Raw genomic sequence first — 144,179 nt, 5'->3', positions numbered from 1 at the left:
CCGACGAGGAGTATGTTGTGGATAGCAACGATAGTGCTTCTTCTGAAGATGATGACGATGAGGAGTTTATACCAAAGACGCTGGTCGAGGCATCAGTTGAATATCTTCTACCTGCCCCACACCTAAATTCCTGCATTATCAGCTGTACCCAGTCACTATCATACATTGAATTTGGATGTGATCTACAAGAAAATCCCATTTTCCAACACGGATGAAGATGACTACAACTTAGATGGTGATGTTTGAGTTTCGGATTGGCCACAGATTCAAAAGCAGAGATGTTGTAATGCAGGGTGTAAAGAATTACAACATTCGCAAAAGTGTTAAGTACCGAGTTATGGAGTCAGACCAACTAAAGTACCATGTGTATTACCAGTAATGTGCAGCAGGATGCCTTTGGAGTCTTCTCGGATATTGGGGAGTTCAGGTTTAACTGTGGTGTATTTTTGCATTTATGATTATTATATTTGGTGTAAAGGCCAACCATGTATGTGTTATTTCGTTAGGGACATACGTAGGGTTGGAGGAGCGCATACGTGTTTGGAACCTATCATGTCTCAAGACCATCGACAGTTGGACAACAGTCTCATATGCAGTCATCCTGCCATTGATGCAGTCCAGCCCCTCTGTCAGCATTCTTGTTCTACAAGGTGCAGTTAGGCAAAGCAATCACTTCATACCCTCGTAAAGAAAGGTCTAGATGCCAAAGCAAAAGGCAATTGCGTGGATATATGGTGATTGGGAGGAGTTATACAATAAGGTGTTGAAGTTGCTACAAGCACTATAGAGTTGTTGTCCCATATCAATATGTGAGTTAAGGGTCGTCCCGTACTATGATGTGCACCTTATGGTGCGTGACTGTAGCATCTTTGATAAGGTGTTCTGGGCCTTCCCTGCCTGCATGGAGGCTTTCAAGCATTGCAAGTCATTCGTCTTTGTCGACAACACGTATTTATACAGCAAATATGATGGTGTTTTGCTTATTGCAGTGGCACAAGACAATAACAACAATATACTTCCTATTGCATTTGCAATTGTTGAGTCTGAGACCACAAAGTCTTGGTCTTTCTTCCTCACCAATTTGAGACAACATGTGACCCCCACAAGAAAGCCTGTTGATTATTTTTGACAAATCTCAGGATATCAAGGCTGCATTGAGAGCCGACGATAGTAGTTGGCAGCAACTTAGAGCGTTCCATACTTATTGTGTCAGGCACATGGCGGCGAACTTTATGTCGTGTTTCAAGTCTGCAGAGAGCAAGCAATATCTCATAAATGCTTCAAGTGGTACATGGATGCCTTGAGAGGTTTGTCGCGAGTGATGACAAACTGGGCTGGTAGGTTCAACAAAGAGATTTGGCTACAACATTGCAATCGCGGTCGCCGGTTTAGGCACATGACAATCAACCTATCCGAGTGCATGAATATAGTACTCAATGGTACGCGTTATTTACCAATTTCAGCCATCGTGTGATGCACCTACGAGAGGATGCAACAATTGTTTGTCAGGAAGGGGATGAAGGCACAGGCACAACGGGGGGAGAGGGGGAAATCAATTTTCCCAATGGCTAATAGTTGTTATTAAGAAGAACAAAGAGGGAATCTTGAAGATGCGCGTTATTCACTGCGATAGAGGGGCTTCAGTGTTTGTGGTTGAGGTCTTGAGGAGTTAGAGCCTTTCGACGGTTGGTCACAAAGTTCGTTTCAGGTTTGGTTGACGGCTGGCACATGTGACTGTGGCCTTTTCCACTCACTCCATTTCACGTGTCGTCATGAACTTGCCGCTTGTGCTGATGCAAGTGTCGAATGGGGACCTTACATGCATCTGGTTTACATGTAGGAGACTCCAGTTTAAGGTGTATGAGGTAAATTTCCCATCGATACTAAACGAGAAGCTTTGGCCGGAGTGGTATGGGACACGAGTCTATCCAAATCCAAACATGCGCAGAAAGGCTACTGGCAGACCTGTTTTCACCAGGTTTTGTAATGAGATGGATGAGGGTGGGTGCCAAGAGAAGAAGTGTGGTCTATGCAGGCAAACTGGTCATACCCGGAGAGGTTGTCCAAACCAGCCTATAGACGAGGCTTAGCTTAGTGTCATAAATTTCTTTGTTTGTATTTGCAATTGTTGTTTGTGTAGTTCCTTTGGTTGTTTAACTTTGTTCTTTGTTTACTTTGGTGGGTATGAAACTAAATGTTAGGCGATGTGTGTTTATTTTGATTATTTTATACCCCGATGGTGTTTTCTATTCCTATGTCGATTAAATTGTACTTGAATTCTAAAATTTGAAATACAACAATGTAATACATTTACATATAATATCCATATCAAGACCAAAAAATCTGGCTCACAAATTAAACAACATAGATATCACAAGTTTACATCAACGATGCATACAAACATAAATAATGTTACCAAAATACAATTTTAACAACATATGGCATAACATAGAGTAACAGTATAACAACATCATCAGTGCTAATCACCCGGATAATGCAGGTGATGTTCGGTGCCACATCGCAGAAGCTATGCCTGTCGGTGAGGTCTACTAGGACGTGTCTCCAGAGGAGACTGTGGATGGAAAAAGGGATCATGTGACTCGGGTGGTGGCTGCGGAGGTAGGGGATAATGAGGGACAAAGTAACTGTCTGAGTAAGGCACTAGTACATATAGATGAGGCTAATGCTGAGGCTGAGTAGGGGGAGGACACGGAGGTGGCGGCATTGGCTGCGATGCTGTCATCAATAGGCTATAGTCCACCAATGGTGGGGTAGCATACTGGGCACTAGGTTGGAGGTGTGTGCCGTATAAGATGCTAGACCCCGGTGAAGTGTACAGAACCTAAAGTGTGGTAGACATAGGAGCAGAAGAATGTTGATGAACATGCCCAATGCTCTGCTCCCTGCTCGTGTGGAACTGGTCGTCGAGACGTTGCATCATGTGCTGATCGGTAGTCCGAATCTGGAATGCCTCCTCGAACTGGATCTCTTCGACCATCGATGCCTCGGGATGACTGTTAGATGCCCCGAGGTCATGCCATCCAGGCAAGGCAGTATCCCAAGTATCCCGACCTGCCTGTGAATGTGAACCTGATGGTGGAGGTGGTGGTGGAGGTAAAGGAGGTGGTGGTAGGGGTGGTAGAAGCGGTAAGTCATCCTGGTCACCTGGCAAATCACCATGCTCATCCTGTCGGTGATACTCAGCCTCCTCCTCGGACTCCACATCCAAGTGCTCCCCGCAAGTCCTGGCCTTGTCCCTCCATGGTCCTCCGCGATCTCTGGCACCTCTATCTCTCCTGGTAGGCCTTTGGGTGTCTGCTTGAACCTCCTTGGCACGACGATGACGATTAGGCACATCTCAAAGAAGGTGTAGGACGTCCCTCGGCTGGCTGGTAGTTGGCTAGACGTCACCAGGTAAGTTAAACAGCCTAGGGTCATCAAGCACATGCTGTCTTGACATGTGTCTAATGTGGCAAGCCTACCGGTACCAATCTCAATACTCCTAACTAGGCCGATAGTCTGTGAATGGCTGAATGGAAATTCGATGTCCCTCCTCAAACCTAACCCTCCAACCATTATACCATTCTCAAAGCCAGGTAGGCCACCATACATCCTCCCCCGACTTATGGTGGACATGAACCTGTTGATGTTGACCAGGGCCGCTGGCACTGGCTGCTCACCACCAAACTGGCACTTTATCCGGTCAACATGGTGAAACTCAACGATGTTGAATAGATGAGGAAAATAACTAGGCATGGCAAAAATTCTCGACGGGGCGGGTACCCGCGAGGATTTACCCGTCGGGAAGCAGGTATGGGGGTAATTTCTACCCGCGGGGATGGGGCCCCGTATAATAAACGTGGCGGGGGCGAGGGTAGAGGTCCCCGTCCCGTGGGGACCCCTTAAATCCCCGTTTGTGAAAAAAGACAAAAATGCCATGATATATATATATATATATATATATATATATATATATATATATATATATATATATATATATATATATATTATAATATGTGAACCATCAGCCATTTGAACATAACCTAACGTCCTAACTCTAATCATCACATTCCCCTACTTCAGAGAGATAGAGAGCGAGAACTGAATTGAGACTTTCCACTCCTCCTCAAACCCTCAGCCCTCCTGGCTCCTTCCCGTTAACCGCCGACCACCGACCGTCGCCTGCCGCCTTCTACCTTCTGGTCCCTCAGCACCGCCTCCGACCCCAGACCCCTTGAGTGGCTTGGTCGCCCACTGAAGGTGTTGAGGTAGTCGAGCTCACCGTCGCAGGCTCCGACAATGTCGTCTTCTTCTCCTGGTCGCAGCAGACTCGGCAACGTCATCGTCTTCTCCTGGTCGCGACAAACTTGTCGCGGGTCGTCATCTTCTCCTCTTTGCATCGTCAGTCTTCGCTGGTCTTCCTTCTCCTTTTCTCTGTCAGGTTCAGGTAAATCAGCCCTGGTCTTCACTGGTCTTCCATCCCCTTTTCTGAATTTAGATTTCCAAAGTAGGGTAAGGAATTTCTGTGTTCTGAATTAATGAGATTCCAATTAATCTGAATTTTTGTGTTTTGAATTTCTGGATTTCTGAGTTTTGAATTTGTGAATTTCTGATTAGGTTAATGAATTTCTAAATTTCTGATTAGCTTAGGTTAATGAATTTCCAACTATGAATTTCTGGTTGTGTAATTTATATTTCTGAGTTAGGTTGATATGAATTTGATTTCTGATTCTGATTAATATTTCTGAGTTAATATTCAAGATCTGAGCAGATTAAACCCTGGAGGTAAAAGAAGCATAATAGTGTGTGTAAATTTGATTATTTTGACATTGGAATTGTATGTTTATGTCTGTAAAGTTATTGCAAAATTGCTAGGTGTAGTTTGTGAAGTTGTCCCTCTATGTTTTTTCATTGTTTCCTAGTTTGATTAATAATTTATCTGATCTCATGCATAACACTATGATCATCACACTAATATTGTAATCAAATCTCATTTTCCTGTGTGTTCTATTTACCTCTGTTCATAATCACCCCCTAAACCACATCAATTCATCTGTCAATGTTGTACTAACTAGGTTTCTTGCCAATGTGTGGTTGCTAACATAGGTTTATCATAATAGTTTAATTGTTATTTACTGATAATGTATTGGTATTTAATTGTGTATATAAGACTCTTAAGTTAGTGAATAATTGAGTCAAACAATTCTGCTGATATAAAAATATCTGAGTTTTTTATATATTCTAATATTGTATTAAAAAGAAATCCTTATCATAAACTTTAGCTGCAAATACATGGTAATATGATATGCTACGAGTTTCATTTCAAGTAGAGGAATTTTTTCTTCAGTTGGCCCATACTATAGTGGAAGTAAGATTTACCTCAAACTTTTGATGATGAAAATGACATGACTCCATGATTGTGATTTATGAGGTGATTTATATTTCTAAGTTGGATTAATGTGATTTTGATTCATGATTTATATTTCATGATTTATAGAATGTCTTCTTCGGATGTATTGAGTAATACTCTTGAGAAGAGTACTCCATCGGAATAACCTATAGGCACTAATATTCAAACTACACAAGCGGCTCCTCAATCTCAACCTCAAGAACCCCTAACGGATACCGCAACTACTATTGAAGGAACGACAAACTCTACAAGTGGTTTTTGAAAAGAGGAAGTTAACCTTCGAAGTGTGGAATCACTTCAAGATTGTGGAAATCAAGGGAAATTAAAGGCTGAATGCAATTATTGCAAATCGAAGCTACTTGGTAACCCAAAACAAGGCACTTCGCACTTAAGTGATCACTTCAAAAGCTGCAAGCTCCGCACCACTAGAGATATAAGACAATGTATGATGAAGACAACTCCAACAACTAGTGGGGAAACAGTTGTGGTTGGTGCACATACCTTCGACCAAGAAAATGCAAGGAAAGAGTTATCAGTTATGGTTTGTCTTCATGAGTATCTGCTATCTATTGTGGACCACATTGGGTTTCGATGATTTTGCAATGCTTTGTAACCTCTCTTCAAGGTGATTACTCGCAACACTTTAAAGAGTGACATCTTGAAACTCTACAATGATGAGATATTGAAGACAATGAATGTCCTTGAGCGTAATAAAGTCGAGCTGCAATTACAACTGATATGTGGACAGCAAGCAACCAAAACAAAGGTTATATAGCTATCACGGCTCATTACATTGATGATTCTTGGAAATTACATAGCCGTCTTGTGAGGTAATAATATTATCCTTATAGGTTCTTCCGAATGTTTATATAACTACAAAGCTGTCTTGTTTATATAATTGCGATATGTTCTTGTGTACAATTGCAAAGCTGTCTTATTTATAGTTGTACTAAATTATCATTACAGGTTTATATATGTGCTGGCTCCCCACATGGCTGAGGTACTTTCAGAGGTTCTTATGGATTCTTTGATGGATTAGAATCTTGATAAGAAGGTATCCACTTTGAATGTTCATAATTGTAGTACTAATGATGTTATGATTGAGAATATTTTGACTAAAATGTCACATAGAAACTTTATCTTGGGTGGTAAATTATTTCACATGCGATGTTATGCGCATATATTAAATTTGATTGTCAAGGATGGGTTACAACTTATTTCACATGCTATTGAAAGGGTGAGGGATAGTGTTCATTATTGGACTGCAACACCTAAAAGAGAAGAAAAATTTAAGGTAACATGTGCACAACTTAAAATACCCTACACAAAAAATCTTTGTCTTGATTGTAAAACTAGGTGGAATTCAACATTTTTTATTCTTGAAGTTGCAATTATATATAGAGATGTATTTGAAAGATTGTCATTACGTGAGAGTCAATATAAATCTTTGTCTAGTGAAAAGGATTGGGATATGGCAGATGAGATTTTTCAAAGATTGAGTGTATTTTTTTATGTGATTGAATTATTTTCTGGAACAACGTATCCTACATCAAATCTTTATTTTCCTAAGGTTTGTGTGATTAAGTTACCTTTGATGGAGTGGAAAAATTGTGAAAATGAGATAATTGAAATGATGGCTACTAGTATGATAACTAAGTTTGAAAAGTATTGGGGTGTGATTAATACAGTTATGGCTATTGGGACTCTTTTGGATCCTAGGTACAAGATGTATTTATTGAATTTCTTTTTTCGTAAAATTTATGGCGAGACGGAGGCATGTGTTGTAATTGTTCAAGTGAAAAGGGTAGTGCAAGATTTAGTTTTAAAATATGCAACAAAGGGAAGAGAGAGACCAAGCTGCTCAATTAGATATGCCGCCACCACCACAATTCCTTCAAGTTCAAAGGGAGGAAGTTCAGTCATGAAGATTGGCAAGCTGATTTTGCTACACATGTAAGTGAGGAATCCGCATTTATTGATACAAAGAGTCACTACAAAAAAAGGCCTATGGTCATGGTAAAAAATCGTGACCATAGCTAGTGAAAAGGGTGACCATAGATCTATGGTCACGGTTTTGGACCTATGGTCACGATTTTTTTACCGTAGCCTGTTCCGCCGTGGTCATAGGTCTATAGTCACAGTTTTTTTACCTATGGTCACGGTTACAATTTTTAAATTCTGACACTTTAGGCCATGGTTTTTAACTGTGACTATAGGGCAATCTATGGTTACGCATAAAAACCGTGAGCATAGCCATATCTATGGTCACGGTTTTGGCTGTGACCATAGCCTCTATGGTCACCCTTCCTTAAAACCGTGACCACAGCGTCTATGGTCACCCCTCCTCAAAACCGTGACCATAGCCGTATCTATGCTCACGATTTTGGCCGTGACCATAGAGCCTATGGTCACCCCTCCTTAAAACCGTGACCATAGCCTTTATGGTCACCCCTCCCAAAACTGTGACCATAACCTTGTCTATGGTCACGGTTTTGGCCGTGACCATAGCCTCTATAGTCACCCCTCCTAAAAAATGTGCCATAGCCATATCTATGGTCACGGTTTTGGCCGTGACCATATAGCCTCTATGGTCAACTCCTCCTGAAAACTGTGACCATAGCCTTATCTATGGTCACAATTTTGGTCCTGACCATATCTTCACTTCAAAACCGTGACCATAGCCTTATCTATGGTCACGGTTTTGGCCGTGACCATAGGTTATCTATGGTCACCCTATTTTAAAATGGTGACCATATCCTATTCTGTTTTATGAGCTTTAATTTTTTTTAAAGCATAATCACATCCCAAAATGATGATAATCGCATAATAAATATAAGAATGAGAAATGTAAATCATAAAATTTTCATTATAAACTAGATATGTTTAATTTTTAGTATAAACAACACAAATCAAAATAGAGTATAATTTATCCAATTACATGTAATACCAAGTAAAGTCTCTTTTCAAAATGTACAGAACACATAAAAAAATTACATTTAGATAACTAAAGTGTAAGACCCATCCCATGTTATATTTGTATGGAACATATTTTCTTCACATCATGTCTTCCTGCTAGCAAAAGAAATAAACATGTTAAAACAGAGTAAAAATACTTTTGATAATGCAGTACATATGCAACAAAGTTTAATAAGTCAATTAACTTTAAAATTTCAACCACTAAACAACAAGGAGTATTTGCTAGGGTTTTAATGAGCCACATAAAAAGAAAATCTTAGCCAAAACTTATACATACATGTCCCTCTTTATGTAAATAACAAAGTCCAATTGATACATACAAAGGTATACAGATAATAATATAATAGGACCAATATTAAAATAAAAAAATAAAACTAATTAAAACATGTAATAATAAAAGTTTGTCTATTTAGTTCTACTTTTAAGCCCCTGATCTTGATACATTTATGGACACCTGAGTACATACTAATATAAAATTTGAGCCTTGTTGGCAAGCTAAACTATCAATCCATAGCTAGCTTGCAGAGGCTGATAATTGGCCTATTAATCTATTTATACTAGATATTACATTGTCTCTATCTTTAACGGCTTTTTCCTTCTATATATTATATTCCTTCTATGCATGCTATAATATCGGTTAACTTTAAAGTCTAAAGTTTTAAAATAACAACATATATTATATATTATAGACACAAGTAATATTGTATAAATACTTGAGGATGTCTCTTTATTATTTGGATTTTGATCCAAACATCACATAACAACACTTTGAAGACGACTTCTGCTTTCACTAATGCCTAAACTAATTTTAATTTATGATCTGCACATACATGGCTTACAAGTACGCACTAAGATTTGTACATTAAAACTAATAGTAGCTATTTGCAAGAAATATTATTAACTAGTTATGTAATAATTTTTCCTATATTAAAAATGTTATCAGCAACTTTACTTCATAATTTTCAGTAGAAAATCATAATTAGATGTTTATAAACAGTAAATGTTTCTCAATAACAAACATGGAACTTGAACCAATAGAAGGCAGGTGCATTGCAGAGGGATTAGAAAACAAGTGACTCGATTTTAATATGCTGTCCAAAATATGTACCAATTTCTGTTACATCAGAATATTAGACAATGCTAATTATCTACTCATAATACTTGCAGGAGTGTTTTAATGCAGGATGCCAGTGTTAGCAAAGGAGTTAAAGAAGCTATCACTTGAGATAAGCCACAACACAACTATACATTTCAACTTTCACAAGGAGTATTTCTGAAATGCAGAATGATATTTAAACAACTTTTATTCATTTTTCTGTAATTATCAATTAAATGATTCAAAAGGGAAATTGAGAAATGTTTAGTTCATAGAAAATTATTCTCGTGTTACTTTATAATTTTCAATTTCAATCAAGTTTAATAACAATAAAAACACAACTAGATAAATTAATATCAACCTAGTTAAGCAATAAAGCTACTGGGTCCATCAAAAACAATAATGACAATACGAACAGTTCTCGCATTTGCAGCAGCAGCCATAATCCTCAAAGACAACCAGAAATCTACAAAAAATTAAAATTGTGCTAGAGGCCAAAACTCACAGTGTCTAAAAAAAGAGCACAAACAATTGAAAAAACTAAACTAATTAAATTGAAAAGAAAAGAAAAGCAAGAAAACAAACTTACTTGGAATACTCAATGGAATGAGTAACTGGGTGAGTAATGACACAAAGAGCTTTGAGGGCTCCTGAAAAAACAAAAAAAGACAAAACAAAAGGAAAAAAATGAAAAAAAAAACACAAAACAAAAAAATTCAATCCGAAACAAAAGGACCATCCACAATCTCACCTATCCATAACAAGTTAACAACAGATAACTACTATCTACTAACAAATGAACCTTCAAGAATAATGAAACCGTGAATCCATGCATGAATTCGAACAAAAGAAAACCACACAGTTATTATTAACATAAAAAATTCTGAAACAATTGAAAAACCATGAAAAGAGCTTAACCTTTTTTTCCAAGTAGATGAACGCGATTGAGGTAAGGGATGCTACAGTGAGGGGTTGAGAGAGGGAGAGGCAACGATGAGTGAGGGTTTGGGAGAGTGGGGGTTGAGAGAGTGCCAGATCACAGAGTGAGGCTACAATTACAGCGGAACGGAGAAGGAGAGAGACAGAGCAAGCGAGGAGTGATGAAGAGTGAGAGAAAAAAGGTTGCATCCGATAGTGAGGGTTTAGAGAGGGAGAGACAGCAAAAAGTGGAACTTACGAGGGAAAGGGGAAATTTGGGGTGGGGGATGGGGGATTTTAGGGGGGTTGGGACGACGTTGTTCTGGACTTTTGGGGTTAGGGATTTAAAAAAAAATTAAAATGTGATTTTCGAAAAGGGGCGGTGGGAAAACGACGCCATTTTGGACAGGGTACTCTATGGTCACCCTTTTTAAAAAAACAGTGACCGTAGATCCTTTTAGGTCATTCTTTCCAAAAATCGTGACCATAGACTCTTTTAGGCCACCCTTTAAAATCGTGACCAAAGACCCCTTTAAGTCACCCCCAAAACCGTGACCATAGACCCTTTTAAGTCACCCTTTTCTGAAAAACCGTGACTATAGAACCTTTTTTGTCACTGTAAAAAATCGTGACCATGGACCCCTTTAGGTCACCTCCCAAAATGTGACCATAGACCCTTTTAGGCCACCCCTCAAAACCGTGACCATAGACCCTTTTTTGTCACTGTAAAAAATCGTGACCATAGACCCCTTTAGGTCACCCCCCAAAATGTGAACATACACCTTTTAGGCCACCCCCTAAAACCGTGACCATAGACCACTTTAGGCCACCCCCAAAACCGTGACTATAGACCTTTTTAGGTCACTTTTTTTTTTGAAAAACCGCGACCACAGACCCTTTTTGGTCACTATAAAAAACCGTGACCATAGACCCTTTTAGGTCACCCCCAAAACCGTGACCATAGACCTTTTAGGTCACCCCCAAAACCGTGACCAAGGCCACCCCCAAAACCGTGATCATAGACCACTTTCGGCCACCTCCCAAAACCGTGATCATGACCCTTTTAGGTCACCTTTTTTTGAAAAACCGTGACCATAGATCCTTTTTGGTCACTGTAAAAAATCGTGATCATAGACCCCTTTAGATCACCCCCCAAAACCGTGACCATAGACCCTTTTAGGCCACCATTTTTTTAAAAACCGTGACCATAGGTACTATATGGTCACCCTTTTTCTAAAAACCGTGACTATAGCTTTTTTTGTCACGGTAAAAAATCGTGACCATAGACCTAAAATGTTCTAGTGAGTGAGTTGGATTATTATCTTGAAGAAACATCGATACCACAAACTGAACATGATTTTGATATCTTAAATTGATGGAAGTTAAATGGAGCGAAGTTTCCTACTTTACAAGCTATTGCTAGGGATTTTTTTGGTGATTCCTATCTCCACCGTTGCCTCTAAATCTTTATTTAATATGGGTGGTTGATTTGTTACGCCACATCGTAGTAGGTTGCGTCTGGACACATTAGAGGCTCTAATGTGTAATCAAGATTGGCTTTGGAATGAACTTGGCACCACAACTAACATAGGATTTGAGTGCTACACAATTCATAACATTGAAGGAGATGTTGACGTAAGTAAACTATTAAATTACATATTACACACTATGTTTTTATATTATTGACTTATTGAGTTATTATATGATTTTAACTTTAAATGATTTTCTTGTCGCTGTAGGATTCAAATAAGTCAGAATCTACCATTACTACCATTACGGGATGAAAGGAAGATTGAGATGGTAGAATTATATTTTTATGATGTCATGAACTTTATTTGGTTGTTTATGAATATGGTTGGTTATTTATGTAATATTTGATTGTTTATGGATATGTTTAGATGTTTATGTTTGTTGTTATTTCTATTTAAGTCTTTAAAGACTATGGATATTATGTTTGTAATGACAATTAAGGATTATCTTTGATTTTCTCTAATTTTTTTCATTTTTTTTAAATTTTTATTAATTTTTACAAAATCCGCGGAGACCTAGGTCCCTGGCGGATGCGGGGTCCCCGTTACCCGTCATGGGGACGGGGCGGGGATGGGGATCAGGGGCGGAGGGCATGTCCCCGCCCCTATGGGGACCCGTTGCCATCCCTAAAAATAATAGACATCCATGTTTTCCACTCTGCATCATCCTTCAGCCATAACAGGCAGAGTGCAAGGTCGTTGTACGACATCCACAGGAACTACATCAAATGTTGTAAAATAATCATCATTAATACGTACTAAAACAGCATAAGTAATTCATGAAACTGTAACTGAATAAAAGAATCTCACTTACCTCATCTAACTGTAACTGATCCAAGTCCCGACGCTATCGGAGGACTCTCTGCTCGTGCTAGTCCCTACTCTGTTGTGCCATACCTATCAACATGTGGATATTTGCAAGAATAACAATGATTCAATTTATCAAACATCATATTGAATTACATAAACAAAGAATCAGAAAACCATAAGTAACAATTACCTCGCAGCCGTGGCATACATATAAACCCGTCACTCAGGTGGACACCACTGGAGAATCTCTGGTATATCCAAGGGACTAGTAGCGGAGTGCATCCAGTAATGTTTGTGGTGCCTCGATGTGCTGCACTGCATAGGAAATAGTACGTCCATGCAAGCACCGCTGAATCCTAAGACAGAGTATGGCACCTGTAAAAAGTCCTCAAGCAAAGGCAGCCACTAGAAATATACCTGATTATTTGACTTGTCACTCATCAAGTAATTCCGAATCATTAGAAGTATATAGCACCTTATGTACTGTCGGAGGGTGTCTAGATCATGGGTATCGAGCATCTGCCGAAGTCACTCCCGAAGCCATGTCAACTTGAGGGAGAAAGACTCCTTCCTATGCACACATTGCTGCTGAACTACAAGAGGCCTAGCACCAAGTAGCTGCTCCACCAACTCCCAGACCTCGGTCCCATACCATATGTGTGAAAATCTCGGAAACACCCACCTACTGGCTGTTCATGCATGCATAACCCAAGGTGGCACGCGATGTCCTACAGGGTGATAGTGCACTCACTTCATGGCAGGTAAAAAGTGTAGGTCTCAAGATGCCATCACTCCACGAATGTCGTGATCATCAGAGAGTTGTCAAACATAAAATCCCTGAGTGGCACTGTGTCGCCGAAGTCAGCCTCCCTCAAACAGGGGACAATGGCACCCGGTGATGAAAGTGTGTGACTCACTCTCCTCGAGAAAAGCAGCCGAGACCTGTAATAAAAAAACTGGATAAGAAATCTATAAAGCTCTAGTTCTATCAAAGTTAACAAAATTAATAAATATAGAAACTTAACATAATAATTTAACTAATAAATAAATTAATTTGACAAATAACTAGAAATATTTATTTAATAAATTAATTTAAATAAAAATATTTAATTAAAAAATTAATAACTAAATTAGTAAACATCTACTTAATCAATTAACTTAGATGAAAATAGTTACTTAAATAATTATTAACTAGATTAATAAACATCAAATAAATATATTAATTTAAATAATCACAATTACTGAAGTAATTAATAACTAAAGTAATAAAAATATTTTTAATAAATTAACTTAAATAAAAATATGTACTTAAATAATTAGTCACTAAATTAATAAACATCGAGTTACTATATTAATTTAAATAAAGACACTAACTTATATAATTAATAACTAAATTCATAAACATATACTTAATAACTTAGTTTAAATAAAAACAAAATTAAATTAACATTTACCTAACAAATTAATTTCACTAAAACCTAAAATCATATCCTACCAGTTAACTCTTATTAATAATACATTTATCCACCTAACATATATTATATACTAGTTCTATGAAAGTGTCCTAAATGTGGCTTCACATACTTGCTCTAACATAAACATAAAAAAATAAGACTGACTTCGAAGTTGACTGCCCCAGCGATGTGCCATGTCGCATTCAGTCAGTTGATGTCTGGATTACGTGCATCTGCACGTGCCATAATGGCCGAGTAATTCGATAATATGATTAAAAAGGGGTAGAAGTTGGATAAAATTTGAGAAAATGGGGCAAATGTCTATCCAAAAGACACTGTAATCGAAAAATATATAAGCCGCATCTTCTTTTATCTCGTTTACATTGTAAACGAAATAAGATTACATGTATCTCGTTTCCGTTACGCACAACGTATACAAATGTGATATGGTCACGTCATTTCCACTCTTATCTCGTTTACAATGTAAACAAGATACGTGTAATCTTAGAATAAATGACCATCTGTACCTATGAGAGATGAAAACGCTGACATTTGTACCCATGAAAGCTCGAAACTAATCTTGTACCCATGATAGATGCTGTCCGTCTGACAAAAATACCCTGACTTGGATCTGAGCTTAGTTTGTGGGTTTTCAAACCTACGTGGCACTCCCACCCCTCCCCTAAAGCTCCCAGCAGCATCAGACAAGCCAAAATTTTTAAACAGTAGCATGAATCAAAACAGCAAAATTTTCAAACAGCAGCATGAATAAAAATAAACCTAAATCCACTATCCAGCTCAGATTATCTAACAACCTAAGCAACTAACATGCATTTCTAGGTTGGAATTGTGACGGTGCTAGGCTGGTTCGCGATGGTGAGACGGGATGACAGAGAAGGAAGAAGAAAGGGGAAAGGGGCTCATCGTCGGTGTCACTATGGCTCGTGACGGCGCGACGGTTCGGCCAGTGAGAGAGAGGGAGGAGAAGGTGGCCGGTTCGTTGGTGTGGCTGAGGAAGACAGAGGACACGCAAAGGGGAGAAAAGGGAAGAGGGTTGCGATAGCTTGTAGATGCCGACAGTGATGGTTGGCGGAGCTAGGGTTCGGACAGGGGAGTGGTGACGGGTTGGAACACCGTAAGGACGCTGCCGAGAAGGTTGGGTGTCGCGGCTATTTGGTGGCAGACGAGAGGAGACCCAGGAATGGAGAAGGTGGCCGCTGTCGCTCTGGACTTTGGTGGAGAGGAGGAGCTGGCGCTGTGATTTCTGGGCTCAGCGGAGGTGAGAAAAGGAGAAGAAGAAGAGAAAGAGACGCGGCGGTGTGGGTTGTTGCCGGAGGTTGTGGTGAAGGGAAGTGGCTGTGGCGGTGCTGAGGTGATGGTGATGGAGGTTATGGTGGCTGGGAAGAGACAGTGATGGATGGGGATGATGGTGAAGAAGATGAAGATGATGATGGTGAATGGTTGGCTGGAGGTTGTGGTGAAGGGAGGTAGCTGTGGCGGTACTGAGGTGATGATGATGGAGGTTATGGCGGCTGGGAAGATATAGTGATGGATGGGGATGATGGTGAAGAAGATGAAGATGATGATGGTGAATGGTTGGCTCAGATATGGCTTTTGGGGAGGGAGGGGTTGGGAGTACCACGTAGGTTCGGAAACCCACGAACCAAGCTCAGATCCAAGCCAAGGCACTTTTGTCAGACGGACAGCATCTATCATGGGTACAAGATTAGTTTCGAGCTTTCATGGGTACAAATGTCAGCGTTTTCATTTCTCATGGGTACAAATGGTCATTTATTCTGTAATCTTATTTCATTTATACTATAAACGAGATAAGACATACAATAAATTTTCATAAAAATACTAAAAATTGTATAATAAATAAAATATTTATTTTATTTATTTTAAAAAAATTGTTAGTCACAAGGATTCTAAAAATTAATAAAAATTAATCATTTGTTCGATCTATAAAAAAATTAATTAAATTGATCTAATTATTTATTAAAAAATATATTTTATATTAAAAATATTATTTTTATTATATTTAATTTAATTTATTAAAATTTTTTAATTTTCAATTATACTAATTTAATAACCGATAAAATTTTTGGATTTTCGACCCACACTTGCATATTGATAGTCATGCAAAGAGAGTTAATTAAACATGGATATAAGACTATTAATATTAAGGTGCTAACAATTTGTCATAAAATATCTTACAACAATTATCATTAAATTAAAAAAAAGTAATTATAACACAAGTATTATATGAAAACATGATGACTGTTAACTATGATGCATAGACATTGACACAAACACATGATATGACACGATATAGAGATACGTCGATTAAAGATGGCAAAATTTTTCAAAATGCGAGATCCTTATAGTGTTATAAAATATCTTATGACAATTATCATTAAATTTAGAAAAAATAATTATAACAGGAGTATTATATGGAAACATGATAGTTATTAACTATGATGTATGGACACTGATACAGACACATGATATGACATGATATGGGGATACATCTGTAACACTCCATTACCCTAAGTCTTACCTCTAGCCATAAAACAAAGGATAACAAGGTGACACGACAGTTCTAAAGCTTATAGTAAATAATATATATATATATATATATATATATATATATATATATATATATTTCTAAGAATTTATATAACTAAAAGTCCGATGAAGGAATAAAGCTCAAAGTTGCATAAAGCGGAATTACAAAACGCGGAGCGTTCACACCCGATAACTAAACGTGTAGACACGAACAGAACAAGACATAAATATATAAAACCTTGTAGATGGCTCCAGGATACACAAGGTAATAATTAAAGTAGACCAGATATGTATATATATAAGTATGGTATACAAAAAGAGGACTAGTCATAACCTGCGGAGTTTAGGCCGGCTAGCCAAACTGAAGTATAAAAGCGTTTTGGAAGATTAAAACAGCTTATGAAACTTGTCTCTCAAAGTTTTCAAAAATAAAGCCTCTAAGCCAACAAAATTAAATATACTAAAGATGAGAGAATACTATAGCAAAAGTAAAGTGAAATAAAATATAAGGAAGATCATACTCCACTCTGTCACCACATCCGCAAACTCACCGTGGTGGGTTGCGACATGCATCTGAAAATAACAACAACATATGGTATGAGAATCGGAGGTTCTCAGTATGGTAACGGTGTCAAATATGTAAGATGTAAGGTTCCTAGACGCCAAAGGTAATCTTAGAACTTCACATTGATACAGATATTCAAGCTTAACAAAATAAATGCTTAAACGATAAACAATAAATAGTGTTATCTAAACTTAGGGAATTTCTAACTAATACTAATCACACCGTTATATCCCACAGCCTCCACTAACCTAACTTCTGTGCGATCCCATCGCCACCGCCTCCCGATCCTCCTTAATGCCAGTAAAACACATTTAATGCAACCAAGTAAAACACAAGTAATATACATATACAACAGGTAATTCAGCTAGCATTTAGGCATGTTGTTCAAATAGGCATAACTCAAGTAATCAAAGCAATCAAGCATATAGAAGATGCATATGATGAATGTCTGTCCTATTGGCTCGTGATATCACTTGTCGGTCTATAATTGCCAATCCAACACATCCTCCCGAATGTAGCCTTTTTTGCCATGCCAGAAATATAGTGCCCTGCACACTCATGCAGTAGGGAGTCTGCTATGCCAGGGATATAGGTCCCGCACACTTCATGCAATAGAGAAGGAAACAACAACAACTACTCATGTAGCAGAAAAATCTGCCACGCCAGGGATATAAGCCCCACACACTCATGCAGCAGAAAAATATGCCACTCCAAGAATATAGGCCCCGGCACATTTTTATATAATCCAATAATTTCATCATTCTTTTCCAAGTTCTCAACTCATCATAACCATCACCGGTTTTCAACTTCTCAAAAATCTCTTCAACCATCGTCACCTCTTAAGTTCTCTGAATCATCACCAATATAATACTCTGCTCGCTCAACAACAACTTCAGAAACCTAAGTCTCCGTCTTCTAAACTCATATAGAAATTCATCTATTTAAGTATCTAACTCATCTTTAATATTATTAAGGCCTAATTACTAATTAGCAATCTTAAACCATGGATAAAGAAGTTTGGAAAGCTAGAGAATCCTTGAAAAGTGAAGAAAAACCATTTTTCAACAAAACAGTGTGTATGCGTACGCATGCATTATGTATGCGTACGCATATATACATTTTGGCCCATTTTGCGTACACATACACATGTATGCATACGTATAGGTGTCAAACAGAATGGCACTCTCGCGTATGGGGTGTTCGCGTATGCATGCATTCCTAGGCTTAGAAAATTTTGCAAAGTTGCAGAAATCAGTTTTAAACACCAAACTTTAAATGTTCATATCTTCCTCTACAAAAATCCATTTTTATCAAACTTTATATCAATTTAAAAATATCTAAATGAATTTTAATTTAAGATAAATTTCAACCAATTTCAAAAAGTGAAGCTCAAATTATGATCCGTCAAAATTCACTAAAAACTGGTTTTTACAAAAAAAATTAACTAAGTTCTCAAACTTCCAAAATTCACAACCAAACCAAACCAAAACATACCCAAACATCATAAAACACTGCCACACACTACACCTTACCCTTTCCATTGTACTTCCATTAGTTCCACACCTAATTCATTCAACCTTTCCACCATAAATCAACACAATTCCATAATTCCCAACTTAAGATCTCAATCATCAACAATTTGCACAATTTAATCATCATAAACATCATTCATCACCTCTCATCATAAATTCTCATAATTATCATTATTCAATATCATCATTCACCAACATCATCACAATCCTCAAAATCATCATACATCACAATGATTAACAATTAATTTCAAACTTATCCTATAGTCTACTAGTCTAAGTGTCCAGAAACATTACATATTACATAGAGGAAACTGAAACCATACCTTGACTGATTCCCAAAATGCACCAAACACCAAAGTGAAGCCACCAAGCTCGATCCAAAGCCTCAAACCAACTCCAACAAACACCAAAACACAATCTAACACCACATAACATACAAACATCACACCTAGAGTTCACAAAAATAACTAAACACAAGGATTTAGTAAGACCTTACCTTACCCAATGAGATTAGGGATAAAATCCAATAATATTCTAATGCTAGATCACTCATAAACAAATAAAATCACAAAATCTATTCAAAAACCAAACCCCAAAAATGCAGAAATATTAGGGTAGGAATCTAGAGCATGAGATGCGAGTTATTACCAGCAAATCCTAGAGAGAAACGAAGAACTCGACAAGAGCTTCGCGTGGCCATAAACGGATTGTCAATTGGAGCTTTGTAGCTCATGTTATGACTCCCAAAAGGTGATGATGAATAGTGACAATGGGGTTTCACCCCACCATCACCTCTCTCTCTCTCTCTCTCTCTCTCTCTCTCTCTCTCTCTCTCTCTCTCTCTCTCTCTCTCTCTCGCTCTCTCTCTCTCTCTCTCTCTCTCTCTCTCTCTCTCTCTCTCTCTCTCTCTCTCTCTCTCTCTCATCAAAATGAGCTTAAAGCTCATCAATAAACACACACACACACACACACACACACACACACACATATGTTGGACGTTGGGCCCGGTCCAACACGTTAGCAGTTTTAGCCCATTTGGCCCACTTTGCGCCAAAACCTTTAAGATTAGTGCCTGATTTTCGATTCTAAATTATTTTTGTCCTTTCAAAATAATAAATTTAATTTTCCAAAATATGTGGTACCAGGAAAACTAGAGCCGGTGCTGTCGGCTTAACCTCCGGTACGTATTTTTACAAAAATTTTTTGCAAAAGATACGTTTTCCAACTCAAAAAAATTTATTGAAATCAACTTTCACCTTTATATTTTAAAAAGAACATTTTTATATTTTTGAACATATTTCGGGCAATCAAAAATTATTATTTTATTAAAGCAGTTAAGACGGTTCTTACAACATCGACTAGAGATTGCGAAACTCCTCAAAACATGGAAATTCCCGCGAAGACTGCCCTGAATGGAGACCCAAAGATGGTTTGGAGTTTTTTCTGTTGGGATGGAAATAGGGACAAAATTTTCCCAAAGCAGCTACGGGGACTCGAGTAGGGATCCCCGCGCCTGTCCCTACTAATCCCCTAATTATTAAATTTATTTAAATATCCTTAATAATTTATTTCTAATGTAGATTTTTTAGTCATTTCACATTTTATATATATACATATATATTGAAAAACATAACCCTAATTTAAAAAGTATATTTTTTCTCTCTATAACATTAACATTGTGCCGTCCCACTGTTCAGTTCCTTCTCTCCATGACTATGATATGTTATTTTATATTTTTGGACTTGTAATCTTAGATAATACTCTATTTGTATGATGTAATAATATTTGTAATAATTTTTTGTGATTCTTTTAATTTTTTATTAAAAATTTTATATAAATTATCAATATAAGGAGATGGAAAATGGGATTCCAGCGAAAAATGGAGTCCCACGGAGAATAGACATGAGGGAAAATATTATCCCATGGCAAACATCGGGGGCAGGGACAGAGAGCAAATCTGGCACGGGGACAGGGAGCAGAGAGGTATCCCCCACCCCTGCCTTGCCCGTTACAATCTCTAACGCCGACACACGAATTTTAAAATCTTATAAAATATGAGAATACACACATATATAAAATATAAAGTATTTTTTAGATAAATCGTAATGACATTTGATATTTTATTGATATTAAAATATAACTTAATTTTTTAATTATTTTTAATATTTTATTTTAAATATATAAAGTATTTAAAATATTGTTTGTTTTAATAAATAATAATATATATTATTTCTAAATTTATTTCAACAATATATGTTAAGAATAAGGCTGGACACGCTGACACATGATGTATTTAGGTGTGTCTGAAGAATTTTTTTATTTTTTATTAAGACAGGATTGGACACAACAAACACGTGTGTCGAAAGAATGTCGATGAATGTCATATGCAAAATATGTCTCATATGTGAACACAATAATTCAATAAAATGTCTGTACTTCATAGATTATTAATAACTTCTTTCTAAATAAAAAAACCTCTAATATAGTATAAGTATATAAGTGAAGGCAAGTTATATATTCTCGAGAGTTAATACCTAAATTTATTTTTGAAATTGTACTCGCACTTTAAATTAGTATATAAAGTTTTAATTTACTCAATTTAATCTCCAAAATTTACATTTGTGACTCAACTTAGTTCTTTAACTATTTTCTATCAATGGTGTGCTAACATGATATGCTGACATAGACTGTTAATACTATATGGAAGAATATTATTCATCCAAATATAATAAGACAATAGTGTGTCCATCAGTAATACGTGGCATGTCAACATGTACGATAGTGCCACATAATAAAATATAGTTTGGTACTATATGTCATAATATTAGTTATTGACATGTCAATGACTTGTCATCATTATAAACGACTCCATTTGATTCTTAAATTTTTCAAAGCACTTCAATTCATAGCTGTAAAATCGGACCGGACCGGCTGATTCGATCAAAAAACTGGTAAACTGGACCCTACACCGGTCCGGTCAGAGGTTAGAACCGTTCAAGGCAGAGAACCAAAATGAACCGGCTAAAACCGGCCAAATCTGGTGAAAACCAAACTGTTCACTCCTAATTGAAGGTGAAGCTACGATGCATCTGAGTTCTACAAATCCACCATGCTCTCCATAAGCTCCAGCGTGCCAAGTGTAAAAGCCAGGGTTGCAAGAAAGACCGTCTAACCACCAAACTACATTGTTTCTTACTAATATATATCCAAATTATAATACATATAGAAATTTTTTATTTACTTATATTCAATTAATTTTAATTTTAAAGTCACTAATTTTTAAATCAATTATATTTTATTTAACTATAAATTTTATTAATATATATATTAAAAAGATAAAAAAATTATTAATCATAATTTGTTTTTTTTTCATGATTATATGATATCTATTAATATTATTTTTTCAATAAATACTTGTAGTATATAATAATAAGTAAAGACTCACATGTAATTTTTTTCATATGAAGTTGATAGTTGAAAATCGTTAGATGATATTTAGTTAAACTTGTCAAATTATCTAACTATTTTTAAATATCAACTTCACATGAAAATTAACTGTATGTAAGTTTTTACTTATAATAATATAATAATACAATAAATATAAATTAATTAATAAAGTATTAAAATTTAAAAATGATAATTATTTTTATAATAATAAAATAAAAGTACTTATAATAAAAAAATAATTAAATTTTACATAATTATTTAAGAGTAAATTACCAATTACATCCCCGAATTTGTAAAACGCTGACAATAATAACCCTAATATTTGTTAACGACAATTATACCCTTAAAATTTTAAAAATGCTACAAATCTGCCCAACCGTGAAGAGAGCCCTTCTCCGTTAAACGGAGCTTGGTGATGTGTCAGACAGAATTTCAATGTGGCATCCTCTTAAGCCCTTCTGTCCCGTTTCTCCTTTATTTGGATATGAGAGATAACGTTTTCCCCAATTCACTACACACATAAACCCTAACTGCTATCATGCATGGTGGAAGCAGAGGCGTGTCCAATTACAATTGAAGGACACAGTCAGTGGAAAATAGTAACTCTAAAGGGCTCGAAGAACACGGGAGCAAGCCATATGACGGGACATGCTTCTGCCGTCTTTAGGCGGTGGCGTTAAAGTCGAAGACGAGGAGAAACCCAGGGAGATAGTTTTTCAGGTGTCCTCTATGGAAGGTATGTATGAATTTTCTGGTGAATCTGTCCCCATTCCCTATTGAGAATTGAGCTTGATGAATGGCTTTTGTGCTGGGCAGACGAAGAACACTGGGTGTCGTTATTTTCAGTGGATGGACGAAACTAACGACGAATCTGTTGGGCTAGAGGAAATGTCGAAGAATGGAATACTAGTATGCAATGAATGTGGAGTCTTGAAAGGGAGATTTACCAGTCTTGAGGTAGAGACCATACATAGAGATGGAAAGATTATGAGGGAGCACATGAAAAGAGTTGAATTGTTTCTATGCATCATTCTGTGTGGAATTGTACTGAGTTTGATTATGAGTGTGATTTGTTTGGTTAGATAGGAGAAGGGATGCATGCAGGACAGTTTATATTAATGGATGTTTTGTGGAATTTATGTTGACATTGTTGTAGCTATTTTTCTTCCTTGTTAATGAATTAGATCTGTGTCTTACACTCAATTGAATACTGACAAAAGCATGAATGCAGTGAAAACAAATAAGTAAAAAAGGGCAACTCGGATATGTTAACTAATTTGAGATGGGTTCAAGAAATCAAACACTGCCAAAGGAACACGAATAATACCAAAGTATTTGGTCTGCATAACATTTACCATTAACACATATTGTTCCAACCAAAATACTGAATACTCGCTAATAAGTCTTAATATTAGACACCAAAATACTTAAATTGTGCATCAAAGGCCTATAACCATCAATGCTAATATCAACATATAACTCAAAAAGTAGAAAAAATATTACAACTAAGCTTCAACTTATAACCCAAAAGAAGAACTAATCAGAGATCTAAGTCTCCTTCAACCAGACTGATTTGGCATGAACTTAGAGAACCTAGAAGTGGTTGCTTTACTAGCTCCATTCATGGTTTCCTTTGACACCACTGGAGTCCTTGTGGCATTTGCAAGTCCTAAACCAGGGACAGCAATTGAAGTAGGTCCAACGGGCCATATTTGTGGGAGCTTAAATAGTGGGTTGGGCCTTGGAGTGGCTGCTGGACTTGGAGCTAGTGGGGGTCTCATAATAGGCATCTTTACCCTGATTCTTTCCCTGCTAGTAGATGCAGCAGCAATATTGGAGGGAGTTTTAGGAGTTGATGTATCACCTTTACTAGATCTGGTAGCTCTCCTTGCAAGGTTGGTCCTAGGAGCTCTCCTTCCAGCACACTGACTTGTTGAATCGGATATGTTGAGATTGGCCTTAAAAAAAATAACTCTAAGATCCATATGTCAAGTTACTGTATTCAGTATTGATTGATATATGTACTACTTCTTCATCAGCTTCAGAGTGTGGGTGGCCCTGTGTGAGCTCCTCTTCAACTGCATCTATGGTCTCCTCCCAAAACCTCTCCTGCTCTGAGTCAGACATGTCCTCTAGGTCCATATGTGGCTGGACATATCCTTCATCTGGCTGACCTGCTTGAGGTACTTGCTGTGCGTTTGCATCTTTCTTAGTTGCCACATGAATCTTCTTATCAGGACAGGTTCTGGAGTTGTGCCCAACCTACAAAGACAACATCATTCCTACCATCAATATATGACAATACTCAACAGCAATAGTGATATCTAAAGTAAGAGTTTTTTTTTTTTTTTTTTACCTTTTTGCAATATTTACAACTTGTTTTGCCATAACTCTTCTTAAGTTTGTACTGACTATTTCTCTCATTCATGTCGAGCTCTCTTTTTTGTAGGCTTTCCTATTGGCCTCTTATAAGGTGGAGGGAGACATGACAGTCCCTCTATATTAGCCCAATACTCCTGGCAGTTCCTCAGACTGGTACTGATATTCAGTTGGCCGAGCATCAGGGTCGTTTTGGTTAAGAACAACCACCCTTGGAGCCTGATTCTCCTCCCTGGGTGGTAGGATCCTCTGACCTGATGGAAGGGGTCTTGGATGATACCTTCGACCTTGTGATGCATTCATATGATTAGGTAAGTGATTAACAAACAACTTTTGGCAATTAAAATAGAATCCCAACAGTAAGCAGTTTTTATCCTAGGCTCTACAATTCATTAACAATACAATTGTGAACAATTGCATGTTTTAAGCTACAAAAATATACAATACATATAATAACCTGGATGTTCGTCACCATTGTTCTGTGCATCAGGTTGTGCTTTACCAGACGGTTGGGGCCTTCCATATTTCTTCCTGCACTTTCTTCCCCGGCCATCAGCTTCTTGACGCTGAGATTGCCCCTCTTCACCTTCAACGCGTGTCTCATGGTTGTCTCCTAAATTGGGTTCCTCACCCTCAACAGTTGCAGCTTCAGTTTCAATGGGTACGTTGTCAGTAGCTATGTCATTTTTCTCCGATTGATCATTCCCCCCTTTACTCAACACTGATTCACCCTCCTGTTGTTGTTGCTCCTCGTACTGTGGAGGATCATCTATATGAGTTTCCTGATCTTCTGAAATAGATCCATCTACTACTATATCATCTAGTCCTCCATGTTCCTCATGTTGTAGGAGATCATGGTCATGATTTTGTTGGTCTTCTAAAGGAGGTCCCTCAACTTCATCAACTAACTTTGGATCGGCGTCAACAGGATGCTCAAAATACAAGTGGACCATGTTTTCATTATTCAGTGCAGCATCACACAACTTAACCACATCGGCATCCCTTCTCAGCACTTGTAGCCCATTAGCTAAATCCATCCCTGGCTCCAACCAATACACTTCATTATACCTAGTATAACCTAAATCCAGAAACAAACCCTCAACAAGGAACATATTACATGTATCAACATGCACCCTATCGATGACACTCACTAAACCATCGTTATACCTCACCACACCATCCGCATCCTTCTCTAACCAACCCCGATGGTGATATACAAATGTGATATGAGTTGCCATCTACCAAAAAATATCAAATAAGTAACAATCAGATAAATCAACACATCAAGACAACCATCAAGAAAATTTTTCAGTTCATCACCAACAATATGCAAACCCCAACAAACTGATAACAAGAAGAACAAAAACAATGAATGCTTACCAAAACTTTCGTTGTTCAATGGATATTTCTTCAACTACTATCAATGCCAAACGTGAGATTGCATGTGCTGTTAACAATTCCAAGACGCGAATGCAAAGACACACGAGACGAAGAGAAACATAGACCAACACTAAGAAACTCTTCAATTTCCCGCGTCCTAAATGGTCATAGTTAAATGGAGTGTTTCATTTAAGGTTAGCCTGGTCATTTACTAGGAATTAGGCAATTAGGGTTTCATGAATTAGGGATAAGGGAGAAACGGGACGGAAGGGCTTAAGAGGATGACACGTTGGAATTCCGTTTGACACATCACCAAGATCCGTTTAACGGAGAAGGGCTCTCTTCACGGTTGGGCATATTTGTAGCGTTTTAAAATTTTTATTTTTAAGGGTATAATTGTCGTTAACAAATATTAGGGTTATTATTATCAGCGTTTTACAAATTCGGGGGCATAATTGATAATTTACTCATTATTTAATTATACCGGGTTAACCGGTTCGACCAGTGACCCATCGGTTAAACCAATAACCCAGTGACCCAATAATCTCACCGGTTCGATTCTGACAACTATGCAAGTAGTCTCTAAAATTAGAAGACAAGAATTAAAATAGTCTCTAGACCAACTTTTTATTATAAATTTAAATTTTTTAATAATTTTACATATGTTAATCTTTTCTATTTTTTATATATTGTTTGAATACAATTTTTTTAAATATTTTTAATTTTAAATTTTAATCATACAAATTTTTGTTATAATAATTCAATATTAATAAATTTGGCAGTATATACTTATGTTATTTCAATAAAAAAAATTATATGATTGACTAAAATACATATTTTTATTTTATTCTAAAATTTGCATATTTTGTAAAAAATTAAAACTCAATAAAAATTTATTTAAAATTTATTTAACTTATTAAGGATTATTATCACTAATTAATTAATAAAAAGAACCGCGTATATGAAAATTATTAAAAACAAATTGTTTGAAAAATAGATAAAAAGAGAGATTAAATTTATTTTTTATATAAACATTAATTCCTTTTATTTTTTATTTTTTCTCTCTTTCAAATTCATCATCAAATTTAAACATTCACACATGTTTCATATAACCCCCTATATATCATTGGAATTTAAAAATGATAATTGACCTTATCCAGTAAAAAACAAATAAACGTAACAAATTAAAGAAATGTAAACTTCCATCGTATTACATATTTTAAAACTTAGTTTGATTTAATTGGTGATCATGTATTATATTAACTAAAATGATATCACTTTTAGAATGCGTATTCAATAATTTTATATTTGAGTAACGATAAAATTTATTCAATTCAACAGAAAAAGAGAATAGTATTTATACGAAGAGAACATTTTTTAATATATAAGTTATTATTATTGTTTCTATAAAATAAATTGTATCGAAAGTTCTTTAAAATGTTTTTTTATTGTGTGATGCGAATGTTATTTAAGTTACATGTAAAAATATAAAAAAGATTAGTATGTTTTAAAACAAAAATATGATTGATCTAAAAACCACTTTGATTTAAGACTTTTAATTTTAAGAACTAAATTGAATTATGTAATAAAATTCAGAGACTGAGTTATTTGTAATGATAACATGCTAATAATACATGAACAAATTATATTATGACACATACAAATTATTTTCAACCACATAACACCATTTATGTTGACATGTCACAAACTGCTATGTTAACACCTTATTGGAAGGTTATCAGGTGTACCGGGGACATCAGTATTCCAGTTATTTTAACCGTTGATCTGAATTATAAAAAATATATATAATATATATTAATAAAAATCAACGGTTAAAAAAATTGGAACACCAATGTTCTCGAGTACACCTGATAATTTTCCCACCTTATTACATGTAGTTAAATTATATTTTGACATGTGATACTGATAATCTACGTCAACATGCTATATTATCACATTATTAACAAAAAATAATTGAGAGACTGACTTGAGACACGAATATAAATTTCGAAAACTAAATTGGGCCCGTTAAAATTTTAGGACAAATTTAAAATATAAATACAATTTTATAGACTAATTTAAATATTAACTCGTATTTCTAAACATAACTTTTCTTCGTTAAGTTTTACCATGCAACATTTAGTACTGAATATATTTTTATAATAAACTAATTATAAAACAAAATCCAATAAAATTTCACAACACCAGAAATTAAAACAAAATCCAATGTACTTAGGGCTCATTATTACTCATTAATTAATTAAATAGATTAATAGTAAGAGTAATTCTTCGCATACAAGCGATTAAGACTTGTAAGTCTTACAAGTTCAATTAAAACTAACGCTCAAAACATGGTTCCAACTATTCTTCTTCTTCTTCGTCTTTTCCTTCTTCTTTTCTTTCGTTTCTTGCCTTCTCTTTCTCCTTCTTCTTCTTCTTCTTGCTGTACGTTCTTCTTCCTCTTACTCTTCTTCTTCTCCTTTTCTTTCGTTTCTGCACGTTCTTCTTCATCGTCTTCCTCTTCTTCTTCATTTACGTTCTTTTCTCTCTGTTTTATCTTTTTTTTTTTCGATTTTTCATGGTGAAATCGTTTTTGAAGAAGAAGAAGCAGTAGAAGATGAGGAGGAGAAAGAAAAAGAGTTCTGAATTATGCATAAGATGTATTTTAACGAATTTTGGGTGTATTTCTTTAAATCCTTTGGGTGTATTTTCTGTAATCCTTTGGGTGTATTTTCTATAATCATTTGGGTGAATTCCTGTAACCATTTGGGTGTATTTCTGTAATCCTTTGGGTGTATTTCTGTAATCATTAAATGATTACAGAAATACACCCAAAGGATTACGAAAAATACACCCAAAGTATTTAAGAAATACACCCAAAATTCGTTGCATAATTCAGAACTCTTTCTCTTTCTCCTCATCTTCTGCTGCTTCTTCTTCTTCAAAACGATTTTAAAATTTGATTTCAGAAACCATGAAAATCGAAAAAAAAAATGAAGAAGAAGAAGAAGAGGAAGAGGAAGAGAAAGAGGAAGAGGAAGAAGAAGAAGAAGAACCGTTCTGAGTGTAGCGCTTTAAAAACAGAAAACGTTGAATAACGCATTAAAAGGCCTAGTAACTTGTAAGACTTGTAAGTCAAAAAGACTTGTATGTGTAGTACTCCTCAGTAAGAGTAAATTAGTCTCTAAAAAATAAAATATTTTTAATTTGTTTTTAAAAATTTTTTTAATCAAATTGATCTATCAAAAATTAAAAATTAATCATATTTATCTTTCAGTCATTTTATTAACAATTTTCGTTAATGATTGATATATAAAACATTAATTAACAATATAAATAATATTTGACAGGTCTAATTGAACATCAAATCTATTTATAAAAATTAATTTAGTTCTTTGTCCCAATTACATAAATTTTATTTTCAATATGACCTAGTGATTAAATTAATAAATTTTTATATACATATTTGATCAACTAAATTAATAGATTTTTACATACGTATTTCATCAACGTCCAATTAAATATGTTAGATATCATATATGCTTTCAATTTTTAATGGAATAACAGAAAAATATGATTAATTAATAATATTTAAAAAATTAATTTGACTAATAAAATCTTTTATATTATATTTGTTTGAAGAGAAAATGAAAAAAAAAGAAGAAAAAAAAGAATGGAAATAAAAAGGAAAATAATTATTTTTTATTGTTTGGTTGAGAATAGAAATTAGAGAAGAAGGAAAGGGATGAAATAACTGATAGAATTCACCAATTTTTTTTCTCTCCAATGTTAGAAAGAAAAAAAAGAGATATTTTCTCTCTATACTTCCAATATTTTCCCTTCACTTTTTTCAATATATTTTATAATACAAGGATAAAATTATTTTTTTTATAACATTTCTTTCTTCTTTATTTTTTTTCCATCCAAACATATCTAAAAAAAATAAAAATCTACTTAATTTCTTTTCTTTCCTTTTTATTTTCTTTCTCTCTATTTCTTTCTTTTCAACTAAATATAATTTTAAAGATTAATTTAACTATTAAAACTATTTCTCTCTATTTCTTTCTTTCCAACCAAAAACTAATTTAACTATTTTTCTCTATTATCTTTTTATATAGTATATTTTTAATATTTTTAATACTCTTTTTTTAGTATACTATAATTTTTTACTATTATTATTATTTACAGTTAAATTTTTGTTTAATTTACTTTACCTAATAGAATCAATAAATCATATTATAAAAAGATAATAACAAACATAATACACAAAAATCACAGTTATAAAAATGTATAATATCAAACAAACAGTTGAAAAAAATAAAAAATAGAAAAATAGAACTCATATAATAGAAATAACAAGAATTCTATAAATAATATAATAACATACATGAAAGATAAAGTTGATAAAAAATAAATAAATTATTAGTATCCATGGCTAAAAACCCATTAAAAAAACGCAGAAATTAAAAATAGTTGCTTCTTATAAACGTTGGTTTAAGTCTAAACGTGTCTCTCCTCTTCCAACGAATTTTCCAAACACACCCTAAATCACTCCTCTTCCAACGAATTTTCCAAACACACCTAAATCACCGCTTTGAGAATGCTACAAGTCTTTAATCTCTTCGTTATCTACACACGCTAAAAAACGAGGCAATCATTTCATTATGCTATAGTAATAATAATAATAATAAAATCAATAATAATAATAAAATCAAGTAAATAAATAAAGTAGGCTGTTATTTTCTCTGGCAAGCACATGATAGAAACAAAACATAACTTCATATGATCTCCGGGTAGTCACCAAAAGTATAACCTACAGGTTGATAACATCAAATTTAGGGGTTGAAAGTTACATGCAGATGTAGGAAAGGAGAAAATCATGTGTCGCTAGTTCAGAAGTAGATAACATGAATGACATACATCATCTTTTTGTTTAGACTAACCAACAAAAACATTGTACTATGCAAATCACAATCCACGCCTCTAACAGAACAAGCATCTGATTTACTGATTATGATATTTTTCATTTCAGCTTCAAGGTGGTTTTAAGCAACGCCAAATGTTACAACTTATGTAAATGTAAATGTCTATAAACACATTCTTACAGAGAAAGACAAATGTAACATAATATTATTAGCCCTTCCAATTGTCTTTACGCTTGCGTATCTCTCTCAAAGCTTCAACAGGGGACTTGCAACCCACCTTCTCCTGCAAATAATTTAAGGTTTTATGTCTCACTTTCTTGAACAACAAGGAATATGCATTCTCTAAGTTAATCTATTTCATTCCGTGCTCTTGTATTATGCTATATGGTATATACCTGAAGTTCAGGTAAGTCAACCCTCATGAATGGGTTGGTCTCCATCTCTTCTTCAATGGTCGAGGGAATTGTAGGTTGGCCAGCTTGATTCTGCTTCTGAGCCCATGCTAACTTCTCTTGTATCCTTGAGTTGTTTGGCTCAATTGTCAGAGCAAATTGCAGATTCTTCACTGTGTACTGTGCACAAAACATAAGCCGACATAATTAGGAATCAAGTTTTATAGTTCAAAACTCGATAGTATACTTATTCGGGAATTGAACTGCATTCTTCGTATACATTTAAATCAAACCTTTTGGACTTGTTTCACTTTGCCAAATTCATGAAGAATTTTCCAGGCAGATGTAATTTTCCTAACTTCTCAAAATCCTATGAATAACCATTCCCTCTATCTCAACTGATTACCACTCTTACAGGGAGAAGTCGTGCATAAACTAATTGTTGAAACTGCTAGGTGGATCAATTTGTTCTCTTAATTTAGGAGAAGATGAGTGACATTTTTCTATAATAAATGATCTTTAGTAAAGCCGTAAAGGAAAGGAGGGGGGGGGGGTGATTTTAGTGTTATTTTACCTCATGGCCGCAGTAAACGAGGGTTGGCTTTGGCAATGAACCTAGTGTTACACAGAGTGACTCATACATCTGTTCTGCAGTTCCTTCAAAAAATCTCCCACAGCCTGCAATGAACTACAAAAAGCAACAACACAATAAATTAAGGTCTTCTTTTGGTTTTTTTTTTATTTTATTTTGAAAGAAAGAGTTCAACACAATAAAGTGGAGCTTATTACAAGAGCTAAAAATAAACCCAAGAAAGACAAAAGTCTAACAATAAACCACTTTATCATTCAAGAACGTAAATACAAGTGTTAATGTATCATGGAGATAAAGACAGCTAAAAAGATAAGCTACATAAACTGACCCCAAGAGGTTGAGTAAACTATACTTCCCAGGGAACAACTCTTTGGGACATGAAAGAACTCAAGATGAGAAAGATAAGATTGATCAGTGAGCTTACCAGTGTATCTCCCGTAAAAACAGCAGGGTTCTCGTTCTCTTTGCCAGTCACATAATAACTTATGTGACCTTTGGTGTGACTGAGCAATTCAGGAAATTAAAAATAAAATTTTATTATAGTTAACAAAAGAGAAATGCGTAGTCAGAAAGGAAGAAGGGTTCAATCACTAGAAAAATCAAGAAACAATAGCATGCATGATGCATCTAATAATAAGTAATAACAATTACACAAAGTTAAGCTTCCTTGGTGACTTTTGCTAAGTAAAAATATTATATTAGTGTTACAAACACATAAACAGAGCTAGGAAACTATAACCCTGTATTAAAAACCTTGAAATATTTACACAATTATTTTGTAGATGAGATCAGCTCTCAAATTAATACCATTTGAAATAACTTATACAATAAATTAAAGATTCCAGCAGACAGTAATAGAGGATCGAAAGCATTTTGAACAAGAAATTCACCTAGTATACATTTCCTCATCAGCACAAAACTTTCTAGTAAGATAACCACATTAAGAACATCAGTTTTCTTTCCCATTTTGCTAATTATTGACATCATGCTCACGATATTATTATATTTTTCAAATCTCTTACAGAATTGTACTATCAATACAATTTGGATATTGTCAATTCAATAGTCCTACAATAGAAGCAGTTGCAGGGAACTTCATATAAAACTCCCTACCGTTGTTAAGTTCAGGATGGGGGCACTAAAAATAAATGCTAGATGTATACTAAAATTAGTCACCAAATCAACCATCAGTAGAAAATATATATCAAAACACAAAATACATATTGAAAATGTTAAATAACATGTATTTATACACAAATACATAATGGTTGATTTTTGGTGTGCATATAGCATTTATGTAAAAAAATAAGCAAGTGACAAATTCAATAGACATACCAAGGTGTGTGAAGAGACAATATATTAGTATCAGCTCCTAGGGAAACCTTATCCCCATTTTCGACCTTATCGGTGCAACCCTTCACATTATCAATTGAACCACCATAGACCTTGATTCCAGGCACCAGTTGCCTTATCTGTTCATTTCCACCAGCATGGTCCCTGTCATTTACAAACTCTCATTGCCAATCAATATTCTATCATTGATAACTAAGTAAACCTATGAAAAACTGATAATCATAGTTAAACTAAATCTCTATAAAAAATTAGCCTTGGCTTGAGTGCCTTATAATATATAGATATCTTAACATCTGATAAACAGTTCATATGTAAATGATCAATCTTCAAAGCAGATAGAAGCTAATGCATACAGATTCTATAACAGTTCTAATCAACTTCAAATTCCAGTTAGGTTATACTTAAAGAAAGGTGAGGAAGTAGGAGCATGGTACCAGTGATGGTGGGTAGTGAGGACAAGCTTGAGATTGACGCCATGGGAATTGGCAGCTTCGAGAACCTTCTGAGGCTCAACAGGGTCCACCACTGCACCTTCTTTGGTGCTCTCGTCCACTATCCTGCATCAGTACAATAACCCAAAATTGAATGTCAACATATAAAAGCGGAAAAACAAGATAATATAATGAGATTAGTGATATTACAAGTAGGAATAATTGTCTTGGAGACAAGGAATGTGATAAATTTTCATGGTCGCACAATCCTTGACGATGATGCTACTACGTCCCAACACAACTGATGCTTCGGGCTATTTCCAATTTTCTATATAGTTTAAGGCTTTAAGCCTTCTCGTGGGGCGTGGCTTCGGTCTAACACTGCCACGCACCTATGACCTGTCAAATCTCCAAGAGGCATTTCGTTCGCCTGAATATACAATTTGTTTTTAAGTAGTTTTAGTTTTTCTAGGATCCATATCTTGGGCCTTAATTACCAAAAAGAGCATATCTTGGGCCTTTAAAAGGATCACACTTGGGTTCATGAGTCCGCTGAGTCCAGTTTGTGGAAATGAACTCTTTCTGGTGTTTACTGTTTAGTGAGTGGTTGTGTGTGGAAGAAACTTTTCAACGTGTTGTCTATGCCAACGAGCCTTAGCTCATCTGGCATATGCTCCTCTTTCTTATCAAGAAATCTTGGGTTCAAGTTTTATATAGTACAAATTTTATTAAAAAGAAGATATTATGTGTATGAGTGTGTAACTTAATATTAGAAGTTGTCCAATCCATCCACTAAAAAAAACGTGTTGTCTGTTGTGTGTCCTATCTCAAAAAAAAAAAACCCGTGTTCTCTATTTTGTGTAAGTTTATAATGCCTAAAGTTAAAGATCTATCTAAAAGGGGCCTGCTACACATACAAGTAAAAAGGCCGTACAAGTTTTACAAGTTATCAACCCAAACTTCATTAACACGCGCATTAACTCATTTTGAATGGAGCGTAACTACACGCGCCCCACTCAAACGGTTCCTCTTCGTCTTCTTCTTCTTCTTCTTCGCCTTCGTCTTCTTCCTCTTCTTCTTCTTCTTCTTCTTCTTCTTCTTCTTCTTCTTCTTCTTCGTTTTTTTTCGATTTTCATGGTTTCTGAAATTCTTCTTATTCTTCTTGCTGCACGTTCTTCTTCCTCTTACTCTTCTTCTTTTCCTTTTCTTTCGTTTCTGCACGTTCTTCTTCCTCGTTTTCCTCTTCTTCTTCTTCTTCTTCTTCTTCTTCTTCTTCTTCTTCATTTACGCCTTTTCTCTCTGTTTTCTCATTTTTTTCGATTTTTCATGGTAAAATCGTTTTTGAAGAAGAAGCAGCAGTAGAAGATGAGGAGGAGAAAGAGAAAGAGTTCTAAATTATGCATAAGATGTACTTCAACGAATTTTGGGTGTATTTTCTTAAATCCTTTGGGTGTATTTTCTGTAACCCTTTGGGTGTATTTGAGTGATATCTGACTGATATCTATGGGTGTATCTGACTCATATCTATGGGTGTATCTTACTGATATCTATGGGTGTATTTTTCATTTCAGAAAAAATGGCAAGCATTACAGAAATACACCTAAACGATTACATAAAATACACCCAAGAGATTACAGAAATACACCCAAACGATTACATAAAATACACCCAAGAGATTACAGAAATACACCCAAACGGTTACAGGAATTCACCCAAACGATTATAGAAATACACCCAAAAGATTACAGAAAATACACCCAAAGGATTTAAAGAAATACACCCAAAATCATGCATAACTCAGAACTCTTTCTCTTTCTCCTCCTCGTCTTCTGCTACTTCTTCTTCTTCAAAAACGATTTCAGAGCTTGATGTCAAAAAACAATAGAAATCGAGAATAACGAAGAAAGAAAACAGAGAGAAAAGCACGTAAATGAAGAAGGAGAAAGAGAAGGCAAGAAACAAAAGAAAAGAAGAAGAAGAAGAGGAAGAGGAAGAAGAACGTGCAGCAAGAAGAAGAAGAAGGTGCAATGAAAACGTGCCGTAACAGTATGTGGAGGAACTAACGTCAACGACGAAGAACAAACCAGTGAGAAAGGAGGAGAAAAGAACGATCGAAAAAGAAGGAGAAGAAGAAGGGATGTAGCGTGTCGTACGTGGAGCCGCGCGTAATTTGATTTTATTGTTTAATGAACTTGTAAAGCATACAAGCCATTATATGGCTTGTATGCAGAGCTTTTCCCTATCTAAAATTCTAAGCTAGTAAGCTTACACGTACGTTAGTTACTTGGACGGTGAAAATCGAGCATACCTATAGAGAGACAAATCAGGTGGCCCACGATCTGGTTAATCTAATTCTGAAAGGAGATGCTCATTATTTATGATTTGATAATCTCCCAAAAAAGTAGAGTTAATGTTATTTGGATAGTTATCAGAATTGAACTGACGATCAATCCGGTAAAGTTATTGGGTTATTGAGTTAGTAGTTTAACCGATGAGTTAGTAATCGAACCGTTTAATCCGATAATAATTAAATAAATATATAAAATTATAATACAATATTTATTAAAAAATAAAAATTAAGATTTAATATTTCATATTATTTAAATTTAAATAAATTATATATAAATTTTATTAGCTTATTACTTTAATATGATATATATAATTTATATAAATTATTAGCCTTCAATTTAATAGGTCTAAGCTAAAAAAAGTTATATATAAATAAAATTAATGTTAGATATTAGGGGTGGCAAAGCGGGCCGGTTCGTCCCAATTCGTCGCGTTGACCTGTCCGATTTTTAACGGATTTGACCACCGTTGACCGGATTAATTGCAGAAATAATCTGTATCGTAAACTGAATCGATCAGACCATTCCAATCGAACCGGCCAATCCAGTCCAATTTTGATAACTGTGGTTATTTGTTGATTGTTGTGGGATTCAATTTTTCCGTGATGGTTAATTGCGTTTTTTCTTTTCTTTCTTGGTTTTAGGATCTCTGATATACAAAAAAAAAATTTAAAAATTGTCTAATCCATCTAAAATTATTATTCAATCTATTCAATTTTATCGACAATAAAAAATTTAAAGTAAAATATTTCACTGACATAAAAAATAGCATATTTCTGACCAAAAAAAAGTAGAATATGAAAAATTTTAAATTTAAACTGGTATTTAATTTACTTTGTTAACAAAAAATAGTTTACAAACAAACCCCCAAATATATGAAGAATTAGTGAATGAATCCATGCTAAACATGGGAATTAAAAATTACATTATGTCTTTTTAACATCATGTGCATTATAATCCAAATAAATCATACATACATAATATAATATTTGTCATTAATCGAATTAATTAAAAATAAACAAATTTTTAGTGAGAATTAAAAAAATGAAATCATTTGTTGCATGTTAATTATTAATATTAAGAGACTTCTAAATATCATATTATATCACAAAAATAATTACTCATTTCACTATACATAAAATTAAAACACATGTTCATCACCAATCACAAAAATACATGGTTGAATATACGTAAACATCTCGAACTTGTAATTTGTAAGAAAAGCAAAATTCTTCCATCCAAAACTAAATTTATACTCATTTTTTCCTGTCAGAACTATTAAAAAATTGGAATAATAATAATAATAATAATAATAATAATAATAATAATAATAATAAAAGAAAGATTTAAAAAGTGTGTATGAAAACGAAAATAATAAAATAATAATTTTAAAACAATATAATTAAATTTCTAAAAAGTTATAAATAATAAATTTTATTAATAATTTGAAATTAGATAGTACATATGACAATGATAACCTCCTACCATAAAAAGGTTTTTTTATTAATTTTATATTATTTACATAATAATTTGTAATGTTATATAGAGACGGGATAAAATAAAAATTAAGTATGTTATATTTGCCTAATAGACAATAAAATTACTGATAAATAAATATTTTCTAATATATTTTAATCTTCATATATATTACATCATTCTAGTATTTTAATAACCTAAAGATTTGGTGTATTAATTTAGAGCATCTAAAAAATATATAATATTTTATAAATCTCAAATTAACCGATAGATTTTGGATAGAGTTGTGTTAAAATAACCTCATACATTATTAAATATCTCTCTATATACAATATTTAAAGTATATCTATTAGAGATTGAATCATTGTTCTTTATTAATACTCTCAGCCCATTTATTAATTTCACTTTTGATAATGTAACATATAATTGTCCATGTGTAAACACTGATTTTGACAGAAAAAGTCCAACCATGTTAAGTGTTTGACCCTGCGATTTGTTATTTGTCATAGCAAAGGACACAATCAAAGGAAATTGCCTCCGTTAAAACTTAAATGGAAGTGTCTCATTATTTAGAATCATGTTCATCCTAAGAATGAGAACAACTTGACCAGCTGTGTCACCTGTCAATATAATGCATTCAATAATATGATTACCTAACCGTCTTACTTGCAATCTAGTTCCAATGCAAAGACCCTTAGATTGATCAATGTTTCGTAATAGCATAACATGTACACCTACTTTGAGTTTCAACTGGTGGATAGGCAATCCAAAACAATTAATTGAGTTCAAAAGATCAGTGGTGATGGTATCCAATTCAGATTTCATGTTTCCTTCTTCAATGCATAATGAGTCGGAACAAATATAAATCTTTTCTTCTCCAGTAAGATAACTCATCATTGTATTATTTACATCATGCACAACCTCAAGTGTTGGAGCGAGAATTGTGAGCTCCTTGAAATATATAGAATTGTTGATATTAAGCAATAAGTCCGGATAAACAAAGCTTACCAGTTTTTCAAAACCACTGGTGTTATCATCAATGAGTATTTCTTCAGGAATAATGACCTTAGATTCACCATTAGTTGAATCACCAGCCAACCCATCTCCAATTTTGATTAGCCATTTTGCAAAACACCTTAATTTCTCATCTTCAGGTAAGCTACCTCCTTTTGTAAGTCTTATGTTTCTTGTTAGCCAAATAACTTCGCAAGATGGCCAGAGATATAATGAATTTATTAAAGCTTGTACAATGTCCTGGCGCGAGCCCATTGGTATTATAGGTAGAATTTGTCTGAAATCACCTCCTAATACAACAACTTTACCAACAAAGGGTAAACCAGGATTAAAATAAGATTCATTGCGCATAATATCTTTGAAACATTTGTCAAGAGCTTCAAAGCAATGCTTGTTTAACATAGGTGTCTCATCTCATATAATAAGCTTGGCCTTACAAACCAATCTAGTTAGTGAGGATCCATGTTTTATGTGGCATACAGAATCCTCGTTTATGCTTAGTGGAATCTTAAATCTAGAATGAGCAGTACGTCCATTTGGAAGAAGAAGAGCAGCAATACCACTGGAAGCAACATTGAGGACAATTTGACCACTGCTTCTAAAAGCAGCAGAAAGAGTTCTCCATAAAAAAGTCTTTTCAGTACCACCATAACCATACAGGAAGAAGAACCCACTAATTCCACTATTAATAGCATTTAAAATCTTATCAAATGCATTTTGTTGTTCATCTGTTATGGTTTGTAAGTATCTTTGAAGCTCGAGTTTAAGAGATATCCGATCAAAGTTTAACTCATCCATCATGATGTGGTCATCAAGACCATCAATGACTTCGTCAGATGGATATGGCATGTTATTAAACTCTTTAAGAGATCTTCCATTCGCTTGCATCTTCTCTTCAATCTTAGCAAGAGTTAAGTTCGCTATTTGTTCATCAGTTAACTGCATATCTAAAATACACATAATAAAGTAAGTTATTGATATTAATTGATATAAACAGCATAATAAATATATACAAAATTAAATATTGCCATGTATTTACCTGGAAATCGATGAAGTCAGCGTTGAGAAGACAAAATATCTTCAGAAAATTGATTGAAACATTTTTCCCATACTAATTCTGGGCATGAAATATTATTAGATATGAGTAAAACAACAAAGAGATCACGAAAATAATTAGCAGATAACCATGTGCTTGCTTCAATTATAGCATCAATAAACTCCTTGTCATCTTGTAGTAATCCAAGTGAATAACATGCCTCCTTGTATGTGCTATATAGAACACCTTCAACAGTACATAAATCATTAAAACTTCTGCATCCTTTTTGAATATTAATAGCAGACGCAAGTAGTAATCCTCAGGAATTCATACGTGGAACATGAGTTAACCTTCCAATAGAGAATCCTTATTTTCTAGGAGACCACATTGAAATATCATCCTTTCAAACAAATTTTGCAGGAACCTCAGTATATGTCAGTGAATTAGCATAAGGGTATTGCCTGTTTGCAATCATCCATGCTTGTAGTTTTGTGAACTTTCCATTCATGCGCCTAATTACATCCTCAATGTTCTCCGAGTCAGAAAGAACAATAGGATTCTCTTCAGGTAAGTGAAAGGGAAGTATATCTACAATCAGGTTCCTTAACAGCAGGTTCCTTAACTTGTATATCATAGCCAAATAATCTCCAAACTGCCTCACATGAAGATATATATCTACAATCATAATAGTTTTGAATCTCATCAACAATTGGGGCAGTATTACCATCCTTTGAAGTCTGGTAAAAAGAAGCAGTAACTTAGTCATTGCCCTTGTGAACATATTTGAAGAGGTATTTGATTCCAGATGTCTGGCAAGTATGCTCAACATTAATGTGACAACCATATTTTAATAAAAGTGATGGATTGTATGGAACAATGTAGGAATTATCAAGGATGACATTCTTCTTCCTTATTGTTCTACCATTATCAAGCCGCCTATACTTTGGAAAACCTGCTTCGTCAATTATGATTCTAGCTCTAAATGGTTTTGGAAAATATTTGGAACATATACCATTTAGCATGCATGGACTTTTGTTGTTATACTTACCACATGGGCCATGAACCATGAATTTCTCCACTCTTGCATATAACTTTGGTCTTCTTCTCTTGTCAGGTATCTCAGCAGATATCAACTTGTCAATATCATTCACAGATTTAGGTTTAGGAATAGGATGCATGAACAATAAAATATGTGCATGTGGAAGACCTCTCTTCTGAAATTCAAGAATGCAAACATCTGCCAAATATGATAAAAATAATCAAATAAGGTATAAGTTGCAAGTTAAGAAAAATACTTATTTATTAGATCATTTATTTTAACTTGCATGCAGATAATTTGCCAAAAATTAAACCATCTTTAAAGTCTCTAATTAACTGGTTGAGCTTTATCTTAAAGACTCGAGAGATAATGTCAGGCCGGTCTTCGGCGCGTAGACCAGTTCTTTTTAATAACTTCTTTATCTCATTACATTCAGGATTGCACTTCACAGTAACAAAAATACTCGGGAAACCAAAATACTTGCGAATTGCAAAGGCATCCTTGCAACTATTAAACATGTATCATGGACCACCAGTAAATGTACTTGGAAGTATAATTTGCTGTCCAGTTGCAATGGCATTAGCTTCACCTCTAACCAATGATTCATGTAATAACTTGTACTTCTCCACTCTTAGTTTCAGTTGGTTGAATCAAAAATAATTTAGGCGATCAGCCTCAACCATAGTATAAGCATCAACCAAAAATTGTTGAAAAAGCCTACACGAACTTAGCGAAATTGGGGATTCTTGATGCCACATTTGTAAATGAAAAGCGAAGAATTCTCTCATGCTAATTGTAGTTCGTTTCTTGGAACCATCAATGTTGTGTCGAGCTGCAGTTTCAATACCAATCCTATATCCATCTTCACCATAAGGAAAGATTAAAGGGTATTGCAGAGCAAGGTACAAAGGATGTGTTATGTAACATCCTAATATTCAAATCCTTATGCTCGAGTCATAAGTCAATGATATTATGGTGGTACGAATCTCAGGTGGATTTTTAATATATAAATATAGGTAATTTCGAAAGGAGTATTAATCAAGAAGCCTGAAAAAAGTAGAAATAAAATCGCGAAGACGTATCACTCATGTTTCGACAATGAAAAGTTAAACTGTGAAGCCGAAAGTGATATACGGACAAGGCATAAAGGAGATTAAGAGATAGATAACAGATAGATATATATAACATAAGTAATAGCCACTAGTCGCGACCCGCGAAGTTTAGGCCAGCTAGGGTACAGTATGAAAGTAGTTGACAACAGTATATCCTAATCTCTCCCAAAGGAAACATAAGAGCCTCTATAGGAAAGTTCCAAAAGAGTTCAATACATAATATAATCTTTTCAAAACAAAGTGGAGAGATTCTAAGCAAAACACAAAGTAGAGAAAATAAATATCTTCGCCATCTCTTAGACGAACCACAGCTCACTTCTGAGCACCTAGACTTGTATCTGAAAAACAAGAGATATATATACGGAATGAGAACCCCGGGCCCATGGGTTCCCAGTACGGTAAAAGTGCCAAATAAATACAATGCACTGCAATAAAAACTCACTAAGCATCCTAAACTTCTTCACCAAATATCCAGCCTAGATTCTCACTAATCCATGAATAGGCAACTGTCATAAGGGGATACTAAATCTAGTTCATGTTACACATGTTTCCCAACTCGCTGACTCTTCCACGAATCAGACTCAGAATCATAAGCAAAACCATCACCAGTTGTTCTACCTCAATAATTTTGTATCAATACATCATACCCTCACCTGGAGCTAGTGAAACCACATTATTGCGTCTCCCCAGGGAGCTCAAATTATCTCATTCAATGATCATCATCATCATGCAATCGTATCATCAAATCATCTCATCAAGAACAGCCCTCAACTTTCACCGACACCAGTATGAGGGGCCTCTCAGTTGTACAAACACAAGCAATACAGGCAAGTAATACACAAATAAGGTACAAGTAGAACAAGTAGCACATAATCAGGTAACATAGCATATATGATGTAGAAATCCAAAACAATTAGGCAAACCCAAACAATTCAAACATATGCAAATGATGTATGCCTACCCTATGGCTGATGATATCATCTGTCGGTTATATAGCCAACCCGACATGTCTTGGTAGCTAACCATTGGACAGAAACACCCCTTGCGGAGCAAGTAGGTTTGAGCTACAACTCCCTTGCTACTACCCGCTTAACCCAGAGCCAGTGGAATAACCACTACTGCGGCTACTACCCAAGCGGGTGTTTAAAAGCTCAACCTGGAGTGAGTGGATTCACCACTACTGCCGCTACTACCCAGGCGTCACAATCTCTGACCTGGAGCAAGTGGGACGAACCACAACCTTTGCTACTGCCCAGGATCTCAAAACATACATTCGTTCAGTTTAAAAGCAATCATCATTGTTATCAAATCTCAAACATTAACATGGAGCAAGTGGGACGAACCACAACCCTTACTACTACCCAGGTATCACAAATACATTCATTCAAAACTCCATAATTAAACTCATTTATCATAAACATCCTTTTCCGTCTCATACCTGGAGCAAGTGGACAACACCACTGCCTACTACCCGGGGTTACACATCACATTTCAACATCTTCCATTATTATCCATTTAACACATTCATTCATTAATCATATATGCATTTATACTCAGCCATAAACAATAATGGCTTTGCCATAACCCGGCAATAACTCAGCCATCCGGCTCATGGTTCAATCAAAAACCAGCCATTTATCAATAAATATAGCCCTTCGGCTCATGGCATACACGGTACTTCTACCGTCATCCTCCATATCTCATATAATCATCTTTGATCATCTTTGATCACAACTTCTCCCATTGCTTTATTCGCAAGTTACCACATCCCCTAGCTCCTTCCTCTTTGCTAGGCATATCATAATGATTTAATACATAAGGGGTGAGATCGGAGGCTTAGAAGTATGAGATTTAGTTTTTAAAACTCAAAAATCAACTTTGGGATGAAAACGGGGCCACGCGTACATGTACTCGACGCGCACGCGTGGATGGCCACAAAGCTCATTGACACGTATGCGTCATACACGCGGACGCGTGGATTGAAACACAGCCAGACGATGCGTACGTGTCAGCCACGCGTTCGCGTGGGTGCATTTGCGCCCCAAGCACAACTCTAATACAACTCTCGGGAAAATGGCTGGGCATTGGGTGCAGCGCATCGACGCACACGCGCACACCACGCACACGCGTGGATGGTGCCTTCTTGAAAAGCGACGCGTACGCGCCAAGTGCGCCTACCTGTGGAGGGTCATTCTGCTAAAAATTTTCTAAGTTAAAAGCTGCAGAATTCACAGATTCAACCCCCAATCTTCCGACGACCATAACTTTCCCATTTTAAATTGTTTTTCGCCCGTTCTTCGAACGGCATGGACATCCCGGATCCAATTTCACTTCTAAACAAGTTTGGCACAAAACGGGAATCCAGAGTCCAAGTTATGTCCCATCAAAGTATGCCAAAAACTATATTTTCATACAAAACCACAAGGTGCCCTTTTCAAAACAAGCCATTTTCAACCCTTTTCAAAATCAACCAAAACATGCTAGTTTCAACCCTTTTTGAAATCAATCAAAATATACCAAAATCAACATCAAGCCTCCTCAACTCATACATTAACACTTTACCACGATTCACAAAATCGCCATATAACCATTTTTACCCATTTAAAACAAATGGCTAAATTACAAACACATCAACATGTCATACATCCCTCCTCATCCCAATTTCCAACAATACTATTTCTAATCAACCATCATTATACATAATCAATGTCATACTCACTATCACGTGATTTCACCCACAAATCAACCTTAATCATTCCTCAAGCATATATCACAACATACATATCTCTCATGCATTATCATACCATCAAGACATCAATAATCATAATCACATATATGACCACATAATATTTCTCAACCAAAACCAAACATACCTCATCTACATAATTTCACCCAAAATTACCAAATTCCACACTTCAACTCCTCAAACCTTATTATTCAATAACCAACCCAATCATTCACATATTCATTATCTGAAATTCATCCAATCACTTGTGTCATCAGACAATATACACATCAACTTACCTTCCTTATGTCTTTCTGGCCTCCGGCCCAAAATTTACGGCCTCCGGCCCAATTTCACAATTTAAATGCATAAACCACAAATCAATACTCATTACCCAATACATCAAATTTTCAATACATCAAGCATACAATACCACACAATTCTCAACCCAATCATTAATTCACATTAAATACCAACTATGCATATTAGCACCAACCATTTACACAATCCAAACTTAATCCTAGGGGCATCTAGCCTAGGAATTCTCATCATACCACATGGTACTTAAATGAAACTTAAACCGTACCTCTTGTAGCCAAATCAATTGAGCCTCTTCTTTAGAAGTCTCCACCAACCTTAGCCCCAAGCCTCACCAAAGCTCCTCAAGCAACACCAATCTCCCAATTGTGCACCAAGATCATCAAATACACTAACATAACCAATATCACATACATACATCAACCTAGGACTCATAAAAAATGACAAATTACAAGGGTTTGAGCACTTCTTACCTCAGCCCATATGAAGTAGGGATGGAACCCACTTGGAATCCATGTTGGAGTATCCCTAAACACCCAAAATCACAAGATTTCAACACTAACTACCCAAAAATGTGTAACAGTAGAGAATTTCAGAAACTGGGTAGAGATGAATGGAATACTCACCACAAAACTTAGATAGAATTGTAGAGGATGAGAAGAGTGACGCGTGGCCGCAAACGGCTCATCAATCAGAGCTCCGTAGCTCATGTTATGGTGGTTTGAAGATCAAAGAGAGTTAGGTTTTCTCTCTTCTCTTCTCTCTTCTCAATTTCAGCGCCCCAACCCTTCCTTTTAGGGTAAAACAAGTGTATTAACCCGTGCCATGCACGTGATAAGATTAAAATTATAATTTTAAATTATTTTGTTAAGATTAATTTAAATTATAATAATTTGATTAATAAAAATATAACATGTTATGTATTATTTATTTTTTCTTAAGCTAGTGTTAAATATATTAACTCTAAAATAGTTATTAACTGATTTTGGTAATCTACTTTCTTCAATAAATCAAACATATATATTCAATGTGACCATAAATAACTTAATAATACTTAGACCCACAAACAAATTTTTATATGTTGTTTTAAATAATAAATAATAAATTATTAGAGAATTCTAATGCACAAAATTCTCTAATAAATAATAAATAATTTAAATCTACTAAAAAATAACTCAACACTTTTCTTTGATGCGTGCAAAACATATACCTAAAATAATATTATATCAATGTTAGTATACAGTTTTACAATCATCAATTGTATACATGACTCCTTCTTAAAAGTTATTCTATGCAGTCGAAAGATAAATTACTGGACTTTATTTTATTCTAAATTATTATAATTATGCATTATTCATCAAATGCTAATTGTAATATTGTAATATAATTATAATAAAGATATTTTTCTAAAATAAATTTAGAAGAGAGAATAGTACTTTCATTTTGGAGGAAAAATGAATTCATGAGGAATTGACACCTCACTTTTATTAGTTGATAATGTATTAAATATTGATTTTATATAATTATAATAAAAATATTTCTCTAAATTAGTATAATCATGCATTATTCATTAAATGTTGATTGTAATATAATTATAATAAATATATTTTTCTAAAATAAATTTAGAAAAGAAAATAGTGATTTCATTTTAGAGAAAAAATGAATTCATGAGAAATTAACACCTCACTTTTATTAGTTGGAGAAAATTTCCAATTTTAGTATATTTTGTCATTATTATACATTTTTTTTCTAATTATATATTCCCTGTTTTCTTTTCTTTGTTTCAACATTTTGAACTTGGGTTTAACTTCTCATAGTTCTCACTTCTCAGTCATTCTATTAGATGTAGTTGATAACTATTGAAATTCTTTGATTAATATAGGAGAAAAATATATTATTATATGATAGAATTAATATGAGTATATTTTATTATTAAATAAACAAAGTTAATATAAAATAAAATTATACATAAAAAAAGCAAAGAAAATAAAATTAAAATAGCAAAAGTGAAAAAAGACTTTTTTTTATAATTTTGTTTTGTCATTTTTATGTATAGAAGATTAAAAAATAGTAAATTTTTAACTAAATTAATTTATATTTGTTGTATTCAATTTAAATAAGTAATAAATTATCTTATTTTAATTTATTCCTTAAATTTATATATCATAAAAATTAAATCAAATAATTAATATACATAATTTTAAATTGTGTGATACTTAAATATCTATTCAAATCAATTAGTTGATATAATTAATTTATCGTAATAAATTAATTTTAATGAGTTAAACAAAATAAAACAAAAACATACTACATTGATTCTATCATTAAAAATAAAAATTTAATTTTTATATAATAAAATAGATAGAACATAATATCATTACACAATATATATAATTACCCGTGAAGAAATATTTGTAATACCTCACCTTCATATAAAGTAAAAACTGGGTATTATAATGAATTTTTTGTAAAGAAATACTAATTTTTAAATAAGATGAGGTGTCGATAAGATGTTATTACACTTGCTCAACATTTGGGTTTTCCCCCAAAATTGGGTATTTTAAAATTATAATTATAAGCGAGATTCGAGTTCTAAATATTTATTTAAGCAGACAAATAAAATGATCATTCAATTAATTAAAATAAATATTAATTATTTTTAAATTATAAAATATTTATAATAATAAATACTATATGTATTTTTTATTTAATTTTTTTATAAAATTTTTTTATATAATTTTATGTATTATCTTGGAGAACATATACTAAGTGTGTATTTAAATTTCTGGACTTGTGCGACAATAAGCTCTAAGGACTGTTATGTCCAATAGAAAAAAACGTTGAAATTGATCTGTGTATTAATTTTGTTGGGATTAAAATGTTCGATTTTAAAATTTTTAGAGACTAATCTAAGTAATTATTCTACCAGAGAATAAACTAGAAACTGATTTGTCTGATAGAATAAAATGTTAGAAATTAATCTATGTATTAATTTTCTGTAAAAACTAAAATATCTAATTTTAAAAATTTTTAAAAACCGATTTAAATAATTACTCTTTATATAAAGACTTCGAGAAAGATGACCATTTGAAGCCAGTTATTCGTTATCATTCGAATCTATTTAAGCATCTCGTTTTGCAAGGAATTCAATCATACCACTTACATTTCTTTTTATCAGATTAAATCGTACCGTATAAGATTGGTGAAGTTTTATGTTAGAATTCATTATAATCATATTTCTCTGCACGATCTATATATTAATTAAGGAAAGTGAGATAAAATTATAATACAATTCTAAAATAAAAATTTAAATTAAAACATAATATTATTACACAATACATATTAAAAATAATTTTACACTATAATATATCATAAACAGGTAAATGACTTAAATTTAAATACGAAATATTTTTTATTTATATATACATGATAATACCATGGTCTATAAATTTATAGATAACATATCTTATAGAGCTGGGAATGATGAGCACGAAAGTTGGAAAGTGTGGTAGTTTGTGTCAACGATAGTTGTCTTCTTGCAACGATGTCTCATAGAAAGAAAAAAATTGTTGTAAAAGCTATCAAATGAAAGAGTAATTGGTAAACAAATTAAATGATATTTTCTTCTAGCATACATGGTCTTTTATAGTGGTAAAATAAAAATAGAAATAATTAAATTTTATATTTTTATATTAGGAATAGAATTTGATATTTATCCTAATAAAATTATTATTATTATCAATATAAATGGGTTAACAACTTGCCACTAATAAAATAATTGGATAATGAATAAGAATTAGAAGGATATGAATATAATTAAAATATTTTCGATTGATAATATTTTAATGATGCATTAAATATTGATCTTATATAATTATAATAAAGATATTTTCCTAAATTAGTATAATTATGCATTATTCATTAAAATAATTAAAAATATTTCTGATTAATAATTGATAAGTAGTTTAATAATGCATTAAATATTGATTTTATATAATTAAAATAAAAATATTTTTCTAAATTAGTATAATTATGCATTATTCAATAAATGTGTTCATTTTGGAGGGAAAATAGGTTCACGAGAAGGTGACACCTCACTTTTATTAGTTGAGAGAAAACTCAGTTTTAATATATTAAGTAGATGAGCTGAAATGCTCATAACTAATGTTTATATATGTTGGGTCTTGGGCCCACTTAGGCCCGGTTCACTTATTTTTGTCCGTTGGCCCAATTTTGGACCAAAACCTTTAAGATTAGCGCTCTAAATCGCACTTCAAATATTTCTACCTTCCCTAATTATAATTCCTCATTTCTTAATCCTATTTACTCATAATCAATTTTCTCAGCTGCAGTACCAGACAGGTCTCAGCCGGTACTACCGGTTAAAATTCCACTGCGCGCTTTTACGCAGAAAACTATGTCTTCCGACTCGGAAAAATTCACTGAATCCAAATATCATATTTAAATAATCAAATTCCAATTGCCAAATCTTCCAATCATATTCGCTCCTACTTAACTTATTATTTAATTAATTTCGGTTAGACCGGGTATTACATGTTACATCTATCCTTTTCAAGTGATTTGGTCTCAATGATTATATCTCTCTCCATCAAGGACTCGTCTAGATCATCGACAACTAAAATTGCAACCTCTGATGCTGTTGGTAGGTTATATCTCTTGCCATCCCTATCCCTGCGTCTAATCAACTTTAACTTAATATCAACGAAATTAGACTCCTTGAATATATCCCTTGCAAAACAGAATGACATAGCTAGATGATTGTTGTTATCTAGCATATCTTTTAACATGTTTACAATCTCAAATTCAATTGGAGACAGTGACTCCATAGTCCTACATAAAACATGTAAAAAATTATTCCATACAAAAACAAATGATAAATTACGACATTGCCATTTATTTACTAATAGTATAGTTGAGTATTTAAGTAAACGTAAATATTTACCTGATAACATTGATCCTATTATTGATCTCATTATCTGTATCATATATATACAATTGGGCAAATTTTGGTTTCTCATGTTCCTAAGGAATTAAACTACCAATAGAGTGATAATTCTGGCCACTTAATACAAATGATGGTGGAGCAGTACCGTTGTTGATCTGATGGTTAATCTTACCAACCATAGATGTGAAAGAGAACATTGAATTAAACATTCTGGTGTGTTTTCGAAAGTGCCTTCCTCTTTCATCATCGTGAAAATGCAACTCAGTTAGTATTTGGGGTGGAGAATCAAGTAGAGGTAGTTGAACTTTATCACCCATACAACATAACCCAAAGTGTGGAGTAGTGTTATTGTTCGATTTAGAAAGTCTCTCACAGTCCCACATAAGAGCACCACAAAATACACATTCAATTGATGGATTTTCAGATTCCTAGGTGTCTACAACAAAATAATATATAAATAAATAAATGGTAAATAATACAAAAATGATATAGCAAACCTAAATGCTTAATTGCAAAGTGAAACATACCTTCCTCAACATATATATGTTCTATTTGATCAGTAAATATGACATCATCATTTAGCATTAATCAATGAAAACTTTAAATAGACATCAGTTAAATAAAATTATAAGGATATAAAAATTGAAGAAATTATTCTAAAGGACTGTTAAGGAGATTTTATTATTAAAAAAATTATTATAAAAAATTATTAAAAAAGATTAATTCATGTAATGTTCAAAGAGGACAATTTTTTTTAAAAAGAGACAAACATACCTTTAAATTTTTTTTTATTTTTTTGTAAATCCATTTTCTTTTTAATTGTCTATTATACGCAAATCTTTATTCATATACTTTCATTTATAACAAAATTTTATCCCATTATTATTTTACTTTATTTTAGTTGATATTCTCTTGAAAATAAGTTAATTAATTAATATACAGTGCATTGTAAGAAATAAAATTTGTACTCCATGCATGACGTTTTGAAAATTATCATGAACATTTTTTAAACAGGAAGAATTATATTTTGCTGTACTCAAATATTAAGAAGATCTATAGCTGTAAATTAAATAGTATATAATAGATTTGGATGTTGATACTAAGTAACCATCTTTTATGAATATTAGTTTTCAAGGAAATTATCATTGAATACTAATATTAGTTCCTCTTGCATTTATTAATATTGGTTCTCTTTTAATTCTTATTATTTTGTTGTTGTTGTACTCAACATGGAGTGTTAATGAAATAGTGAAGTTATTAAAGATACAAATTTAAAGTCTACATCAAAGTAAGATTTAGAAATTAAGTGACAGAAAAACAATGTTAGAAGAACAAATAAAGAAAACAAAAAGGAAATATAAAAGAAAAAAAACTTAATAGTAGAAGAATTTTAAATTATGGAGGTCATATGTTTTATCACAATAATAATTAAAAAATTACATTAAAATTAAAAAAGACTTATTTATAGAAAATTGATGATTAACAACAATAAATTTATGTTATAGATAAAAGTGCATTAATAATGGTGTCAGTATGATAAGAATTAAAAAAATATATACAAAAAAATGAATAAAAAAATAACATATGAGTATATTTGTTTCTCTGTAATAAAGATTTGGTCTTTCTTCTTAAACATTACAAAAATTAATTCTTCTTACTAATTTTTGTACTAAAATTCCTTTTTGATAATTAAATCTCCCTAATAGTCTTTTAGAGTAATTCTTTCTAAGAAACTTTATAAAAATATAACAATATAAAAATTACCACAATCATAATCTACAAATATATCTGGTGTGAGTTCAACATCAATATTTATGTCATCAAAATCATCCATAGCTACATTGACATGAGATTTATAATATTAATTGATCATAATATAAATTGTAATTTTCTACTACCAGTAAGTCTACCTTAAAACTATAAAAATAAGTGTATCTTCAAAATCATAAGATTCGACGGTATTGTCTCTCTCGTGAATTTGTTGGTATTGAGTTGAATAATCACAATTATTTAGCATTACATTATTAAAAAGTGATGAACCGTCTCTCCTTATAGATAGAATTGTTTCATTTGATTGTTGTATTAATGACTTATATTTTTGGTATTTCTCCTACAGGTAATAAATGTCAATAATTAAAATATTTACATAAGAAAAAGTACTCTTATACATAAAATTAATTAAAATTATAAGATTTCAAGGAGAAAAAATTGATTAATAACCTCTTCATGTAAGAAGAATCTCCTTCATGATGGTCTTTGTCTGTATTGGCATTGTTTGAAGAAAGAATAATATTTGAAGAAATATTTAATCTCCTGATTTTGATGAATTATTATCATTTATTATTGATGAATTTATCAGTGAACTTGATGAAACTGTGCTGAACTATTTGATGAGTTGCGTATGTTATGTAGAATTGTCCCAAAATTTTTTGAACTATATAAGAATAAACAAAAGAAGAGATCTGTATAATAAATTCATATATATTTCCTAAAATGAATAAAAAATAGCTAAACAAAATTTTTTGAACCGTATAAGAATTTAAGAAACAAAAGAAGAGATCAGTATAATAAATTCATATATGTTTCCTAAAATGAACAAAAACTAACTGAACAGGAACTAACCATTAAATATGTTGGAAAGTGGAGTCCTTATAACATTGGGATGAGAAACAGATGATGAATTATGTTTTGTAAAACTTGAAACATGTGGGTAACTATCTGCTATAACTACCTTCTTTCCCTTGAAAAGATCACTAATAGGTTCCTGGCCTCTATCACTACTATTTCTTAGTCGAAGCTGAGGAGTTTTGCTTGATCCAACAAATAAAACATTGTGAACTGCATGAACATATAAATAGACATGTAGTGTAGGCGATAGAATTAATTTAACAGTATATAAAATAGAATAACTGTGATGAAGAGGTTCTTAACTGTTGTTTATAATAATTTAATGGTATCCAAGTATAATGATTACACAAATTAAATTGACAGTTTTAAAAGCAACTATGCGTAAATTAATATATTTAGTGAAACGTGACCTGGAAATATACTACAAAGACATCATTCTTTTTACTCTGCAATTTTTATATAGGAACATGAAAATGGTCTTTTACAGTATATTAACGTACATTGTTGTCTCATCATTTGAGTAAACAAAAAATTCTAAAACACTTCCACTTTTAATGTCATTGTCCTCTCTAAACGCCCTCCATCGTGTGGTAATATTAACTTCTTAAAATAAACTGTCCTTTCTCCAGCGTAATTCCATCCTGTATCCATAACCAGCAGTGTGCACCATGCAAACTGCATCAACTTAGGGGTGAGCACAGGTAGCGGGTACCCGATTATCCTTCCAAACCCGAACTGAATCAACTAAATTGGTTCTGGAACTGACAGGTAATCGGGTCCAACCCGAACCAAACCGATGACTGGTTCGGGTATCGATTTTGGGAGCGCAGAACCCGAACCAACCCGTGAACCCGATCATAATTAATTAAATAATATATATATATATATATATGACTTTTTATGTATTTTTCAACTCATAACCATAATACTATCTCACTAACGGCGCAACCATGGAGTAAACTTAGAAAGTAGAAACCCTAGCAGAGGTAGAGCTTCCTCCTACCACGCAACCAGCTTCTCCAATCTTCATCGTCTTCTCCATTTGGGGTCAGGCACATCGTCTTCTCCACCTCGTCCGTGGGACCATCCGATGCATATTCTTCCTGGTAGCGGCAGCGAAGCAGCAACTAACTTTCTCTCAGTCATTGGCGTCTCAGTCGGTATCTCTATCAGCATCGTTGTTCACGGTTTTCTCTCCAGTAGCTAGCTTCGTCTTCAGTCAGCCGTTCCCTCTCTAGCAGCCAGCTTCCTCCAGGCTCTAGCTTCGTCTTCTCCGATCACTCAGTCAGGTTAGTCTATAATTTTTTGGGAACGTTATATGTTAAAATGCTAATTGTTTTATTTTCTGTTCAATTTTTGAAATTATACATTAATGGAAATGTTTTCAATGCAAATTCAATGAGTAATACCTGCACGTATTTTTTTATGGTTAGTTTTGTGCGGAGTACATGATGCTAATCAATAAAGTGAAAAATAAAATGTGTATTTACCAATGATGAAGAGCAAATATCTTGGCCGTTGATTCGACAAATAACTGATATCCGAGATGGAAAATTATTTGGGATAACATGTTTAAAATGAGATATGTTAGGAGAATTATATGAAAAGATAGATAGAGGTAGTGTGTTAATGTTTGAAATTTGGTGAAAGATAAATTTAGAAGGTAAACCATGAATAATTTTTTTAGAATGAATAGATTTAGAAGGTGAACCATGAATAATTTTCTTAGCATGAACATGATTGCATGGGATAAGTAATTTAATAGGTTGGGAAGCTAAGCTTTCATATTTAAGTAGATTGATGCTATCGCCTTCAGAAAACTCATCATCGATTGGAATAGCATTGAGATCAAGTGAATGCTTAGGTACTTTACTATGACCAGCGTAAATTTGATGGATATAATTATCTGCCAAATAATAAGTTGTAGATTAATGACTTGTTGCTATAATTTTGGGAGGGATAGAGAAGAACATGATGGAGACTCCTTATTGTATACTTGCTTCACTTTCTCATTCATAGAGATTATTTCAAACTCATCAACTTGCATTTTACTTTTGTAAAGTATGTTGTCATCCAGTAATAACTTAACTGAATGATAAATTGAGCACCTTTTATTCATATTATGGTTGAACACTCTGATGATGCGAAAGCAGTCTTTTGTGACGTAAAGCAACTTGATTGTGCCACCACGATTAATACCATAAAAGTTGATGAGGTTTTTTAACCTCTAGTAATATGAGCGGTACTATAACCTTTGAAAATTCTCAGCTCAACATGATTGTGATTATCATCTGTTATAATCATGGTGTTTCTAAGAAAATTCTTGAACTTACTATATAATATAGAAGGTAGTTGATTATGTTTCTGCATTAAAAAAAATAGAATTTGTGATACAAATGAATAACATAAAAAATTGTGCTTAGTATATGATAATACTTAAAGTATGAACGTGGTGTTAAGGGATAACTAAAAATGGAGTGTACTGAGGTGGGATCAATGTCCAAATAAAAAACTCGACAACCATTTAACTTCATCGATGAATGCTGTTTAGAATCCATGAAAACTAAAATATGAAAGAAGAAAAATAAAACAAAAGCAATGAATAATTCTATGCATTATAAAGTTTGTTGTAGTAATAAGAATATATTCAAATTACACTGGAAATAATTAGTTAACTAAGAAAGTAAGAAATAACAGTAAGAACGACCTAAGTGGATAAGAAATATAAGTTTAGTGATTTTCTTTTTGGTATGGCATCTCATTTGGATGATAGCTTGGGGTATAAATAAACTAATGAATGCATGAAGATTAGACGGTGTAGTGGAGAAGGCCATAAACCAAATAGACTTTTGGACTACCTCTAATTAAAAAAAAAAAGAGAAAGAAAAAGATATTAATAAAAATTAAAAAATATAATTCATAATATATATTGGAATAGACCTAATTATTGCAATGGTTATATAATGGAAAAAAAATAAAGGAGCAGAGTAGTAAATGTAGGATAGGTAATAGGATCGATTTCCTAAGTATATTAGATGAGAAGCTTCTGAATAAACAATTAGTTTACTCAAACTGGTTTTAGAGTTAGTTTTACTGATATATGCACCACAATATTAAATGATATACAACTCATGCAGAAGCTAAGTAAAGGGATTGGGAGAGGATTTTTGTATCAGAAAACTTCAGAGAATAAAAAGGCAAGGGACATATAATGCATTTGAAAATAAAAAGTCATAATATCATCCTAATGTGTACTTAGCAGTGTACGAATTCCATAAAAAATTTAATTAATATATATTAATATCAAAAAATCAGTGGCAATGTCTTAACTCATTTTAGCATAGCAAGCAAAGGAAACTAAACAGAAATGCGACGTGTTCGGATAACTGGTGGCAAGAAAAATTAAAATATATAGTAATTAAAGACTAATACCACAATGTGTGTTTCTTCTATCTTTCTTATAACTCATTATAATTAAATCGATGGGAGAACTACTACTACAATGTAAAAATGACAGCATAATTAATGGATGAGATTTATTTTTAAATTTGGTAATTGTTAAAATTGTTGAGACTAAACAGTTAATATACAACTTATAATGTTCTGTTCTATTAAACTAAACATGTTTAAGCTGAAAATGGTGTTGATCTAATAGGAAGTACGAATAGATAAATAAGCTTTTAATAGCAAGTAAGACTGCTTAAATAACTCTGCTTGCACAACTATAATATTTGAAATAATAATGAACTTAGATATTATGCTTTAACCATGAAAAGAATGCAAAAGCATAATGTAATTATAACTGTTATCTTAAAAGTTTACTTGTATTATTTTGATGGTATATATGTAATATAGAATATACTTTAGTTTATTGTAAAGAAGAAATCAAAATTTACTTATATAGGGTGCTCATCGAAATTCACTAATTGAATATTAACTTATATTTCTGCAAAAATTTGCATATGAAGTGTTAGCCATAGTTAGAAATGACTTTAAGTAAGGATGTATTACATACTAAGTTATTGATGGTGAACAAACTTAAAGAGTACAGAGTAACAAAAGTTCAGAAATACGATTCATAATACCAAAAATATTACATACTAAGTTAGGAGTGCAAAGTTATTGATGGTGAACAAACTTAAAGTTCTTACTGATGCAATTTCTTTAAAATAGAGGAGATTAATAGTGAAATTTAAAATTTTACAAACTTATAATCTTAAGGTACATCACACTTTCATCACCTAAAAAAATACCAAATTTAATAATGGTACCCTTCTTCAAATCATTAACCGTAGCGAATTATATCCAATCCCTTGTCAAGAATAGTTGGATCATTCTTGATATGTGCGAGCGGAGAGTCATTTGAAAACCAATATTGTTATGCATCTTGATCAGGATAGAATCAGGTCGGTTTGGAAATGCCTTTCTAGCAAACTTGGTGGGAATCATCTGATACATATTTAAAATAACAATTAATATCATTTCAAACTCTCTAATATATAACAAATAAATTTTGTTAAGAGGATAATTTGCTTACCACATAACTATTGGTAGATTGGTTGAGAGAAAGAACCTTATGGCATGTCATAAAACTAGTTGTAGAGATGTTTATGTCGTTTGTAAAAAACTCTAATATAATAGAATCTTTTTTACACCCAACTTGGTTCATAACAGGAGTTGAAAAACATGGTGTGTTAAAAACACTCACAGAACCTTTCAGTTTGTTATAGACTGGATCAGAACAAATAAAAGATATAGAACGACCGATATTGTAATGAGTAGTGTTGGATAAAGTTGAAGAAAATAAGTGTTGTTTTGAATAATGGTGATTTTGTGAACAATTAGCAAAATTAGTTGAGTTAACAGCGAATTCTTGCTTTTTATGGATTTGATACTTTGATCAAAACATATTTGTATTGAGTGATGAAGTGAAATAATTGTCTGAACTTGAACTATTGGGACATGGAAGGACATGATTCATATAAGAAGGATAAAAATTAATATAATGATGGGATTCAGTTTTAATACTGGATGGCCTAATATAAGAAGGACAGCTATTTGGATTATATATATATATATATATATATATATTGGTAATTTAGGTTGAAGAAACAGTTCTGTTGAATATTTTGAAAAATCAAAAGATCTCATTATAGGATCTTTCACCTTGAGGATAATAAAAATATCTTCTCCAACATATAGAACCTTCAACCAACCACCATCTGCGAGGCCATATAAATTAATCAAATTATCAAAATCTTTAAGTATATAACTACATGAGTGACCTCTGGTGATTGTTACTTGAACTTTATTTTGGTGGATATCCACAAAAAACATTATTTGACTTAGTAGATCTTTGTATTTTTTGTAGAAAATTGATGGATACTCATGATGTGCCTGCAAGAAATAAACAGGAACTTAAACACCATATTTAAATAAAAAAGACTAACAATAACTCATTGCATGATTAATGCTATTAAAAAATAATTAACCATTGAAGGATCGATCTGTAAGTAAAATAGTCGATCATGTTAAAAGTCCTCAGGCAAGTATAACTTATATTTGACAACTGAAAAAATAAACAACTATGTTAATAACAAACTAAGACGGGAAGAAACTTGTTGATCTATTAGAAAAAAAATCTTTACAAATTAAATGATGCATACCAGATTTCTTTGATACCACTTCCATGAAGTACTCCACGTTAAGAAATATAGGTTAGAGGAAGTAATGAGGACTTGAGGCATTTATAGAGAAGGACTATAGAAAATGACTATTAACATTTAACTAAAAGCTAATGTAACTAAGGTCCATTCTTAAAAGGTGAGAATGGTGAGCTTCAATTAAAAATTGGCAGCTGTGAAGAATACAAATAAAATATAAAGCTGTCATTTTATGTAAGAAAGAAAACATTTAAATTTTTTGAATTATGACAACAATATTGGGAAAATAATATTTTATTATTAACAAAGAGGATTTAAAGTTACATAGAAAATCCTTATAATTAAAATTTGTTATCCTTTTAAATTGTTATTGAATATACCAAATAGATAATTGATTTTGTTTAATGGAAAATAATGTATCAGCTAGTCTTATTAAGAGACCATTATAGAAGTGTTTAAACACACTTGTGTTTATATGAACTATATACTGAGATACACTAAATATAGCACTTACTAACTAAAAAAAAAATAAAGAATTGTATTGAAAATTAATATTACTTGTTGAACTAATTATTATAAATTCACCCCAAATATTAACTAATACGTTAAAAGGCCAAAAAAGAATTGACATGGCTAAAAAAAAATACTAATTTAATTGGTATAATTGATGTTAGATATTTTGTAGTAACTGATAATTGAGTTAGAATTAAATAAAACAAAATATGTGAACCATAGATGCAAATTAAATCATAGATGTAAATTAACTAATCCATTGAAACATAGCCGACATGATAAGCAAATAACATAATAATTTATCACCAATTGCTACATAATCATAGACATTAGGTAAGGAAACAAAAGTAACAACGATATGGCTATACACAGTATAACCATTACTTATTTAACGGAAAGATTATATTGTTTAAACATAACAGACACGAAAATAAGAGGAACATAAACAACAACAATAAGGCTGAACATAATTCAATCATTAATTATTGAAATTCAAGGACACTCATGCTTAAACATAACTGAATACAAAGTAGCACTTCGAATCTGTTGTGAAAATTAGAAAGCTCTAAATTGGATAACTAAACATCATCTTTTTTTCCGGATGCACAGTCCGAGAGCTCGAATATCTTGCGTGTTTTGGAACATGAACCTGTCCCAGAATCTGGACAAACATCTAGGAGCTTCTTAGACCAACTATTTGCTATGAGAGTCCTTTTAGGTGTGACATACAAAATCATCATTGCCATCAGAAGCAATAATTCCACATGATTGAGAGCTTATCTCCTGTATAATTCAAAATTTGTTGATAAATTAAATTAAAAAGAATTAATTATACATAATGGCAAGTATAATATGTAACATTATAAATAAAAATGGCAACTACCTTTGGAGTATTTGTAGATTCAATTTTGCAGATTTAAGATTTCAGAGTCATCGACTAGCATATTTTCCTATGAATTTATATAAATGTTAAAAAGATCAACTTATTGAAATATATATAACAATATAAGATTTATGAATAAGAACTTACATCATATATCTTGTACTTAGTTGCAAAGGAGGACATCATGATTTGTCCTCGGTCAATTTCAATATAATTATCTTGCAAGGTTGAAATGCATTAATATCATCTAGCTTCAGAGATACCTTAAACAAAAATTTTTTGCACTTAAATAAATTGATCTCAGCTGGAAACATGCTTTTGTTGACACCCTGGTCAAAATTAAAAGAAAGTTATATAGCATAAAATGAAATAAAGAATACTAAATTAACGTATGCATATAAATCATATTAAGTAAATTAATATCTGATAACTAAATATATATATATATATATATATATATATATATATATATATATGTAAAATTTTTTAAAAAGTAATTATTTAACATTCTACCCGTGAAACTTGTGAAAAGCAAAGATCAGATGCAGTAGTTCCTAGGAATTTAGAGGCTTCCTTATCATAAACAATGAATAAGGCATAATCTGTTTCATCAAATACTCTAAGATGGATACAAAACCTAAAAATTTAAATAAATGTGATGAGAATACGTTAAATATATAACAATAACATTAAAGTACATATAAAGTAAGTAAAATAATACCTAGGTACATGAGTGTTAGGATAGATATCACATGATGAACAATATAAGAACTTTCATCTTCTTTCAATGAAGAAAACACATTTTATAACCCTTGTACCACCATCCAAATTTGATTTCAATTGAAATTACAGTGCCAGTAGTAACATAAATATCACACTGTTCAACAAAATAAAATAAATTATATATCTAAATATAATTATCATATAATTAAGTAAAATTATATAAACAAATTATACCTCAGCAATATCCTTCAGCTCACATATAGGCCTATATTGCGTTAGACGCAGAAAATTCTCCTCCACAGAGTAAGAAGAATCGGATATAATTTGAGACAGTTGGTTTGAGAGATTTTCAATGTCCATTATAATACTACACTACAAGAAAAATGAGTTTTAGCGACAAACTTTTAGCGGCAATAACATAATGGCCACTATTTCTTTTATTTAAGTTATATTTTTATGGCTATTATATATTTGCCATTAATACTATATATTATAATGGCAATTATTATTATTGCCGCTAAAAGATACATGACAAAAGTTTTAAAAACAAATTTTAATGGCAATTATATATTTGACACTATTATTATATATTATAATGGCAATTATTATTATTTTATTTATTTTTACTTTTAGTTTTAATTTCTTAAATTACAAATCCACTCTTAAATTTCCTATTTTAAAATTTATTATAATATTTTATTATAATTAATTTTGCAAACCCATGGAAGGAAGAGAGAACCCTTTCTCTGATAACCCACTCCTTCAAAATCCACTTCATTTCAACTTTCTCCAATGAGAACCGCCCACCACCGCCGTCACAGTGCTTGGCACCATTGCCAACGATCACCACCTATTGTCCTACACGCACATCTATCTTCTTGTGTCCACACTTTGCCTCAGATCTAGGTCAAATCCGCGCTAGATCCACTCAAATCCGCGTTGCCGCTCTAGACACGAAACAGGTGTTGCCGTTGCCGTCGTAATCATTTTTTCCCTTGCCGTTGTAGTCGCCAACCTTTGTTGCTTTCGCTGTCAAATTTGCCCTTCATTGATTCTATTGACGCCACCACAGCAATTTGCTGTAGCAAGTAACTCTTATGCGCATTCTCTTTACTTTGATCCATCTTTTTTTGTTTTTATTTTACTTTTGCCTATGATTTGATTTGTGTTTCTACGTTTGTTTGAAGTGAAAATTCATGCTCTCTCTGTTCTCACTATTCAAATTGATAATGTAACTAATTGCTTCATTGGTTCAGTATAATTTCATAATTTTTCTTCATTTGTGTCTCTATGTTTGTTTAATTGCTTGAATATTGTGTTTTGATTAACAAAATTTGGAAGATAATAATAGCTTGATGATTGATATAGTTGTGTAAGTGGAATATATTACATGAATATTTGTCTGTACATAGTATTTGACATGAGTATTTGTGCAGAGTAAACATTGAGTAGCGATAATAGTTATTAACTTATTATATATGAGTATTTGTCTGTACATATTATTTAGGCTATTCTTTCTAAGCCAAAAATGGATTGATTTATATATTTCTAATTTTTCAAAATTGTGGTATTTGGAAGTTAATTGTTAATAATGGAATATGTGGAAGGCATATATATTAAAAAATTGTTAATAATGACTAATTTTTGTACCTGTAATGTAATTCATTGTAATTTAGCCTACTCGAAAAATTGGACATGTTTTGTTATAGTGGACCATCGTTGGTTTGCCTTATGAAATTTTCAGTCTTGCAACTTTTGTTTGCCTATTCATACTTTTCTGTTATGGTATTAAGATTGGGATTAGTATTTTGGACAGCCTCAGGTAAAGTAGTGTTGAAGTAGTAGTCCATGCTATTGCACTTTTATAAGTAAACTATAAGGATTAAGTTAAACTGTCACTGGAACTACAATGAAAAGGTATGGGACAAAATAAGTTGTTGGCTTAGTTTTAGTTTCTTGCTTCATTTAGTTTACAAGAAATCAAGTAAGCTTTGAAGACAATTTGTTTATTTATTTATATTTTGGTTTACAATTATGAAGTTTACCTGTCAAAGATTGTTAAAGCAACTGTGCCAAAAAAGATTTATCATTTCCAAACCGGTAAGCACAAACAAGCATGCTGTTAAAAGAGATTGTCTATTATAACGGCTGATGCCATTTTTGAAATTGTTTAACTAGTGCAGATTTTCTTTGTTTTTCCTACTAACAGTGATAGGCTTGGCTTTGATGCTGTTCAGTCAATTATCCATGGTAACTTTAATCTCTTTAAGTGCTCCTTTTTATTGTCCTTATTTGATGTCAAAATAATGAGACTAGTATTATTTCGGTAAGATAAGTACTAATCAAATGGAAAAGTCAAAAGGCACATAATTATTCATTTCAATTTTTCTAATGTACATCTAATACTAATACAAAATTTTGGAGTTCCCTGCCACCCCTCTTTATCTAGCTTTAACAGAAATAGTAATTGATGAAGCTGCCACATTAGATATTTAGATACTAGCAGATGTGTGCAACATGCATGTACATAGTCTCTCTAGCTTTTAGCTTTCCCCATGAAGCTGTCGTATTAAATATTTAGCTTTTAGCTTTTAACTGATTATACATGAGCGAAAATGTATTATTTAGGCTATTCTTTCTAAACCAAAAATTGATTGATTTATATATTTTTAATTTTTCAAAGAACCTGTTAATTATATTTGACAGTTAAACCCAACTATTGTCTCCTCAAAGAAAGGTACTTTATATCAATATGCAGATCACATGCAAATTTATGTATAATAATTGTGGTGGGTCTGTTTGTATGCATATTAATACAAAAGAAAGGGAGTGGTAGGTGAGGGTGGGGAAAATAAAGACAAGAAGTGGTGATGATGATTAGAATATTATATATATATATATATATATGTATATATATATATATAAGGTTTCAATTTGTAGCCATTTGTTAATTAAATTCGGTCCCTTAAAAAATCCATTGGACCAATTAAAATGGGTTTATTAAGTTTTCTCAAATCCCCTATTCTCCAAATCAAACTGGTGACAATTTTGAGTAAGATAATATTTTGAAAACTCTTACATTTTGCATTCTTATTTTTTGCATTTTGCTTATTTTTATTTATTAATTTTATATTTTTTTATTTAAAAAAGTGTACTAAGTGACTTGCATTTTTTTGCACATGCTTGAGGAAATGGCAGCTGGAGGTTCAACTGTTTCTGATGATTTTATGTTGCAGGAAGATGTGAAACTCATGGTGGAAATAGGCCTTGATGTCTACAGGTTATCCATTTCTTGGTCAAGATTGATTCCAAGTATATAATACTCCTAACTCAAACTTGTGTTTGTAATGAGAAACATTGAAATTTAATTTATGTTCTGTATTAGTTTCTATAGTAAAGCCGTTGACAAATGCTTTTTCCTTCTTTCTTTCTTCCCAGATGGTGAAGGACCTATCAATCCCAAGGGATTGCAATTCTATAACAACAGTAGGGGTGACTCCACAATTGAGCCTTACTTGGCAGTTCATCATATTTTCCTATCACATTTTTCAGTAGTGAGATTGTATAGAAGAAAGTATAAGGTATATAGTATTTACTTGCTGCAAAAGAAAAAAACTTTGACTTAGTTACTTATACTAACTCTTAATTGAAGTTCATAGTCTTTTTATATTGAATTTAGATTATTCTTCCACATATAGAAACCTTTGTTGGGGCAAAGAATGTTCATGATTCTATATATAGAGGTTAAGTTATATTGTAGGACAAGTAACATGGGTTTATTTGCATTGCTGTCTATTCATCCGGTTTAATTCATGCAAATGATACAGATGAAGACCGGGCAGCCACTCAAAGAGCCCGTGATTTTTTTATTGGTTGGTAAGTTAGAGACCTTCAACTGGTTGTTTTACTCTCATGTTCTCCTTATATTATTTGGTTTTGACAGTTGCATAAACCTTGTTTTCGAATGAAGAGGTAATTTGAAATTAAAACATACTGTAGTTATTCCCTCTACACTTATTGGTTCACTTATTTAGATTACTTAGTTGCATAACCACACGGCATTACCTTTGTTTAGTATCCTGTCACACCATGGACTTTACGCGAAGAGCTGAATATCATGAAGACCCTTTATGGCAGTATTCCCATATTTATTTATAAAAATGGTCTCTCTTTCTCTTTCATATATTATTTCAACAACAGGGGTGAATGAGAATCATTATAATGTATTGTGCCATTGGTAAAGTAGTGTGACAAATGGCTTATTTTGTTAGGTCAACGGACATAAAGGAATTCATTACTTCAAGATGTGACAAGGGTGGAATACTTGCATGGATATATTGGTGCTGTGCTTGATTCCATAAGGTAATGCAGTTGCTAGTTTTACCAACTTTATTGATGCTCGAAATGTATCTATAACTTCTGGTCCTACTGAATATATCAGTAGTCCAGATGGTTCACCCACCTTGGACTCCTTCTATTCAAAGTTTCACAATCTAAAGAGAGTTTTAGAAGATGACTCGTCAAGTGACAATTCATCGCTAATCAGCAGCAATTCCGACATAGGTTCTTGCAACATTGATGTAACATAGTTATAGACTTGTAGCATTTTTTGTTGTTTAGATTTGTAACATTATTTATTATTTTTCAAGATAAATTTATGTATCAATATTTTGTGTTTAATAAAAGATCTCATTTTGTAGTAATTAATTTTAGTATATTTATATTATGCATAACAATAATAATTGTTGGCAAAAATAATTGAGATTCTAAAAAAAAGATAGTTCGTTGCTTCTAAGAAAATGAATATAATATAACTAAAAAAAGTCTTAGGATTTTAGCGGCAATAGTAATGGACGGTAAAAGTGAATAACATTACAATTTTAGAATTATTTTTAGTGGCTATATAAATTGCCAGTAAAATAGATTTTGGCGGCAATAGTAATGGCCACTAAAAATGAATAATATTGCAATTTTAGAATTACTTTTGGTGGCCATATAAATTGCCAAGAAAATATCCGCTAAAAATTATATACTTTTTGCGGCCGTTAAAAAGGTCTTTACCGGCAAATGTTATAATTGTCGCTAAAACCTTTTAGCGACAATGCATAAGACGGCTAATGTCTAATTGCCGGTAAATGTATTAGCGGCTATTTTTATTGCCGCTAAAAATAAAATAAATGGCCGCTAAAAGTAATTTTTCTTGTAGTGCTAATTAATGGATATGTACTAGTTGTAAGAACTTTTAGAATTTAAAATATGAAAATATTAATACTAAAATTGAAGCTGAGATGACACCTTTGTCTAAAGTCCTTAACCTCTTGAAAATCAACATTGATGTGTAGAATAGTATTATAGTTGGTGTTCGAGATACCCATCAAACCTATATAAATGGAATCAATTGGTGAAATGAAAAATCTTAATTATATCTAAGGTGAAATAAATATTATATACACTATATAAATATTCTAAGGGACAAATTAAATTTATAATACCCTTAAAAAGATTAAACTTTGCAAATTGCACAATGAGCATGTATTCAGTTGTAGGATGATTTTGCATGTGTTGCACCAATTGATTTGCAAATTCTTCCCAAAGAGTGCATCAAATCTTTCCCTTACCCCTGTATAAATTTAACAAAACAAAGAAGTAAATTCAAAATTATTATAAGAAACTGTTGTAATAATATAAGTGATAATGATAATAAAAAAGTTTGTTCAATTAGATTAGTTACTAGATGTCATCAAGTTCGAGTACGATGTAAATTGATTTCTTTCCATTCTTTGTGAACTCAATCGTATCTCCCTTACTAGTTAACAAACCAATGATATCTACAATATATAATTTAAAAAAAAATGTCAGTAATAGTTAAAAGGTAAATACAACTTTAAAATATGAATAAAAAAATGTAATTACCAATTAAGTGTGACTGAAGATTGTCATGACCAAGGATAATTTCATTTGGAACAAAGTGAAATACATTATCAGAAAATTTATTGTCTTCTAAAGGACGGATTTGAATTTTCCTCTTAAAGTATATACAATGAGAATGGGTAGTTGGTTTGTATTTTTGATCATTCACAGCAAGTGAGAAATTTGATAAAGCAATTATTCTCCACTCTACAATGTCATTTTCAAATAACCTCCTCATGGGATTCTTAATGGAGCACTAGATGCGATCTCCCTAAATTTCATTAATGAACATGGTGAGTTAATTTATAATAATGAATAAAGTGTATGATAGGTTAATGGAGAAAAACAAATAATATACTATTACCAACATATCCATGACAATAAATTCCAGTATAGGCTTCTTGTATCTGTCTTCTGCAGTAGAAATTGACCACCTCTTGATAATACGGACCTTAATCCTCCATATTTGAGGTTCATTCGATAAATCGAGATCTTTAACCATAGTGAATGAAGAAGACATAGTAACAGATAAAAAGGAACAAAATAGTTATTATGATTTGTTTGGAATATGGTAGTGTTGAAAAGCAGGGTATCAGTTTATATAGAAAAATTGATTGACGAATTATGTGTCAACTATAGTTTAAAAAAAATTCATAAAGAGTGTAGTTAGCTAATGCCAAAGTGCATGGGGAAAGGAATTAAAAAATTGGAAAAGTTGTATAGTAATGATTAGATCAAAATAAAGAAAAAACCCTTGAAGACTACTTTACTTCTAACAGTGAGAGAATTCAATTGAATGGTCTTGGGTAAGAGTGAAGATAGTAATAGGCTACTGTATTGGTTTCTAAAAGGAAGTATATATAATTTAAAGTGTCAAGAACCTCAAAAAACAAAGAGGGACAAAGTGAGACTTGGTATACTTAGTTTGAAAACTAAAAAAATAACTAATAAATAAATGCAGCTATTTTTATAAATAAAAAGGTATATCTTTGAAATATAGAGTGGTATAAAGTACTAAACTCATGAGTAAATGTTACTGGTGTGCATAGTTAAGTGACATTGTTTCATGTTTTACGTTATTTTGAAAATAAAATCTTGGCAACAATTGATAATGAGAATAAAATAGCATGAGAGCAAAATAAGAATAAGTTGAAATGAGGCAGCATACAATACTTATAAGTTAAATAAGAGTGTGTTCTCACTGTATAACTCTATTAACTAATAATGTTCTTTCAACGAAATGAATTTATTAAAAAAATCAATCACAACTCACAATTAAACCAGTTTCTGCTAAAAGCATACTGATGAGCGGATAATTTATACGTTTTTTGGCATTGTTTTTAGGTAGTTTTTAGTAAGTTTAAGCTACTTTTAGGGATGTTTTCATTAGTTTTTATGTTAAATTCATATTTCTGGACTTTACTATGAGTTTGTGTGTTTTTCTGTGATTTCAGGTAATTTCGGTCTGAAATTGAGGGACTTGAGCAAAATTATGATAGGAGGCTAACAAAGGACTGCTGATGCTGTTGAAATCTGACCTCTCTGCACTCAAAATGGATTTTCTAGAGCTACAGAACTCCAATCGCACGCTCTCAATGGCGTTAGAAAGTAGACATCCAGATCTTTCCAGCAATATATAACAGTCCATACTTTACTCGGGAATTGTCGATGTAAAGTGGCGCTCAACGCCAAGTACATGCTGTTGTCTGGAGTTAAACGCCAGAAACACGTCACGACCCGGAGTTGAACGCCTAAAACACGTCATAACTTGGCGTTCAACTCCAATAAAAGTCTCAGCTCGTGGATAGACCAAGCTCAGCCCAAACATACACCAAGTGGGCCCCGGAAGTGAATTTATGCATCAATTACTTACCTATGTAAACCCTAGTAGCTAGTTTAGTATAAATAAGACTTTTTATTAGTGTATTAGTCGTCTTTTGACCACGTTTCATCTTTGGTCTAAGTTTTATTTTATTCTTCATCTTAGGAGGCTATTGATCATGTTTTAGGGGGCTGGCCATTCGGCCATGCCTGAACCTTTCACTTATGTATTTTCAACGGTGGAGTTTCTACACACCATAGATTAAGGGTGTGGAGCTCTGCTGTACCTCAAGTTTCAATACAATTACTATTATTTTCCATTCAATTCTCTTTTATTCTTATTTCAAGATATACGTTGCACAACAACTTGATGAATGTGATGATCCGTGACACTCATCATCATTCTCATCTATGAACGCACGTGACTGACAACCAATTCCGTTCTACTCTAGGCCGGGCGCATATCTCTTAGATTCCCCAACAGAATCTTCGTGGTATAAGCTAGATAGATGGCGGCATTCATGGGAATCCGGAAAGTCTAACCTTGTCTGTGGTATTCCGAGTAGGATTCCGGGAATCTGGAAAGTCTAACCTTGTCTGTGGTATTCCGAGTAAGATTCCGGTATTGAATGACTGTGACGAGCTTCAAACTCCTGAAGGCTGGGCGTTAGTGACAGACGCAAAAGAATCAATGGATTCTATTCCAACCTGATTGAGAACCGACAGATGATTAGCCGTGCTGTGACAGAGCATTTGGACCATTTTCACTGAGAGGATGGGATGTAGCCATTGTCAAGGGTGATGCCTCCAGACGATTAGCCATGTAGTGACAGCGCATAGGACCATTTTCCCGAGAGGATGAAAAGTAGCCATTGACGATGGTGATGCCCTACATACAGCTTGCCATGGAAAGGAGTAAGAAGGATTGGATGAAAGTAATAGGAAAACAGAGATTCAAGAGGATTCTAGCATCTCCACACGCCTATATGAAATCCCCACCATTAATTTACATAAGTATTTCTATCCTATTTTATTTTCTGTTTATTATTAATTTTCGAAATCCATAACCATTTAATCTGCCTAACTGAGATTTACAAGGTGACCATAGCTTGCTTCATACCAACAATCTCTGTGGGATCGACCCTTACTCACGTAAGGATTATTACTTGGACGACCCAGTACACTTGCTGGTTAGTTGAATGAGATTGTGGAAAGAAAGTGTTGAGTTAATGTTTTTATGCACATACCAAAGAGCCATTATTGTTGATCACAATTTCGTCCACCCAGTTTTTGGCGCCGTTGCCGGGGATTGTTCGAGTATGGACAACTGATGGTTCATCTTGTTGCTCAGATTAGGTAATTTTCTTTTCAAAAAGCTTTCTAAAATTTTTTCAAAAATTTTTCTTTATTTTCGTTTTCTTAAGAATATTTTCGAAAAAAAATAATAAAAATACAAAAAAATAATAAAATCATAAAATTCAAAAATATTTTGTGTTTCTTGTTTGAGTCTTGAGTCAATTTTTAAGTTTGGTGTCAATTGCATGTTTTAAAAATTTTACTTGCATTTTTCGAAAATTCCATGCAGTCATAGTGTTCTTCATGATCTTCAAGTTGTTCTTGACAAGTCTTCTTGTTTGATCTTGATGTTTTCTTGTTTTGTGTTGTTTGTTGTTTTTCATGTGCATTTTTTGTTTGTTAGAGTCCATGCATTAAAGATTTCTAAGTTTGGTGTCTTGCATGTTTTCTTTGCATCAAAAATTTTTCAAAATTATGTTCTTGATGTTCATCATGATCTTCAAAGTGTTCTTGGTGTTCATCTTAACATTCATAGTGTTCTTGCATGCATTCTTTGTTTTGATCCATAAAGAAAAGAGAAAAACACAAAAATGACGTTTTTAATTTTTCTCTCTCATCATTAAAAATTCAAAAAATTCAAAAAATATCTTTTCCTTATTTCCCTCCAAATTTTTGAAATTTTGGGTTGACTTAGTAAAAAATTTTTAAAAAATTAGTTGTTTCTTACAAGTAAAGTCAAATTTTCAATTTTAAAAATCTTATCTTTTCAAAATCTTTTTCAAAAATTATATCATTTTCATTTTTCTTTATTTTTTTCGAAAATTTCAAAAATCTTTTTCAAAATATTTTCAAAATCTTTTTCTTATCTTTATATCAAATTTTCGAAAATTAGCTAACAATTAATGTGATTGGTTCAAAAATTTGAAGTTTGTTACTTTCTTGTTAAGAAAGGTTCAATCTTTAAATTCTAGAATCTTATCTTGTAGTTTCTTGTTAGTTAAGTCATTTTAAAAATTAAATCTTTTTCAAAATGCCTTTTTCTTAAAAATCTTATCTTTTTATCTTATCTTTTTCAAAATTTGATTTCAAAAAAATCTTATCTAACTTCTTATCTTTTCATCTTTTCAAATTTAATTTTAATATCTTTTTTTTTTACTAACTATTTAACTTTTTGTTTGTTTCTTATCTTTTTCAAAACCAACTAACTACCTACCTCTCTCTTTTTCAAAAATTCTTTTTAATTAACTAATTGTTTTAAATTTTAATTTTAATTTTAATTCATCTTTAATTTTCGAAATTACTAACTCCTTTTCAAAAATATTTTCGAAAATCCCTCTCTCATCTTCTTCTATTTATTTATTTATTTACTAACACTTCTCTTCATCTCTTATCACCTCCCTTATCCTTACTCTTTATACAGACTATTCATCCCTCTTCTTCACCCTTCTCCCCCTTCTTTTTCTACTAACATAAAGGAATCTCTATACTGTGACATAGAGGATTCCTCTTTCTTTTCTTGTTTTCTTCTCTTTCATATGAGCAGGAACAAGGAAATAGGCACTCTTGTTGAAATTGATCCTGAACCTGAAAGGACTTTGAAGAGGAAACTAAGAGAAGCTAAATTACAACAATCCAGAAGTAAACTTTCAGAAAATTTCGAACAAGAGAAGGAGATGGCAGCTGAACCCAATAATGATAATGCAAGAAGGATGCTTGGTGACTTCACCAAGCCCACGTCCAAATTTGATGGAAGAAGCATCTCCATTCCTGCCATTGGAGCCAATAATTTTGAGCTTAAACCTCAATTAGTTGCCTTAATGCAACAAAACTGCAAGTTCTATGGACTTCCATCTGAAGATCCTTATCAGTTTTTAACTGAGTTCTTGCAGATTTGTGAGACTGTAAAGACGAATGGAGTAGATCCTGAAGTCTACAGACTCATGCTTTTCCCTTTTGCAGTAAGAGACAGAGCTAGAATATGGTTGGATTCACAACCTAAGGATAGCCTGGACTCATGGGATAAGCTGGTCACGGCTTTCTTGGATAAATTCTTTCCTCCTCAAAAGCTGAGCAAGCTTAGAGTGGATGTTCAGACCTTCAAACAAAAAGATGGTGAATCCCTCTATGAAGCTTGGGAAAGATACAAGCAGTAGACCAAAAGGTGTCCATCTGACATGTTTTCAGAATGGACCATATTAGATATATTCTATTATGGTCTATCTGAATTTTCAAAAATGTCATTGGACCATTCTGCAGGTGGATCCATTCACCTAAAGAAAACACCTGCAGAAGCTTAAGAGCTTATTGACATGGTTGCAAATAACAAATTCATGTACACTTCTGAGAGGAATTCCATTAATAATGGGACGCCTCAAAGGAAAGGAGTTCTTGAGATTGATGCTCTGAATGCCATATTGGCTCAAAACAAAGTGTTGACTCAGCAAGTCAACATGATCTCTCAAAGTCTGAATGGATGGCAAAATGCATCCAACAGTACTAAAGAGGCAGCTTCTGAAGAAGCTTATGATCCTGAGAACCCTGCAATAGCAGAGGTAAATTACATGGGTGAACCCTATGGAAACACCTATAATCCATCATGGAGAAATCATCCAAATTTCTTATGGAAGGATCAACAAAAACCTCAACAAGGCTTTAACAATGGTGGACGCAATAGGCTGAACAATAGCAAGCCTTTTCCATCATCTTCTCAGCAACAGACAGAGAATTCTGAACAAAACACTTCTAATTTATCCAACTTAGTCTCTGATCTGTCAAAGGCCACTTTCAGTTTCATGAGTGAAACAAGATCCTCCATCAGAAATCTGGAGGCACAAGTGGGCCAGCTGAGTAAGAAAGTCATTGAAACTCCTCCCAGTATTCTCCCAAGCAATACAGAAGAAAATCCAAAAGGAGAGTGCAAGGCCATTGATTTAATCAATATGGCCGAATGCACAAGGGAGGAGGAGGACGAAAATCCTAGTGAGGAGGACCTCCTGGGACGTCTCTCAAGCAAGAGGGAGTTTCCTATTAAGGATCCAAAGGAATCTGAGGCTCAAATAGAGACCATAGAGATTTCATTAAATCTCCTTCTGCCATTCATGAGCTCTGAAGACTATTCTTCCTCTGAAGAAGATGAAGATGTGACTGGAGAGCAAGTTGCTCAATATTTAGGAGCTATCATGAAGCTGAATGCCAAGTTGTTTGGTAATGAGACTTGGGAAAGTGAACTTCCCTTGCTCATTAGTGAACTAGATACATGGATTCAGCAAATTTTACCTCAAAAGAAATAAGATCCTGGCAAATTCTTAATACCTTGTACCATAGGCACATTGACCTTTGAAAAAGCTCTATGTGATATGGGGTCAGGGATAAATCTTATGCCACTCTCTGTAATGGAGAAGCTGGGAATCATTGAGGTACAACCTGCCTTGTTCTCATTATAATTTGCAGACAAGTCATTGAGACAAGCTTATGGAATAGTAGAGGACGTGTTAGTAAAGGTTGAAGGCCTTTACATCCCTGCTGATTTCATAATCTTAGACACTAGGAAGGAAGAGGATGAGTGTATCATCCTTGGAAGACCTTTCCTAGCTACAGCAGGAGCTGTGATAGATGTCAACAGAGGTGAATTAGTCCTTCGATTGAATGGGGACTACCTTGTGTTTAAGGCACATGGCCATCCCTCTGTGACAAAAGAGAGTAAGCATGAAGAGCTTCTCTCAGTTCAGAGTCAAGAAGAGCCCCCACAGTCAAACTCTAAGTTTGGTGTTGGGAGGCCACAACCAAACTCTAAGTTTGGTGTTAAGACCCCATATCCAAACTCTAAGTTTGGTGTTGGGACTATACAACATTGACCTGATCACCTTTGTGGCTCCATGAGAGCACAATGTCAAGCTATTGACATTAAAGAAGCGCTTGTTGGGAGGCAACCCAATTTTATTTTATTGTTATTTTGTGTTTTATTAGGTACATGATCATGAGGAGTCACGAAAAAAATACAAAAATTAAAAACAGAATAAAAAAAATAGCAGAAAAAAATTTGCACCCTGGAGGAAGGACTTACTGGCGTTCAACGCCAGTAAGGAGCATCTGGCTGGCGTTCAACGCCAGAACAGAGCATGAATCTGGCGCTGAACGCCAGAAACAAGCAACATCCTGGCATTTGAACGCCAGGAATGTGCCTTGAGGAAAGCTGGCGCTGAACGCCAGTAACAAGCATAGAACTGGCGTTCAACGCCAGAAACATGCTACATCTGGGCGCTGAACGCCAGTAACAAGCATAGAACTGGCGTTCAACGCCAGAAACATGCTGCATCTGGGCATTGAACGCCCAGAATATGCACCATCTCGGCGTCTAAACGCCAGAATGGTATACTAAGGCATTTTACATGCCTAATGGGTGCAGGGATGTAAATCCTTGACACCTCAGGATCTATGGACCCCACAGGATCATCTCAGGATCTGTGGACTCCACAGGATCATCTCAGGATCTGTGGACCCCATAGGATCCCCACCTAACATATTCCCACCTTACCTCCTAACTCTAGTACACACTTCCCAAAACCCTTCACCAATCACCTCAATCTCTCTTCCCAATTACCACCTTCACCACTCACATCCATCCATCCTTCCCACCCAAACCCACCCTACATGGCCGAACACACCTCTTCCACTCTCCTCCATATTTTCTCTTCTTCCTCTTCTTTTCTTTCTTCTCTTGCTCGAGGGCGAGCAATATTTTAAGTTTGGTGTGGTAAAAACATAAGCTTTTTGCTTTTCCATAATCATTGATGGCACCTAAGGCCAGAGAAACCTAAAAAAAAAAACAAAAAAAGAAGAAGAAGAAAAAGGGAAGAGAAAAGCTTCCACCTCTGAGTCATAGGAGATGGAGAGATTCATCTGAAGGGTCTATATCTCAGTGGTAGAATATTTGACTGCAAATCAAGAGATCCCTGAGATACCTCAGGGGATACATTTTCCTCCAATAATTATTGGGAGCAACTAAGGATAGGAGCACCAAAATCACTAGGGATCATGCAACAGAGGCAAGGAAAAGACATAGAGGAGCTCAAAAAGCACCATTGGTCCTTCAAAAGGCGCCACCCTCACTAAGGTGGACTCATTCCTTGTTCTTAAATTTTTCTGTTTTTTGATTTCTATGTTATATGTTTATCTATGTTTTGTGTCTCTGCTTCATGATCATTAGTATGTAGTAACTATGTCTTAAAGCTATGAATAAATTCCATTAATCCTTCACCTTTCTTGAAAAAAAAAATGTTTTAATTCAAAAGAACAAGAAGTACATGAATTTCGAATTTATCCTTGAATTTAGCTTAATTATATTGATGTGGTGACAATACTTTTTGTTTTCTGAATGAATGCTTGAACAATGCATAATTTTGATCTTGTTGTTTATGAATGTTAAAATTGTTGGCTCTTGAAAGAATGATGAACAAAGAAAAATGTTATTGATGATCTGAAAAATCATAAAATTGATTCTTGAAGCAAGAAAAAGCAAAGCCTTGCGAAAAAAAATTGGCAAAAAAAAAATAGAAAGAAAAAGAAAAAGCAAGCAGAAAAAGCCAATAACCCTTAAAACCAAAAGGCAAGGTAAAAAGGATCCAAGGCTTTGAGCATCAATGGATAGGAGGGCCCAAGGAAATAAAATCCGGGCCTAAGCGGCTAAATCAAGCTGTCCCTAACTATGTGCTTGTGTCATGAAGGTCCAAGTGAAAAGCTTGAGACTGAGTGGTTAAAGTCGTGATCCAAAGAAAAAGGAGTGTGCTTAAGAGCTCTGGACACCTCTAACTGGGGACTCTAGCAAAGCTGAGTCACAATCTGAAAAGGTTCACCCAGTCATGTGTCTGTGGCATTTATGTATCCGGTGGTAATACTGAAAAACAAAGTGCTTAGGGCCACAGCCAAGACTCATAAGTAGCTGTGTTCAAGAATCAACATACTTAACTAGGAGAATCAATAACACTATCTAAAATTCTAAGTTCCTAGAGAAGCCAATCATTCTAAACTTCAAAGGAAAAAGTGAGATGCCAAAACTGTTCAGAAGCAAAAAGCTACAAGTCCCGCTCATCTAATTATAATTAATATTCATTGATATTCTGGAATTTATAGTATATTCTCTTCTTTTTATCCTAATTGACTTTCAGTTGCTTGGGGACAAGCAACAATTTAAGTTTGGTGTTGTGATGAGCGGATAATTTATACGCTTTTTGGCATTGTTTTTAGGTAGTTTTTAGTAAGTTTAAGTTACATTTAGGGATGTTTTCATTAGTTTTTATGTTAAATTCACATTTCTGGACTTTACTATGAGTTTGTGTATTTTTCTGTGATTTCAGGTAATTTCTAGCTGAAATTGAGGGACTTGAGCAAAACTCTGATAGGAGGCTGACAAAGGACTGCTGATGCTGTTGGAATCTGACCTCCCTGCACTCAAAATGGATTTTTGAGAGCTACAGAATTCCAAATGGTGCGCTCTCAATGGCGTTGGAAAGTAGACATCTAGAGCTTTCCAGAAATATATAATAGTTCATACTTTACTCGGGAATTGTCGACGTAAAGTGGCGCTCAACGCCAAGTACATGCTGCTGTCTGGAGTTAAACGCCAGAAACACGTCACGACCCGGAGTTGAACGCCCAAAACACGTCATAACTTGGTGTTCAACTCCAATAAAAGCCTCAACTCGTGGATAGACTAAGCTCAGCCCAAAAATACACCAAATGGGCCCCGGAAGTGAATTTATGCATCAATTACTTACCTATGTAAACCCTAGTAGCTATTTTAGTATAAATAAGACTTTTTACTAGTGTATTAGTCATCTTTTGACCACGTTTCATCTTTGGTCTCAGTTTTATTTTATTCTTCATCTTAGGAGGCTATTGATCACGTTTTAGGGGACTGGCCATTCGGCCATGCCTGAACCTTTCACTTATGTATTTTCAACGGTGGAGTTTCTACACACCATAGATTAAGGGTGTGGAGCTCTGCTGTACCTCAAGTTTCAATACAATTACTATTATTTTCCATTCAATTCTCTTTTATTCTTATTCCAAGATATACGTTGCACAACAACTTGATGAATGTGATGATCCGTGACACTCATCATCATTCTCATCTATGAACGCACGTGACTGACAACCACTTCCGTTCTACTCTAGGCCGGGCGCATATCTCTTAGATTCCCCAACAGAATCTTCGTGGTATAAGCTAGATAGATGGTGGCATTCATGGGAATTCGGAAAGTATAACCTTGTCTGTGGTATTCCGAGTAGGATTCCGGGAATCTGGAAAGTCTAACCTTGTCTGTGGTATTCCGAGTAAGATTCCGGTATTGAATGACTGTGACGAGCTTCAAACTCCTGAAGGCTGGGCGTTAGTGACAGATGCAAAAGAATCAATGGATTCTATTCCAACCTAATTGAGAACTGACAGATGATTAGCCGTGCTGTGACAGAGCATTTGGACCATTTTCACTGAGAGGATGGGATGTAGCCATTGTCAAGGGTGATGCCTCCAGACGATTAGCCATGCAGTGACAGCGCATAGGACCATTTTCCCGAGAGGATGAAAAGTAGCCATTGACGATGGTGATGCCCTACATACAGCTTGCCATGGAAAGGAGTAAGAAGGATTAGATGAAAGCAATAGGAAAACAGAGATTCGAGAGGATTCTAGCATCTCCACATGCCTATTTGAAATCCCCACCATTAATTTACATAAGTATTTCTATCCTATTTTATTTTCTGTTTATTATTAATTTTCGAAATCCATAACCATTTAATCTGCCTAACTGAGATTTACAAGGTGACCATAGCTTGCTACATACCAACAATCTCTGTGGGATCGACCCTTACTCACGTAAGGATTATTACTTGGACGACCCAGTACACTTGCTGGTTAGTTGAATGAGATTGTGGAAAGAAAGTGCTGAGTTAATGTTTTTATGCACATGCCAAAGAGCCATTATTGTTGATCACAATTTCGTCCACCACATACGTAAGAAAAAATGAGAACAAACCAATAAAATACCAGTGGAATTTGAGCAAAAAAATGCAACCAAAGTATGATTAAGTAAAATTTTTTAAACATACTAAGTTCTAATTTTTTAAAATAGTTAGAAGCGACTTTAAGTAGGGATGTATTACATAAGAAGTTATTAATGAACAAACTTAAAAGAGTACAGAGTACAGAATATAGAGTAATAAAAGATCAGAATGCCAAAAATATTATATACTAAATTAGGAGTACAGTGTTATTGTTGGTGAACAAATTTAAAGTTATTGCTGATGTAATTTCTTTAAAATAGAGAAGATTAACAATGAAATTTAAAACTTTACAAACTCATAATCTTGAGGTACATCACAGTTTCGTTACTTAAAAATACACCAAATTTAATAATGGTACCCTTCTTAAAACCATTAACCTTATCAAATTTTATGGTGTTTGATTAAAAAGTGATGTGTTAAAAATTTAATTGATGCTTGAAACTAAAATTTAAAACTCTAAAATGATGGTTCGAAATAATGAGTTAATTGATCTATTGTGGATCCCTCATGTATTATAATAGATAAGTTAATATATTTAATAATTAGTTGAATTGTATTCTGCCCTCTTTTAATACTTAATTGATCTACTGTGGATCACTAATGTATTAGAAAAGCTTAGTTGATATATTTAATAATTAGTTGAATTGTATTCTGCCCTCTTTTAATACATATACGTAACGAAGAAAATGAGTTTATAACAATATCAAAGTAACATATAAACAATATATGTATATGTTTTAAGATATGGTAATCTCATTGCATTTTAAATATTGTTATAAACTATTTGTGCATTTAATGGTAATGGTGAAGTTATTTATATTCTGCTATTTATGATCAAATAAAATGTCTTTCTTAAATGTATATATAGTGGAAAAACTAATTGCTAAATAATATGAATTTATATAAAAATTATAAATAAATATGTTTAATTTAATTTTGTATCAAGCGAGGGCCAATGAGGATAACTGATGAGTGGATAATTTATACGTTTTTTGGCATTGTTTTTAGATAGTTTTTAGTAGGATATAGTTACTTTTAGGGATGTTTTCATTAGTTTTTATGCTAAATTCACATTTCTGGACTTTACTATGAGTTTGTATATTTTTCTATAATTTTAGGTATTTTCTGGCTGAAATTGAGGGACCTGAGCAAAACTCTGATAAGAAGGCTGACAAATGACTGCTGATGTTGTCGGATTCTGACCTCCCTGCACTCGAAATGGATTTTATGGAGCTAAAGAACTCCAAATGGCGCGCTCTCAATGGAGATGGAAAGTAGACATCCAGAGCTTTCCAGCAATATATAATAGTCCATACATTATTTGAGATTAAACAACGCAAACTGGCGCTCAACGCCAGTTCCATGTTGCATTCTAGAGTCAAACGCCAGAAACACATCACGAACCAGAGTTGAACGCCAAAAACATGTTACAACTTGGTTCAACTCCAAGAGAAGTCTCTGCACGTGTAAAGCTCAAGCTCAGCCCAAGCACACACCAAGTGGGCCTCGGAAGTGGATTTTTGCATCAATTACTTACTTTTGTAAACCCTAGTAGCTAGTCTCGTATAAATAGAACATTTTACTATTGTATTAGACATCTTTGGATTAATTTTGGATTACCTGATGATCCTTTGATCACGTTCATGGGGGCTGGCCATTCGGCCATGCCTAGACCATCACTTATGTATTTTCAACGGTGGAGTTTCTACACACCATAGATTAAGGGTGTGGAGCTCTGCTGTACCTCGAGTTTCAATGCAATTACTACTATTTTCTATTTAATTTAGTTTATTCCTCTTCTAAGATATTCGTTGCACTTCACCATGATGAATGTGATGATCCGTGACACTCATCATCATTCTCACCTATGAATGCGTGACTGACAATCACTTCCGTTCTACCTTAGACCGAACGCATATCTCTTAGATTCCTTAATCAGAATCTTTGTGGTATAAGCTAGAATTGATGGCGGCATTCATGAGAATCCAGAAAGTCTAAACCTTGTCTATAGTATTCCGAGTAGGATTCAGGGATTGAATGACTGTGATGAGCTTCAAACTTGCGATTGTTGGGCGTGATGACAAACGCAAAAGAATCAATGGATTCTATTCCGACATGATCGAGAACCGACAGATGATTAGCCGTGCTGTGACAGAAAATTTGGACCATTTTCACTGAGAAGATGGGATGTAGCCATTGATAACGGTGATGCCATACATACAGCTTGCCATGGAAAGGAGTAAGAAGGAAAGGATGAAGGCAGTAGGAAAGTAGAGATTCAGAAGGAGCACAGCATCTTCACACGCCTATCTGAAATTCCCACCAATGATCTACATAAGTATTTCTATCTTTATTTTCTACTTATTTATTATTATTATTCGAAAACTTGGTGGATGAAATTGTGATACAAGAGTTCCAGGCACTGTTAGAGAATCTCACAACTCCGTTCAACTTAACCAGCAAGTGTACTGGGTCATCCAAGTAATACCTTACGTGAGTAAGGGTCGATCCCACAGAGATTGTTAGTATGAAGCAAGCTATGGTCACCTTGTAAATCTCAGTTAGGCAGATTAAAATGGTTTATGGTGAATTCGAAAATTAATTAATAAATAGAAATTAAAAGGGATAGAAATACTTATGTAAATTAATAGTGGGAATTTCAGATAAGCGTGTGAAGATGCTGTGCTCCTCTCGTATCTCTATTTTCTTATTACATTCATCCAATCCTTCCTACTCCTTTCCATGGCAAGCTGTACGTAGGGCATCACCGTTGTCAATGGCTACATCCCATCCTCTCAGTGAAAACGTTCCTATGCTCTGTCACAGCACGGCTAATCATCTGTCGGTTCTCAATCAGGTTGTAATAGAATCCCTTAATTCTTTTGCGCTTGTCATCACACCCAGCCTTCAGGAGTTTGAAGCTCGTCACAGTCATTTAATCACAGAATCCTACTCGGAATACCATAGACAAGGTTTAGACTTTCCGGATCCTCATGAATGCCGCCATCTATCTAACTTATACCACGAAGATTCTGTTGGGGAATCTAAGAGATATGCGTCCGGTCTAAAGTAGAACGGAAGTGGTTGTCAGTCACGTACGTTCATAGGTGAGAATGATGAGGAGTGTCACGGATCATCACATTCATCAAAGTTAAGTGTAACGTATATCTTGGAATAAGGATAGAAGAGAATTGAATAGAAAGTAATAATAATTGTATTGAAACTTGAGGTACAGCAGAGCTCCACACCCTTAATCTATGGTGTGCAGAAACTCCACTGTTGAAAATACATAAGTAAAAGGTTCAGGCATGGCCGAATGGCCAGCCCCCTGAGTGATCAAGAGACCGAATAGTCAAAAGATTAAACTGTCAAAAGATGTCTAATACAATAGTAACTTATCCTATTTATACTAGACTAGCTACTAGGGTTTACATGAGTAAGTAATTTATGCATAAATCCACTTCCGGGGCCCACTTGGTGTATGCTTGGGCTGAGCTTGATCCATCCACGAGCTGAGGCTTTTCTTGGAGTTGAACTCCAAGTTATAACGTGTTTTGGGCGTTCAACTCCGGATCATGACGTTTTTCTGGCGTTTAACTCCAGACAGCAGCATGTACGTGGCGTTCAACGCCAAGTTACATCATCAATTTCCAAATAAAGTATGGACTATTATATATTGCTGGAAAGATCTGGATGTCTACTTTCCAACGCCGTTGAGAGCGCGCCAATTGGAGTTCTGTAGCTCCAGAAAATTCATTTCAAGTGCAGGGAGGTCAGATTCCAACAGCATCATCAGTCCTTTTGTCAGCCTTTTTTAGAGTTTTGCTCAAATCTCTCAATTTCAACCAGAAATTACCTGAAATCACAGAAAAACACACAAACTCATAATAAAGTCCAGAAATGTGAATTTAAGATAAAAACTAATGAAAACATCCCTAAAAGTAGCTTGAACTTACTAAAAACTACCTAAAAACAACCAAAAAGCGTATAAATTATCCGCTCATCACAACACCAAACTTAAATTGTTGCTTGTCCCCAAGCAACTAAAAATCAATTAGGATAAAAAGAAGAGAATATACTATAAATTCCAAAATATCAATGAATATTAATTATAATTAGATGAGCGGGACTTGTAGCTTTTTGCTTCTGAACAGTTTTGGCATCTCACTTTTTCCTTTGAAGTTTAGAATGATAGTGTTATTGACTTTCCTAGTTGAGCATGTTGATTCTTGAACACAGCTACTTATGAGTCTTGGCCGTGGCCCTAAGCACTTTGTTTTCCAGTATTACCACCGGATACATAAATGCCACAAACACATGACTGGGTGAATCTTTTCAGATTGTGACTCAGCTTTGCTAGAGTCCCCAGTTAGAGGTGTCCAGAGCTCTTAAGCACACTCTTTTTGCTTTGGATCACGACTTTAACCACTCAGTCTCAAGCTTTTCACTTGGACCTGCATGACACAAGCACATGGTTAGGGACAGCTTGGTTTAGCCGCTTAGGCCTGGATTTTATTTCCTTGGGCCCTTCTATCCATTGATGCTCAAAGCCTTGGATCCTTTTTACGCTTGCCTTTTGGTTTTAAGGGCTATTGGCTTTTTCTGCTTGCTTTTTCTTTTTCTTTCTATTTTTTCGCAACCTTTTTTTTCGCCACTTTTTTTTCGCAAGCTTTTGCTTTTTCACTGCTTTTTCTTTCTTCAAGAATCAATTTTATGATTTTTCAGATCATCAATAACATTTTTCTTTGTTCATCATTCTTTCAAGAGCCAACAGTTTTAACATTCATAAACAACAAGAAAAAAAATATGCACTGTTTAAGCATTCATTCAGAAAACAAAAAGTATTGTCACCACATCAATATAATTAAACTAAATTCAAGGATAAATTCGAAATTCATGTACTTCTTGTTCTTTTGAATTAAAACATTTTTCATTTAAGAGAGGTGAAGGATTAATGGAATTATTCATAACTTTAAGGCATAGTTATTACATACTAATGATCATGAAGTAGAGACACAAAACATAGATAAACACAACATTAAAAACCGAAAAACAGAAAGAAATAAGAACAAGGAATGAATCCACCTTTAGTGGCGTCTTCTTCTTGAAGGACCAACAATGTCTGTAAGCTCTTCTATGTCCCTTCCTTGCCTTTGTTGCTCCTCCCTCATTGCTCTTTGATCTTCTCTTATTTCATGGAGAATGATGGAGTGCTCATGATGTTCCACCCTTAATTGTTCCACATTGTGGCTCAAATCTTCTAAGGAAGTGTTGATTTGCTCCCAATAGTTATTGGGAGGAAAGTGCATCCCTTGAGGCATCTCAGGGATTTCTTGATGATGAGCTTCCTCATGCATCTCTTGAGAACCGTGAGGGATCTCTCTTGCTTGCTCCATCCTCTTCTTGGTGATGGGCTTATCCTCTTCAATGGGGATGTCTCCCTCTATGATAACTCCAGCTGAGTAACATAGATGGAAAATAAAGTGAGGGAAAGCTAGCCGTGCCATGGTAGAGGACTTGTCGACTATTTTGTAGATTTCATTAGAGATGACCTCATGAACTTTTACTTCCTCTCCAATCATGATGCTATGAATCATGATGGCCCGATCCACAATAACTTCAGATCGGTTGCTAGTAGGAATGATAGAGCGTTTGAATGAACTCCAACCATCCTCTAGCCACAGACTTGAGGTCCAGTCTTCTTAGTTGAACTGGCTTGCCTTTGGAGTCTATTCTCCATTGAGCTCCTTCCACACATATGTCCATTAGGACTTGGTCCAACCTTTGATTAAAGTTGACCCTTCTAGTGTAGGGGCATTCATCTCCTTGCATCATGGGCAAGTGAAACGCCAACCTCACATTTTCCGGACTAAAATCTAAGTATTTCCCCCGAACCATTGTGAGATAATTCTTTGGATTCGGGTTTATACTTTGATCATGGTTCCTAGTGATCCATGCATTGGCATAGAACTCTTGAACCATTAAGATTCTGACTTGTTGCATGGGGTTGGTTAGGACTTCCCAACCTCTTCTTCGGATCTCATGTCGGATCTCCGGATACTCATTTTTCTTGAGCTTGAAAGGGACCTCAGGGATCACCTTCTTCTTTGCCACAACATCATAGAAGTGGTCTTGATGGCTCTTGGAGATGAATCTTTCCATCTCCCATGACTCGGAGGTGGAAGCTTTTGTCTTCCCTTTTCCTTTTCCGGCCTTAGGTGCCATTGATGGTAGTGGAAAACAAAAAAGATTGTGCTTTGACCACACACCAAACTTAAAATATTGCTCGTCCTCGAGCAATAGAAGAAAGAAGAGAAGAAGAAGAAGAAGAAGAAGAAGAAAATATGGTAGAGGGGAAGAGATGTAGGTTCGGCCTAGGTGAAGAAGAAGGGGTTGTGTTGTGTGAAAATGAAGTAGAATGGAAGGGTATATATAGGGAGAGGGGGTAGTGTTTGTTCGGCCATTTAGGGTGGGAATAGGTGGGAAAATGTTTTTGAATTTTTGAAAGTAGGTGGGGTTTATGGGGAAGAGTGGATGGATTTGAGTGGTGAAGGAGGTGATTGGGAAGAGGAATTGAGGTAATTGGTGAAGAGTGTTGGGAAGTGTGACATGGAGAATAGTCATCACAAAAATAGGATTAGGAGGTAAGGTGGGGATCCTGTGGGGTCCACAGATCTTGAGGTGATCCTGTGGGGGTCCACAGATCCTGAGGTGTCAAGGAATTCTATCCCTGCACCAAATAGGCATGTAAAATGCCTTTGCACACCATTCTGGCGTTTAAACGCCCATTGGTGCACGTTCTGGGCATTCAACGCCCATGTAAAGCATGTTTCTGGCGTTGAACGCCAGTTTCATGCTTGTTACTGGCGTTCAGCGCCAGCTTTTCTTCTCTAGGCACATTCCTGGTGTTCAGCGCCAGAATGTTGCTTGTTTCTGGCGTTCAGTGCTAGGTTGATGCTCTGTTCTGGCATTGAACGCCAGCCAGATGCATCTTACTGGCGTTGAACGCCAGCCTGTGCTTCCTCCAGAGTGCGAATTTTTTTCTGCTGTTTTAGCTTTTGTTTTTAATTTTTATGATTTTTTTCGTGACTCCACATGATCATGTACCTAATAAAACACAAAATAACAATGAAATAAAAATTAGATAAATAAAATTGGGTTGCCTCCCAACAAGCGCTTCTTTAATGTCAATAGCTTGACAGTGGCTCTCATGGAGCCACAAAGGTGATCAGGTCAATGTTGTATAGTCCTAACACCAAACTTAGAGTTTGGATATGGGATCTTAACACCAAACTTAGAGTTTGGTTGAGGCCTCTCAACACCAAACTTAGAGTTTGACTGTGGGGGCTCTTCTTGACTCTGAACTGAGAGAAGCTCTTCATGCTTACTCTCTTTTGTCACAGAGGGATTGCCATGTGCTTTAAACACAAGGTAGTCCCCATTCAACTGAAGGACTAATTCACCTCTGTTGACATCTATCACAGCTTCTGCTGTGGCTAGGAAAGGCCTTCCAAGGATGATGCATTCATCCTCTTCCTTCCTAGTGTCTAAGATTATGAAATCAGCAGGGATGTAAAGGCCTTCAACCTTTACTAACACGTCCTCCACTATTCCATAAGCTTGTCTCAATGACTTGTCTGCCAATTGTAATGAGAACAAGGCAGGTTGTACCTCAATGATCCCCAGCTTCTCCATTATAGAGAGTGGCATAAGATTTATCCCTGACCCCAGATCACACAGAGCCTTTTCAAAGGTCATGGTGCCTATGGTACAAGGTATTTAGAACTTGCCAGGATCTTGTTTCTTTTGAGGTAGAGTTTTCTGAATCCAGGTATCTAGTTCACTAATGAGCAAGGGAGGTTCACTTTCCCAAGTCTCATTACCAAACAACTTGGCATTCAGCTTCATGATAGCTCCTAAGTATTGAGCAACTTGATCTCTAGTCACATCTTCATCCTCTTCAGAGGAAGAATAGTCTTCAGAGCTCATGAATGGCAGAAGGAGATTTAATGGAATCTCTATGGTCTCTATATGAGCCTCAGATTCCTTTGGATCCTTAATAGGAAACTCCGCCTTGCTTGAAGGACGTCCCAGGAGGTCTTCCTCACCAGGATTTTCGTCCTCCTCCTCCCTTGTGCATTCGGCCACATTGATCACATCAATGGCCTTGCACTCTCCTTTTGGATTCTCTTCTGTATTGCTTGGGAGAATACTGGGAGGAGTTTCAATAACTTTCTTACTCAGCTGGCCCACTTGTGCCTCCAGATTTCTGATGGAGGATCTTGTTTCATTCATGAAACTGAAAGTGGCCTTTGACAGGTCAGAGACTAGATTGGCTAAATTAGAAGTGTTTTGTTCAGGATTCTCTGTCTGTTGCTGAGAAGATGATGGATATGGCTTGCTATTGCTCAGCCTATTACGTCCACCATTGTTAAAGCCTTGTTGAGGCTTTTGTTGATCATTCCATGAGAAATTTGGATAATTTCTCCATGACGAGTTATAGGTGTTTCCATAAGGTTCACCCATGTAATTAACCTCTGCCATTGCAGGGTTCTCAGGATCATAAGCTTCTTCAGAAGCTGCCTCTTTAGTACTGTTGGATACATGTTGCCATCCATTCAGATTTTGAGAGATCATGTTGACCTGTTGAGTCAACACTTTGTTCTGTACCAATATGGCATTCAGAGCATCAATTTTAATAACTCCTTTCTTCTGAGGTATCCCATTATTCACGGAATTCCTCTCAGAAGTGTACATGAATTGGTTGTTTGCAACCCTGTCAATGAGTTCTTGAGCCTCTTCAGGCGTTTTCTTTAGGTGAATAGATCCACCTGCAGAATGGTCCAATGACATTTTCGAAAATTCAGAAAGACCATAATAGAATATATCTAATATGGTCCATTCTGAAAACATGTCAGATGGACATCTTTTGGTCAGCTTCTTGTATCTTTCCCATGCTTCATAGATGGATTCACCATCTTTTTGTTTGAAGGTTTGAACATCCATTCTCAGCTTGCTTAGCTTTTGAGGAGGAAAGAATTTATCCAAGAAGGCAGTGACCAGCTTATCCCAGGAGTCCAAGCTATCCTTGGATTGTGAATCCAACCATATTCTAGCTCTGTCTCTTACAGCAAAAGGGAAAAGCATGAGTCTGTAGACTTCAAGATCAACTCCATTCGTCTTTACAGTCTCACAGATCTGCAAGAACTCAGTTAAAAACTGATAAGGATCTTCAAATGGAAGTCCATAAAACTTGCAGTTTTGTTGCATTAAAGCAACTAGCTGAGGTTTCAGCTCAAAGTTATTGGCTCCAATGGCAAGATGGAGATGCTTCTTCCATCAAATTTGGACGTTGGCTTTGTGAAGTCACCAAGCATTCTCCTTGCATTATTATTATTTTCGGCTGCCATCTCCTTCTCTTGTTCTGATATTTTTGAAAGGTTACCTTTAGATTGTTGTAACTTAGCTTCTCTTAATTTTCTCTTCAGAGTCCTTTCAGGTTCTGGATCAATTTCAACAAGAGTGCCTTTATCCTTGTTCCTGCCATATGAAAGAGAAGAAAACAAGAAAAGGAAGAGGAATCCTCTATGTCATAGTATAGAGATTCCTTTATGTTAGTAGAAGAAGAAAGAGTGAAGAATGAAGAAGAGTGGGTTCGGATATTGAGGTGAAGAGAGGTGAAGAGAAGTGTTAGTAATTAAATAATTAAATAGAATAAAAGAGAAGAGATAGAAAATTCGAAAATAATTTAAAAAAAAATTAGTAATTTTCGAAAATTAGGAATAAGATAAGATTAAAATTAAAATTTAAAACAAAAAGAATTTTTTTGAAAAAGAGATGAGATATTTTCGAAAATTAGAGAGGGAAAAGTAGTTAGGTGTTTTTGAAAAAGATAAGAAACAAACAAAAAGTCAAAGAGTTAGTTGAAAAAGATATTAAAATCAAATTTGAAAAGATAAGAAGATAAGAGGTTAGATAAGATATTTTGAAATCAAATTTTGAAAAAAAATAAAATTTTTGAAAGAGATAAGATAAAAGATAAAAAGATTTAATTTTTAAATTTGAAATTACTTACTTCACTAACAAGAAACTACAAGATAAGATTCTAGAACTTAAAGATTGAACCTTTCTTAACAAGAAAGTAACAAACTTCAAATTTTTGAATCAATCACATTAATTATTAATGAATTTTCGAAAATATGATATAAAGATAAGAAAAATATTTTGAAAAATATTTTGGAAAAGATTTTTGAAATTTTCGAAAAATGGAAAAAATGAAAAAGATATAATTTTTGAAAAAGATTTTAAAAAGATAAGATTTTTAAAATTGAAAATTTGACTTGACTTGTAAAAAACAACTAATTTTGAAAATTTTTGACTAAGTCAACTCAAATTTTTGAAAATTTGGAGAAAAATAAGGAAAAGATATTTTTTTGATTTTTGAATTTTTAATGATGAGAGAGAAAAACAACAAAAATACTCAATGGATGAAATTTTTAGATCAAAACAATGAATGCATGCAAGAATGCTCTGAATGTCAAGATGAACACCAAGAACACTTTGAAGATCATGATGAACATCAAGAATATAATTTTGAAAAATTTTTTATGCAAAGAAAACATGCAAGACACCAAACTTAGAAATCTTTAATGCATGGACTCTAACAAACAAAAAATGCACATGAAAAACAACAAACAACACAAAATAAGAAAACATCAAGATCAAACAAGAAGACTTGTCAAGAACAACTTGAAGATCATGAAGAACACCATGAATGCATGAATTTTCAAAAAATGCAAGAAAAAAATTTTAAAAGCATGCAATTGACACCAAACTTAAAAATTGACTCAAGACTCAAACAAGAAACACAAAATATTTTTGATTTTTATGATTTTCTAATTTTTTTGTATTTTTATTTTATTTTTTCGAAAATATTCTTTTAGAAAAACGAAAATAAAAGAAAAATTCTGAAAACTTTTTGAAAAGAAAATAAAAAAAATTACCTAATCTGAGCAACAAGATGAACCGTCAGTTGTCCATACTCGAACAATCCCCGGCAACGACGCCAAAAACTTGGTGTTGTTGCCGGATCAACTTGGTGCTGTGGTTGCACGTAATTATAATTCAAACATTCCCCGGCAACGGCGCCAAAAACTTGGTGGACGAAATTGTGATACAAGAGTTCCAGGCACTGTTAGAGAATCTCACAACTCCGTTCAACTTAACCAGCACGTATACTGGGTCATCCAAGTAATACCTTACATGAGTAAGGGTCGATCCCACAGAGATTGTTGGTATGAAGCAAGCTATGGTCACCTTGTAAATCTCAGTTAGGCATATTAAAATGGTTTATAGTGAATTCAAAAATTAATTAATAAATAGAAATTAAAAGGGATAGAAATACTTATGTAAATTAATAGTGGAAATTTCAGATAAGCGTGTGAAGATGCGGTGCTCCTCTCGTATCTCTATTTTCTTATTACATTCATCCAATCCTTCCTACTCCTTTCCATGGCAAGCTATATGTAGGGCATCACCGTTGTCAATGGCTACATCCCATCCTCTCAGTGAAAACGTTCCTATGCTCTGTCACAGCACGGCTAATCATCTGTCGGTTCTCAATCAGGTTGGAATAGAATCCCTTGATTCTTTTGCGCTTGTCATCACACCCAGCCTTCAGGAGTTTGAAGCTCGTCACAGTCATTCAATCACAGAATCCTACTCGGAATACCATAGACAAGGTTTAGAATTTCCGGATCCTCATGAATGCCGCCATCTATCTAACTTATACCACGAAGATTCTGTTGGGGAATCTAAGAGATATGCGCCCGGTCTAAAGTAGAACGGAAGTGGTTGTTAGTCATGTACGTTCATAGGTGAGAATGATGATGAGTGTCACGGATCATCACATTCATCAAAGTTAAGTGTAACGTATATCTTGGAATAAGGATAGAAGAGAATTGAATAGAAAGTAATAATAATTGTATTGAAACTTGAGGTACAGCAGAGCTCCACACCCTTAATCTATGGTGTGCAGAAACTCCACTGTTGAAAATACATAAGTAAAAGGTTCAGGCATGGCCGAATGGCCAGCCCCCTGAGTGATCAAGAGACCGAATAGTCAAAAGATTAAACTGTCAAAAGATGTCTAATACAATAGTAACTTATCCTATTTATACTAGACTAGCTACTAGGGTTTACATGAGTAAGTAATTGATGCATAAATCCACTTCCGGGGCCCACTTGGTGTATGCTTGGGCTGAGCTTGATCCATCCACAAGCTGAGGCTTTTCTTGGAGTTGAACTCCAAGTTATAACGTGTTTTGGGCTTTCAACTCCGGATCATGACGTTTTTTTGGCGTTTAACTCCAGACAGCAGCATGTACTTGGCGTTCAACGCCAAGTTACGTCATCAATTTCCGAATAAAGTATAGACTATTATATATTTCTGGAAAGCTCTGGATGTCTACTTTCCAACGCCATTGAGAGCGCACCAATTGGAGTTCTGTAGCTCCAGAAAATCCATTTCGAGTGCAGGGAGGTCAGATTCCAACAGCATCATCAGTCCTTTTGTCAGCCTTTTTTAGAGTTTTGCTCAAATCCCTCAATTTCAGTCAGAAATTACCTGAAATCACAGAAAAACACACAAAATCATAGTAAAGTCCAGAAATGTGAATTTAACATAAAAACTAATGAAAACATCCCTAAAAGTAGCTTGAACTTACTAAAAACTACCTAAAAACAATGCCAAAAAGTATATAAATTATCCGCTCATCAAAACTCCATAACCATTTATTATCCACCTAACTGAGATTTACAAGATGACCATAGCTTGCTTCATACCAACAATCTCCGTGGGATCGACCCTTACTCACGTAAGGTTTATTACTTGGATGACCCAGTGCACTTGCTGGTTAGTTGTGCGAGGTTGTGAAGAAAGTGCTGAGTTATAAACGTGCATACCAAGTTGAATGCCATTATTAGAGATCACAATTTCGTGCACCAAATTTTTGGCGCCGTTGCCGGGGATCAATTTCGAACAACAATTTCACAATTGTTTCCAGACCACAATGGTGCCAAGTTTTTAATCCGGCAACAACACCAAGTTTTTGGCGCCGTTGTCGGGGATTGTTCGAGTTTGGACAATTGACAGTTCGTCTTGTTGCTCGGATTAGGTAATTTTCTTTTCAAAAATTTTTCAAAAAGTCTTTCAAAAAAATTTTCTTTATTTTCGTTTTTCTAAAGATTAATTTTCAAAAAATCCAAAAAAATAATAAAATCATAAAAATATATATATTTTGTGTTTCTTGTATGAGTCTAGAGTCAATTTTAAGTTTGATGTCAATTGCATATTTTAAAAACTTTTGCATTTTTCGAAAATTCATGCATGTGTTCTTCATGATCTTCAAGTTGTTCTTGGTAAGTCCTCTTGTTTGATCTTGATGTTTTCGTGTTTTGTGTCTTTTGTTATTTTTCATGTGCATTTTTTGCATTCATAGTGTCTAAGCATTAAAGATTTCTAAGTTTGGTGTCTTGCATGTTTTCTTTGCATAAAAAATTTTTCAAAAATATGTTCTTGATGTTCATCATGATCTTCAAAGTGTTCTTGGTGTTCATCTTGACATTCATAGTGTTCTTGCATACATCATTGGTTTTGATCCAAAAATTTTCATGTTTTGGGTCATTTTTATGTTTTTTCCTCTCATCATTCAAAATTTAAAAATAAAAAATATATATCTTTTCCTTTTTTCTCTCATAAATTTCGAAAATTTGAGTTGACTTAGTCAAAAAATTTTAAAACTTAGCTATTTCTCATAAGTCAAATTTAAAAATCTTATCTTTTCAAAACTTTTTCAAAAAATCAAATCTTTTTCATTTTTCTTACTATTTTTCGAAAATTTTTAATTTGAATTTTAAAATATTTTTCTTATCTTTATTTCAAAATTTCAAAAACTTTACTAACAATTAATGTGATTGATTCAAAAATTTGAAGTTTGTTACTTTTTTGTTAAGAAAGGTTCAATCTTTAAATTCTAGAATCATATCTTTTAGTTTCTTGTTAGTCATGTAATTAATTTTAATTTTAAAAATTAAATCTTTTCAACCATATCTTTTTAATCATATCTTTTTATCATATCTTTTTAAATCATATCTTTTTCAAAAATTTGATTTCAAAATATCTTCCAACTTCTTATCTTTTCAAAATTGATTTTCAAATCTTTCTCAACTAACCAATTAACTTTTGTTTATTTTTTTTATCTTTTTCAAAACCACATAACTAATTTTAGCTCTCTAATTTTCGAAAATTACCTCCCTCTTTTTCAAAATTCTTTTAATTAACTAATTGTTTTAAATTTTAATTTTAATTTTAATTCTTCCTTTAATTTTCAAAAATCACTAACTTATTTTTCAAAATTAATTTTCGAAAACTCTTCTCTTTCATCTTCTTCTATTTATTTATTTATTTACTAACACTTCTCTTCATCTCAAGAATCTGAACCTGTCTTCACCCTTGTGTTTGGATTCTTACCTTTTTCTTCTTTTATTCCTTTCTTCTTCTACTAACATAAAGGAATCTTTCTACTGTGGTAAAGAGGATCCCTATTATTATTTTCTGTTCCCTTCTTTTTCATATGAGCAGGAGCAAGAACAAGAACATTCTTGTTGAGGCAGATCCTGAACCTGAAAGGACTCTGAAGAGGAAACTAAGAGAAGCTAAATTACAACAATCCAGAGACAATCTTACAGAAATTTTCAAAAAAGAAAGAGGAGATGGTAGCCGAAAATAATAATACAAGGAGGATGCTTGGTGATTATACTACACCTACTTCCAAGTTTGATGGAAGAAGCATCTCAATCCCTGCTATTGGAGCAAATAACTTTGAGCTGAAACCTCAACTGGTTGCTCTACTGCAACAGAACTGCAAGTTTCATGGACTTCCATCAAAAGATCCCTACCAGTTTTTAACTGAGTTTTTGCAGATCTGTGAGACTGTTAAGACTAATGGAGTAGATCCTGAAGTCTTCAGGCTCATGCTTTTTCCCTTTGCTGTAAGAGACAGAGCTAGAATATGGTTGGATTCACAACCTAAAGATAGCCTGGACTCATGGGATAAGCTGGTCGCGGCCTTCTTGGCTAAGTTCTTTCCTCCTCAAAAGTTGAGCAAGCTTAGAGTGGATGTTCAGACCTTCAAACAAAAAGATGGTGAATTCCTCTATGAAGCTTGGGAAAGATACAAGCAGATGACCAAAAGGTGTCCTTCTGACATGCTTTCTGAATGGACCATTTTGGATATATTCTATTATGGCCTATCTGAATTCTCTAAGATGTTACTGGACCATTCTGCATGTGGATCCATTCACCTAAAGAAAACGCCTGCAGAACCTCAAGAACTCATTGACATGGTTGCAAATAACCAATTCATCTATACTTCTGAGAGGAATTCCGTGAGTAATGGGATGCCTCAAAGGAAGGGAGTTCTTGAAATTGATGCTCTGAATGCCATATTGGCTCAAAACAAAATGTTGACTCAACAAGTCAACATGATTTCTCAAAGTCTGAATGGATGGCAAAATGCATCCAACAGTACTAAAGAGGCATCTTCTGAAGAAAAAGCTTATGATCCTGAGAACCCTGCAATAGCAGAGGTAAATTACATAGGTGAACCTTATGGAAACACCTATAATTCATCATGGAGAAATGATCCAAATTTCTTATGGAAGGATCAACAAAAGCCTCAACAAGGCTTTAATAATGGTGGAAGAAATAGGCTCAGCAACTACAAGCCTTATCCATCATCTTCTCAGCAACAGACAGAGAATTCTGAGCAGAGCACTTCTAATTTAGCAAACTTAGTCTCTGATCTGTCTAAGGCCACTTTAAGTTTCATGAGTGAAACAAGGTCCTCCATTAGAAATTTGGAGGCACAAGTGGGCCAGCTGAGTAAGAAAGTCAGTGAAACTCCTCCTAGTACTCTCCCAAGTAATACTGAAGAGAATACAAAAAGAGAGTGCAAGGCCATTGATATAATCAAAATGGCCGAACCTAGAGAGGAAGGGGAGGACATGAATCTCAATGAGAAAGACCTCATGGGACGTCTCCCAGGCAAGAAGGAGTTCCTTATTGAGGACCTGAAGGAATCTGAGGCTCATATAGAGACCATAGAGATCCCATTAAATCTCCTTCTGCCATTTATGAGCTCTAAAGACTATTCTTCCTCTGAAGAGGATAAAGATGTAACTGGAGAGCAAGTTGCTCAATATCTAGGAGTCATCATGAAGCTGAATGCCAAGTTGTTTGGTAATGAGACTTGGGAAGGTGAACCTCTCTTGCTCATTAGTGAACTAGATACATGGGTTCAACAAACCTTACCTCAAAAGAGACAAGATCCTGGTAAATTCTTAATACCTTGTACTATAGGCACCATGACCTTTGAAAATGCTCTGTGTGACCTGGGGTCAGGCATAAATCTTATGCCACTCTCTGTAATGGAGAAGATGGGGATCATTGAGGTATAACCTGCCATATTCTCACTATAGATGGCAGACAAGTCAATAAGACAAGCTTATGGATTAGTAGAGGACGTGTTAGTAAAGGTTGAAGGCCTTTACATCCCTGCTAATTTCATAATCTTAGAAACTAGGAAGGAGGAGGATGAATGCATCATCCTTGGAAGACATTTCCTATCCACAACAGGAGCTGTGATAGATGTTAACAGAGGAGAATTAGTCCTTCAATTGAATGGGAACTACCTTGTGTTTAAAACCCAAGGGTGTTCCTCTGCAACCATGGAGAGGAAGCATGAAAAGCTTCTCTCAGTACAGAGTCAAACAAAGCCCCCACAATCAAACTCTAAGTTTGATGTTGGGAGGCCACAGCCAAACTCTAAGTTTGATGTTAGGAGGCCATAGCCAAACTCTAAGTTTGGTGTTGAATCCCCACATCTAAACTCTAAGTTTGGTGTTGGGAGTCTACAACATTGACCTAATCACCTGTGAGGCTCCATGAGAGCCCACTGTCAAGCTAGTGACATTAAAGAAGCGCTTATTGGGAGGCAATCCAATTTTTATTTATCTAATTTTATTTTTATTTTATTTTTCCTTTATGTTTTATTAGGTTCATGATCATGTGGAGTCACAAAATAAATACTAAAATTAAAAATAGAATCAAAAACAGCAGAAGAAACAGCACACCCTGGAGGAAGGGCTTACTGGCGTTTAAACACCAGTAAGAAGCATCTGGCTGGCGTTCAACGCCAGAACAGAGCATGGATCTGGTGTTGAATGTCAGAAATAAGCAACATCCTGGCGTTTAAATGCCAGGAATACACCCTGAGGAAAGCTGGCACTGAACGCCAGAAACAAGCATGAAACTGGCGTTCAACGCCAGAAACACGCTGCAAATGGGCGTTGAACGCCCAAAACAAGCATGGAACTGGCATTCAACGCCAGAAACAAGCATCAATCTGGCGTTGAATGCCAGGATTGCATGCAGAGGGCATTTTACACGCCTTATTGGTGCAGGGATGCTAATCCTTGACACCTTAGGATCTGTGGACCCCACAGGATCATCTCAGGATCTGTGGACCCCACAGGATCCCCACCTACCTCAACTCACCCTCTCTCTCTTTTTCCACACAATCCAATAAACACTCTTCCCCAAAACCCTTCACCAATCACCTCAATCTCTCTTCTCCATCACCTCTTCACCACTCACATCCATCCACTCTTCCCCACAAACTCCACCTACCTTCAAATTCAAATTCCTTTCCCACCCAAACCCACCCAATATGGCCGAACCTTAACCCCTCTCCCTCCACTATATAAACCCTCTATTCTTCTTCCTTTTCACACAACACAACCCTCTCTTCTCCTCCTTGGCCGAAACACTACCCTCTCTCCCTCTCCTCCATATCTTCCTCTTCTTCATCTATTATTTCTTCTCTTGCTCGAGGGTGAGCAATATTCTAAGTTTGGTATGGTAAAAGCATAGCTTTTTGTTTTTTCATAACCATTGATGGCACCTAAGGCTGGAGAAACCTCTAGAAAAGGGAAAGGAAAGATAAAAGTTTCCACCTCCGAGTCATGGGAGATGGAGAGATTCATCTCCAAAGCCCATCAAGACCACTTCTATGATGTTGTGGCCAAGAAAAAGGTGATCCCTGAGGTCCCTTTCAAGCTAAAAAAAAAATGAGTATCCGAAGATCCGACATGAGATCCAAAGAAGAGGTTGGGAAGTTCTGACCAACCCCATTCAACAAGTCGGAATCTTAAATGGTTCAAGAGTTCTATGCCAATGCATGGATCACTAGGAACCATGATCAAAGTGTGAACCCGAATCCAAAGAATTATCTTACAATGGTTCGGGGGAAATACTTAGATTTTAGTTCGGAAAATATGAGGTTAGCATTCAACTTGCCCATGATGCAAGGAGATGCACGCCCCTACACTAGAAGGGTCAACTTTGATCAAAGGTTGGACCAAGTCCTTATCGACATATGTGTGGAAGGAGATCAATGGAAAAGTGACTCCAAAGGCAAGCCGGTTCAATTAAGAAGATTGGACCTCAAGCCTGTGGCTAGAGGATGGTTGGAGTTCATCCAACGCTTCATCATCCCCACTAGCAACCGATATGAAGTTACTGTGGATCGGGCTATCATGATTCATAGCATCATGAATGGAGAGGAAGTAGAAGTTCATGAAGTCATCTCCCTTGAATTCTACAAAATAGTCGAAAAGTCCTCCACCATGGCAAGGCTAGCTTTTCCTCATCTTATTTGCCATCTATGTTACTCAGCTGGAGTTATCATAGAAGGAGACATCCCCATTGAGGAGGATAAGCCCATCACTAAGAAGAGGATAGAGCAAACAAGAGAGCCCACTCATGGATCCCAAAAGACGCATGAGGAAGCTCATTACCAAGAAATCCCCGAAATGCTTCAAGGGATGCACTTTTCTCCCAACAATTTTTGGGAACAACTCAACACTTCTCTAGAAGGCTTGAGTTACAATATGGATCAATTAAGAGTGGAACATCAAGAGCACTCTATCATTCTCCATGAAATTAGAGAAGATCAAAGAGTAATGAGGGAGGAGCAACAAAGGCAAGGAAGAGACATAGAAGAGCTCAACGACATCATTGGTTCTTCAAGAAGAAAGCGCCACCATCATTGAGGTGGACTCATTCCTTGTTCTTATTTCTCTGTTTTTCGATTTTTATGCTTAATGTTTATTTATGTTTGTGTCTTTCCTACATGATCATTAGTATTTAGTAACTATGTCTTAAGGCTATGAATAATTCCATAAATCCTTCATCTCTCTTAAATGAAAAATATTTTAATATAAAAAGAACAAGAAGTACATGAGTTTCAAATTTATCCTTGAATTTAGTTTAATTATATTGATGTGGTGACAATACTTTTTATTTTCTGAATGAATGCTTGAACAGTGCATATTTTTTATCTTGCTGTTTATGAATATTAAAATTGTTGGCTCTTGAAAGAATGATGAACAAAGAGAAATGTTACCGATAATCTGAAAAATCATAAATTTGATTCTTGAAGCAAGAAAAAGCAGTGAATAGCAAAAGCTTGCAAAAAAAGTGGCAAAAAAAATAGAAAGAAAAAGAAAAAGCAAGCAGAAAAAGCCGATAGCCTTTAAAACCAAAAGGCAAGGGTTAAAAAAGGATCCAAGGCTTTGAGCATCAATGGATAGGAGGGTCCAAGGAAATAAATCCAGGCCTAAGCGGCTAAATCAAGCTGTCCCTAACCATGTGCTTGTGGCATGCAGGTCCAAGTGAAAAGCTTGAGACTGAGTGGTTAAAGTCGTGATCCAAAGAAAAAAGAGTGTGCTTAAGAGCTCTGGACACCTCTAACTGGGGACTTTAGCAAAGCTGAGTCACAATCTGAAAAGGTTCACCCAGTCATATGTCTGTGGCATTTATGTATCCGGTGGTAATACTGGAAAACAAAGTTCTTAGGGCTACGGCCAAGACTCATAAAAGTAACTGTGTTTAAGAATCAACATACTTAACTAGGAGAATCAATAACACTATCTAAAATTCTGAATTCCTAGAGATGCCAATCATTCTAAACTTCAAAGGAAAAAGTGAGATGTCAAAACTATTCAGAAGCAAAAAGCTACAAGTCCCGCTCATCTAATTAGAACTAATATTCATTCATAATTTGGGATTTACAGTATATTCTCTTCTTTTTATCCTATTTGATTTTCAGTTGCTTGGGGACAAGCAACAATTTATGTTTGGTGTTGTGATGAGCGGATAATTTATACGCTTTTTGGCATTATTTTTAGATAGTTTTTTAGTAGGATATAGTTACTTTTAGGGATGTTTTCATTAGTTTTTATGCTAAATTCACATTTCTAGACTTTACTATGAGTTTGTGTATTTTTCTGTAATTTCAAGTATTTTCTGGCTGAAGTTGAGCAACCTGAGCAAAACTCTGATAAGAAGGCTGACAAAGGACTGCTGATGCTATTGGATTCTGACCTCCCTGCACTCGAAATGGATTTTCTGGAACTACAGAACTCTCAATGGCACGATCTCAATGGTGTTGGAAAGTAGACATCCAGAGCTTTCCAGAAATATATAATAGTCCATCTTTATTCGAGATTAGACGACACAAACTGGCGCTCAACGTCAGTTCCATGTTGCATTCTGGAGTCAAACGCCAGAAACACGTCCCGAACCAGAGTTGAACACCAAAAACACGTTACAACTTGGCGTTCAACTCCAAGAGAAGCCTTTGCACGTGTAAAGCTCAAGCTCAGCCCAAGCACACACCAAGTGGGCCCCGGAAGTGAATTTCTGCATCAATTACTTACTTCTGTAAACCCTAGTAGCTAGTCTCGTATAAATAGGACATTTTACTATTGTATTAGACATATTTGGATTAATTTTGGATTACTTGATGATCTTTTGATCACGTTCATGGGGGCTGGCCATTCGGCCATGCTTGGACCATCACTTATGTATATTCAACGGTGGAGTTTCTACACACCATAAATTAAGGGTGTGGAGCTCTGCTGTACCTCGAGTTTTAATGCAATTACTACTATTTTCTATTCAATTCAGTTTATTCCTTTTCTAAGATATTCGTTGCACTTCACCATGACGAATGTGATGATCCGTAACACTTATCATCATTCTCACCTATGAACGCGTGACTGACAACCACTTCCGTTCTACCTTAGACCGAACGCATATCTCTTAGATTCCTTAATCAGAATCTTCGTGGTATAAGTTGGAATTGATGGCGGCATTCATGAGAATCCGGAAAGTCTAAACCTTGTCTGTAGTATTTCGAGTAGGATTCAGGGATTGAATAACTGTGACGAGCTTCAAACTCGCGATTGTTGGGCGTGATGACAAACGCAAAAGAATCAATGGATTCTATTCCGACATGATCGAGAACCGACAGATGATTAGCTGTGCTATGACAGAGCATTTGGACCATTTTCACTGAGAGGATGGGATGTAGCCATTGACAACGGTGATGCCCTACATACAGCTTGCTATGGAAAGGAGTAAGAAGGAAAGGATGAAGGCAGTAGGAAAGCAGAGATTCAGAAGGAGCACAGCATCTTCACACGCCTATCTGAAATTCCCATCAATGATCTACATAAGTATTTTTATCTTTATGTTCTGTTTATTTATTATTATTATTCGAAAATTTCATAATCATTTATTATCCGCCTAACTGAGATTTATAAGATGACCATAGCTTGCTTCATACCAACAATCTCCGTGGGATCGACCCTTACTCACGTAAGGTTTATTACTTGGACGACCCAGTGCACTTGCTGGTTAGTTGTGCGAGGTTGTGAAGAAAGTGCTGAGTTATAAACGTGCATACCAAGTTGAATGCCATTATTAGAGATCACAATTTCGTGCACGAATAACCAACTCAGCATGCCGGATAAATGTTCTCAATATCGATGAAATACAAGATGGTTCCATTCTTGGAAGTTGAAGAAAGGTGTCAGAAGAGAGAAGTATGAATTTAAATAACCTTCAATGAAACACAGTAAAGAAGACCAAATGAATGGGGATGGAAAAAGAGTAGTGACTTGAACCTGTCGAACATGAAGATGGATGATTTTGGTTTTTGAAAAAAATGGTTAATTAGTAATCCGAATAATCTAAATGAATAATGCACCAATATTGGCATAAAAGGTTAGGTTAATTGAACATAGTGCCTTCAAACTGAATATATAAAATAAAAAGTATAAGAGTAAATGATATAAAATTCTCATTAATTACATGTATTGTATAATTTTTAGTATAATTAGTTAGTCACTACGAAACCAGAAATAAAATAGAACAAAACCATTTAAAACACTATAAACAAAAGAACTATTTAATAAGTTTGATTATATATTATATTTTTTCATTTTTTATTATCTAACATATTTTATTTTATAATTAATTTAATATGAAAATTTGTAAACAAAAAATAATGAGAAAACTATATAAAGATGAAGATAAATAAATTTGATAGAAAATATAAATATATTATGTCATTGTTTGAATATGAAAGAAAGTATTAACAAATGAGAAAATGGACAATGATCTAGAATTCTAATATAAGAATAAGATGGTAAGTTATAAGTTATATTGTGATATAAGATGTGATGTAAATATAAAAATAGCACAATGTTTTGGAATTTGGAAATGTAAAAAATTACTTATCATTATAAATGAGTGAACTGTATATATAATAAAAATTGTATCAATGACTTTATTTAAAAGTTACGTGAACATTCTAATATTGAATATGTAACCAATGTTAGCTTTAAACATTCACATGCTTATATTACAAAAGAGCCAGAAAACTATAATTGAAGTGCATTAGTTGAATAGATGTTCAACTCCATGGTAATATTGACTAATTGATTTATAGGGAAATAAATTGATGCATCAAAATCTGCTTCTCCAAGTGCATGTAATCATGTTTGTTGCTAGTTCAAAAGATTTTGCAATAACTTCCTACCTAAAAAGAGGAAAAGAGAAAACAAAAAGTTAGAACTACTAATGATATACACAGCTAAAGAAAAAACAAAACACAAACTTCATCAAGAAACCATATTTGCAAATTAAGAACACTAATTATAAATAAGAAAAGTCAATATAGAGGTGGTTACAGAACATATCTTTAAAGAAAAAGAAAAAGGTAGGAGAATGAAGTTGAAACAAACAAGCATGGAGTTGAATTTGGCAGCATAAAACACTTATGAGTTACATAAGAGCATGTTGTCACTATAGAAGCATTAAAATTGCAATAGAAGTGAAAAGGTTAAAAGAGATCAAATCAGATCAAATAGAGAAAATAGCAAATAGACAAATATATTATAAAAGAGCCAAAAAAACTATAATTGAAGTGCATTTGTTAAATAGGTGTTCAACTCTCGGGTAATATTATGTAACTCATTTGTAGGAAAATAAATTGATGTATCAAAATTTGCTTCTCACCCAAGTGCATGTATAAATGTTTGCTGCTAGCTGGATTGAAATCATCTTGAAACACTAGCATCTCCAGGGATAAGGATGATGGCTCAATAGATTCTGCAGTAACTTCCTAAAAAGAGGAAAAAAAAAAGGTTAGAACTACCAATTATATAGAAGGCTAAAGAAAAAAAAAACACAAACTTCATCAAGAACTCATATTTGCAAAGTAAGAACACTGATTATAAGCAACTAAAGTAAATATAGAGGTAGTTACAGAACATATCTTTATAGAAAAAGAAAAGGGTGGGGGCATGAACTTGAAACAAAGAAGCATGAAGTTGAATTTGGCAGCATAAAACGCTTATGAGTTCAATAAGAGCAAGTTCTCATTATAGAAGCATTAAAATTGCAAATTAGATAGGGAAGGAAACATTCAGCTTATCAAGAGGAGTATAAAAGAAGTGATTGCACTGAATGAAAGTGAAAATATTAGAAAATCAATAAAAAGTATATAAGATGGTTGGATGGAATGGAAAATTAAAGAGGTAACACTTCAGGGATTTCTAATTTTTTAAAATAGTTATAAAAAAAAACATATGTTGATATGGGAACATTTGAACATAGAAAGCTTAAAATAGTAATATGCTACATTGTTCTTGCGATTCTTTGCTTGGTATAGAGCTTTGTCCTGAAAGACGATAATAATAACGAATTAGATAATGCATCCTAAAACAAAGCAAGACAACATCAAAAGCGGATGTAATCGTTATCTGAAAAAATAATAACAAAATAGAAATAAAGATCAGGTTTGCTTTGCTCACATCATCGACCATGGAATTCCACCTGACACCACCAGCTTCCCGAACCTAATCGGATTAAAAGGAGACATTAGTCGATCATAATGGTAAATAGAACTTAAAATATTAATTATGATTCAAAGAATAAAAACGATAACAGGAACTAAAGAAGAGATCTCACCAATCTATTCTTGAGCACCGGTGCTGTGCTGTCTGATTTTCTAGTCTCGGTGCATGTCCTCTATGTGGCCGCTGCTCAATTCTTTACACCAATCTACTTTTTTTCAGTACTTTCTCCTCCGGACACCACCACCACCATCACAACTTAGTCACAGATGAAACCCATAGTCGCAGCCGCCTCGTCAATAACAGTAACCATACCATGGCAGCAGCAGCGGACACCACAGTAAGAAAGAACTCGTGCAATTGAGGAGTCCAGATGATGAGCGACACCTTCATCAACCAGGAGGAGGGATCATCGTTGGACATCAGAGCTTGAATAGAGGAAAGAATTAGAAAAATGAAATCATCTTTTGGAGTGGAGGCATTAAATTAGTTTTTAATTCAAAATTTAAAAATAGAAAGGAAGAGAAAAGGAATTTGAATAGTTACAAAAGAATTTATGGTACTGATAAGGCCATTAGGGGTAAAGAAAAGAATTGGGGAATGAAGGAGGTTGCATAGAGAATATGAAAGAATAGAAAGGAGGAGAATTAAATTATGAAATAAATAATGAAAAAAGAGATAAAAATATATGTGAAAGAGTGAAGAGATACCACAATATGAAAACCATATGAAAGAGAGAAGAGGTATAACACCCTACTACACAGAGTTTTACGCTTAAGTCGTAGAATAGAGGTAATGTGGTGTTACGAACCTCTAATAAGAAAATATTTACATATAATATTGGAAAGAGATAATATACTAGGAGCCTTGAAAAACGGAAAAAGCAAAATCGCAAAATAAAAAGCGCAACGCTCAGGAAATAAAATTACTTGCGTGCTAAGAAACCTAAAAGTTATGGATAGGAATAAGCATAAGAGTCACAAGAGTGCCAATAATACAGTGAAACTAGCTCCTGACTCAGCCTGCAAAGCCAAGACTGGATGGAGAATATTTACATATATATACATAAGTATCCCAAACACCCAAAATACAAAATAAAACCCTACCTCTCCCTCAACCTCTATGAGGAACAAAATAAACAAGTTTCTTGGAGAGCAAGCTAAGTACATAGGTACATATATATACAATCAGGAAACCCAAAATAACCAAGGGACTACTCCGCTTCAAAGATCTAGACGCCTAGTGAGGAGCCTCTCGACTTGCATCTGAAAACAACAACACAGTATGGGATGAGAACCAGAGGTTCTTAGCATGGTAAAGGTGTCACGCTGATGAGCGGATAATTTATACGCTTTTTGGCATTGTTTTTAGATAGTTTTTAGTAGGATCTAGCTACTTTTTAGTATATTTTTATTAGTTTTTAAGAAAAATTCACATTTCTAGACCTTACTATGAGTTTTTGTGTTTTTCTGTGATTTCAGGTATTTTCTGGCTGAAATTGAGGGACCTGAGCAAAAATCTGATTTAGAGGCTGAAAAAGGACTGCTGATGCTGTTGGATTCTGACATCCCTGCACTCGAAATAGATTTTTTGGAGCTATAGAAGTCCAAATGGCGCGCTCTCAATTGCGTTGGAAAGTAGACATCCAGGGCTTTCCAGCAATATATAATAGTTTATACTTTGCTCGCGTTTTGACGATGCAAATTGGCGTTCAAACGCCAACTCCCTGCCCTATTCTAGTGTTAAACGCCAGAAACAGGTTACAAGCTGGAGTTAAACGCCAAAAACAGGCTACAAACTGGCGTTTAACTCCAAGAGAAGTCTCTACACGTGAAAGCTTCAATGCTCAGCCCAAGCATACAACAAGTAGGCCCGAAAGTGGATTTCTGCATCATTTACTTATTTCCGTAAACCCTAGTAACTAGTCTAGTATAAGTAGGACTTTTTACTATTGTATTTTCATGCTGGGATCTGTGGATGTTTAGTCCTTAGACATTGGGGGCTGGCTATTCGGCCATTCCTGGACCATCATCACTTATGTATTTTCAACGGTGGAGTTTCTACACACTATAGATTAAGATGTAGAGCTCTGCTGTTCCTCGAGTATTAATGCAATTACTACTATTTTCTATTCAATTCATGCTTATTCCTATTCTAAGATATCCATTCGCACACAAGAACATGATGAATGTGATGATTATGTGAAGCTCATAATCATTCTCAACGTATGAACGCGTGCCTGACAAACACTTCCGTTCTACATGAAAACAAGCTTGAATGCATATCTCTTAGCCTTCTGGTTCACGATCAGAGTCTTTGTGGTATAAGCTAGAATCAATTGGCAGCATTCTTGAGATCCGGAAAGTCTAAACCTTATCTGTGGTATTTCGAGTAGGATCCAGGATGGGATGACTGTGACGAGTTTCAAACTCGCAAGTGTGGGCGTAGTGACAGACGCAAAAGGATCAATGGATTTTATTCCAACATGAGTGAGAACCAACAGATGATTAGCCATGTGGTGACAGTGCATTTGGACCATTTTCACTGAGAGGATGGACGATAGCCATTGACAACGGTAATCCCCCAACAAACAGCTTGCCATAGAAAGGAGTATGAAGGATTGGATGAAGGCAGTAGGAAAGCAGAGATTCAGAAGGAACAACGCATCTCCATACGCTTATCTAAAATTCCCACCAATGAATTACATAAGTATCTCTATCTTTATTTTTTGTTTATTTATCTTTTAATTATCAAAACTCCATAACCATTTGAATCCGCCTGACTGAGATTTACAAGATGACCATAGCTTGCTTCAAGCCGACAATCTCCGTAGTATCGACCTTTACTCACGTAAGGTTTATTACTTGGACGACCCAGTGCACTTGCTGGTTAGTTGTGCAAAGTTGTGAAAAAGAGTTGAGATTACAATTGTGCGTACCAAGTTGTTGGCGCCATTGAGATCACAATTTCGTGCACCAAGTTTTTGGCGCCGTTGCTGGGGATTGTTCGAGTTTGGACAACTGACGGTTCATCTTGTTGTTTAGATTAGGTAATTTTCTTCTTGTTTCAACCTTTATTTTATTTTCAAAAGATTTTCAAAAATCTTTCAAAATTTTTCTTCTTTTTCGTTTTTCTAAAAATAATTTTCAAAAAATCCAAAAAAATTTATAAAATCATAAAAAAAACCAAAAATATTTTGTATTTCTTGTTTGAGTTAGTGTCAATTTTTAAGTTTGGTGTCAATTGCATCTTTTTAATATTCTAAAAAATTTCGAAAAATTCATGCATGTGTTTTTCATAATCTTCAAGTTGTTCTTGAGGATTTTCTTTGTTTGATCTTTAATTTTTCTTGTTTTGTGTCTTTTCTTGTTTTTCATATGCATTTTTAGTTTGTTAGTGTCTAAGCATAAAAAATTTCTAAGTTTGGTGTCTTGCATGTGTTTCTTTTCTTGAAAATTTTCAAAAATAAGTTCTTGATGTTCATCATGTTCTTCAAAGTGTTCTTGGTCTTCATCTTGACATTCATAGTGTTCTTGCATGCATCATTTGTTTTAATCCAAAATTTTTATGTCTTGAGTCATTTTGTTGTTTTTCTCTCTCCTCATCAAAAATTCAAAAATAAAAAATATCTTTTCCTTATTTCACTCATAAATTTCGAAATCTTTGGGTTGACTTAGTCAAAAATTTTTAAAATAAGTTGTTTCTTGTTAGTCAAGTCAAGATTTCAATTTCAAAAATTTATCTTTTCAAAAACTTTTTCAAAAATCAAACCTTTTTCATCTTTTCTTTCATGTTTTTCGAAAATTTTAAAAATTGTTTTTCAAAATCTTTTTCTTAATTTCATTTCAAATTTTCAAAAACTTTACTAACAATTAATGTGATTGATTAAAAAAATTTCAAGTTTGTTACTTTCTTGCTAAGAAAGGTTCAACCTTTAAATTCTAGAATCATATCTTTTAGTTTCTTGTTAGTCAAGTCATTAACTTTAATTTTCAAAATCAAATCTTTCTAAATTTCTTTTTCATATCTTTTTCAAAATAAATTTCAATTATATCTTTTTTATCATATCTTTTCAATCATATCTTTTCAAACATATCTTTTTCAAATCATATCTTTTTCAAAATCAATTTCAAAATCTTTTCTAACTTCTTATCTTTCCAAAATTGATTTTCAAATCTTTTTCAATTAACTAATTGACTTTTTGTTTGTTTTACTATTTCTTATCTTTTTCAAAACCACCTAACTACTTTTCTCTCACTAATTTTCGAAAATCACCTTCCTCTTTTTCAAAATTCTTTTTATTTAACTAATTATTTTAACTTTTAATTTTATTCATTTTCTTAATTTTCGAACTCTAACAAAATTTTAAAATAAAAACAAAAATATTCTCCTTTTCTTTTTAATAATTTTTGAAATTCTCTCCCTCTAATCTCTTTCTATTTATTTTATTTATCTACTAACACTTCTCTTCTACTCATAATTTGAACCCCTCTCTTCCCTCTCTGTGTTCGAATTCTTCTTCTTCCTTCTTCATTCTTATTCTTCTTTTCTTCTACTTACATAAAGGAATCTCTATACTGTGACATAGAGGATTTCTCTTCCTTTTCTGTCCTCTTCTTTTTCATATGAGCTGGAGCAAGGACAAGGACATTCTTGTTGAAGCTAACCCTGAACATGAAAGGACTCTGAAGAAGAAGCTAAGAGAAGCTAAAGCACAACAATCTAGAGAAAACCTTATAGAGAATCTCGAAAAAGAAGGAGACATGGCCGAACTCAACAACAATGCAAAGAAGATGCTTGGTGACTTCACTGCACCAAATTCTAACTTCCATGGAAGAAGTATCTCAATCCCTGCCATTGGAGAAAACAATTTTGAGCTTAAGCCTCAATTAGTTTCTCTGATGCAACAGAATTGCAAGTTTTATGGACTTCCATCAGAAGATCCTTGTCAGTTCTTAACTGAATTCTTGTAGATCTGTGATACTGTTAAGACCAATGGAGTTGATCCCGAGGTCTACAAGCTTAAGCTATTCCCTTTTGCTGTAAGAGACAGAGCTAGAACATGGTTAGACTCTCAACCTAGAGATAGCCTGAACTCTTGGGTAAGCTGGTCACGGCTTTCTTAGCCAAGTTTTTTCCTCCTCAAAAGCTGAGCAAGCTTAGAGTAGATGTTCAAAACTTCAGACAGAAAGAAGGTGAATCCCTCTATGAAGCTTGGGAAAGATATAAGCAACTGACTAAAAAGTGTCCTTCTGACATGCTCTCAAAATGGACTATCCTGGATATATTATATGATGGTCTGTCTGAATTTTCTAAGATGTCATTGGACCATTCTGCAGGTGGATCTATTCACCTGAAAAAAATGCCTACAGAAGCTCAGGAACTCATTGAAATGGTTGCAAATAACCAGTTCATGTACACCTCTGAAAGGAATCCTATGAGTAATGGGATGCCTCAGAGGAAAGGAGTTCTTGAAATTGATGCTTTGAATGCCATATTGGCTCAGAACAAAATGTTGACTCAGCAAGTAAACATGATTTCTCAGAATCTGAATGGATTGCAAAATGCATCCAACAGTACTAAAGAAGCATCTTCTGAAGAAGAAGCTTATGATCCTGAGAATCCTGCAATGGCAGAAGTGAATTACATGGGTGAAGCCTATGGAAACACCTATAATCCCTCATGGAGAAATCATCCAAATTTCTCATGAAAGGATCAACAAAAGCCTCAACAAGGCTTTAATAATGGTGAAAGAAACAGGTTTAGCAATAGCAAGCCTTTTCCATCATCATCTCAGCAACAGACAAAGAATTCTAAGCAGAACCCCTCTAACTTAGCAAGCATAGTCTCTGATATTTCTAAGGCCACTCTAAGTTTCATGAATGAAACAAGGTCCTCCTTTAGAAATTTGGAGGTATAAGTGGGCTAGCTGAGTAAAAGAGTCACTGAAACTCCTCCTAGTACTCTCCCAAGCAATACAGAAGAGAATCCAAAAAGAGAATGCAAGGCCATAACCTTACTTGGTGTGGCCGAACCTAGAGAGGTGAAGGAGGACGTGAATCCCAGTGAGGAAGACCTCATGGGACGTCATCTGGACAAAAAGGAGTTCCCATTTGAGGAACCTAAGGAATCTGAGACTCATCTAGAGACCATAGAGATTCCATTGAACCTACTTCTGCCATTCATGAGCTCTGTTGACTATTCCTCCTCTGAAGAGGATGAAGATATTACTGAAAAGTAAGTTGCTAAATACCTTGGAGCAATCATGAAGCTGAATGCTAAGTTATTTGGTAAGGAAACTTGGGTGGATGAACCCCCCTTGCTCACCAATGAACTGAATGACTTGGCTAGGCAGACATTACCTCAAAAGACACGGGATCCTGGTAAATTCTTAATTCCCTGTACCATAGGCACCATGACTTTTGAGAAGGCTCTGTGTGACCTGGGGTCAGGAATAAACTTAATGCCACTCTCTGTAATGGAGAAACTGGGAATCTTTGAGGTACATGCTGCCAAATTCTCATTAGAGATGGTAGACAAATCCATGAAAAAGGCTTATGGACAGGTAGAAGACGTGCTAGTAAAGGTCAAAGGCCTTTGCATCCCTGCTGATTTTATAATCCTAGACACTGGAAAGGATGAGGATGAATCCATCATCCTTGGAAGACCCTTCCTAGCCACAGCAAAAGCTATGATTGATGTTGACAGAGGAGAGTTGGTCCTACAATTGAATGAGGACTACCTTGTATTCAAGACTCAAGGTTCTCCTTCTGTACAAATGGAGAGGAAGCATGAAAAGCTTCTCTCAATACAGAGTCAAACAAAGCCCCCACATTCAAACTCTATGTTTGGTGTTGGAAGGCCACAACCAAACTCTAAGTTTGGTGTTGAGAGGCCACAACCAAACTCTAAGTTTGGTGTTGAGAGGCCACAACCATGCTCTGATTATTTGTGAGGCTCCATGAGAGCCCACTGTCAAGTATTGACATTAAAGAAGCGCTTATTGGGAGGCAACCCACTTTTATTTATCTATGTTATTTTCTATTTTTAGGTTGATGATCATGTGGAGTCACAAAAACAACTGCAAAAATTAAAGAAAAATAAAAAACAGCATTAAACATAGCACACCCTGGTGGAGAAACTTACAGTAAGGGTAGCAGAATGGGCGTTTAACACCCAGTCTGGCACCATTCTGGGCGTTAAACGCCAGAAAGAAGCACCAGACTGACGTTAAATGCCTGAAAGAAGCAACAAACTGGCGTTAAACGCCAGAAATAGGTTACAGGTTGGCGTTTAACGCTAGGAAAGGAATAAAAGCTGGCATTTAACGCCAGAAATAAGCAGCAGTCTGGCGTTAAACACCAGGATTGCACAATAAGGGCATTTTGCACGCCTAAAAAGAGCAGGGATGAGAAATCCTTCACCCCTCAGGATCTGTGGACCCCATAGGATCCTCACGTACCCCACCTCTCTCTCTCTCTCCCCCTCACACATCTCTATAACACTCTACCCAAAACACCACTCACTTATCAAATCATATTCTCTTCCCTATATTCTCTTCACTAATCACCTCCATCCCTCTTCCCAAAAAAAAACCCCACCTACCTCACTTTCAAATTCAAACACTTTTCCCTCCAAAATCCAACCAAATCCATTCGGCCACTCTTCCTCTTTTTCCCTATAAATACCCCTCTTTACTCCTTCATTTTCATACATCACAAACACTCTCCTACCCCCTTGGCCGAACCTCTCTCCCCCTCTATCTCCTCCATTTTCTTCTTCTTCCCCTTCTTTATTTCTTCTTTTGCTCGAAGATGAGCAACCCTTTTAAGTTTGGTGTGGTAAAAGCATTGCTTTTTTGTTTTTCCATAACTATTTATGGCACCTAAGGCCGGAGAAACCTCTAGAAAGAGGAAAGGGAAGGCAAAAGCTTCCACCTCCGAGTCATGGGAGATGGAGAGTGATGTGTATTTTTGGAAAACTAATTCCAAACACACAACTCACCGGTAAGTGTACTGGGTCGCATCAAGTAGTAATAACTCACTTAGAGTGAGGTCGATCCCATAGGGATTGATGGATCAAGCAATTTTAGTGGGTGATTAGTTTAGTCAAGCTAACATTGAAGTGAAATTGGATGAAATGTAGCCAACAGAAAGTAAATTGACAAGAATTGTAAATAACAGAATGTAAATAGGCAAAAAACTTAAAGAGCAAGAAATTTAAATTGATAGAATCTTAAATGACAAGAAATATAAATTGCATCAAATGTAAAGGGGGTTGGGGTGCTGGAAATTAAAGAAAGCAATGAAGCAAGCAATCAAAGAGATCTTGAGGACAAGTGACAGGAAAATTAAAGTGCAGAGGAACACACGTGCAGAAAAGTAAATTGAGAGCAATAGGAGCAGAAAGTAAAAATTACAGAGAAGGAAATTATCACAGAAAAGTAAACCAGCAAGAAGGCTGAGATCCATTCTCAAATCTCAAAGAGCACTTGACAATTTCAATGAAACAGTAAAAGAAGAAGGAAAACCAAGAGCTCAATTGCTCACTTGATCAAGGCAGAAACAATATTTAACTCAATTGTGAAATCTAAAGAAACAAGTGAGGATTTCAGGGAATCAATGAGACTATAAAACAAGTCTAGATCTTAATTTCTTCCTTGATCCAACAGAGAAACAATTTGAAGAAGAAATAGAGATAGAAGCAGTAAAGAGAGCCTTGATTCAAATCATAATTCACTGAAATTATGCAGACAAGCAAAACAAAGAGAAATCTCAAAGGGAGAATGAAACATAATTCCTTCAATTATCCACCCAAGATTCAAAACAGAAATGAAAACTAAAAGAGTGAGCAAAATGAAAACTAAAGAGTGAAAAACTCCCTATTGGAGTCAGCCTCCTTACAAAAATGAAAATTATGCCTTTATATAGGCTTTACAAAGTGAAAATGAAAATGAAATTGAAAACAAATTAAAATTTAAATGCAAATCCTAATCTAACTGATCCTTGTGCCTTTGAGTGATGATAATGGGCTTTGCTTGCTTTGGATTTGAAGAAGAGTGGATTGATTTGGATTTGGCCTTTTCAAAATTGGTGAAGAATTGGCAAGCAATTGGTTTTTAATTGAAATTGAACCAGGGTCACCTCCCAGGGGAGCGTTCAGTTAACTAAGTTAACTGAGCGCTCAAAGCTTGTTTCCTTGGCCCGTTTGATGCGTGCCTTGCTGCAGGGTAGCGTTAAGTTAGAATTTTCTAACTGAGCACTGCATGTGCTTGTCCTTGGCCCAATTCCCTTGCGTGACAAAGCTTCCTTGGGCAGCCCTCATAGCGCTAAGTTAACTAAGTTAACTGAGCGCCCCTGCCTTGTAGAGAGAGAGCTCCAAGTTTACACCTTAGGTGAGTCAAATTGGTGCCATTTTCTTTGGCCAAGTGGAGCGCTTCAAGTCTTGCAAGAGAGGAGCTCCTTGGTTCGAATCCCAGCAGAGCCATTTGTGACTAATTTCTTCATGGAGCAATGCAAGTAGCGCTCCCTTTGTTCCCTCATGTGCTTGGTTCGAGCCTTGGAGCTTGCATTTTGGCAATTTCCTTTGGTGAAAAGTAGCGCCCATCATGCCTCATGTGCAAGGTTCGATCATTGGCTTCCCCATTTTGCTTGCTTTCACCTTGATTTCTTTCATAAAGGGGCACAAAAAAGGTGAAACAAGTTAACTAAGTGCTGATGCTTCTTCCATTCTCTTGGGCGATCAGTTAAATGTTTTAACTTAGCGCTAGTGCTTCCTTGGCCTTGTTTGGTTTGATGCTGGGCTATGGCCTTGCTTCCTTGGGTGCGCCACGCTTTTGGTTCCTTAGGTCATGCTTTCCAAAGCGTGGCCTAAGGTCTAAAGCGTGCTTTTACTTCAAAGCATGCCCAAAATTCCTCTTTTATTCTTTTTAGCTTATTTTGTGCTCTTTTTCTTCTTTTTCTTCTTATTTCCTAAAAAATTTATAAAATCAAAAGATCAAGGAAATATACCATTTAAGCATAAAAAAATGCAATATTTAAGCACTAATTATCAATTTCTTGTATGAAAAAGCATAGAAAAATATGACATGATGACATGTCATCACAACACCAAACTTAAACCTTGCTTGTCCCCAAGCAAGAAAAGAATCATGGAATAGAGATTGACAATCCAAGGTATGAAGAAAAGCAACTCAATGTTCATGGTTAGCTAGTTTTCTATGCATTCTTCAATCACAAAAGAAATGTAAATAATTGATGCTTCTATCTAGCTCAAATTATGAAATCTTTTCCTTATGTTTCTTCTTTGAAACAAGCTTTTGATTTTTTTTATTATCTTCTCCTTTTGGGTGCTTTGCCCCTTGAGTTAATAAAAAAGCTACGATTCTAAATGCTTTGTTTTCAAGTATTACCACTTGATACGTAAGCACCACAAGCATTTAATTAGAGGACTTCATTAAGCTCATTTGTTTCTTTTCTTGACTCTCTAATCATTGATGCTCAAAGCCTTGAGCTTTGAGGGAGTGCTTTTGCACTTTGAGCCTAACCTTGACTTTTAAGTGTTTTGTTTTCAAGCATTTGGCTTGATACATAATCACCACAAGTACTTAACAAGTGAATTGTCATTGGTACTTAGAGCCTTCAGCTTTCTCATTCTTCCCCTTTTACTTTTCTTAATTTAACTTGCATTTGCTTATTCAAGGTTTTCATGATTTTGAAAGATTTCACAAAATGTCCTAGATGAAAACTTCAATTAAATAAAATCTAATGCAATTGAGCAACAATCAATCATACTAGCTTTCCCATACTTGTATGCACATGCTAAGTTCTTCTTTAATTCCTTGTTTGTTTATGATCATGATACTTTATTGCTTTTGAATTCACAAAACTCAAGTTGGTAGTCATAATGTCATAGCAACATGTTACCATTTAGATATCAAACTATGCTTACTCATATACACATGCATACAGAGAAGATAAAGACAATCATGAAAATTATAGTGCTAGAAACAAATGAGAGTTAAAGGAACTTTACAACCTTGTAGTTCATCTTCTCTATTGTTGTCATTTTCCTTCCATTCTCCTCCTTCCCATACCAAACTCAGAATGCTTGCTCATCCTCAAGCAACTATTAAAACCGTGGCTATGGGGCTAAGATAGATCATGAGTGTCTTACACAATGAAGTGTTAGTGATACATGTGCTCTAAGCAAGCAAAATTGAGGATAATAATCAAGGCACAAGAGACAGAGACATTGTGATTGCAAACATAAGATGGTGTGCATGATACATTGCATAAAAAAATATAAGTGGCACACCAAATTTAATGTGACACTTTCACTTGGACTTGATGCAAGTATCTAGTAAACATTGGAACCAAATTTTGTTGCATAGCAACACCAAACTTAGAATGCAACCATATGTCACTTTATTTGAACTAAAACTAAACAAAAGAGACTGTTATATGTTAAATACAACCACCAAGCCAAGAATCTGTGATGAACGAGGATCTCTTGGTGATGTATTCACAAAAAAATAGTTAATAACAGAAAGTATTAAAACAAGGAAATGGCTAAAACAAAGAGAAGACTAATATTGTCCAACTAAAAAAGAAAAAATATCACTGCAAAAAGGGCATTATGATTATCCAGACAAGTGTTGCTGAATGAGTTGCATAGAAAAATAAGTGGCACACCAAACTTAGAATCTTAGTGTATCACTTCCATGTAAAATTGATGCAATCATTTAAAGGAATTGAAAACAAAGTGTTACATGGCAACACCAAACTTAGAATGTAATCATATGCCAATTTATTGAAATTTAAACAAAGCAAGGAGAAGAAATGTACCTACTGTCTACCTGTTCTTCACTTTCTTCCTCTTCTTCCAATTTGTTAAGAGGAATGACCTCAAGAGGAAGGAAGTTTCAGCTATTGTCCCCTTTCTTGGTTTCCTCTCAGCAAGCCTCCTTTTGTACATGGCTTGATTGAGCTTGCTTGCTAGTGGTCTAGGGGTTGAATTGCTTGTGGTTGACCTCCTCTTGAATATTGTCCTTGGTATCTTGGTCACAATCCTCTTCTCGGTGCTTTTGTTAATTGCCTTCACTTCCTTGAATTCAAGAATTGGTGGTTGTGTGATTGTTAGAATGATTTCTTCATCAAGAGCTTTTTGAATTGATGGTTCAGTGAGCTCTTCCTTCATGTAATTCTCTGCTTCACTTGAGTTTGGACTTCCTTGATTGTCCTTCTCATTTTCTTGTTCTTCCACTTCCTCTTTTGCACTCAACAATTGACTTAATAGCACTTTTATAGAGGAGGTTTGTTATTCTTCCCAAGATTTCTTCATCTCCTCTTCATACTTCTCAATCACAGATTCAAGTATTAAAGGTCTTTGGTTCAGGAAGGTTTGTGGAGGTTGTGAGTTTTCATGTTCTTTTATCTCAAGTGACTTCTGTGGATATGCAGCTTCAAGTTCAATTACCTCTATCACCTCCTTCTCCATTGAAATTTTACTTGACACAGAGGCTTCCTCATCTTGCCCTTCCTTTTTCTTCTTTGCACTCAACAATTGAGCTAACATTACTTCCATGTTTATGAGGGAATTCTCTCGTTCTTTCCAAGATCTCTGTGCTTCACTTTCATAGCTTTCAAGCATGGTTTCAAGCCTTGAGAGGCATTGATTCATGGAAGTTTGTGTGGATTGTGAGTTTTGGAAGAGATTTTGTGTCACGGGATAGTTAAGTGATGAAGAATTTTCAGATAAATAACTGGGAGGTGAAGTTTGACAGCTTTCCATGAATGAATTGAAGGTTTGCTCAAGTGATGATATCTCTTGATAAGTGGAGTATGAACTGTTGAATGCTGCTTGGTTTTGATCCTCCCACCCACAATTTGATTGATTATTGAATTCATCACAGTGTGGATTATTTTGTGGCATGGAGGAATAATCTTCCAAGTATGCTCTGGCAGCACAATCAAGTAATAATGTCCTTAAATAATTAGAATGTGAATCATTGCATTTCCCTTCCCAGCCATCATTTGTGTACGTGCCATCATAGTATGAGTCACTTTGTGGCTCTGGGAAATAGTTCATCTCACTTGATTGTTCATACTCCCTCATTCCTTGTTGATACTCCCATCCACCATGAGGATAATGATATAAATCATTTTGTGGTGGTGGTTGGTATCCCTCATGATTCTCTTGCTCATCTTGGGGTTCTGAAGCAAATCTTCATGGATTGGAGTGCTCAGAATTTGTATTTTCTTGGTAATATTCCCAACTAACATTAGAGATTGGTGATGGTGGGTAATATCCCATAAAAGTTGTTTGATCATAAGATGAGTTGAACTCCATTTGAGTTTTGTAAAACACAATACCAAAGAAAATTGAAATTCATGTCTCAGATGAGCTTTGCTTAGTGAGGCAATAACTTAAACACCTTGTTTTCAACTTAAATCAGAGAACAAAACAAAGAAAATGCTTGATCTAGACTTCTCACCCACTTGATCATTGTTGATCTAAATCAATCCCCGGTAACGGCTCCAAAAACTTGATGTGTATTATTGGAAAACTAATTCCAAACACACAACTCAGCAGCAAGTGTACCTGGTCGCATCAAGTAGTAATAACTCACTTAGAGTGAAGTCGATCCCACATGGATTGATGGATCAAGCAATTTTAGTGGGTGATTAGTTTAGTCAAGCTAACATTGAAGTGAAATTGGATGGAATGTAGCCAATAGAAAGTAAATTGACAATAATTGTAAATGACAAAATGTAAATAGGCAGAAAACTTAAAGAGCAAGAAATGTAAATTGATAGAATCTTAAATGACAAAAAATATAAATTGCATCAAATGTAAAGGGGGCTGGGGTGCTGGAAATTAAAGAAAGCAACGAAGCAAGCAATCAAAGATATCTTGAGGACAAGTGACAGGAAAATTAAAGTGCAGGAAAATTAAATTCATATCACAGTAACTCAAATGTAAAATGCAGAGGAACACACGTGCAGGAAATTAAATTGAGAGCAATAAGAGAAGAAAGTAAAAATTACAGAGAAGGAAATTATAGCAGAAAAGTAAACTAGCAAGAAGACTGAGATCAATTCTCAAATCTCAAAGAGCACTTGACAATTTCAATGAAACAGTAAAAGCAGAAGGAAGACCAAGAGCTTAATTGCTCACTTGATCAAGGCAGAAACAAGATTTAACTCAATTGTGAAATCTAAAGAAACAAGTGAGGATCTTAGGGAATCAATGAGACTAGAAAATAAGTCTAGATCTCAATTCCTTCCTTGATCCAACAGAGAAACAATTTGAAGAAGAAATAGAGATGGAAGCAGTAAAGAGAGCCTTGATTCAAATCACAATTCACTAAAATTATGCAGACAAGCAAAACAAAGAGAAATCTCAAAGGGAGAACGAAACATAATTCCTTCAATTCTCCATCCAAGATTCAAAACAGAAATGAAAACTAAAAGAGTGAGCAAAATGAAAACTAAAGAGTGCAAAACTCCCTATTGGAGCCAGCCTCCTTACAAAAATGAAAATGATGCCTTATATAGGCTTTACAAAGTGAAAATGAAAATGAAATTGCAAATAAATTAAAATTCAAATGCAAATCCTAATCTAACTGATCCTTGTGCCTTTGAGTGATGATAATGGGCTTTGCTTGCTTTGGATTTGAAGAAGAGTGGATTGATTTGGATTTGGCCTTTTCAAAATTGGTGAGGAATTGGCAAGCAATTGGTTTTTAATTGAAATTGAACCAAGGCCACCTCCCAGGGGAGCGTTCAGTTAACTAAGTTAACTGAGCGCTCAAAGCTTGTTTCCTTGGCCCGTTTGATGCGTGCCTTGCTCTAGGGTATTGTTAAGTTAGAATTTTCTAACTGAGCGCTACATGTGCTTGTCCTTAGCCCAATTCCCTTGCGTGACAAAGCTTCATTGGATAGCCCTCATAGCGCTAAGTTAACTAAGTTAACTGAGCGCCCCTGCCTTGTAGAGAGAGCTCCAAGTTCGAACCTTAGGTGAGTCAAATTGGTGCCATTTTCTTTGGCCAAGTGGAGTGCTCCAAGTCTTGCAAGAGAGGAGCTCCTTGGTTCGAATCCCAGCAGAGCCATTTGTGACTAATTTCTTCATGGAGCAATGCAAGTAGCGCTCCCTTTGTTCCCTCATGTGCTTGGTTCGAGCCTTGGAGCTTGCATTTTGGCAATTTCCATTGGTGAAGAGTAGCGCCCCTCATGTCTCATGTGCAAGGTTCGATCGTTGGCTCCCCCATTTTGCTTGCTTGCACCTTGATTTCTTTCATAAAGGGGCACGAAAAAGGTGAAACAAGTTAACTGAGCGCTGATGCTTCTTCCATTCTCTTGGGCGCTCAGTTAAATGTTTTAACTTAGCGCTAGTGCTTCCTTGGCCTTGTTTGGTTTGATGCTGGGCTATGGCCTTGCTTCCTTGGGTGCGCCACACTTTTGGCTCCTTAGGTCACGCTTTCCAAAGCGTGGCCTAAGGTTTAAAGCGTGCTTTTACTTTAAAGCGTGCCCAAAATTCCTCTTTTCTTCTTTTTAGCTTATTTTGTGCTCTTTTGCTTCTTTTTCTTCTTATTTCCTACAAAATTTATAAAATCAAAAGATCACAGAAATATACCATTTAAGCATAAAGGAATGCAATATTTAAGAACTAATTATCAATTTCTTGTATGAAAAAACATAGAAAAACATGACATGATGACAGATGATTAGCCGTGCGGTGACAGCGCATTTGGACCATTTTTACTGAGAGGACGGATGGTAGCCATTGACAACGGTGATCTCCCATCATACAGCTTGCCATAGAAAGGAGTGTGAAGGGTTGGATGAAGGCAGTAAAAAAGTAGAGATTCAGAAGGAACAACGCATATCCATACGCTTATCTAAAATTCCCACCAATGAATTACATAAGTATCTCTATCTTTATTTTATGTTTATTTATCTTTTAATTATCAAAACTCCATAACCATTTGAATCTGCCTGACTGAGATTTACAAGATGACCATAGCTTGCTTCAAGCCGACAATCTCCGTGGGATCGACCCTTACTCACGTAAGGTTTATTACTTGGACGACCCAGTGCACTTGCTGGTTAGTTGTGTGAAGTTGTGAAAAAGAGTTGAGATTACAGTTGTGCGTACCAAGTTGTTGGCACAATTGAGATCACAATTTCGTGCACCACACGCGTATAATAAATAAGGTCCTAGGAATGCCAGAGGCAATCCTAGAACTTCGTCATACAATTGGGTAGCGTTTGGTGGAGAGATAGAGACAAAAAGACTGAGACTGAGAGATAGAGATTGAAATAAATCTCAGTATTTTGTTTGGTGTAAAATGAGAGACAGAAATTGAAACAAGAATGAAATTCTAATTTAATTTGTACAAAGGGTAAAATTGGAATTAATTAATTGAAATGAAGGTATTTTAGGTATAAAATATTATTAAAGTTTCAGTTTCCATCTCTAAAAATTTTAGTCCCCTATGTCCTTACTTTTTGGAAGTACTGAAATACTGAAATTTTAGGGACATAGACAAAAATTTTAGTACCAGTCTCTGAACCAACAAACATGATACTGAGTGTCAGTCTCCAAGTCTCTGTCTCAGTACCTCAAAACAAACGCTACCTTGTAGAACTTAATTTTCTAAGAAAAAGCCATAAATAGGGATAGGTAATCTAGACATTCCTAAACTTACTAACTTTCAAACCTAACATAAACACCAAACCATTTCACCCTTCCTCCGTTCCCCTGTCATCCATAATTTAGCAGAGACAAGCAACCAAACAAGTTCATGTACAAGTAAGAAGCAGATAGTGCAAGTAGCAAGTATAACAGGTAGCAGGATGTACATATTCAGTTAGGCAATCCCATGTAATGCATAGCAATCAAAACAAACAAATGCACATGATGTATGCCTGTCCTATGGCTGATGAGGCTCAACTGTCGGTTATCCAACCAACCCGACAAGTCTGAAAACCTTAGATTGTCCCCCGTCGCGCAACCCCATGAGTCTATGCATAGATTTCACATTCATTCATCATTTAATCACTCAATAGGGGATATTTATACCCGAAAATTTATACGTGCCCGGTCACCCTTACGACGTAGGGTCAATAGAGTATCGAGATTCAACTTGGAACACGTGGTGGCAAGCCACAGTTCTATTATCCAGGGAAACTCGTATCTCAGATAACATCATTTATAAGCCATTTCATGTTCATAATCATAATATAATCATTCACCAAAGCCATGGCATCATAACTACATTTAATATCCATATATTTTTCCTATAAATCCTCATATTTTCCCTTTTCTTCATTCCCAAGTTACCTTATTTTCCTAGCTTCAACTAGCTACTGGACTTAGTACTATACCTTATATTTAAAAGGAAGAAAATGTAGGTTTAGAAGTGAAAATCTGGTTTAAAACACCAAAATTCCAATTTTGCAGCAAGTAGAGGCCACGCGTGCGCGTGGTAGTGTGAAAACGTAGCACGTGCGCGCATTCCCTTACCATGCGTATGCGTAGGTGAGAACAGCATGTCACGCGTACGCGTGGTCATGCATGTTGGCTCATCACGCGCATGCATGGGCTACTCGCGCATGCATCACGCCATGCGTACGCATGGGCCACGCGTGCGTGTGGATGTACGTTTTGCCAAAAAAATAGCAGATAGTCTAGAAAGCTGCAAAACCAGATTTTGACAACCTGCATACACATTTTTCTCACTAAACTTCCGTCGTCCATAACTTTCTCTATAAAATTCTGTTTTTCACAAAATTTATATCGTTCAAAAGTTTGTAAAACCATCTTTCGTTTGAAACAAACCACATTTCCATCCAAAATTTGAGGAACAAGCTATGGACTTCCAAAATTCGTCAAAACCCACTTTTTACCAAATTACACCAAACCTCATTTTTTTTTACCAAAACCACATTTTTTCCTTTCAAAGCTCATTTCCATTCAACTCAACTTACCACAACCATCAATCTAACTAGCCTTTTAATCATAGCACAACAATTCTTACAACTTAGCTTAATAACACCACATTTCACCCAACTTTACAAGTTTAGCCACAAACCATATTACTATACATATCCATATTATCATCATCATGAAATTCTTCAACCCTCATTACAACATTATTCGTCAAGTCAATACCAACAAGTCCAAATAAATACCACTCAATCACAACCATGTCTTTACATTGCCATATTTATAAATCCTTCATCCTTCATCATATATATATATATATATATATATATATATATATATATATATATATATATATATATATATATATATATGTACACATTCAATAATAACCAAATCTCAAGAAACATCATAAACTAACCATATTCCTCAACACAAACTCAACATCCACTTATCCATCAACATCACAAAACTAATCATTTAAAGCATGTAACCATTTCAACTTATCCTATAGTGCTCTAGCCTAAGTTTTCATAAAACCTTACATGTTAAACGTGTGAAACCTAAATCATACCTTGGCTGATCACTTTATTCAGTCCAAGGCAGCCACACTAACTACAACGCAGCCCCTCAAGATTTGAGAAACCAACCAAAATCTCAGCTCCAATCACCACCAAGCTTCCAAATGCCCATAATTCAACTCCAATGCATATATATCTACTCAATTTACACCTAATATACATGTACACTTCAATTTCAGATTTCACATAATAATTTCAAGATTTGTCTAGGGTTTAGGTTGTCCTTACCATACTTACACGCATAGCAACTCAAGCCCAATAAGCTTCGCAAGCTAAATCGAACCTAAAACACCAAATTGGGTAAGATTTCATCACAAGAGTTCAATTTTATAATTAGAAAGGGGGTACAGATTTTGAAATAAAATTGGGGCTTAACGGTGAAATTAATCCAACAGAAATGTAGAGCTCGATGCGCTGGACGCGTGGCCGCGAACGGTGCGATAATCGGAGTTCAAACGGGGAAGTTATGGTGGTTGGAAGGTTTGATGAGGGTTAGGGAAGCTCTACTCTCCCCCAATCTGTTCATCATTCTAATGGCTGAATGGGGAAGGAGAAGCCCCTGTTCATTATAAGTTATGGGTCCAGTTGGACTCACGGACCCGGTTTTGGCCCCGGTTTAACCAGTTCGGCTCATCCGATCCAATTTTAGGCTGAATTTCTTGAAATTGGTGTCAAAATTCTCGTTTTGAAGAGCTCTATCCTATTTTGATATTATTTTTGCATTTTTAATTTTCCTAATTAAAATTCAATTTATTGACTAATCATTTACTGATTTTAGAGGGGTTTACGTCCTACCCACATAATTAGGAATTTTGTCCTCAAAATTTAGAGCGAGTTACCTGAAAAGAGGTGTGGGTAGTCCTTCCTCATCTCTGACTCAAGCTCCCAGGTATGTTCTTCAATACCATTCCTACTCCAAGCTACTTTCACCAAAGAAATCTCTTTCCCGCGTAAACGCTTGATGCTAGTGTCATCAATCCTAACTGAAGCTACCGGAAGCATCAAATCTTCTCTCACTTGAACTTATTCCGGTTCTAAGATATGACTAGGATCAAAAGTGTATTTACAAAGCTGGAATACGTGAAACACGTCATACAGGTTTGAAAGATGTGGTGGTAAAGCGATCCTACATGCCATTGGTCCAATTCTCTTCAAGATTTCAAACGGCCCAATGTAACAGGGAGTTAACTTCTTAGTTTTGATGGACCTTACTATTCCGGTGGTTGGAGTAACCTTCAGGAAGACGTGTTCTCCTTCCTCAAACTCTAAAGGCTTTCACTTTTGGTCAGCATAGCTTTTCTGATGGCTTTGAGCCATAAGCATTCGACTACGGATTTTCTTTATTTGCTCAGTGGTTTCACTTATAATTTCAGGCCCTATCAACCTCTTTTCTCCTGCTTCATACCAACATAATGGAGATTGACATTTTCTTCCATATAAATCTTCATACGGAGCCATTCCAATGCTCGCATGATAACTGTTGTTGTAAGCAAACTCTACCAAAGGCATATATCGATCCCAGCTCGCCGGCTGGTTTAAAACACAAGCCCTTAGCATATCTTCTAAGGTTTGAATTATCCTTTCTTAATGGCCATCCGCCTGAGGATGATATACAGTATTTAGACTTAATTGAGTGCCAAAAGCTCACTGGAAAGCTCCCCAGAACCGCGAGGTGAAGCGAGGATCTCTATCGGATATGATGGTGGAAGGTACGTGATGAGCGAATAATTTATACGCTTTTTGGCATTGTTTTTATATAATATGTAGTAAGTTTTATTCACTTTTTAGTATTTTTTATTAGTTTTTAAGCAAAATTCACATTTTTGGACTTTACTATGAGTTTGTGTGTTTTTCTGTAATTTCAGGTATTTTCTAGTTGAAATTGAGGGACTTGAGCAAAAATCTGATTCAGAGGCTGAAGAAGGACTACTGATGCTGTTGGATTCTGACCTCCCTGCACTCAAAATAGAATTTTTGGAGCTACAGAAATCCAAATGGCGCGTACTCACTTGCGTTGGAAAGTAGACATCTAGGGCTTTCCAGAAATATATAATAGTCTATATTTTTCCCGAGTTTAGATGATGCAAACTGGCGTTCGACACCAGCTTTCTGCCCTATTCTGGCGTTAAACGCCAAAAACAAGTTACAAGGCAGAGTCAAATGCCAGAAACAAGTTACAAACTGGCGTTTAACTCCAAAGAAGGCATCTACACGTGAAAGCTTCAATACTCAGCCCAAGCACACACCAAGTGGGCCCCGGAAGTGGATTTCTGCAGTATTTACTTATTTTTGTAAACCCTAGTAACTAGTTTAGTATAAATAAAACTTTTTACTATTGTACTAAGGAGCTTTTGGAACATCTTTGAACCATTGTTCACGTTTTGGGAGGCTGGCCATTCGGCCATGCCTACCCTATTTTCACTTATGTATTTTCAACGATGGAGTTTCTATACATCATAGATTAAGGTGTGGAGCTCTGCTGTTCCTCGAGTATTAATGTAAAGTACTATTGTTCTTCTATTCAATTCATGCTTATTCTTATTCTAAGATATCCATTCACACAAAAGAACATGATGAATGTGATGATTATGTGACACTCATCACCATTCTCACTTATGAACGCGTGATTGACAACCACTTCCGTTCTACATGAAAACAAGCTTGAAGGTATATCTCTTGGGTTTCTAATCAACAATTCACATCAACTCCCCTATGACAATGGGGTATCTAAATCCGAGATTAGAATCTTTGTGGTATAGGCTAGAATTCATTGGCAGCATTCTTGAGATCCGGAAAGTCTAAACCTTGTCTGTGGTATTCCAAATAGGATCTAGGATGGGATGACTGTGACGAGCTTCAAACTCGTGATTGTAGGGCGTGGTGACAGACGCAAAAGGATAGTAAATCCTATTCCTACACGATCGAGAACTAACTGCTAATTAGGCATACGATATCTATGCATGGTATTTTTCATCCGAGACGAGAAATCCGACAGTTGATTAGCCGTACAGAAACCGTAAAGGACCATTTTCACTGAGAGGACGGGAAGTAGCCATTGACAACGGTGACGCCCAGCATATAGCTTGCCATAGAAAGGAGTATGAAGGATTGGATGAAGGCAGTAGGAAAGCAGAGATTCAGAAGGAACAACGCATCTCCATACGCTTATCTGAAATTCCTACCAATGACTTACATAAGTATCTCTATCTTTATTTTATGTTTAGTTATCTTTTAATTATCAAAACTCCATAACCATTTGAATCCGCCTGACTGAGATCTACAAGGTGACGATAGCTTACTTCAAGCTGACAATCTCCGTGGGATCGACCCTTACTCACGTAAGGTTTATTACTTGGATGACCCAATGCACTTGCTGGTTAGTTGTGCGAAGTTGTGAATAAGAGTTGAGATTACAATTGTGCGTACCAAGTTGTTGGCGCCATTAAGATCACAATTTCGTGCCCCAAGTTTTTGGCGCCGTTGCCGGGGATTGTTCGAGTTTGGACAACTGACGGTTCATCTTGTTGCTCAGATAAGGTAATTTTATTTTATTTTTAAGCTTTTTATTCATATTTTCAAAAAATACAAAAAAATTTTTTTCTTCTTTTTTGTTTTTCCAAAATAATTTTCAAAAAATACAAAAAAAATTATAAAATCATAAAATCAAAAATATTTTGTGTTTCTTGTTTGAGTCTAAAGTCAAGTTTTGAGTTTGGTTTCTTGTATGTTTTTCTTTTCTTGAAAATTTTTCAAAAATAAGTTCTTAATGTTCATCGTGATATTCAAAGTGTTCTTGGTGTTCATCTTGACATTCAAATTGTTCTTGCATACATCATTGGTTTTGATCCAAAATTTTCATGTTTTGAGTTATTTTGTGGTTTTCTCTCTCCTCATTAAAAATTTAAAAAATAAAAAATATCTTTTCCTTATTTTACTCATAAATTTCGAAATCTTTGGGTTGACTTAGTTAAAAATTTTAAAAATAATTAGTTGTTTCTTGTTAGTCAAGTCAAGATTTCAATTTCAAAAATTTATCTTTTCAAAATCTTTTTCAAAATCAAATCTTTTTCATTTTTCTTTTATATTTTTGAAAATTTTTTTAAAATTTGATTTTTAAAATTTTTTTCTTAATTTTATTTCATAATTTTTAAAAACTTTACTAACAATTAATGTGATTGATTCAAAAATTTGAAGTTTGTTAATTTCTTATTAAGAAATTTTCAATCTTTAAATTCTAGAATCATATCTTTTAGTTTCTTGTTAGTCAAGTAATCAATTTTAATTTTAAAAATCAAATCTTTTTAATTTCCTTTTCAAATCTTTTTCAAATCATATCTTCTTCAAAATCAATTTCAAAAATCTTTTCTAACTTCTTATCTATTCAAAATTGATTTTCAAATCTTTTTCAACTAACTAATTGACGTTTTGTTTGTTTTACTATTTCTTATCTTTTTCAAAACCACCTAACTACTTTTTTTCTCTCTAATTTTCAAAAATCACCTTCCTCTTTTTCAAAATTCTTTTAATTAACTAATTGTTTCAAATTTTAATTTTAATTTTATTTCTTCTCCTAATTTTCGAATTCTAACTAAATTTTTAAAATAAAAACAAAAAATATTTTCCTTTTCTTCTTAATTATTTTCGAAAACTCCTCTCTCTCATCTCCTTCTATTTATTTATTTATCTACTAACAATTCTCTTCTACTCATAATTCGAATCCTCTTCTCTTCTCTCTATGTTTGAATTTTTCCTCTTATTTTCTTCTTCTCTTCTACTACATAAAGGAATCTATATACTGTGACATAGATGATTCCTCTTCTTTTTTGTTTTCTTCTTTTTCATATGAGCAGGAGCAAGGACAAGGATATTCTTGTTGTAGCAGATCCTGAATCTGAAAGGACTCTGAAGAAGAAGCTAAGAGAAGCTAAAGCACAACAATCCAAAGAAAACCTTACAGAGAATCTTGAAAAAGAAGACATGGCCGAACCCAATAACAATGGTGGAGGTGCAAGGAAGATGCTTGGTGACTTTACTGTACCAAATTCCAATTTCCATAGAAGAAGCATCTCAATCCCTGCCATTGGAGAAAATAACTTTGAGCTAAAACCTCAATTAGTTTCTCTGATGCAACATAATTGCAAGTTTTATGGACTTCCATCAGAAGATCTTTTTCAGTTCTTAACTGAATTCCTGCAGATCTGTGATACTGTTAAGACCAATGGAGTTGATCCCGAGGTCTACAAGCTTATGCTTTTCCCTTTTGCTGTAAGAGACAAAGCCAGAACATGGTTGGACTCTCAACCTAAAGATAGCCTGAACTCTTGTGATAAGCTGGTCACGACTTTCTTAGCAAAATTCTTTCCTCCTCAAAAGCTGAGCAAGCTTAGAGTGGATGTTCAAACCTTCAGACAGAAAGAAGGTGAATCCCTCTATGAAGCTTGGGAAAGATACAAGCAACTGACCAAAAAGTATCCTTCTAACATGCTCTCAGAATGGACTATCCTGGATATATTCTATGATGGTCTGTTTGAATTGTCTAAGATGTCATTGGACCATTCTACAGGTGGATCTATTCACCTGAAGAAAATGTCTGCAGAAGCTCAAGAACTCATTGAAATGGTTGCAAATAACCAGTTCATGTGCACTTCTGAAAGGAATCCTGTGAATAATGGGACGCCTCAGAGGAAGGGAGTTCTTGAAATTGATGCTCTGAATGCCATATTGGCTTAGAACAAAATGTTGACTCAGCAAGTCAATATGATTTCTCAGAGTTTGAATGGATTGCAAAATGCATCCAACAGTACTAAAGAGGCATCTTCTGAAGAAGAAGCCTATGATCCTGAGAACCCTGCAATGGCAGAGGTGAATTACATGGGTGAAGCCTATGGAAACACCTATAATCCCTTATGGAGAAATCATCCAAATTTCTCATGGAAGGATCAACAAAAACCTCAACAAGGCTTTATGGTGGACGAAATTGTGATTTATACTTTCACACAAATCGAATAATTACACTCCTTGTGCTCGTATGGAATTCAGAAATTGGCACGAGTGGTCACAACTCCGTTCAACTAACCAGCAAGTGTACTGGGTCGTCCAAGTAATAAACCTTACGTGAGTAAGGGTCGATCCCACAGAGATTGTTGGTATGAAGCAAGCTATGGTCACCTTGCAAATCTCAGTCAGGCAGATTAAATTGGTTTATGGGTTTCGAAAATAGAAATAAGAGAATAGATTATAAAAAGGATAGAAGACTTATGCAGATTCATTGGTGGGAATTTCAGATAAGCGAATGGAGATGCTGCATGGCTTAAGGACGCCTGCTCTCCTACTGCTTCTACTCAATCCTTCTTACTCCTTTCCATGGCAAGCTTTGTATAGGGGTTCACCATCAGCGGTGGCTACTTTCAATCCTCTCGGGAAAATGATCCTATGCGGCTGTCACTCGCACGGCTAATCGTCTGGAGCATCACCCATGGTTGATGGCTACATCTCATCCTCGTAGTGAAAACTAATGCTCACGCACTCTGTCACAGTACGGCTAATCACTGGTTGGTTCCCGCTCCTACTGGAATAGAATCCCTTGATTCTTTTGCGTCTGTCACTAACGCCCAGCACTTGCAAGTTTGAAGCACGTCACAGTCATTCATTACCGGAATCCTACTCGGAATACCACAGACAAGGTTAGACTTTCCGGATTCCCAGGATCCTACTCGGAATACCACAGACAAGGTGAGACTTTCCGGATCCTCATAAATGCCGCCATCTATCTAGCTTATACCACGAAGATTCTGTTGGGGAATCTAAGAGATACACATTCAAGCTCGGTTGCATGTAGAACGGAAGTGGTTGTCAATCACGCACGTTCATAAGTGAGAATGATAATGAGGGTTACTTATCATCACATTCATCATGTTCTTGGGTACGAATGAATATCTTGGAACAAGAATAAGAGAGATTTGAATAAAAGATAATAGACTTTCATTAATACTTGAGGTACAGCAGAGCTCCACACCCTTAATCTATGGTGTGCAGAAACTCCACCGTTGAAAATACATAAGTAAAAGAGGTTCAGGCATGGCCGAATGGCCAGCCCCCTGAAACGTGATCAATGATCTCCTAAGATGAAGAATAAAACAAAACTGAGACCAAAGATGTCTAATACAATAGATAAATGTCCTATATATACTAGACTAGCTACTAGGGTTTACATGAGTAAGTAATTGATGCATAAATTCACTTCCGGGGTCCACTTGGTGTATGCTTGGGCTGAGCTTGATTAATCCACGAGCTGAGGCATCTCTTGGAGTTGAACTCTGAGTTATGACGTGTTTTGGGCGTTCAACTCCGGATCATGACGTTTTTCTGGCGTTTAACTCTAGACAGCAGCGTGTACTTGGCGTTCAACGCCAAGTTACGTCGTCAATATTCGAATAAAGTATGGACTATTATATATTGCTGGAAAGCCCTGGATGTCTACTTTCCAACGCCGTTGAGAGCGCGCCAATTGGAGTTCTGTAGCTCCAGAAAATCCATTTCGAGTGCAGGGAGGTCAGATTCCAACAACATCAGCAGTCCTTTTGTCAACCTTCTTCAGAGTTTTGCTCAAATCCCTCAATTTCAGCCAGAATTTACCTGAAATCACAGAAAAACACACAAACTCATAGTAAAGTCCAGAAATGTGAATTTAACATCAAAACTAATGAAAACATCCCTAAAAGTAGCTCAAACTTACTAAAAACTATCTAAAAACAATGCCAAAAAGCGTATAAATTATCCGCTCATCACAACACCAAACTTAAATTGTTGCTTGTCCCCAAGCAACTAAAAATCAAATAGGATAAAAGAAGAGAATATACTATAAATTCCAGAATATCAATGAATATTAATTTAATTAGATGAGCGGGACTTGTAGCTTTTTGCTTCTGAACAGTTTTGGCATCTCACTTTTTCCTTTGAAGTTTAGAATGATTGGCTTCTCTAGGAACTTAGAATTTCGGATAGTGTTAGTGACTTTCCTAGTTAAGCATGTTGATTCTTGAACACAGCTACTTATGAGTCTTGGCTGTGGCCCTAAGCACTTTGTTTTCCAGTATTACCACCGGATACATCAATGCCACAGACACATAACTGGGTGAACCTTTTCAGATTGTGACTCAGCTTTGCTAGAGTCCCCAGTTAGTGGTGTCCAGAGCTCTTAAGCACACTCTTTTGCCTTGGATCACGACTTTAACCACTTAGTCTCAAGCTTTTCACTTGGACCTTCATGACACAAGCACATGGTTAGGGACAGCTTGATTTAGCCGCTTAGGCCTGGATTTTATTTCCTTGGGCCCTCCTATCCATTGATGCTCAAAGCCTTGGATCCTTTTTACCCTTGCCTTTTGGTTTTAAGGGCTATTGGCTTTTTCTACTGCTCATTCTTTTTCTTTCTATATATATATATATATATATTTTTTTTTTCGCAAGCTTCCTTTTTCACTGCTTTTTCTTGCTTCAAGAATCAATTTCATGATTTTTCAGATCATCAATAACATTTCTCTTTGTTCATCATTCTTTCAAGAGCCAACAATTTTAACACTCATAAACAACAAGATCAAAAATATGCACTGTTCAAGCATTCATTCAGAAAACAAAAAGTATTGCCACCACATCAATATAATTAAATTAAATTCAAGGATAAATTCGAAATTCATGTACTTCTTGTTCTTTTGAATTAAAACATTTTTCGTTTAAGAGAGGTGAAGGATTAATGGGTTTTATTCATAGCTTTAAGGCATGGTTACATACTAATGATCATGAAGTAGAGACACAAAACATAGATAAACACAATATTAAAAACCGAAAACAGGAAGAAATAAAGAACAAGGAATGGATCCACCTGAGTGAGGGTGGCGCCTTCTTGAAGGTCCAATGGTGCTTTTTGAGCTCCTCTATGTCTCTTCCTTGCTTCTGTTGAATGATTCCTAGTAATTTTGGTGTTTCTACCCTTAGTTCCAATATTGTGTGGAGGATAACTTATTCCCTGAGGTATCTCAGGGATCTCTTGATTTGCAGCCACATATTCTACCACTGAGCTATGACGGCTTATATTCTTTCCATCTCCCAAGACTCAGAGGTGGAAGCTTTTGTCTTCCCTTTGAGGTTTCTCTGGCCTTAGGTGCCATTAATGGTAATGGAAAAGCAAAAAAAGCTATGCTTTTACCACACCAAACTTAAAATATTGCTCGCCCTCGAGCAAGAGAAGAAATAAGAGAGGAAGAAGAAGAAGAAGAAAATGGAGGTGAGTGAGGGGAGATGGATTCGGCTATATGGGTGGGATTGGGTGGGAAAGAGGAGTTGAATTGTAAAGGTAGGTGGGGTGTATGGGGAAGAGTGGATAGATGTAGGTGGTGAATGAAAAATAGAAGGAATGACTATGAATGGAAAGAGAGAGGGCGAGGTAGGTGGGGATCCTGTGAGGTCCACAGATCCTGAGGTGAAAAGAAATACCATTCCTTCACCATATAGGCATGTAAAATGCCTTCGTGCATCATTCTGGCGTTTAAACGCCCATTGGTGCACGTTCTGGGCGTTCAACGCCCATGTAATGCATTTTTCTGGCGTTGAACGCCAGTTTCATGCTTGTTACTGGCGTTCAGCGCCAGTTTGTCCTCTTTGGGCACATTCCTGGCGTTCAGCGCCAGGATGTTGCTTGTTTCTGGCGTTCAGCGCCAGAATGGTGCTCTGTTCTGGCGTTGAACGCCGGCCAGATGCACCTTACTGGCGTTGAACGCCAGCCCGTGCGTCCTCCAGGGTGAAAAATTTTTTTCTTCTGTTTTTGACTCTGTTTTTAATTTTTTTTGATTTTTTTCGTGACTCCTCATGATCATGTACCTAATAAAACACAAAATAACAATAAAATAAAAATTAGATAAATAAAATTGGGTTGCCTCCCAACAAGCGCTTCTTTAATGTCAATAGCTTGACAGTGGCTCTCATGGAGCCACAAGGTGATCAGGTCAATGTTAGTGTAGTCCCAACACCAAACTTAGAGTTTGGATATGGGGTCTTAACACCAAACTTAGAGTTTGGTTGTGGCCTCACAACACCAAACTTAGAGTTTGACTGTGTGGGCTCTTCTTGACTCTGAACTGAGAGAAGCTCTTCCTGCTTACTCTCTTCTGTCACAGAGGGATGGCCATGTGCCTCAAACACAAGGTAGTCCCCATTCAATTGAAGGACTAACTCACCTCTATTGATATCTATCACAGCTCCTGCTGTGGCTAGGAAAGGTCTTCCTAGGATGATGCATTCATCATCTTCCTTCCTAGTGTCTAGGATTATGAAATCAGCAGGGATGTAAAGGCCTTCAACCTTTACTAGTACGTCCCCTACTATTCCATAGGCTTGTCTCAATGACTTATCTGCCAATTGCAATGAGAACAAGGCAGGTTGTACCTCAATGATTCCCAGCTTCTCCATTACAGAGAGTGGCATAAGATTTATCCCTGACCCCAGATCACATAGAGCTTTTTCAAAGCTCATGGTGCCAATGGTACAAGGTATTAAGAACTTGCCAGGATCTTGTTTCTTTTGAGGTAGAGTTTTCTGAATCCAAGTATCTAGTTCACTAATGAGCAAGGGGGGTTCACTTTCCCAAGTCTCATTACCAAACAGCTTGGCATTCAGCTTCATGATAGCTCCTAAATATTGAGCAACTTGCTCTCCAGTCACATCTTCATCCTCTTCAGAGGAAGAATAGTCTTCAGAGCTCATGAATGGCAGAAGGAGATTTAATGGAATCTCTATGGTCTCTAGATGAGCCTCAGATTCCTCTAGATCCTTAATAGGAAACTCCTTCTTGCTTGAAGGACGTCCCAGGAGGTCTTCCTCACTAGGATTTTCGTCCTCCTCCTCCCTAGTGCATTCGGCCACTTTGATCAAATCAATGGCCTTGCACTCTCCTTTTGGATTCTCTTCTGTATTGCTTGGGAGAATACTGGGAGGAGTTTCAATAACTTTCTTACTTAGCTGGCCCACTTGTGCCTCCAAATTTCTAATGGAGGATCTTGTTTCATTCATGAAACTGAAAGTGGCCTTTGACAGATCAGAGACAATATTGGTTAAATTAGAAGTGTTTTGTTCTGAATTCTCTGTTTGTTGCTGAGAAGATGATGGATATGGCTTACTATTGCTCAGCCTATTGCGTCCACCATTGTTAAAGCCTTGTTGAGGCCTTTGTTGATCCTTCCAGGAGAAATTTGGATGATTTCTCCATGATGGGTTATAGGTGTTTCCATAAGGTTCACCCATGTAATTAACCTCTGCCATGGCAGGGTTCTCAGGATCATAAGCTTCTTCAGAAGCTGCCTCTCTAGTGCTGTTGGATGCATGTTACAATCCATTCAGATTTTGAGAGATGATGTTGACCTGTTGAGTCAACATTTTGTTCTGAGCCAATATGGCATTCAGAGCATCAATTTCAAGAACTCCTTTCTTCTGAGGTATCCCATTATTCACAGAATTCCTCTCAGAGGTGTACATGAATTGGTTGTTTGCAACCATGTCAATGAGTTCTTGAGCCTCTTCAGGCGTTTTCTTCAGGTGAATAGATCCACCTGCAGAGTGGTCCAGTGACATTTTCGAAAATTCAGAGAGACCATAATAGAATATATCTAATAGGGTCCATTCTGAAAACATGTCAGATGGACATCTTTTGGTCAACTGCTTGTATCTTTCCCAAGCTTCATAGAGGGATTCACCATCTTTTTGTTTGAAGGTTTGAACATCCACTCTCAGCTTGCTCAGCTTTTGAGGAGGAAAGAATTTATCCAAGAAGGCAGTGACTAGCTTATCCCAGGAGTCCAGGCTATCCTTAGGTTGTGAATCCAACCATATTCTAGCTCTGTCTCTTACTGCAAAAGGGAAAAGCATGAGTCTGTAGACTTCAGGATCAACTCCATTCGTCTTTACAGTCTCACAGATCTGCAAGAACTCAGTTAAAAACTGATAAGGATCTTCAGATGGAAGTCCATAAAACTTGCAGTTTTGTTGCATTAATGCAACTAGTTGAGGCTTAAACTCAAAGTTATTGGCTCCAATGGCAGGAATGGAGATGCTTCTTCCATCAAACTTGGATGTTGGCTTTGTGAAGTCACCAAGCATTCGCCTTGCATTATTATTATTATTATTTTCGGCTGCCATCTCCTTCTCTTGTTCAAAAATTTCTGAAAGGTTGTTTCTGGATTGTTGTAATTTAGCTTCTCTTAATTTTCTCTTCAGAGTCCTTTCAGGTTCTGGATCAACTTCAACAAGAGTGCCTTTTTCCCTGTTCCTGCTCATATGAAAGAGAAGAAAACAAGAAAAGAAAGAGGAATCCTCTATGTCATAGTATAGAGATTCCTTTATGTTAGTAGAAGAAGAAAGGGGTAGAAGAATGGAGATGGGGATTCGGATTTTTGGATGAAGAGAGGTGAAGAGAAGTGTTAGTAATTAAATAATTAAATAGAAGAAGAAAAAAGAAGGAAGATTTCGAAAATAATTTTTGAAAGAGAGGTTAGTAATTTTTGAAAATCAAAGACAAAATATAATTAAAATAAAAATTTAAAACCAAAAAGAATTTTTGAAAAAGAGGGGGAGAATTTTCGAAAATTAGAGAGGGAAAAGTAGTTAGGTGGTTTTGAAAAAAGATAAGAAACAAACAAAAAGTTAGTTAGTGATTGAAAAAGATTTGAAATCAAATTTTGAAAAAGATAAGAGGATAAGAAGTTAGATAAGATATTTTGAAATCAAATTTTGAAAAAGATAAAATTTTTTTGAAAAAGATAAGATAAAAGATAAAAAGATAAGATAAAAATTTTAATAAAAAGATATTTTGAAAAAGATTTAATTTTTAAAAAGACTCAACTAACAAGAAACTACAAGATAAGATTCTAGAACTTAAAGATTGAACCTTTCTTAACAAGAAAGTAACAAACTTCAAATTTTTGAACCAATCACATTAATTGTTAGCTAATTTTCGAAAATTTGATATAAAGATAAGAAAAAGATTTTGAAAATATTTTGAAAAAGATTTTTGAAATTTTTGAAATTTATATAAAAAAAATGAAAAAGATATGATTTTTGAAAAAGATTTTGAAAAGATAAGATTTTTAAAATTGAAAATTTGAATTGACTTGTAAGAAACAACTAATTTTGAAAATTTTTGACCAAGTCAACCCAAAATTTTCGAAATTTTGGAGGGAAATAAGGAAAAGATATTTTTTTTGTTTTTTTGAATTTTTAATTATGAAAGAGAAAAACAACAAAAATATTCAATGCATGAAATTTTTAGATCAAAACAATGAATGCATGCAAGAATGCTATGAATGTCAAGATGAACACCAAGAACACTTTGAAGATCATGATGAACATCAAGAACATAATTTTGAAAAATTTTTAATGCAAAGAAAACATGCAAGACACCAAACTTAGAAATCTTTAATGCATGGAAAATATGAATGCAAAAATGCACATGAAAAACAACAAACAACACAAAACAAGAAATCATCAAGATCAAACAAGAAGACTCGTCAAGAACAACTTGAAGATCATGAAGAACACTATGAATGCATGGGAATTTCGAAAAATGCAAGAAAAAATTTTTAAAGCGTGCAATTGACACCAAACTTTAGAATTAACACAAGACTCAAACAAGAAACACAAAATATTTTTGACTTTTATGATTTTCTAATTTTTTTTTGTATTTTTATTGATTTTTTTTCGAAAAACATTTTTGGAAAAACAAAAAATAAAAGAAAAAATTTTTGAAAAAGATTTTTGAAAAGAAAATTACCTAATCTGAGCAACAAGATGAACCGTCAGTTGTTCATACTCGAACAATCCCCGGCAACGGCGCCAAAAACTTGGTGGACGAAATTGTGATTTATACTTTCACACAAATCGAATAATTACACTCCTTGTGCTCGTATGGAATTCAAAAATTGGCACGAGTGGTCACAACTCCGTTCAACTAACCAGCAAGTGTACTGGGTCGTCCAAGTAATAAACCTTACGTGCGTAAGGGTCGATCCCACAGAGATTGTTGGTATGAAGCAAGCTATGGTCACCTTGCAAATCTCAGTCAGGCAGATTAAATTGGTTTATGGGTTTCGAAAATAGAAATAAGAGAATAGATTATAAAAAGGATAGAAGACTTATGCAGATTCATTGGTGGGAATTTCAGATAAGCGAATGGAGATGCTGCATGGCTTAAGGACGCCTGCTCTCCTACTGCTTCTACTCAATCCTTCTTACTCCTTTCCATGGCAAGCTTTGTATAGGGGTTCACCATCAGCGGTGGCTACTTTCAATCCTCTCGGGAAAATGATCCTATGCGGCTGTCACTCGCACGGCTAATCGTCTGGAGCATCACCCATGGTTGATGGCTACATCTCATCCTCGTAGTGAAAACTAATGCTCACGCACTCTGTCACAGTACGGCTAATCACTGGTTGGTTCCCGCTCCTACTGGAATAGAATCCCTTGATTCTTTTGCGTCTGTCACTAACGCCCAGCACTTGCAAGTTTGAAGCACGTCACAGTCATTCATTACCGGAATCCTACTCGGAATACCACAGACAAGGTTAGACTTTCCGGATTCCCAGGATCCTACTCGGAATACCACAGACAAGGTGAGACTTTCTGGATCCTCATAAATGCCGCTATCTATCTAGCTTATACCACGAAGATTCTGTTGGGGAATCTAAGAGATACACATTCAAGCTCGGTTGCATGTAGAACGGAAGTGGTTGTCAATCACGCACGTTCATAAGTGAGAATGATAATGAGGGTTACTTATCATCACATTCATCATGTTCTTGGGTACGAATGAATATCTTGGAACAAGAATAAGAGAGATTTGAATAAAAGATAATAGACTTTCATTAATACTTGAGGTACAGCAGAGCTCCACACCCTTAATCTATGGTGTGCAGAAACTCCACCGTTGAAAATACATAAGTAAAAGAGGTTCAGGCATGGCCGAATGGCCAGCCCCCTGAAACGTGATCAATGATCTCCTAAGATGAAGAATAAAACAAAACTGAGACCAAAGATGTCTAATACAATAGATAAATGTCCTATATATACTAGACTAGCTACTAGGGTTTACATGAGTAAGTAATTGATGCATAAATTCACTTCCGGGGTCCACTTGGTGTATGCTTGGGCTGAGCTTGATTAATCCACGAGCTGAGGCATCTCTTGGAGTTGAACTCTGAGTTATGACGTGTTTTGGGCGTTCAACTCCGGATCATGACGTTTTTCTGGCGTTTAACTCCAGACAGCAGCGTGTACTTGGCGTTCAACGCCAAGTTACGTCGTCAATCTTCGAATAAAGTATGGACTATTATATATTGCTGGAAAGCCCTGGATGTCTACTTTCCAACGCCGTTGAGAGCGCGCCAATTGGAGTTCTGTAGCTCCAGAAAATCCATTTCGAGTGCAGGGAGGTCAGATTCCAACAACATCAGCAGTCCTTTTGTCAACCTTCTTCAGAGTTTTGCTCAAATCCCTCAATTTCAGCCAGAATTTACCTGAAATCACAGAAAAACACACAAACTCATAGTAAAGTCCAGAAATGTGAATTTAACATCAAAACTAATGAAAACATCCCTAAAAGTAGCTCAAACTTACTAAAAACTATCTAAAAACAATGCCAAAAAGCGTATAAATTATCCGCTCATCACAACACCAAACTTAAATTGTTGCTTGTCCCCAAGCAACTAAAAATCAAATAGGATAAAAGAAGAGAATATACTATAAATTCCAGAATATCAATGAATATTAATTTAATTAGATGAGCGGGACTTGTAGCTTTTTGCTTCTGAACAGTTTTGGCATCTCACTTTTTCCTTTGAAGTTTAGAATGATTGGCTTCTCTAGGAACTTAGAATTTCGGATAGTGTTAGTGACTTTCCTAGTTAAGCATGTTGATTCTTGAACACAGCTACTTATGAGTCTTGGCTGTGGCCCTAAGCACTTTGTTTTCCAGTATTACCACCGGATACATCAATGCCACAGACACATAACTGGGTGAACCTTTTCAGATTATGACTCAGCTTTGCTAGAGTCCCCAGTTAGTGGTGTCCAGAGCTCTTAAGCACACTCTTTTGCCTTGGATCACGACTTTAACCACTTAGTCTCAAGCTTTTCACTTGGACCTTCATGACACAAGCACATGGTTAGGGACAGCTTGATTTAGCCGCTTAGGCCTGGATTTTATTTCCTTGGGCCCTCCTATCCATTGATGCTCAAAGCCTTGGATCCTTTTTACCCTTGCCTTTTGGTTTTAAGGGCTATTGGCTTTTTCTACTGCTCCTTCTTTTTCTTTCTATATATATATATATATATATATATATATATTTTCGCAAGCTTCCTTTTTCACTGCTTTTTCTTGCTTCAAGAATCAATTTCATGATTTTTCAGATCATCAATAACATTTCTCTTTGTTCATCATTCTTTCAAGAGCCAACAATTTTAACACTCATAAACAACAAGATCAAAAATATGCACTGTTCAAGCATTCATTCAGAAAACAAAAAGTATTGCCACCACATCAATATAATTAAATTAAATTCAAGGATAAATTCGAAATTCATGTACTTCTTGTTCTTTTGAATTAAAACATTTTTCGTTTAAGAGAGGTGAAGGATTAATGGGTTTTATTCATAGCTTTAAGGCATGGTTACATACTAATGATCATGAAGTAGAGACACAAAACATAGATAAACACAATATTAAAAACCGAAAACAGGAAGAAATAAAGAACAAGGAATGGATCCACCTGAGTGAGGGTGGCGCCTTCTTGAAGGTCCAATGGTGCTTTTTGAGCTCCTCTATGTCTCTTCCTTGCTTCTGTTGAATGATTCCTAGTAATTTTGGTGTTTCTACCCTTAGTTCCAATATTGTGTGGAGGATAACTTATTCCCTGAGGTATCTCAGGGATCTCTTGATTTGCAGCCACATATTCTACCACTGAGCTATGACGGCTTATATTCTTTCCATCTCCCAAGACTCAGAGGTGGAAGCTTTTGTCTTCCCTTTGAGGTTTCTCTGGCCTTAGGTGCCATTAATGGTAATGGAAAAGCAAAAAAAGCTATGCTTTTACCACACCAAACTTAAAATATTGCTCGCCCTCGAGCAAGAGAAGAAATAAGAGAGGAAGAAGAAGAAGAAGAAAATGGAGGTGAGTGAGGGGAGATGGATTCGGCTATATGGGTGGGATTGGGTGGGAAAGAGGAGTTGAATTGTAAAGGTAGGTGGGGTGTATGGGGAAGAGTGGATAGATGTAGGTGGTGAATGAAAAATAGAAGGAATGACTATGAATGGAAAGAGAGAGGGCGAGGTAGGTGGGGATCCTGTGAGGTCCACAGATCCTGAGGTGAAAAGAAATACCATTCCTTCACCATATAGGCATGTAAAATGCCTTCGTGCATCATTCTGGCGTTTAAACGCCCATTGGTGCACGTTCTGGGCGTTCAACGCCCATGTAATGCATTTTTCTGGCGTTGAACGCCAGTTTCATGCTTGTTACTGGCGTTCAGCGCCAGTTTGTCCTCTTTGGGCACATTCCTGGCGTTCAGCGCCAGGATGTTGCTTGTTTCTGGCGTTCAGCGCCAGAATGGTGCTCTGTTCTGGCGTTGAACGCCGGCCAGATGCACCTTACTGGCGTTGAACGCCAGCCCGTGCGTCCTCCAGGGTGAAAAATTTTTTTCTTCTGTTTTTGACTCTGTTTTTAATTTTTTTTGATTTTTTTCGTGACTCCTCATGATCATGTACCTAATAAAACACAAAATAACAATAAAATAAAAATTAGATAAATAAAATTGGGTTGCCTCCCAACAAGCGCTTCTTTAATGTCAATAGCTTGACAGTGGCTCTCATGGAGCCACAAGGTGATCAGGTCAATGTTAGTGTAGTCCCAACACCAAACTTAGAGTTTGGATATGGGGTCTTAACACCAAACTTAGAGTTTGGTTGTGGCCTCACAACACCAAACTTAGAGTTTGACTGTGTGGGCTCTTCTTGACTCTGAACTGAGAGAAGCTCTTCCTGCTTACTCTCTTCTGTCACAGAGGGATGGCCATGTGCCTCAAACACAAGGTAGTCCCCATTCAATTGAAGGACTAACTCACCTCTATTGATATTTATCACAGCTCCTGCTGTGGCTAGGAAAGGTCTTCCTAGGATGATGCATTCATCATCTTCCTTCCTAGTGTCTAGGATTATGAAATCAACAGGGATGTAAAGGCCTTCAACCTTTACTAGTACGTCCCCTACTATTCCATAGGCTTGTCTCAATGACTTATCTGCCAATTGCAATGAGAACAAGGCAGGTTGTACCTCAATGATTCCCAGCTTCTCCATTACAGAGAGTGGCATAAGATTTATCCCTGACCCCAGATCACATAGAGCTTTTTCAAAGCTCATGGTGCCAATGGTACAAGGTATTAAGAACTTGCCAGGATCTTGTTTCTTTTGAGGTAGAGTTTTCTGAATCCAAGTATCTAGTTCACTAATGAGCAAGGGGGGTTCACTTTCCCAAGTCTCATTACCAAACAGCTTGGCATTCAGCTTCATGATAGCTCCTAAATATTGAGCAACTTGCTCTCCAGTCACATCTTCATCCTCTTCAGAGGAAGAATAGTCTTCAGAGCTCATGAATGGCAGAAGGAGATTTAATGGAATCTCTATGGTCTCTAGATGAGCCTCAGATTCCTCTGGATCCTTAATAGGAAACTCCTTCTTGCTTGAAGGACGTCCCAGGAGGTCTTCCTCACTAGGATTTTCGTCCTCCTCCTCCCTAGTGCATTCGGCCACTTTGATCAAATCAATGGCTTTGCACTCTCCTTTTGGATTCTCTTCTGTATTGCTTGGGAGAATACTGGGAGGAGTTTCAATAACTTTCTTACTTAGCTGGCCCACTTGTGCCTCCAAATTTCTAATGGAGGATCTTGTTTCATTCATGAAACTGAAAGTGGCCTTTGACAGATCAGAGACAATATTGGTTAAATTAGAAGTGTTTTGTTCTGAATTCTCTGTTTGTTGCTGAGAAGATGATGGATATGGCTTACTATTGCTCAGCCTATTGCGTCCACCATTGTTAAAGCCTTGTTGAGGCTTTTGTTGATCCTTCCAGGAGAAATTTGGATGATTTCTCCATGATGGGTTATAGGTGTTTCCATAAGGTTCACCCATGTAATTAACCTCTACCATGGCAGGGTTCTCAGGATCATAAGCTTCTTCAGAAGCTGCCTCTCTAGTGCTGTTGGATGCATGTTACAATCCATTCAGATTTTGAGAGATGATGTTGACCTGTTGAGTCAACATTTTGTTCTGAGCCAATATGGCATTCAGAGCATCAATTTCAAGAACTCCTTTCTTCTGAGGTATCCCATTATTCACAGAATTCCTCTCAGAGGTGTACATGAATTGGTTGTTTGCAACCATGTCAATGAGTTCTTGAGCCTCTTCAGGCGTTTTCTTCAGGTGAATAGATCCACCTGCAGAGTGGTCCAGTGACATTTTCGAAAATTCAGAGAGACCATAATAGAATATATCTAATAGGGTCCATTCTGAAAACATGTCAGATGGACATCTTTTGGTCAACTGCTTGTATCTTTCCCAAGCTTCATAGAGGGATTCACCATCTTTTTGTTTAAAGGTTTGAACATCCACTCTCAGCTTGCTCAGCTTTTGAGGAGGAAAGAATTTATCCAAGAAGGCAGTGACTAGCTTATCCCAGGAGTCCAGGCTATCCTTAGGTTGTGAATCCAACCATATTCTAGCTCTGTCTCTTACTGCAAAAGGGAAAAGCATGAGTCTGTAGACTTCAGGATCAACTCCATTCGTCTTTACAGTCTCACAGATCTGCAAGAACTCAGTTAAAAACTGATAAGGATCTTCAGATGGAAGTCCATAAAACTTGCAGTTTTGTTGCATTAATGCAACTAGTTGAGGCTTAAGCTCAACGTTATTGGCTCCAATGGCAGGAATGGAGATGCTTCTTCCATCAAACTTGGATGTTGGCTTTGTGAAGTCACCAAGCATTCTCCTTGCATTATTATTATTATTATTTTCGGCTGCCATCTCCTTCTCTTGTTCAAAAATTTCTGAAAGGTTGTTTCTGGATTGTTGTAATTTAGCTTCTCTTAATTTTCTCTTCAGAGTCCTTTCAGGTTCTGGATCAACTTCAACAAGAGTGCCTTTTTCCCTGTTCCTGCTCATATGAAAGAGAAGAAAACAAGAAAAGAAAGAGGAATCCTCTATGTCATAGTATAGAGATTCCTTTATGTTAGTAGAAGAAGAAAGGGGTAGAAGAATGGAGATGGGGATTCGGATTTTTGGATGAAGAGAGGTGAAGAGAAGTGTTAGTAATTAAATAATTAAATAGAAGAAGAAAAAAGAAGGAAGATTTCGAAAATAATTTTTGAAAGAGAGGTTAGTAATTTTTGAAAATCAAAGACAAAATATAATTAAAATAAAAATTTAAAACCAAAAAGAATTTTTGAAAAAGAGGGGGAGAATTTTCGAAAATTAGAGAGGGAAAAGTAGTTAGGTGGTTTTGAAAAAAGATAAGAAACAAACAAAAAGTTAGTTAGTGATTGAAAAAGATTTGAAATCAAATTTTGAAAACGATAAGAGGATAAGAAGTTAGATAAGATATTTTGAAATCAAATTTTGAAAAAGATAAATTTTTTTTGAAAATGATAAGATAAAAGATAAAAAGATAAGATAAAAATTTTAATAAAAAGATATTTTGAAAAAGATTTAATTTTTAAAAAGACTCAACTAACAAGAAACTACAAGATAAGATTCTAGAACTTAAAGATTGAACCTTTCTTAACAAGAAAGTAACAAACTTCAAATTTTTGAACCAATCACATTAATTGTTAGCTAATTTTCGAAAATTTGATATAAAGATAAGAAAATGATTTTGAAAATATTTTGAAAAAGATTTTTGAAATTTTTGAAATTTATATAAAAAAAATGAAAAAGATATGATTTTTGAAAAAGATTTTGAAAAGATAAGATTTTTAAAATTGAAAATTTGAATTGACTTGTAAGAAACAACTAATTTTGAAAATTTTTGACCAAGTCAACCCAAAATTTTCGAAATTTTGGAGGGAAATAAGGAAAAGATATTTTTTTGTTTTTTTGAATTTTTAATTATGAAAGAGAAAAACAACAAAAATATTCAATGCATGAAATTTTTAGATCAAAACAATGAATGCATGCAAGAATGCTATGAATGTCAAGATGAACACCAAGAACACTTTGAAGATCATGATGAACATCAAGAACATAATTTTGAAAAATTTTTAATGCAAAGAAAACATGCAAGACACCAAACTTAGAAATCTTTAATGCATGGAAAATATGAATGCAAAAATGCACATGAAAAACAACAAACAACACAAAACAAGAAATCATCAAGATCAAACAAGAAGACTCGTCAAGAACAACTTGAAGATCATGAAGAACACTATGAATGCATGGGAATTTCGAAAAATGCAAGAAAAAATTTTTAAAGCGTGCAATTGACACCAAACTTTAGAATTAACACAAGACTCAAACAAGAAACACAAAATATTTTTGACTTTTATGATTTTCTAATTTTTTTTTGTATTTTTATTGATTTTTTTTCGAAAAACATTTTTGGAAAAACAAAAAATAAAAGAAAAAATTTTTGAAAAAGATTTTTGAAAAGAAAATTACCTAATCTGAGCAACAAGATGAACCGTCAGTTGTTCATACTCGAACAATCCCCGGCAACGGCGCCAAAAACTTGGTGGACGAAATTGTGATTTATACTTTCACACAAATCGAATAATTACACTCCTTGTGCTCGTATGGAATTCAGAAATTGGCACGAGTGGTCACAACTCCGTTCAACTAACCAGCAAGTGTACTGGGTCGTCCAAGTAATAAACCTTACGTGAGTAAGGGTCGATCCCACAGAGATTGTTGGTATGAAGCAAGCTATGGTCACCTTGCAAATCTCAGTCAGGCAGATTAAATTGGTTTATGGGTTTCGAAAATAGAAATAATAGAATAGATTATAAAAAGGATAGAAGACTTATGCAGATTCATTGGTGGGAATTTCAGATAAGCGAATGGAGATGCTGCATGGCTCAAGGACGCCTGCTCTCCTACTGCTTCTACTCAATCCTTCTTACTCCTTTCCATGGCAAGCTTTGTATAGGGGTTCACCATCAGCGGTGGCTACTTTCAATCCTCTCGGGAAAATGATCCTATGCGGCTGTCACTCGCACGACTAATCGTCTGGAGGCATCACCCATGGTTGATGGCTACATCCCATCCTCGCAGTGAAAACTAATGCTCACGCACTCTGTCACAGTACGGCTAATCACTGGTTGGTTCCCGCTCCTACTGGAATAGAATCCCTTGATTCTTTTGCGTCTGTCACTAACGCCCAGCACTTGCAAGTTTGAAGCACGTCACAGTCATTCATTACCGGAATCCTACTCGGAATACCACAGACAAGGTTAGACTTTTCGGATTCCCAGGATCCTACTCGGAATACCACAGACAAGGTGAGACTTTCCGGATCCTCATAAATGCCGCCATCTATCTAGCTTATACCACGAAGATTCTGTTGGGGAATCTAAGAGATACACATTCAAGCTCGGTTGCATGTAGAACGGAAGTGGTTGTCAATCACGCACGTTCATAAGTGAGAATGATAATGAGGGTTACTTATCATCACATTCATCATGTTCTTGGGTACGAATGAATATCTTAGAACAAGAATAAGAGAGATTTGAATAAAAGATAATAGACTTTCATTAATACTTGAGGTACAGCAGAGCTCCACACCCTTAATCTATGGTGTGCAGAAACTCCACCGTTGAAAATACATAAGTAAAAGAGGTTCAGGCATGGCCGAATGGCCAGCCCCCTGAAACGTGATCAATGATCTCCTAAGATGAAGAATAAAACAAAACTGAGACCAAAGATGTCTAATACAATAGATAAATGTCCTATATATACTAGACTAGCTACTAGGGTTTACATGAGTAAGTAATTGATGCATAAATTCACTTCCGGGGCCCACTTGGTGTATGCTTGGGCTGAGCTTGATTAATCCACGAGCTGAGGCATCTCTTGGAGTTGAACTCTGAGTTATGACGTGTTTTGGGCGTTCAACTCCGGATCATGACGTTTTTCTGGCGTTTAACTCCAGACAGCAGCGTGTACTTGGCGTTCAACGCCAAGTTACGTCGTCAATCTTCGAATAAAGTATGGACTATTATATATTGCTGGAAAGCCCTGGATGTCTACTTTCCAACGCCGTTGAGAGCGCGCCAATTGGAGTTCTGTAGCTCCAGAAAATCCATTTCGAGTGCAGGGAGGTCAGATTCCAACAACATCAGCAGTCCTTTTGTCAACCTTCTTCAGAGTTTTGCTCAAATCCCTCAATTTCAGCCAGAATTTACCTGAAATCACAGAAAAACACACAAACTCATAGTAAAGTCCAGAAATGTGAATTTAATATCAAAACTAATGAAAACATCCCTAAAAGTAGCTCAAACTTACTAAAAACTATCTAAAAACAATGCCAAAAAGCGTATAAATTATCCGCTCATCACTTTAATAATGGTGGAAGAAACGGGTTTAGCAATAGCAAGCCTTTTCCATCATCATCTCAGCAACAGACAGAGAATTCTGAGCAGAATCCATCTAGCTTAACAAATATAGTCTCTGATCTATCTAAGGCCACTCTCAGTTTCATGAATGAAACAAGGTCCTCCATTAGAAATTTGGAGGCACAAGTGGGCCAGCTGAGTAAAAGAGTCACTGAAACTCCTCCTAGTACTTTCCCAAGCAATACAGAAGAAAATCCAAAAAGAGAGTGCAAGGCCATAACCTTACTTGGTGTGGCCAAACCTGGAGAGGAGGAGAAGGACGTGAATCCCAGTGAGGAAGACCTCATGGGACGTCCTCTGGACAAAAAGGAGTTCCTAATTGGGGAACCTAAGGAATTTG

The 144,179-nt window shown here is 35.1% G+C and overlaps 3 protein-coding genes, 2 long non-coding RNA genes and 6 other non-coding genes across 19 annotated transcripts; 4 read left to right on the top strand and 7 right to left on the bottom strand.

Annotated features, from left to right (window-relative positions):
- Positions 1 to 8,256: 8,256 nt before the first annotated feature.
- Positions 8,257 to 10,803, bottom strand: LOC112715750 (uncharacterized). 3 transcript variants are annotated; one of them, XR_011866671.1, is made up of 4 exons: positions 10,401 to 10,773; positions 10,072 to 10,132; positions 9,844 to 9,948; positions 8,257 to 8,482 (listed from the first exon to the last, which is right to left on the bottom strand). It is a non-coding gene; the product is annotated as an uncharacterized lncRNA (long non-coding RNA). The 3 variants fall into 3 exon arrangements; XR_011866672.1 differs by having other exon boundaries at positions 8,257 to 8,479; XR_011866673.1 differs by lacking the exon at positions 9,844 to 9,948 and having other exon boundaries at positions 8,257 to 8,479; positions 10,401 to 10,803.
- A 20,245-nt stretch (positions 10,804 to 31,048) lies between these two features.
- On the bottom strand, positions 31,049 to 34,434 carry LOC112715748 (hydroxyacylglutathione hydrolase cytoplasmic). Its single transcript, XM_025767564.3, has 7 exons — positions 33,968 to 34,434; positions 33,761 to 33,883; positions 33,309 to 33,470; positions 32,398 to 32,476; positions 31,956 to 32,069; positions 31,385 to 31,561; positions 31,049 to 31,272 (listed from the first exon to the last, which is right to left on the bottom strand). Exons 1-7 carry the CDS (start codon positions 34,012 to 34,014, stop codon positions 31,198 to 31,200), a joined length of 777 nt encoding a protein of 258 aa, XP_025623349.1. The 5' UTR covers positions 34,015 to 34,434; the 3' UTR covers positions 31,049 to 31,197.
- Positions 34,435 to 38,121: 3,687 nt separating this feature from the next.
- Positions 38,122 to 41,188, bottom strand: LOC140175677 (uncharacterized). Its single transcript, XM_072204210.1, has 5 exons — positions 40,984 to 41,188; positions 40,401 to 40,868; positions 40,056 to 40,306; positions 39,076 to 39,534; positions 38,122 to 38,985 (listed from the first exon to the last, which is right to left on the bottom strand). Exons 1-5 carry the CDS (start codon positions 41,186 to 41,188, stop codon positions 38,122 to 38,124), a joined length of 2,247 nt encoding a protein of 748 aa, XP_072060311.1.
- A 19,744-nt stretch (positions 41,189 to 60,932) lies between these two features.
- Positions 60,933 to 64,904, top strand: LOC112715746 (beta-glucosidase 3). Of its 7 annotated transcripts, XM_072205028.1 has the most exons (7): positions 61,105 to 61,289; positions 62,411 to 62,451; positions 63,438 to 63,513; positions 63,640 to 63,782; positions 64,029 to 64,077; positions 64,277 to 64,364; positions 64,473 to 64,602. In XM_072205028.1, coding segments are annotated over exons 1-6 (393 nt in total). In that variant the 5' UTR covers positions 61,105 to 61,288; the 3' UTR covers positions 64,360 to 64,364; positions 64,473 to 64,602. The 7 variants fall into 7 exon arrangements, with proteins under 7 accessions (XP_072061132.1, XP_025623346.1, XP_072061129.1 ...); XM_072205029.1 differs by lacking the exon at positions 64,277 to 64,364 and having other exon boundaries at positions 64,473 to 64,904; XM_072205027.1 differs by having other exon boundaries at positions 64,277 to 64,510.
- Positions 64,905 to 71,300: 6,396 nt separating this feature from the next.
- Positions 71,301 to 71,404, bottom strand: LOC112719159 (small nucleolar RNA R71). The gene has a single exon (XR_003161472.1). It is a non-coding gene; the product is annotated as a small nucleolar RNA R71 (small nucleolar RNA).
- Positions 71,405 to 86,200: 14,796 nt separating this feature from the next.
- LOC112718651 (small nucleolar RNA R71) lies at positions 86,201 to 86,304 on the top strand. The gene has a single exon (XR_003160982.1). It is a non-coding gene; the product is annotated as a small nucleolar RNA R71 (small nucleolar RNA).
- A 6,150-nt stretch (positions 86,305 to 92,454) lies between these two features.
- On the bottom strand, positions 92,455 to 92,562 carry LOC112719506 (small nucleolar RNA R71). The gene has a single exon (XR_003161806.1). It is a non-coding gene; the product is annotated as a small nucleolar RNA R71 (small nucleolar RNA).
- A 7,410-nt stretch (positions 92,563 to 99,972) lies between these two features.
- LOC112715745 (uncharacterized) lies at positions 99,973 to 102,249 on the bottom strand. The gene is made up of 5 exons (XR_003159953.3): positions 101,732 to 102,249; positions 101,575 to 101,619; positions 101,403 to 101,441; positions 100,778 to 100,883; positions 99,973 to 100,298 (listed from the first exon to the last, which is right to left on the bottom strand). It is a non-coding gene; the product is annotated as an uncharacterized lncRNA (long non-coding RNA).
- Positions 102,250 to 106,771: 4,522 nt separating this feature from the next.
- Positions 106,772 to 106,875, bottom strand: LOC112718701 (small nucleolar RNA R71). The gene has a single exon (XR_003161029.1). It is a non-coding gene; the product is annotated as a small nucleolar RNA R71 (small nucleolar RNA).
- Positions 106,876 to 131,826: 24,951 nt separating this feature from the next.
- On the top strand, positions 131,827 to 131,930 carry LOC112719477 (small nucleolar RNA R71). Its single transcript, XR_003161778.1, has one exon. It is a non-coding gene; the product is annotated as a small nucleolar RNA R71 (small nucleolar RNA).
- Positions 131,931 to 139,752: 7,822 nt separating this feature from the next.
- LOC112719186 (small nucleolar RNA R71) lies at positions 139,753 to 139,856 on the top strand. The gene has a single exon (XR_003161497.1). It is a non-coding gene; the product is annotated as a small nucleolar RNA R71 (small nucleolar RNA).
- The last annotated feature ends 4,323 nt before the right edge of the window (positions 139,857 to 144,179 follow it).

The sequence above is a fragment of the Arachis hypogaea genome, chromosome 10 (assembly GCF_003086295.3).
Source record: "Arachis hypogaea cultivar Tifrunner chromosome 10, arahy.Tifrunner.gnm2.J5K5, whole genome shotgun sequence".
In the NCBI taxonomy this organism is placed as follows: Eukaryota; Viridiplantae; Streptophyta; class Magnoliopsida; order Fabales; family Fabaceae; genus Arachis; species Arachis hypogaea.
Note: the sequence above shows the minus strand (reverse complement) of the source record. Positions and strands in the feature narration are given on the sequence as shown.

Bases quoted from the DNA above. Each gene is read 5' to 3' on its own strand.
- LOC112715748 (XM_025767564.3), bottom strand. From the start codon at position 34,014: ATGAAAATTTATCACATTCCTTGTCTCCAAGACAATTATTCCTACTT. The intron at 33,471-33,760 runs GTACCATGCTCC...TGTAAATGACAG, and splicing joins CTCACTACCCACCATCACTG to GGACCATGCTGGTGGAAATG. The intron at 32,477-33,308 runs GTATGTCTATTG...TGAATTGCTCAG, and splicing joins TTGTCTCTTCACACACCTTG to TCACACCAAAGGTCACATAA.
- LOC140175677 (XM_072204210.1), bottom strand. From the start codon at position 41,188: ATGTTTAATAGTTGCAAGGATGCCTTTGCAATTCGCAAGTATTTTGGT. The intron at 39,535-40,055 runs GTTCCTGCAAAA...TTAGATATGCAG, and splicing joins ATTCACTGACATATACTGAG to TTAACTGATGAACAAATAGC. The intron at 38,986-39,075 runs GTATGCCACATA...ATGTTAAACAAG, and splicing joins TAAGCATAAACGAGGATTCT to CATTGCTTTGAAGCTCTTGA.
- LOC112715746 (XM_025767558.2), top strand. The intron at 62,452-63,437 runs GTAACTTTAATC...TTTATGTTGCAG, and splicing joins TGTTCAGTCAATTATCCATG to GAAGATGTGAAACTCATGGT. The intron at 63,514-63,639 runs GTATATAATACT...CTTTCTTCCCAG, and splicing joins TTGGTCAAGATTGATTCCAA to ATGGTGAAGGACCTATCAAT.